The sequence below is a fragment of the Nuphar pumila genome, chromosome 5 (genome assembly GCF_984573655.1).
Source record: "Nuphar pumila chromosome 5, dmNupPumi1.hap1.1, whole genome shotgun sequence".
NCBI classification, from domain to species: Eukaryota; Viridiplantae; Streptophyta; class Magnoliopsida; order Nymphaeales; family Nymphaeaceae; genus Nuphar; species Nuphar pumila.
Window position 1 is genome coordinate 46,781,648 of NC_143253.1, and position 144,179 is coordinate 46,925,826.

At 37.5% G+C, this 144,179-nt stretch overlaps 1 protein-coding gene across 1 annotated transcript; it reads left to right on the forward strand.

The window, feature by feature from the left end:
• Positions 1-32,421: 32,421 nt before the first annotated feature.
• Positions 32,422-111,177, forward strand: EMB2004 (RNI-like superfamily protein). The gene is made up of 18 exons (XM_090007403.1): positions 32,422-32,507; positions 32,592-32,892; positions 35,923-36,138; positions 36,504-36,562; positions 36,714-36,851; positions 104,392-104,466; positions 104,598-104,681; positions 104,776-104,837; positions 105,002-105,071; positions 107,943-108,018; positions 108,134-108,264; positions 108,694-108,753; positions 108,845-108,919; positions 109,014-109,118; positions 109,446-109,541; positions 109,874-109,954; positions 110,043-110,144; positions 110,814-111,177. The coding sequence occupies exons 1-18, from the start codon at positions 32,463-32,465 to the stop codon at positions 110,883-110,885; spliced, it is 1,848 nt and encodes a 615-aa protein (XP_089863529.1). The 5' UTR covers positions 32,422-32,462; the 3' UTR covers positions 110,886-111,177.
• The last annotated feature ends 33,002 nt before the right edge of the window (positions 111,178-144,179 follow it).

Sequence of the window (144,179 nt, forward strand, 5' to 3'; positions counted from 1 at the left end):
TCCCGACATGAAGTGAGAGCTTGATGTTCGTTTTCGATGCATCCTGACACCAAGTTTAAATCCCTCTTAAGGACTTGATTCCTTCCCTTCTTCGAGAGCATGAACTCTCAGATTGCACACTTCCCTGTGTCCCCACTGTCCCACCATAGACAGTCCCATTTCGGTTTGAGGTCGAACCACCAATCATTTTCCGCAAAAGGCAATTTCAAAAGCTATTTAGTCTCAGCAATGAGACGCCCAAAATCAATCCCTTTTCAAGCTTTAGGGACCCCATTTTCCTTCCTTTTGCAAAAACCCTGTCGGATTTATTGTGCAAAATCCGAAGGTTCCATCATGGTCTCTTCCTTCGAGGATTCCATTTCATTTTCCACCCGATCAGGATAAGGGTATAAACCTGAGCCTCAATCAGAGAGGTATTCCATTTTCCGCCCGATCAGGATAAGGGTACAAACCTGAGCCTCAATCAGAGAGGTATTTCATTTTCCACCCGATCAGGATAAGGGTATAAACCTGAGCCTCAATCAAAGAGGTATTTCATTTTCCACCCGATCAGGATAAGGGTATAAACCTGAGCCTCAATCAGAGAGGTATTTCATTTTCCATCCGATCAGGATAGGGGTATAAATCTGATCCTCATTCAAAGAGGTATTTCATTCTCCACCCGATCAGGATAAGGGTATAAACCTGAGCCTCATTCAAAGAGGTATTTCATTCTCCACCCGATCAGGATAAGGGTATAAACCTGAGCCTCATTCAAAGAGGTACTTCATTTTCCGCCCGATTAGGTTAAGGGTACAAACCTGAGTCTCATTTCGACGAGATATTCCATTCCCCAATCAGGTTAAGGGTCAAACCTGAGCTTCGTTCCATGCGAGGTATTTTTGTCCCATCCAGGTCAAGGGCATAAAACCTGAACTTTGCTCTCATAGAGCAAATCTTTCCTTTTCATTCTTCGTTCCATATCTACCATCTCCCTTGGGCTAATTTCTTCACACCCAGTCAAATCCTTCTAACTGGGGCATTTTTTTATGTATAGCCTAAATTTGGTGTGTTTTTCTTTGCCACTAAGCTCGGACATGAGCCGGCTTAGTAGCAAAGAGGGGCATCTGTAAACACCCCAAATTTTCACTCACCTCCCTGACATTTTCACCAAACATCATCATCCAGCCTTTGAAATCGTCGGAGGGCAAAATGGTCATTTTTTGAGCCCGGACCTTGCAAAAGTCCAAATTTCATCTGAAACTCTCAAAATTTCTCTAATTTTAACTCAGATGTTCAAAAAATTTATTCCTGACAGGAGACAGGAATCTCCAAGTCTTGGTTCAAAATTATATTGCATAAGACATGACATTGCATATCATTGCATGAGCATTTCAAATCACTGCACTGCACAGCATGTCATTTCGAGGTCCAGAACTCTTGATTTCAAAATTTTCAATCCAGATTAAAATTTCAACTCTTTTCAAAATTGACTTCAAAACCCTGGGTCTTCAAAATTATCAATTCTTCCCATTTTACCCCCAGGGCTCTGAATTTCAAAATATTTTCTCAGGAAAATGATCTGGATAGTTTTTAATATGGATTTCAGTCACTTCACCTCAGATTTTGCCCTTTTTGACAATTTCAAATATCTTTCTTTTACAAAATCGCCCTACAGGGGCCAACTCTTTCCAAAATTTCCTGTTTTACCAATTAGTCCAGATTTTATAAAAATTTCAAAAAGAGGTTTTGTTGTTTTATCCTTATTTCAATAAAGAAGCAATGTGGGACCCACACTGAGGTGGTGTCACACAAGCTTTTCTTTTAAAAATTTGAATTTTGAAAAAACCCAAAAATATAGGAGCCTTGTCCCCTGGATTGGTGCCACTTGTCCTTTCTCTCTCCTCTCATCTACATGCCAAGTGTCAGTGTGGGGCTACCCTAAGAAGTCACCACATGTCATCCTAGTTATCTACCATGTGTCACCCTATCCATCCCGCGCCATGTGTCATTCCAAGATTACCAGGAGATGCCAAGTGTCATAGGTTGTCCTGTCTAGAAAAAGTGGAGCTTGTCTCCTCTGAGGTGGCGCCACTTGAAGTATGTCTCCTGCAGGGGACACGTGTCAACCTCTCCCTCCTTCTAGAAAAGTAGCCTGACACATGTCCCTCCCTACTTTTCTCAGAAAAGTAGGAGACACGTGTCACCCCTAAATTCCTACAGAAAAGGTAGGATTGTCTCCTCTGAGGTGGCGCCATTTGGAGTGTGTCTCTTGCAGAGGACACATGGCAATCTCTCAGTTTCTCAGAAAAAGTAGACGCCATGTGTCGTTTTCTGCTTTCTTCAGAAAAACTAGAATTCAAAAGTTCAAATCTCCTCATAGGTGGCGCAAATACTGAACTTCTACCTTTTCCATGTTGTCTGAGATGGTGCCACATGGCCTGGCCCTCCTTCTCTACCCTCTGCCATGTGTCATCTTCTGCTTCTTCAGAAAAAGCAAGATGACACATGTCTCCTTCTAACTCCTTCAGAAAAAGTAGAAGACACATGTCTTCTCCCTACTTTTCTCAGAAAAGTAGGAGACACATGTCACTCCTGGCTTTCTTCAGAAAAAGCAAACCATTCAAATGTTCAAACAGGGCCTAGGTGGTGCAAATCCTGAGCCATGATTTTTCCAGATGGCCTATGAGGGCGCCACATGTCACTTCCCTCTTTTTCCTCCCTCTTGCCACATGGCATTGTAGGAGCCACCCTGAGGTGGCACCACATGTCCATCCTCCATTCCTCCAGGGCCAACCTCCATTTGAAATTCAAATTCTCCTCTGAGGTGGCGCCATCTGAAGAACCTCCTCCAGCAGGCTGACACTTGGAACCATCCTGGACTGCCACATGTCCAGATCTCCTTTCTCCAGAAAAGGTAGAATTCAAATTCCTCTGAGGTGGCGCCTTCTGAGCCCACTGCTCTGTCCTTCTGACATGTGTCAAACACCTTTTGAGGTGGCGCCATTCCAGGACTCCACTTGGCTCCATTTTTTTATTTTTATTTTTAATAAAGGTAGCCCACCATGAGGTGGCACCACCTGAGGACTCCCTACAGTGGCGCCATCTGGGAGTTCCATGCAGAGAGAATCAAGCAAGCTTTTGAAAAATTCCAAATTCCCGTGCTGAGGTGTCTCACCCACAAAATTTCCATTTTTTTTATTTTTATCAAAATCCAAAATAGCCCCATGAGGTGGCACCACCTGAGGGCTCCCTGCAAAAGCCAAATTTGAATTTCAAACCCCCAGATAGCACCCCCTGAGATGGCGCCACATGGAGGGCTCAGATTGAGCCTGTTTGAAATTCAAAATTTTTCAGAAAATCTATAAAAACAAGGCTCCACGCCCAGGAGAGGAAGAGCATCTTTGGAGACCATTTTTGTGAACTTGAAAACCCAACCTAGCCTCCCTAAAATCTGATTTTGAACTTTGGAAATTGTGCCCCCTTTGGCTCATTAAAGAAGGTGGAGTAAAGTTCGTGCAGTGGCCAATTCGATTCAAGCATAGGTCGATTTTGGTGAACCATCCGAAGCCCGGAGTGAAGGACAAAAGAAGCTCGTGATAGCCGCCCCTTTCAAAAGCTTCTACGCTGCGTAACGAAGCAAGGTGCACTTCTTTTCCCCTTGATGTAATTCCATAATCCGATTCGAGAGTCGTTTGAAGAAAGAGCTCATCCGAGAGATGGATTGAGCTATTCTCATAAAACGACATATATAAAACGTTTAATTATGCTTCCTTGATGATTTTTAACATTTATGTAGTTAGCTAGGTTTAATTTGCATTTTATTTCATTCATTTAGCACATTTCATGAATTAATTAGGATTAGTTTAGCATTTATTTCAACTCTGCTCATTTTCAGTAGGTTTTTGTTTTTGTCAGTCAGTCCACACGTCATTTCATGCATTTGTTTTTTATTACAAATCCCAAAAAAATCACGAAATGCGCCCTTAGGTGTCCCTGAAAGTTTGCCAAAAATTCGGAGGCATTTGGATTTATTTTCTGCGGTAAACATTCAAAATGGCAAGTCGGGTTTTGTTACCCGGGATGCGTTTTGAAAATCATTTGCTGACTTGTAAAATCTAGATATCCCTCATGGGAGATCCGATTTTTTATCCAAAAGATGTTGTGAACTTAGAAGAATGTCTAGTTTTTAATATGATTTTCTCAGATTTTTCTGATTTTATTAATGTCTGACAAAAATCCGAGAGTTTGGGACACATGTCAGAGCCTAGTTTGGGCCTCTGAGATCTTGGATCGACTTAGGGCTATGGTTTCTCTTTGTGTGTTGCTCCAAATCCAAAACTATAAAAGGTGAAATTTGTGTCCGAGATGTCCTCTATTTGCATCTGAAAGCCTGTGATTTTTAGAACAGTGTTGATACCCGCTTAGGATTTTTTTTGTTAGTCCTCTGTTTTGCTACATTTGTCTGTTCTGTTAGTTTAGGCAAGAATAGTTATATTTTTATCTATGTTTCTGTTGATCAAATACCAAAGTCATAAACATGAAAGTTGTTCATTTAAGTGTCGTGCGTAGCTCTGATTAATTTCATAAATTTCCATGGCTGTTTTATATTTTTTTTTTCATTTTACATCAGATTAGGGTGATTTTTACCTCTGTCAGAACTAAATCCCTGTTGCCGAACTCACCATGGTTCAAATCCCGAGTCTGTAAAAACCAAAAATGTTCCATTTCGGGTCTTTTATCAGTCTGCAAAATATCAGAAGTTTCCATGGTGTAAATCTTGCATTATCATATTAGGCATTGCATTTGGTTCGGATCCATAGGCAAAATCCACCATTTTAGGACTTTCTTTGAATTTTAGCATTTAAATCATATCATTTCATGATTTTTAGCATTCTAGGTTGTTTATCAGAGTAAGTAGATGCTTCATACCGAATTTGATGCAACTTGGAATCCATTTGAGGTTCGGATTAGCCATAATACCAAAACAGGGTCCCGCAGGACCCGGATCCAAGTGAAAAACAAGCGAAATTCGTTATTTTGGATAAATTGCAAAATGCTAAATTCTGATTTTACAGTCCTAATGTGTTTAGCAGCATGTCATACTGCATTTCATCATCATTTGATTCAATTTGAATTTCAAAATCTCAGTTTTACCAAGTTTTCCTTCAAAAAACCCTGATTTTAAAGGTGTAACTTTAATTTTAGGGGTATTTTGGTCATTTTGACCACCAATTCCGAATTTCAAACTGTTTTCCACTGAATTCCCTGCATTTACATCATTTCAAATATCAAGGAAGCATGATCATAGGGTTTATATCTAATTAAATCCAATAATTTCATAATATTATTGGAAAATTTTGGAAAAACCCACATAGTTGAGCTAACCCTATTTCAAGTTTGGCAGGAACAATCAAAAGAAGGAGCTGAAGTCTGAAAATTTCTTTTACTTCCTTTATTTAGTGATGTAATAAAGTAAATTTTGGAATAAGAGAGTCAATTTCCTGCTTAGACTAGGATGCATATCATATAGTTTAAATTTATGTAATATCCTGCTTATGTGATTCATGCATTTTATTTCAAAAGCACTATGGATGTTCACGAATGGCACGTGCACCAACTCTTAGGGAGTTGATGGACTCGGTGGGATCCATATTTACGTCCCTAGTCGGAATATGGACGAGACCCAGATCCATCATCTTTCTACTAGTCACATTGAGCCTACACTCTTAGGCTATCTTAAAATGCACATCATATTTCCAAAGTTTTCAAAATCATGTGCATCAAATCAACTAAATTCTGAACATATTCATGGCCACAGTCAGAATATGTGAAGGATTTATCTTGACTTAATGCATATTTTTCCAACAAATTTCTTAGAAAATCTTTTCAAAGTGCATTCATTCACTCATGTCATTTGCATCATGAAATCATTGATTTTCTCAAGATTTTCTCAAGAAAACTTCATTCTCAAGAAATCGATTTCTCAAGAAACTCTAAGGATTTTTCAAAATCGGTTTTCCAAAGACAGGTTTTTCCACAGTTTCCCCTGGAAAATGATATTTTCTTAAGAGATTCAAAAGAGTTTTCCAATCTTTCTCCAAGATCCAAAATCGATTTCCAAGTATTTTAAAAGGTAAAATTCCCAGGATTTCGATTCCCCAAGTTTTGAATTTCCTTCTCCAATGAGTTTTTCTATAAATCTTCCATCATTTTCCTAAGAAAATTCTCAAAGTTTGAGTTTTTCTAAGAAGTGTTTCCCTTTTCAAAAGGTTCATCTTTTCTCAAGAATCACTTCCATTTTCTGAGGATTTTCAACTATTCATGATTTCCCCACATCTTTATGAATTTTCTCATGATTTCAAAAACTCTTTTTTATCTGAGTTTCCTGAGAAATTGACCTTTTTCCTGAGAGATTCTTTCCAACTCCAAATGTTTTCTAAGCATACATCATGTTTCCAACTTACATCTTTCAAATCTCATAGCACATGCCTGAATTCTCTGTGCATTTAGGATAGAACACGATTTCGATGATTTAACTAAGTCAAGCATAGTTTTGGTCATTGGTTCGATTACCCCTGTTAAAGGCGGCAGGAACGGTCGAACCTCGTACCGACAGGTCGAGCCCCATCCCATGGATTTTCCCACAATTTTCAAAACGGAGGCGAGTATTTCAAAACAATTTCCAAAATCCGGTCAAGTTTGAATCGCGAAAGCGTTTTCTCTTTTTCTCTTCCGCAAGGAAGGGAAGACGGGAGAAAAATTTCGCGACGATAACAATGCAATGCTATGCAATGCGATGGAATGATATGCAAAATACATGCAATGATATGCAATAATCTGTGATGACCTATGAAATGGACAAACACTGGATGAGGGTGAAAATTTGGGGTGTTTACAAACACATGTGTGATCATCGCAAAAAAATTTCCTCTTTCGTTGGTTTCTCTCTCTTCCTTCTCTTTCCCTTTTCTAACCTCTATTCTCCTCCTTTTTGAAGGGAGAAGGATAAAAGAAAGAAAAGAAAGAGAGAAGAGAAAAGAAAGAAGGAAGAAGAGAGAGAAGAGGAACTATTTTGCGTGGTTTTCACTTGACCTTTATTTGAAAACATTTAGAAAATTACTCGCCTCCGTTTTGAAAATTCGCGGGAAAAATGGAGAGACGGGATTCGCTCGTCGGTACGAGGTTCTACCGTTCCTGGCGCCTTTACCAGGGGTAATCGAACCAAGGATCGAATCTATGTCTTTTGCTTTGCCTAAATATAATCTAAGGTTTTATTCTAACTGTAAATGCACAAAGAATCATGCTTGTGCAATGCGAGGATGTATGCTCTTTTCAAAGATGTTTTTGGAAATTTCCAAGTATTCTGAGATGAGCTTGGTAAGAGAATGAAGAGATGATTGAATCTAACTTAGAACTTGGGATAGATCAGAGAAGTTCTAAGTTTTTGAAGTAAATCAGAGTTTTGGAAGAATGAATCTTGACTTGGAGAAAGAATGATCCAAAGCTTTGAAATGAAAAGGAAATGAATTTTCAAAGTCAGAAATGGACTTTGAATTTAATCATGGATTTAGGAGAAGAAGATGAAATTTTAAAGTGATATTGGCTTTGAATCTTAGAATGGGTCTGAGAAAATCAAATGGTATTTAATAATAGGAATGGATTTAAGAAATCCGGATTAGATCCGAAAATGGAATTGAAATCTAGAATTCGAATTGGATTCTGAATCCTAAAAAGAATGGGATCCAAGGTTTTAGAATCTAAGATGGATTTTTGGGTTCTGGATTCTGAAATGGAATGGATTTGAAATCTGAAATCCAATGTGGAGTTGGGTTCTGTATCCTAAGATAGATTGTGGATCTGAAGTCTGAGATCCAAATGTAGAGTTGGACTCTGGATCCTAAGATGGATTTGGATCTGAAGTCTGAGATCCAAGGTGAGATTGGATTTTGGATCCTAAGATGGTTTTGGATCTGAAGTCTTAGATCCAAAGTGAGATTGGATTCTAGATCCTAAGATGGTTTTGGATTTGAAGTCTTAGATCCAAAGTGAAATTGGAGTCTGGATCCTAAAGAGGAATTTGATCTGAAGTTTGAGATCCAATATGAGTATTGAATCTTGGATCCTAAAATGGATTTGGATTTAAATTCAGAAGATGAATCAAGAATTTTTAAAATTGAACTTGAAATTTAGAATTTGAATATACAAACGAATTTCAAAGTCAATTTAGACCTTGACTTTTTGAATTTGGAATTTGAAATGAAGATGGAAGGAATCTCAAAGTTAATTTGAACTTTGGATTTGATTTGGAATTTTTTAATATAAATGAATTTGGAATTTCAAAGTTAAATTGAACTTTGAAATCTGATTTGAATATAAAATGAGATTGAAATCTCAAAGTTAGATTGAACTTTGAGATTTGAAAATGAAATAGAATTTTGGAAATTGAAAAAATGAATTGGATTTGAGAAGGATTGAAGATATATTGAGGAAGATATTTACATTACTTGGAGTTTTGAAAAAGGAATTTTGGAAAATATGATGTAGTTCTATCCTAAGTGATGAATGAATTTAAATTTTTGAAATTGGATTTTGAAAAAGTTATTCCATTCTTTAAATGAATCAAGATAAGATTGAAGATATAATACATCATTGACTATGGTCATTGAATGTATTATATAATAATCTATATTTAAATTCAAGTAAAGAATAAAATACATTTGGTGCTTTTATAGAATTTAAAATGAAATGAACTCTCAATATACCCTGACTATGGCCATTGGTATATATTTTGAGTTAATTTTAAGTTAAATTCTGATAAAAGAAGAAAATATTTAGGGAAAATATGATGAATTTCGAAAACAGATCCAGTGTGGATCCAATGTTATTTTGTAAAAGATAAAAATACTAAGTTTTGTCCACACCCTGACTATGGCCATTGATGTAGATCATCAACTTAGGATTGATTTACCTCTTACGAAGTGGTGCACGTGCCATTCGTGTTTCACCAATGTGAGAATTTGAGAAATAAAAAAAAAATGCATGAAAGTAAGCAATTTATGATATCTACAATGCTCATTTATTCTATTTAAAAGCTGGAAAATGTAAAATTTCTCATGATCATCTAACTATTACATCATTGACTTAAATAAAGAATTTCTAAGTTAAGAAGAAGATTACTTTTTCTATGTATTTCCTGCAAAAGGCGGAGTTAGCACAAGATAATAAAAAAATGCTATATTAAAACTAGAGAATACCTGAAAATACCCATTCCACTGAAGGATGAATATATTAAATATAAAGCCTTTCTTTTTGTCCTAGTCACAGACAACATACAAGGGATATTATTATAACTGCAACAATGTACCCCTTTCAACTTTCAATAAAACTTTCAAAAGAAACCAAATTCCCCTTTTACACTTAAATCTTGAATAGTGCACAGCCTGTTTGGAGGATCCTGTTAAATTCTTACAAATGTCAAAACAATGATAGCTTTACTTATCTATGCAGAAGTGATAATCAATTCTGGCGATATGCGTAAACCTTGAATTCCTTTCTAAGGCAACCTTTTGGAACTTTCAAAGGACAGTATGCTCTGCTTTACACAATATTCAGACTCATGCCAGACTGGATCTTTTAATTTGATAAAGAACTTTTTCAAGCTCTCAAAGGACACTGAATGATGCTTTCTTAATATTCATATTCATGCACACCTTTTGATGTGAATATTTGATACTTCCACTCTATGAACGTGGGCAGTATGCTCACGATGGAGGTGATGCTTGTGAACTTTAGCAGCCGTGAGCTTCTGTGAAGATCTCATAGTAGAATGAAGGCTGAGTGAAAGTTGTGCAAACGTGGGTAGTTTTAACATAGTGCAACGATGCCTAGAGAATGGATACACAGTCTTCACTATAAACCAGAAATAATTTAGACATTTTATGTTCGTTCAAGGACTACTGATGGAATTCGTCTGTAGAAAAAAATACAGGTTTTCTAAAGATACTCACATCACATCAATTTCAGGGAAGCATATATATATATATATATAACCAGTATGGACTTTGCAGAGTTTAAAACAAACATTAACTGCCAGGCTGGTAAAATTGATGAAAAGAGAAAAACTTTTACACATTGTTAATCAAATGGAATTCAAAATTTTTCCAAATGGCAGTATCATTGAGTACCAAATCTCATGTTATCAACTTGAAAACAGTAATATCATCAAAAGCATGTCTACCATAAATATGAGATCGCAGATTAGCATCCAAACGTATCTGCAAAGATATGTGTTACCTCTCTTTGATGCAATACAGCCTTTTCCTGCAAACAAACTACCCAATTTGTGAAGAGAGTGCATCAGAACAAATTGTCATATATATTCAATACAAGTTTTAGGATTTACCTGCTTAACAACATATAAATCCTAGAGTTCCTGCTCAACAACCTAGCCTCCAATGATGCACCTCATCCCAAAGCAGCAACCTGTTTTCTCAAACTCTCTGGCTCTTGCTTTTTGCTATTTCATGGAATATATCAATGCTCATCCTGCAGAGCAGAGGCTTCACGCTGATTTCCTGCATCTCGTGAGTCCACATTTCCTACATATGCTCTGTATCTTTGCTTCAGCTGGGGTATTGATATTTTGATTTGGGCACCATTTTATTCAAAATATTTTGAACAGCCATCTCAAATACCTTATCTGTAATAAGGAGTGATGTGGTTGCTAAAAGAATGAGAAATGGAGTTCTCTTGGGAGACATCGATTTTTTTTTTTGCTCTAAAGCCTTTAAAGACATGGCTCAATAAGGCAGCACATCCATCAGAATCTTTGCAGCTCCCTGATCTCAAACAGATAGTTGGTCAACTCATAAGAACCTCAATAATTACTGGTATAGAAATGTCATTTCGAACCAACCTTGGTGCTTTTGGTTACAAGGTTTGCTCCGTGGGGGACCACTATTAATAGGAACTTAACTTATTTACAGGGGGGTTGTGAAAATGGGGGTAAGCAAGGTTTGGCAAGGTAAATGTAGATGATGAAAAGTGCAGGTGATACTATTAAGATAAATGCTAGGTGCAAGGTGTATGGTGCGATGGTTGTAGGTGATATAAAAAGAAAAAAAAATCTGAAAATGATTGCTGGTACTGTGAAAATAGTGAATAGTGCATGGAGGCCCAGGTGGATATATAATGGGTAAATGCTGTGCCAAAACTAATTACATCTCACTATACAGTAACTAAATACTCTGATTATGAAATAGTTAACAACTAGCTTAATTACTTACTAGCAACTAACTAATTACTTGACTAACCAACTAACAACTCACTTAACTAATAGCTAAGTGTTTTAATTAACTAACAACTAATGGTATCTAATTAACTAACAGTAAAGATTATAGTGAAAATCAGAAGTTAAAACGATAGAAGTCATAATGAAAATTAATTAACATACCTTACAATGACACTGATTTACCAGATCCCTTCAAACTGCTGGGCAACTTCGGTTTTGCAAGGTTTTCTTCCGCCTTGTCAGGAGGATTCCATCCCTCAGGTAGTAAATCAACACATTTCTCCACAAGTCCAGCTTTCCAATGACACGTGGATTTAATCCGTGACACCACTCCTTCATCAATGCTCTTTGAGATAATATGGTCTTCAAGACTTTTAAGGGTTTGGTCGACCGGATGTGTTTCAACATAGCGGCATCGCTGCAGATAGTGCACCACAAGAAAGCTATTGGAGGTTTTTGACAAGTCCTGAACATAACTGTCAAGAAGACACCTGCGTAAACACTTTTCTTCATCAATATTCCAGGGTGATTCAATCATCCTATCCACCAAGTTCCATCCGAGTACTCAAAAGAAAAACACATTTCTGTTACCAAAACCTCCATCTGATCCCTCCAACCACAGGAGCCATTTTCTAGATTATTAACCAAAGCAAATTCGTGATGCAGTTCCTCTTCTTTCAATCTGGAGCGATGTGTTCTTTGGTACATAAACGCTTGAGTCAAGAGCCCACACTCAATTCTTACACGAACTACAGTTACAGCTTCACAAAGCGGGACCAATTGAGTTACATCATGCACAGAATTGGTATATGCACTCAAGCCATCATGCCCAGAACAACGTAAAACCATTAAGGCAGCATATTTGCATTTCGAGTAATGCTTGAGCAATCTTTGGATGTATTCCAGGACCAGCAATTTCTGATAGAAGCAGGCTTCCTTCAAGGCCCTCTCTCCATTCCCCATCAGAGATGGTCCAATGACGACCAAACAAATAATACAGCAAAATGGCTCGCTTTGCAACAACTAAATCAGAACTGCCTCGTAGGAAAAGCATATCGATAACAGCTCGCAGATTTTCAAAAGGGGAGCTTCCTGTCATTCCATCTAATTTTGATCTGCTATCTTTCTGGAGACATGCAACTTCAAGTTTTAATCTCTCCTCGTATCATTATTCAATCCCAAGATTTTGACAAAGCATCCTCACCGAACAAAGTAGATCCAGTTTGTACAGCAAATTCAGTAGGATTACTCATGAATTCAGGCCAGGAGCGCTCATGGGCAGCGGATTTCTTTTCATTGACTGACAAAGGGGATTAGTTGAAAGAAAGCCAGTATATGCATGCCCGATCATGGAGATCTGAACTATCCATCTCTTAAATATTGTTCAACACCATCTGAACTATCTGATTGAAACCCCTAAGTTGATTTCTTGAGGGACACCTCACGATATCTTCAATTGAATCAATGTTGGTTCCTTTGGGAAACTCTCCCAGAAGCTTTCAATACCCAAATCCTTGAGGTCTGGGCCTCAAGATGATCTAAAGTGTCCTGTGAATAACCGATGCAATGCCCAAATCTAGGAGATCTCCATGAAAATCTGGAACTAGAGAGAAGTAGCAGAATGGTGTAGATGTACAACTCAAAGGGTAGAATTGTTTCGTGACAACCATTAACCTGGCTTCACGATCAAAACTGAGCATCTCTATAGTATATACAGCTTGGGATTTTACAGTGGATTCCATGTGAACTACGATTCTGCTTATACAATCATATGCCATAAAAGGGGAAAATACAATGAAATTATTTACAAGAAGAGGGGTTCCACGATCACCAACAGGAGTTGATCTGGAATCTTCCCAATGATTTCAGGATTGCTATCATGATGAGCTGGAGGAACATCCCTCGACAATTTGAGAATTAGATGCTAATACGACCGATCAAGAATTAAAATACGTGAAGAGAATGGATTAAAAGCTTCTAAAATGCTAAGGCAAAACAAAGAATTTGCTACCGTAGAAGGACAATTCGAGGAAGCGCATGAACTACTAAACCATGAAAACATAATCGTATGTTCGTAATAACAGAAAATGTAAATCAGGGACGAATGCTACCATGTAATGATCACGAAATTAAAATGGAAATGGATACACTATTACCAAATATTCTTAATGCTTAAGAAAATGAACAAAGATCCATATTTGCCAAAAATGAAGTTTCAAGATGAATGGCAAAAGAAACTAAAGAAATAAAAGGGTGGGGGAATCAAATCTAAAACAAAATGAGGAAATGAGATAAGATGTCGGAATGTAACATTCCGTTGATATTGTACAAAGGGAAGATTGAAATTGCTATAAACAACCCGATGCTACCAGGAATGCTCTATAAGAGAATTTAACAAAAATCAGACACAACCCAAAACAAAATAAAAGAGAACATCAAAAAAAAAAAAAGAGAGAGCCGGGAAGGGTTCTTACTTTAGTTATTTGTTGTAGAAAGGATTTCCTTTGCTTGGTCAGAGCGGACCCGAGAGGATGAAAAGAAAATTAGAAGGGGGAGCAGAGGAAGAGCGGGAAAACAAAAGAAAATGCCGAGAAATACTGGAGTGAAGGCGGATCGTGTAAGGAGAGAAAGCAATGCGTATGGAGGGGTGAAAAGCAATCATGAAGGAGAAGAAAGTGGAGAGGCAGAAGATGGATGCCCTAAGGGAGCCCTGCGTGCCTCCTTTTAAGGATGGAGAGGAAGATTCGAGAGGGTGAGGGTTGTTGGAGATGAGCGGCTGGAGCGTTTGGAGAGGGGAGCCGAGAGAGAGGTGAAAGAGGCGAGAGTGGAGAGAGCATGGAGCCACCCGACTTTCTAAAAAACGAGTGTGGTTAGGGTTTTCTCTCTTTTGAAGTTTCTCAAAACAATGGTTCTTTTTGTAAAGATTTTTCTGAAAGAAGGTTTTCACTAAAACAACTTTCATAAAAAGGGGTTTCTCAACCTTTTTTTTTTATTTTTTGAAGACAAAATTCTAGAAACTAAGGATTTTTTTACTACTTTTTTTACAAAATTTCAAAAATATTTACAAAAGCAGAGCTTTTCTGAAAAGTCAGGTTTATTTTGGGGAAATTTCTTTAGAAGAATGGGTTTGGACCCAAGTTTTGAGAAAATGTTCAAGTTTTTGAAACTCAAATCGAAAAATACAACGTGATGGATCCAAACGGATGTCGGATGGATTATCCGAGCTATTTAAAGGCTATTTTTGGTATTTTCTATAATTTTAATTTAAAATTTGGACAATGAGACTCAGATTTGGATCTGGACAATGGATCCAGATCCGGAAACATATAGAATGAATTTAAATTTAGTAAAATTTGAGAAATGAACTGGAATTTAGATTTAAAAATGACTCATTTTGCTCAAAGATGGATTTAGGGGCAAGAAGGGAATATTTAAAAGAATTTGAAAATTTTGGGGTGTTCACAACATGTTGGCAACTTCTTCATTTGATTCTTCATCGGAAGAGGAGTCACTATCATCCCAACATGCTTGAAATGCCTTTTTCCTCTTGAATTGGCCTTGGGCTTGATTTTGAGAAGAGGACAATCTTTCTTGATGTATCCTGTTTTTTTGCAGTTAAAGCACTTGACTTCATTAGGATTGGAAGAATCTGCTTTCTTTACCTTTCTTTGAAATCTTCCCCTTTTGATGAATCTTTTGAATTGCCTTGTGATGAGGGCAATATCTTCATCTTCATCTTCTTCTAAATTTTCAGAGTCAGAATTAGCCTTAAAAGCAAGAGATTTCTTCTTGGGTTCTTCTTCTTGTTTGTCTTGAAGTTGGACTTCATATGCCATTAGATTACCAACCAAATCTTCAAGAGTGAGAGTGTTTAGATCATTTGCTTCTTCAATAACTGTGGTTTTTCTCTCCCATTCAGGAGTTAAACACCTTAGAATTTTTCTGACTAAATCCACTTGTGAATATTCTTTTCCAAGGGATTTTAGAGTGCTAGTTATATCGGTCATTCTTGTTACCATATCCAATATAGATTCATTTTGCTTCATTTTAAACAATTCAAATTTCTGAACCAAAGAGGCGATTTTAGATTCCTTTACCTTTGACGTACCTTCGTGAGTCACAAGAAGAGTATGCTAGATTTCATTTGCTGTGGAGCATTGAGAAATGTGATTGAACTCTACCTTGTCAACGCCACAATACAATGCATTCATAGCTTTGGCATTAAGTGAAGCAACTTTCTTTTCTTCATCGGTCCATCGGCTGAAATCAGTTGATGGCATTTGGTACTTTTCTGAAACGACTCTCCAAATTTCGAGATCCATGGATTGTAAGAATATTGTCATTCTCACTTTCCAATATCCATAGTTTGTTTTGTAGAAGAGAGGAGGATAATCAGAGGAGCATCCTTCTTTGTGCTGAGATGTTGTAGTTGTCATGCTAGATGATGATCAAATAAAAAAAAATAGCAAACCTGCTCTGATACCAAATGAAAGTGCAGTAGGATCGAGGCAACGAGCACTAAAGGGGGGATAAATAGTGCTTTTAAATATCGTCTGCAGAATTTTGACAAATTTTGCAATTTGTAAAGCAATCACACAAAGAACACAATAATGTATCATGGTTCGGTCTTTCCCGACCTACATCCAGTCCCCAAGCAAAACCCGTTTGAGATTTCCACTATCAACCTTGTGTAACTACAAGATCATACAGACCAAAACCGGTCCCACTTTCAGTAACACGCCTACTGAAAGCAAACAACTCCTTTAAAACCAAGGAGTCTTTCCTTTTACAGAAAATTGAAATAAGTAACAACTTACAATACAACCTATGAGCCCCTCTTTTGAATGCAAATGAGGTGCAATTGACTTTTGAGGTTGTTAAAATACTCAACTCACGAATTCACTATCTCTCAAAGGAATTTGAGTGAAAAATTGAAGTGAAAATATCAAGTGAGTGAGAAAATAAATACTTGAATGAATAGGAGTGAAAATCAAGAAGTAATTCAATATAATTCTATTGAATTTGATGTTTTTGTGTGTAGAATGCACTCATATTTATAGTTGAAAGATTCCATACGTTGAGGGTATGAAAGGGTGTCAAAACAGTCTATTTTGAACGATCAAAACATTTGAAAAATGAAAAGACACACCTTTTTAACGTTTCAAAAAAAATGGCAAAATTAGTCGACTGAAACAGTAGTTAGTCGACTAATAGTTAGTTATTAGTACACTGACAGTTATCGTCGATCGACTAATCTGTTTATCGAGCCGTTTGAAAATCTGAAGTTTTGAAACTTAGTCGACTAGAGATAAAATTAGTCGACTGATAATATCATCAGTAGACTAAAAAACCTTTTAGTCGACTGTTGCTAAAATCTTCTGAAAAACATACATTCTGTCCAATCGACTGATAAAAACATTAGTCGACTGCTGCTAAATTTCCAGAAAACACATGTTCTGTCCAGTTGACTAATAAAATCATTAGTCGACTGCTGCTAAAATTTCCAGAAAACAGACATTCTGTCCAGTCGACTGATAAAACCTTCGGTCGACTATTTTACAAAAATGACTTTTTATAAAATATGGCGCGAAAGGATTAGTCGACTAATAAACACGAAAATTTAAGAAAAGAGTTTTCTAAAAAGATTTTCATGAAGGGTTCTTTTAGAAAAGTTTTTCTAAAGATTTTTTAAGTGAAATGCAACCTAAATATGCACTCTAAGTAAGGCTCTTACAAGAATCTAAGACTTTAAATAAATTTTACATTTGCACACTAGTCTTCAAAGATTCTTCATCGAATTCTTCAATTCTTGTCATCTTTCTTCATAGCCTTAGCTGAAATGCAGTTGATTTCACTTGCTCATCATCAAAACCTTGTACTTGAAGTATCATGTATGGCTTCATTATCGTAACAACAAGATCATAGCATATCCTTCAATGTCTGTATAGTCTGCTCTTACTATCCATCGGTCTGTGAATGAAACGTTGTACTGAACTTAAGCTTTGTTCTCAAAGCTTTCTGAAGTTGCCCCCAAAACTTCAACGTGAATCTCGAATCACGATCTGAGATGATCGAAATGGGTACCCTGTGTAACCTGATGATCTCGTCGACGTATAAATCGGCCAAACTCTCTAAAGTCTGGTTCGCCTTGGTCGGTAAGAAGTGTGCTGACTTCATAAGGTGATCCACAATCACCTAAACAATGTCGTATTGTTGGCGCGTCTTGGGTAGACCTACCACAAAATCCATGGTAATATCTTCTCACTGTCATTGTGGGATCTCAATCAACTGTATCACACTGCTAGGTCTTTGATGCTCTATCTTGACCTGCTGGCAAATCAAGCATTTCAAAACGTATTTTGTAATTTCATTCTTCATGTTGGGCCACCAATAGTTCCCTTGTAAATCTTTATACATCTTGGTGCTCCCTGGATGTATAGTAAACCTGGTGCAATGCGCCTCATCTAAGAGCTCTTTCTTCAACTAAGGATCTGCTGGCACCCAAAGCCTCTGACTATACCAGATGCTTCCATCCTCCTCTAAGTGCAATGTTAACTGATTCTGCTTGCACGTTGTAATCATCTTTGTGAATTCGGGATCATCTTTCTGATGGGCGATGATCTGATCCACGAGCTTTGTTCTCACTGTTGTACTAGCAATTTGAATGCGACCTGATTCTATGTCAAATGGTCTCCAATCTATCAAGTCCTCAAGTAATCTCCACTCGCTGCTGATAAAACTTTTAAGGCTTCCAAGCTTTCTACTCAAAGCATCAACAACTACATTGGCTTTGCCTGGGTGGTATAAAATGGAGATGTCATAATCCTTTAGAAACTCTAACCACTGCCTTTGCCTCATGTTCAAATCCTTCTGCGAGATGTATTTGAGGCTTTTATGATCTGAGAAAACCTCAAATTATTCATCGTACAAGTAGTATCGTCACACTTTAAGTGCAAAGACTACGACAACAAGCTTCAAATCGTGAGTGAGATAATTTCGTTCATGCACCTTCAGCTGGCGTGAAGCATAAGTGATAACCTTGTCGTTCTGCATCAATACACATCTCAGTCCAGTACCTGATGCATCACTATAAACCATAAAGCCTCACTGTTTTGAAGGCAATGTGAATACGGGGGCTGTAGTAAGCCTCTTCTTCAGCTTCTAGAAGCTCTCTTTGCACTGTTGTGTCCAAACAAACTTGATTCCTTTGTGAAGCAACTTCATCGTTGGTGAAGCAATCTTCGAGAAATCCTGAATAAACTTTCAGTAGTATCCTGCAAGACCGAGGAAACTATGTATGCCTGATACGCTCTTAGGTTGTTTCCAGTCCAAGACCGCTTCCACCTAGTTTCACGATTAAGACTCACAAATTAAAACAAGATTCTACATATTGTTTGATCCAACATAGTTAGCAAGGTGTGTTACCTTAGCAGGGTCCACCGACACCCCGTCTTTGGAGATTATGTGTCCCAAAAATATAACTTGCTTCAGCCAGAACTCACACTTCAAGAATTTATCATACACTTGATGTTACCAAAGTGTCTCAAGGACAATCCTCAAATGTTTTCTATGATCTTCCTCGCTCTCTGAGTAAATCAGGATGTCGTCTATAAACATGATCATAAAAAGATCCAGATAGAACTGAAAGATTTGATTCATTATATCCATAAATGATGTTGGAGCATTGGTTAGCCCAAAAAGCATTACCAGGAATTCGTAATGGTCGTATCGTATCTTGAATGTTATCTTCTGCATATCTGACTCCTTGATCTTCAGTTGATGATATCCCAATCGAAGGTCTATCTTGGAAAAGACCTTGGCATCACGAAGTTGATCAAACAGGTCATCAATCTAAGGGAGAGGATACTTGTTCTTTATTGTCACTTGATTCAGCATACGGTAGTCAATGGACAAGCGCATTGACTCGTAGTTCTTCTTGACGAACAAGACTGAAGCTCCTCAAGGTAAAACACTGGGTCGAATAAAACCCTTGTCCATCAACTCTTGCAGTTGTTTCTTTAATTCTTCTGACTCCGTTGGGACCATACGGTAGGGTGCTCTGGATATCGGGGTTGTTCCCGACATCAGCTTGATTACGAAATCCACTTCTTTGTCAAGCAGTATGTCTGGCAAGTCATCTGTGTACTTCCGAACTACATCCAAGTCCTCCATTGGGGTAGTGCTAGGGCCCATCAAGAACACGCTGTCCAGAAAGGCCTCACATCCCTTTTCCATACATCGGTGCGCCTTCATGGCTGAAATAAGTCATCATTTGCTTTCCTTTTTACTGGTCTTATACTCAAGTATAGGTTGATCAAGGTGAATAAACTGGATGTGTCGCTCATGATAGATCATACAAGCGTAGTGCTAGTATATCCAATCTATGTCGAGTATAACATCGTAACCCACCATATCCAACAGGATAAGGTTGGTAGGGAGGTTCTGCCCAGAAATTATGACCTCTACCATGGGTAGTGTGATCATTGCAAAAATTTTCCTCTTGGTCCTCTCTTTTTCTTCTCTTAGCCTTTCTAACCTCTATTCCCTTTTTGAAGGGGAATAAAAGATAGAAAAAGAAGAGAGAAAAGAAAAGAAAAAAGAGAGAGGAACTCTTTTGTAAAGGTCTCACTTGACCTTAATTTTGAAAATGTTTTGAAATTACTCACCTCCGTTTTGAAAATTTGCTGGAAAATGGAGAGACGGGATTCGCTTGTCGGTACGAGGTTTGACCGTTCCTGGTGCCTTTACCAGGGGTAATCGAACCAAGGGTCGAATTTATCCCTTTTTGTTTTGCCTAAATATTGTCTAAGAATTTATTCTAAGTCTAAAAATGCACAAAGAATCGTGCTTGTGCAATGCAAATGCAGAAATGTATGCTTTTAAGAAAATAGTTTAAAAATTCTGAAATTTCCCAAGTAATTGTAAAATAAATTTGATAATTGAGTAAAGAATTGATTCAAAGGGTTGAAATTGATTTGAAAAAGTTAAATTTTTGAATTTAACTTAGAATTTAAAATATATCTGGAAAGAGAGACTTAAAATTTCAAGTCTTGGAATAATCAGAGTTTAAAAACTGGACTTTGAATTTGAAAAAATAAAAGAAAAAGAGATTTTGGAACTCTGAGATAGAATCTTGAAGAAAACTGAGTTTCAAAGTCAAAATGGACTTTGAATTTGAATAGATCGATTCTGAAAAAGGAATTCTTAATTTCAGAACCTGAAAGGGGAATTGAATTTAGATTTAGACTTAGGAAATAGATTTGAAAATGGTTTTGAAATAGGAATTGGAAATGTTACTGGATTTGAAATCTGGAATCCTAGAGAGAATTTGTTCTGAAAACTGGAATCCTAGACAAAATTGGATCCAAAGTCTGGAATCCAAGATGGATTTGAATTCGAAATCTGGAATCCTAAATAGAATTGGATCTGAAGTCTGGAATCCAAGATGGAATTGAATCTAAAATTTGAAATCCTAGATGGAGTTGGATTTGAGAAATCCTAAATCGATTTTCAAATTGAAAAGGAGGATGAATTTTAGGAAAAATCGATTTTTAGAGTGAATACTAAGTTTTAAAGTCCAACTTAGGATTTAAGACTTAGAATTTTGGAATTTTGAGAACTAAAGAATAAACCTTGAATTCATACTTGAATTTTGAAATCAGAAGATGATCTGGAAGATTTGAGAGCCTGAAGAATAAAGAATAAAACTCGATTTAAAAACTGTAATTTTTTAAATCAGATGATGAATCTGGAAATTTCAAAGTTAAATTGAACTTTGAAATGTGATCTGAAATGTTGAATTGGATTTGAAATTGAATTATGAAAATGAATTTGGAATTTCAAAGTTGAATTGAACTTTGAAATTTGATTTGAATTGGAAATTGAATTTTGAATTTTAGAGATGAATTTGAAATTTCAAAGTCAAATTGGAGTTTGAAATTGAAGTTTGAATTTTGAAATAAGATAGAATTGAGGATAAAAAGATGAATTTGAATTTATAAATAAGAATTGATTTGAGAAATGAAGAGGATTTTTGAAGAATTATCTCAAAATCACTTGGATTTTGAAAAAGAATTTTGAAAATATGATGTAATTTTGTCCTAAATGATGAATGAATTTAAGAATTTTGAAAATTGGATATTGAAAAGCATATTTCATTCTTCAAGTGAATTGAAATATGATTAAAGATATAATATATTTCTGACTATGGTCATAAAATGTATTATATAATAATCTATATTTAAACTTAGATGAAGAATAAAACACATTTTTGTGCCTTTATAGAGTTTAAAATGAAATTAACTCTCAATATATCCTAACTATGGCCATTGATATATATCTTGAGTCAATTTGAAGTTAAACTCTGATAAAGGAAGAAAAACTTTAGAAAATATGATGAATTTTGAAAGGAGATCCAGTGTGGATCCAATGTTATTCCATAAAAGATAAAAATTCTAAGCATTGCCCACATTTTGACTATGGCCATCAATGTGAGTCATTTGCTTAGGATTAATTATCTCTTATTAGAATGGTGCATGTGCCATTCATGTTTCACCATGGTGGATTTTTGAAAAAATAAAATAAAGATAATATGAAACAAGTAATATTTACATGCTCATATGTTCTATTCTAAGACTGAAATGTAAGGAATTCTCATTATATCTAACTATTACAATCTTGAAATCAAAACGATAAAATCCTAATCTAAAAGAGAATTTAACAATTTTCATCTTTGCTGCAAAACAGAGTTAGCACAAAACAAGATTGCCAAATATGGAGGATGATGGAAAATATTAAGCAAAGTCTAAATATCATGCTCATAGTAGATGGAAAATGCACATATGAATATCTTTATCTAAATGGAAATGCATCTTATCTAAATGGAAATGCATCTTATCTAAATGGGAATGAAGATGCATTTATCTAGATGCACATGAGAATACATTTGCTTAAATGCACATGGAAACCGAAAACCTAATGTTCATGTGAAGACGCAGTAAAGGGGTAGATGGTGTGTGCTATGAAATGATGTTGTAAATGAGTTGTTTAGCCAAGATGCACCACAACAATTTATAATGAAGGAATGTTATGAAAGCCTATGAAGGTGTTATGAGGTGCACAGGTGATTTTATGTTGTGGATAGTGATGGAAGAATGAAAGGTTGATGATGGTAGGTGCTAATAGTGATGTTGGGAGTGTTGTAACAGAGGGTGTAACAGTTGGGTACAAAGTGGAGTCTACACAGGGTAATCATACGAATGGTGAAAGGAATAGTATGGTGCTATAATGGGTGACAGGAAGACTTTGCAGCAGGTATGCAAGGAACGAAAGGGTTGATGGTGAAGGTGTACGGGGGTTGGAAGCTAGAGATGTGATCGGGGCAATATAGCAAGTAATGTAGGTGATATGCAGATGAAAGCAACAAAATGTTGTCATATGACTAATGGGAGCATGCGATGGGGATGAAGGGGTGTGCTGACAAAGGTAGGCAGCAATGATGAAATGTTCTTGCAGCAGTAAGATGGCAATGTGAATGCTGAGAATGGGTATAGGACTGGGCCGCAAGTAAAAGTGTATGGCAATCTATAGATGATAACATGCTGGAAGCTACAAAATGGATGTGGTGTGAAAGAAGTGCATAGTGTATTTTGCAGATGGATATACATGCACAGCCGATGGAAAGGGTGCACCACAATGAAGGCTTTGTGTGTGCAGGGTGGTTGTGGCAAGTGTGCAGAAATGTATGTATGGCAGCAAAGGCTAGTGAGGATGACAGGTGCTATGTGATATTTGTGGTGAAGCTAGAAATAGGTATGGTGTGCAAGTGGAAAGGAATATGAAGATACTACAAATGGAGGTACAATGGGCACGTGTATTGTTACAGAAGGTGTTATAGCTAATGGGCACATAGGTACAGGATAGTGGAAATGGGCTACTGGGTTGGTATAACTAATGATGAAGTATGGTGAGAATTACAAATGTGCAGAGGGTTATTGGTATCGAAAGTGCAGGTGAAAGGCATCAAGGTGTTGTGAGCAACAGCAGTGGGAAGTGCTTGGACCTAGCCACCGTGGGAAGAGGAGCAGCTATAGGCAGCAGTGCGACAACAGCAGGGTGTGGGGGGTGTTGTGGTAAGCTGAGTGTATCGTGAGGTGGCAGCAAATGTGAAGGAGATAGTGACATGGTGTTGTTGTAACAATGTTTCTTTTATGTAAGTAAGCAAGCCCATAAAGAATTTTGTGCAGTGTAGTTCCGGATGACTGCCCCTTTTAAATTGGTCATATTCCTAAAGTGATTTATGAATTGATCCTCCAGAGACATCCTTTGAAAAAGTTGATAGTCTGGAATCACCCACTTCACCGCCATGATATTGCATGATATTTAGATGTGAGAGTTGACTAAGCAATGATATCTCCTGGCCCAATGGCTTGAGACTTTGAATTCAGATCATCTGAAATCACTTTAACTTCTTTTATCATACACATTTGGCCACTTTCACTATTGAATCCAATATAAACATGCCCAAATGTTCCTTTTCCCAGAAATCTTTGTTTCTTTCGCATGTATTTGAGATCACTGTTTGTGCAACTATTCTTTAAGAGTTCAGACCTTGTAGAACTATATGTTGTAGGTGAAGTGGGGAAACATTGAATGTGCACAGGGGATAGGTGTGAAAATGCGGGGAATTCTGGGTGAAAGGGACTGTAGCAATGCTTGGCAGCACTGTAGGTGTTTGAAGGGGGAAACACAGTGGGTAGTGAACACAGAAGGTGGGGTGTGCACCTAATAGTTATGCATATTATGAGAGGTGCGGGTGCTGAGCACAAGTTTTACACAAGGTGCGGTGATAAAAGGTACAAGGTAGTCGTGCACCTAAGAAGCTACAGTCACTTAACGTTCTTTTTTTTTTTGTGAAATGCAGGTGATGTACTATAGGTGTAGTGAAGTCAATAGCGTGCTGCTATTGGTAAGTGGCGTTGTACAATGAAACGAGGGAAGATATACAATGAAATGGTGATCCACAATAAGGCCAAGAATCTATATACTAATGATAAAACAACTCTTTAGAAGTGTTAATAACACAGAATATGAAGAAAACACCAGTAACACCATGAAACCTGATGAAATGCAATAGAGAGAAACATATTGGATCAAAAGGAAAGAAGAAAAGAGAGAAAGAAAATCAAACCTGCAACAGCAAAATCAATTGGATATTCATGAAAAGTTCTTGATATTAATATTCTAATAAAGAAAATGTTTCACCCATACCTATTCTCTGATATTGAATCAAGCAGAAATTTTCAACGAAGATGGTGATGAGAGCTTAAACACTTTAAATCCATCAACCGATCCGGGAGTTCGCAGAGCACATGGGCTTTGTTTTAGCCAGGTTATGTTGTTTAGTAACCTCTTGATTTATCCTCTCACGTATCCCACCTCGAGAATACAGGTACGAAGACCTCAGTGGGATGATCTTCTATCATAACCCTGACTCTCGAACCCCTTTGGAAATATCATCTGGCCTGTTAAACCATGCCTTTTTAGGGGCCACCAGCTCAGAACTCAGTATGATCGAACATCCTTATCATTTTGCCATCTGAGGACCCTTTTGGTGGTTTCTATCTGGATGCAATTTGCAAATCGCAAAGAGAAGGGAGGGGGGTTACGATATGTGCTCAGAAAATGGATGAAAACATTGTGAAATCAAACAATGTTATGCTGAATTGATGGATTAATGTGATAAAAAGCGAGATACAAATGCAATTATTGTCTGGAAGTGAAAAGAGGGTGCGTCGTGAATGGTGTTTCAACTATTCTTGAATAGCCAATAGCATCCCAAAGCATATCGAACTTAGCATTAAAGAGAAAACACATAGCATACTGGGAACAACATGTAAAAGAAAGGAGAACAGATGCTACACCGTGAATCACATAGGAAATGAACACAGATTAGAGCTATGAAATTAAAATAAATCGTCAAAAGCAAAAATAAAAGAAAATGTTGGAATCGGGGATTCTGTTTGTTGTTGCACGTATGTGGATCGATCTTGCTATAAGCAGATCGACACCAGAGACAAAAGAGGAAAAGAAGGGGGACTGTTTATCGTAGCCACACTGCAGGAATGATCGATCTTCAATTGCTTCAAGGGGAGGCACCAGGGGGATAAGAAGAAGAAGAAGAATAAAGGAGGAGAAGGAGACCGGGAGCCACAAGAGGCGATGGTGGGGAGGTGAAACACGATGTTGAAGCCTTCCCCATGGTCTCCCTTTATAGCGGGAGGCCGTTAGAAAAGTTTCGAATCAGGTATGACGATTTTTGAAAGATTTCAAAAGAGTTGTTCTTTTCAAAACGGTTTTCTCAAATCGAAAATATCAGAGACAAAAGAGGAAAAGAAGGGGACTGCTTATCGCAGCCACACTGCAGAAATGATCGATCTTCAATTGCTTTAAGGGGAGGCACCAGGGGGATAAGAAGAAGAAGAAGAATAAAGGAGGAGAAGGAGATCGGGAGCCACAAGAGGCGATGGTGGGGAGGTGAAACACAATGTTGAAGCCTTCCCCATGGTCTCCCTTTATAGCGGGAGGCCGTTAGAAAAGTTTCAAATCGGGTATGACGATTTTTGAAAGATTTCAAAAGAGTTGTTCTTTTCAAAACGGTTTTCTCAAAAAGGGGTTTTTACACTTTTACAAAAGGGCTTTTAAACCATTTTTGTATTTTTTCTTTTCTATTTTGATTTTTTTGTTCCTTTTTTCTTTATATTTTCTATTTTTTTGTGTTTTTAAAGTAAAAACTCTTAAATTATGGAAAAATAAAGGCTTTTAAACTATTTTTGCAAAAAATTAAAAATATTTACAAAAAAAAGGTTTTCTAAGAGTTCGGGTTTGAATTTTGGGAAATTTCTTTAGAAAATGGATCTAGATCCAGAGTTTTGAGAAAATATTTGAGTTTTGGACCTCGAATTGAGAAATACAGGGCAATGGATCCAAACAGATACCGGATAGATTGTCTAAGTCGTTCAAAAACTATTTTTGGTATTTTTGTAATTTTAATTTGAAAATTGGATAACGAGGCTCAGATTGAATTTGGATACTGGATCCAGATCTGAAATTGAGTCAGATATATAAAATGGATTCTGATTCCAGTGAATCCGAGAAATAACTAGAATTTAGATTGGAACTGACTCAATTTATTTAGAAAATGGGGGTCAGGGGCAAAAAGGGAATATTTACAAAATTTTGGAAAATTTGGAGTGTTCATAGGTAGGTAGGTACAAGCGATAGAGCTACCGCTCGATGATGTGATTACCTCAAGAATATAACCTATGAAATCGGCGTAACATCAATCAGGGTTGCAAATCGTGCAGATACGAACGAATGTGTAGCACCAGTGTCAAAAAGAACTTTAGCACCGAACTTTGCGATAGAAATAGTACCTTTTATGACATTGGCATCCTCTTGCAACTCCTCTACCGAAGTCGCATAGACATGGCCCGTAGCTCTCCTCTGTCTCTGAGCCTGGGGCTGCTAGGGTTGTTGCGGTCATCGAGGTGCAGCAATAGCTCCCTCCTAAGTGAGCTTCTTAGAGCAGTCGTTAATAAAATGCTCCATCTCTCCACATTTGATACATGCACCAGAGACTCTATAGCAGACTCTAGGGTGCCTCTTCTTGGAGTGCTGATGGGGGAAACACTTCAAGAATGTGCAGTTTGCTTCTCTTCTGAAGAAATACTCTATACAACACAAGATAGCTATCCCTATCATCTATAGACTAGTGGTCAAGTTGAGGTCTCCAATAAGAAGATCAAGAGATCAAGAGGATCTTAGAGAAGACAGTCAGGCTAGACCGAAAGGACTAGTCCTAGTGCCTTGATAATGCCTTATGGGCATATATGTCTGCCTACAAGACTCTAATTGTTATGTCCTTCTACCGATCTTTGGAAAGGCATGTCATCTCCTTGTTGAGTTGGAGCATAGGGCCTATTGGGCGATCAAATCATTCAATTTTGATTTAACTTATGCTGGCAAATACCTCAAATTACAATTGTGTGAGCTTGAAGAGCTTCGCAACGAGGCATATGACAATGCCAAAATTTATAAAGCATGAACTAAGGCCTTCCATGACAAGCACATCCTTAGGAAGGAGTTCGTGTCTGGTAAAAAAGTTTGGTTGTTCAATACGCCATTACAACTCTTCTTAGGGAAGCTTAGGTCCATATGGGATGCCCGTTTGTGGTATATATGGTATTTCCTCACAGTGGAGTTACTTTAATGGACCCCAAAATGAGCGGGCTTTTCAAAGTGAATGGACAAAGGTTGAAGCCCTATATCTTGGACCTTGGAGAGGGACAAGACATTAAGTCCATTGATCTTATTAACTGCGAGGGCTAGCAGTTTTTAGTCTAGTTGTAGACTTAAAACTTAGCATTGTATAAGAGGCAACTCATGGTAGATAGGATGATTTTTCTGATTTTGGTTTGCTTTAGATAAAATTAGGGTAGAGTCATGCATACATTATGATTTGGTGTGCTTCAATATGTATGAGTTTTCTTTTTGTAGAATACAGGACATTGAGGAGCCCTGCATGCGCATGGTAGTGCAGAATGAGGCATCTTATCAGGCGAGCTCCAACATAAATGTCAGGTTGTATCTCTCATTTTCCCCTTTCGTGTTATTCTTTGTGTGCACTCATGCATTCATATAGTTTCATTTAAGCATGGGGGAGTGCCACTGAGGATAATGGCATTTAAGCATGGGGGAAAGGTATGATGCATACCTTAAAAAAAATTTTGTTCATGTATTAGTTTTATTAAAACTCATAAAATTACGCATTTTTTAAGCAATTTATAAGAATATATGATTGTTTTTTCATGCCTTTGACATTTTGAGATGATTTTTAAGCCCCATGTAGAATTTTTTTTAAATGGATTTAGATGAATAGGTTATTTATGTGGCTTTTAAAGAAAATACTTGTTTATAATTGTTAAATTCTATTTTGATTTATACGGATGTAGATGCACTGATAAATTTTTTTTTTAAATAAGCAATGTTAAAAAGTAAAGAAAAGAAAGAGCACACGTGTTGTATTTTGATTTTCTTAGTTGTTTCATTCTTAATAGCTGGGCTAGGGCACAAGTTGAAGTGTTTGTGCTCATGTGAATAGGATCCTTAGTAGCTGGGTTCATGTACGAGTTGAAGTGTTTGTGATCATGTGAATAGAGTAGCTAGGACTATCAAAACTTCTTGTCTAGCCAACACATGAAGCCTTTTGGATTTGAGCAATTAAGTCTGAGGGGTGTTTTACACTTGGTGCCTTAAAGCCATCTGACTTGAGAACTATTGACCCAAAGCTCTCTATATGGATTCATTAGAAAGCTCGGTCAATAAAGACATTGCACACAACAGGGAGGAAAACTACAAGTAGCTATAAAAATCTAGGGTGTAGTGACTCGAGTGATTAAGTTTGAGGGACACTCTATGTCTAGTGCCTTAAGGTCGTCTGGCCTGAGGGTCACTGGCCTAAAGCTCGTTACAAGGGTTATAAAATCCGAAAATTGACATAGTGCTCGAAAATAATAATAATAATAATAATATAAATATAATAAGAGCTTAAAAAAAACATTGCTTAAATTATTTTTTTTTGCAAAACTGTGCAAAAGCATTCATGTAATGATAGTATATGATGACATGAGTAGGCAAGTTTATCTAAGAATAAAGCATAGATAGTCTTGAATTCTAAAGAAGTAGATAGAAATTTTTTCTACTATGGAGGCGTTGCTGATTTGAAAAATTAGAAAGAATGCAATTTCATGAAATATACTTCTTTAAAAGTGCCTTAATTGCCTAATGTTTTTGAAAATTGTATAAGTATGCATGACAGAGATATTTGTGGGTATCATTGCTGGAAACCCTCACGAGATCACACTCATCTACTGCGGGTAACCCAGGGGTTTAAAAAGCTTATTGCATACATTAAATGCAATCGTGATTCCTACAAAAGTGAGTTAGATATTGTATATTAGTTTTACATTGTTGCTTTTGTTTTGCATATATGTGTTGTTTTCTCTTAATTTAGGAATAAAGTTTGCTCGAGGACTAACAAACAATAAGCATGAGGGAATTCGATAATGCATGAAAATGCATTCATATTTATTATTAAATTCATGCATTTATGTGTCTTTTATTGTTTTGATGCCCGTGTTTTTGGTGCTTCAGGTGCTAAGGAGTCATGATTTGAATTTTGTCCAAATCAGAGCTAAAATGACAAAATTATAGCGATTTTATGGTTTTGGATCAAATTTCAAGGAATGTCAGTTCCAGATCTGGCCCAAAACACCACCTTATAGATCTTGGATCTGATCCACACATGTTCAATAGTCCATTCAACCTAAATCCATTATGAAAATTTCTAAAATGTCCCTGACAATAGGCGCCACCCCTGTTTGTGTAAATTATGATAGATTTAGGAAGTGGTTTAAAATAATTTTAACTTAAGCATAGTTTTGGTATTTTTTCTTAAAACCTAAAAGCTAATATAAATAATAAGAGAAAGGGGTGTGAAGAGCAGTTTTGATCCTCTCTACAACACGCCCCCCTCTTCTTTTTCCCCTCTTTTCATCTAACGTGAAACCCTCTCTTTCCAACACCTTCTTCTTTATTTTCTTTTCTATTTTCTTTTTCTCCTTCTCCTTCTTCTTCTTCTCTATTTTTTTTATTTTTTATTTTTGCAGGATCAACATGAGAATTAACTTCGGAGGGTGTCTGCACACTTCACGAGGCCACATCTCACTCTCTCCTCAACCCAATCCATCGGGAGATGCCGGTTTAGTACCTCCTTGCCTTTTCCTCTCTATCGTAGATCTAGTTTCTAATTTATTTATTTTTATAGATTTGATTAGTTTAATTAAATTTACACTTCTAGCACATATTTCAAATTTTTCTTTATGATATTTGTTTTTGGTAAATAATAAAAAAAGAGAGAGAAACCAACGCCTAGAGTTGGCCATCGTCCAACCCTAGCCGTCGGCTAGATCTAGTTCATTTTTTTATTAGCTATATTTTGATTTTGATTTTTGTTATTTTCTCTGATAGTTAGAAGATTAATTCATTTTCTAATATGTTAATCTTAGTAGTTAGAGTTATTTTTTTTCAGCAAAATAAATAATTAGAATAGTTATTGAGTTGAAAAAAATCGTTAGTTTTGAATTTTGGTTTTATTTTCCAATATTATTTTGTACATATATGAAGATTTAGGATGTATTTTTCAAATCTATTATTTGGGTTAGGTTTCTGAACACATCTAGTTTATTTTTGCAAATTTTTGTCAGAATCTGAATCCATTTGATGGACTGTCACACTATTTTCCCTAATGCTATCTAGAAATCTCCTGTTTATCAGTTTTATGTTTTTCAGTTTGTAGTCATCATTTTATATAATTATTTGTAAAGTTTTCCAATACCGTAAATTGTGTTGGATTTTTTAGTGTGTCATAAACATTTCTGCAAAATTTTATTAGGATCTTACGCCGTTTACTTGTCTATCTTGCTGTTTTATAAAAATCTGTTCAGAACAGGCGATTCTCAAAATCGCGTAGGGCAAAATTGTTATTTTTGCAGTTTTTAAGTATTATTTTGTGAATTTTTCAGTTGGTGTCATGTCCTGGAACAGAGGACACTTTGTTTTAGATCAGAAACCAACAAGGTCACGTTGGGATCTTTGTCTAGATTTTTTCTATCCTTTTATTTCACATTTAATGCTCTCATTTCTTCATTTTTAACTAACATAGTTGTGTATAGTCCGTTGTTTTGTTTGCGTGGTTGTGTTTGTGCAGGTGGCTGTCATGAGCGAGAGAAGCAATGTTAGGTGGTTGGCATTGAGGTGGACGCAACAAGATTCTCGACACCTGCATATAAGGATTGTGGTTCACGAGCAGAGGCATTTTTCCTTACTTTTTCTTTTTCTTTTTTTAGTTAAGTAGGGCCTTGTGCCACTTTTAATTGGGTTGTATTAATTTTTTTTCTGCTCGAACATCTTATAATAGGTTTTCGCACTTGCTTGTTACATTTTATTTGTTTATTTTTTTTATGGCAATAAAGGTGTGCTCTTTTGTGGAATACTTAGATTTCGTTCTCGTTCCCTGAGTTTAACCCAGACTTCACTATTAGTGTGAACCGATTTTTATTATTTGGTGTTCTGTTTGCACAAACGTTTTATGAAAAATATCATTTTAAAAATATCTTTTATAAAACTTACACCAGTGAGGATGAAGAGGTAAGGGAGAGAGAGATCGGGGGTCTGCTTGGAGAGGAAAAAAAAAGGGTGTGAGATGGTCCTGTTCCACAAGGAGACAGAGTAGACGACGATGTGGTGGGAGAAGGGTAGGTGGAGCAAGCAATGCTTCACCGCCTTATCAAGAAGCCCCAAGATGAGGGATGACACCTCCAAGAGGGCACTGTCCGTCCAATGAGGAATGAGGGAGGGAAGTCGGGGCGAGGGGAAGAAGGGGAGAGTGCAGGAAGGGCGTGGGGAGGATGCAACAAAGGTGGGGAGGAGAATTCCTCATCTTATGGGTGGGTTGACAACACACCCAAGATAGTGGTAATAGAGAGGCTTCACCACCACCACCCCTAAGGATTTTTCATTTTATTTGTCTCATGCTACACAAACCAGTGAAAGTGTTTCTTATAGAAAAACTATTACATCAAAACTTCTCTTAGGCATTTTTTTTTTCTTATGAGATTTTTTCTTGCTAACCGTGCCTTGAAACTTCTTTGTTACTGTATCATAAAACCTGAAAATTCCAAACTGCTCCTATCAGCAACATAGTGATGCTTAAAGCCAGTCATAAAACATCTCTATTTTTCGCGAGATTTTCAAAAACTGTTATATTCAAAACATGATATTTTCAAAAGATCGCCTACTTTAAAAATATGTTTTTGTAGTAATTATTAAAATACATGTACATTTTCATATGTTTTCATCTTTTAATGTTTTTATATTATATTATAAAAATTTAAACATTATAATATTTTCAAGAGAAAAAAACAAATTTTTTTATATATCGCGAGATTTTCCTTTGTGGATAAAATCCCGATAAGGAGATTTCTGACTGCTTAAAACCTCCCGTAAGACTCCCAAGCAATCCCCAGACAGACACAGCTTCAAAGTGCCAGTCTCTCTCTCTCTCTCTCCAATGGAAGTCACGCTTACCATTCCTCATTGTAGCAATCAGCACCAGGTACACCACCCACTCCTCTCTCTCTCTCACCACCCACCCTCTCTCTCTGACCAGCATTTTTTTTTCACAACCATGGTTGCTCAGATTAGATGTCTCATGACCCACCCACCATGCAAGACGCCCTCCCTTAAGCGGTTCTTACCCATACCATCAAGAGGGAGACTACTTGGCTATGATACGAAAACCAGAAGGAGATTCCTCAGTTCCAAAGGTTGGGTGATAAGGGCTGATTCAGCTCCCTATAAAAGGGGCCCAAACAAAGCTGCAGCAGGCAGTAACAGAGTTTATAGAACCTCTCAGGGTAGCGCCAACCCATTGAAAGCTCCACCAAATGAGTTTATCTCCACGGTCGCGGGCGCTGGAGCTCTCCTTGCTGCTACGTTTGGTATGTAATTCACTCAACCAAGTATGGATTATGCGTGTATGCACCAATCTGTTATGGTGGTGTGGTTGATTGTAGCATATGATCGTGGTTTCTTTCTCCTCCATATTTTTGTACTATTGGGCGGAGGGGTTCAAATTAGAGTTGTTGTTAATTAGAGAATATAGTTATATATTGAATTGGATGTGAGTTTTAATGATAAAAGAGGGCGGTTCTTTCTTTTTTAATGGGCTTCGGTTTATTGTGGATTTTGTTAATCTCATTTCTTATTTGTTAGCTGTCGAAGAACTATTCACCTTCTACTGATTTTTGAATTGGTATGGTTGAAGATGATCGTGAAGTTTCTTAGTGTATAAATGATAAAGTGGGAATTTTGCTGCGGAGTGTATCGTGTTCACTTTTTTGGCCGCGGAAATGTATGGAAGAAGCGCAGTTTTATTCATAGTCTATTTCTAGAAAATGCTATCGTTTCACTCCACTTGTTTCTCGGGTGTGTGCATTATAAGGTGCAGAACTTTAGGTTGCTGTGTTTCCATGATTTTGGGTGACAAATTCTAGCTACTATGTGGTTGTTATAATTCAATACGCCCTTTTAATCTATTGCTGTTTCCGTTTTCATGTTGAGTGAGTGCACATTAGGAGAGACTTTGACCAAAATGTGTTTCTGAGATAGGTCAATCTTGGGCTTGCACGTGATTGTTGCAATTATCTAATTTCCTGGTTCCTGAAATCACAATTAAAATCCCTGAAGACATGTGGATTAAATAGCCTGCTATTCGAATCTGACAATTGTTTTTGTTTAATGGGGCTTGGCATGAGGGAAATGTGCTGCTACAGCTTCTTGATTCTGGGGCTTTGGGTCTTTTGATCTTGGGCTAGCATCATGCGGAACACTTAACTCCACACGATTTGTTCATAATATGATTTGCTACTTTAGTTTGGTAGTTTATGTTTGAGCTGGAGCAGTCAATTTTGTTTTAGCGAGGAAAGCTCTAGGGCTGTAGTGTATTATTGCTACTTCAGGTAAGTTTCAAAGTCTACGTCTGATAATTTGTATTCCTTGGAATGAAGTTTTTGATATCTGACTTGCTTTCTTGTAATGGCAGTTCATGTTCTCAATTCGTTTCATGTATAAATTTGAGCACACGAGGCCCGTGCGAGTTATGAGAATAAGGTTCCTAATGAGCTAAAGGTGACTTGATGAGAACCAATCTTGGGGTAGCTTTTAAGAGCCATTACTGGTATGAGATCTAAACATTGAGCCAAAAATAGCTGGTGAAAAAGAATCGGCAGGAAAATCAGCTTTCCATCAACTTATGGGAATTGTGACATTCATAGTGAACCACATGATTCTGCCGCAATAGTTTGATGCACCTCATATAGGTCTTTTTCAATTGTATGGTACTTCTTCGGTCAACTCAATTTAATGATGCAGTTGTGTGTATGGGTTGTGACAGTTTTTCCATGTCACTGTGAACAGTTGTTGCTTAAAGAGATTGACATGTTTCATGTGGCATCTAGGGGTGGCAAAATCTGACACGACCCGCCAACCCGCTTCTTAGGCGGGTTCGGGTTTGGCTTAGACGGGTTCGTGTCGTAAACGGGTCGACCCGCCTAACCCATTTATTAAACGGGTCGGGTTCGTGTTAGGGGTATGCCAACCCCCCAACCCGTCTGACCCGTTTAATAAACGGGTTAGGCGGGCGGGTCAACCCGTTTACCCAAACCCGACCCGCAACCCGTTTACCCGGCCCGACCCGCTCGCTAACACGAACCCGACCCGCCAACCCGACCCGACCCATTTATTAAACGGGTTAACTGTGTCGTGTTGGGTTACCCGTTTAATAAATGGGTCGGGTTCGTGTTTGCCACAGCCGACCCATTTAATAAACGGGTCGGGTTCGTGTTGAGGTATGCTGACCCGCCAACCCGCCGACACGACCCGCCAACCCGCCGACACGACCCGCCAACCCGACCCGATTGCCACCTCTAGTGGCATCATACAAAATAAGCGGTTGGAGTCCTGTATAGCTGTACCAAAAATTGAACATATAGGTCTTTTGTAGGATGATAATGTCTTTGTTGCGAATTTATGAACTTATACAACTTGTTTCTGGAAAGAGGAGAGTTGTTAAACAAGTAACAAAACATGAAACCTAGAAATGGGTAGTGAACGGTGAGAAAAAAAAAGACATCAAGTTAATAGCTTTCATTCAAGGGGTCTTTTTGCAGCATTTCTCTCTCTCTCTCTCTCTCTCTCTCTCTCTCTCTTGGTGGCTTTAATTGGAGGGTCAGTTCTTAGTTCACTAATCAAATGAAAATCTGCTGGCTCTCCTTTTTTGGTTGAAGCTCTCTCAGTATTATTTCTCCCTCTCTTTCTCTCTCTTTCTCTTGGTGGCTTTAATTGGAGGGTCAATTTTTTAGTTCACTAATCAAATGAAAATCTGCTGGCTCTCCTTTTTGGTTGAAACTCTCTCATTATTATTTTAGTCAAAGCTATTAACTTTAAATGATGCTGCAATTGCCATTTGCCTCATGGAAACGTTTTGCTATGCATAATCTATGTGCTAAACATGATGATAGAAGTTCGATGAATGTTACTTTTAGGCTCTGTTTGGGAACTGATAGTTGGAGGGAGTTTATGCATTTGGAAAAGTGGTAGCTGCCAAATCCTGGATTTGGGAGCTAGCTACCAAACTCACTCTTTTGTGCAAATATAAAGGGGAGACAATCTCACTTCCTCTCCCAAATGCATAAACTCCCATCCCAGCTGCCGTTTCTAAACACCCACCACCAAGGTAGTTTGACCATATTTCTAGTATCTACCAAATGCATAAACTCCCATCCCAGCTGCCAGTTTCCAAAGAATCCAAACAGAGCCTTACAGGGTCTTAACTTCTTAAGGTTTGTTTAGCCATTCTGTGCAAGAATGGTATATTTTTAATTAGGTACGATTTTAGAATTCTTCACTTGTATTTTCTGTCATTTGGTCATTTTTACTATGACATGCTAATTTGTTTTTTCAGCTGACAGTTGTTTGGAAGCTGGTGGAAAGGTTGGTCATACCTTCAAAATCAAGACAATCTTCCAGTGCTGACAACAATACTTCTTCACCTGGAATGAGATGGTCCTTTGCTCCCGGTACAAATTTGCCATCTGCTGTCAGCTCCAAGATTGAAAGACAATCCATGGAGAAGCTTAATGAGTTTGCCAAGGAACTCCGCATGTTCGCAAGTATTGATATGTCTGGTGAGTTGGCCTACTAAATGAAAAAATATATGAAAACATAACTTGCTTCCGTGTCTTCTCCTTGACTATGAGTGACTTTTCAGTATAATTATTTCATTTGGAGGGCTGCCTATGTCTTTAAAATGAATACACGAGTTTAAAATTTAATGATGATTCCACTGCTTGCCCTCTTTAAATTTGACTATATGAAATTCAGTAAGTCCATGATTTTTCTTCACCTTTGTTGCTTTGCCATGTCAAAGTATGGCCTGAGTTGGATTACCTGTGACATGCTTAAATGCTCCTCATTGCTTCTTAAAGATGTCAGACTATTCCTGTTTGAACATGGAGGGATTTGTTGAATTCCTTTTGGTATCGTTACATAGGTCGTAACTTTGGGGATGAGGGACTATTCTTTCTTGCTGAAAGCTTGGGCTACAATCAGGTCAGTGGAGCTCCAGATCATAACATTTCAATTTTCAGTCACAATATTGTGCACTTCTGTTTTAGCTTTTGTTTACAGGAAAGTAGATAAACCTGCAGCCAAATTTCTTCTGCAATTCATTTAAGGGTGATTTGTTATCTTTCACTTTCAGAGTGCAGAAGAGGTTGACTTCTCTGCAAATGGCATAACTGCTGATGGATTAAAAGCCTTTGATGGTGTTCTTCAATCAAATACTGTACTGAAGACTCTCAATCTTTCTGGAAATGCTTTTGGAGATGAAGGAGCTAAGGTTTGCTCTCATTTTGTTGTCATAGTGCTTATATTACCTTGCAAAGGGTTGACATGAGGAACATGATGGATGCAGATGGCAAATACTTGCATTTATAATCCATTGTTTCTAAATAATGCAATTTTCCTTTTAGAATTTTTGAACTCCTGCAGCTTTCACAAGATCTATTTTATCATTTTGATGTGTCCATGAAATTTTTTTGTCGACCTGCATATAAGTAATCAATTGTTTAATTTTAGTAGTGTTTTCTCATAAATATTGCAATTTATCATCTCTTTAAGGCTTTGATGTTATCCAAACTGCATGATGCCTCATCCTGCTCTCTCCTTTAGTAGCATTTACTTGTTTATTAGCATGGCTAGCCTCTCCCTTCTCTACCTCTCCATCTATATTACTCAGTTGTATAGAAGCAAATTATGCACGCTCCAAAAGTTCATGATCATCATTTTGTGCTTCCTCATTCTCCATATCTATAGAAAATAAGTGATAAAATAAATATTATATATAGATATATAGCTATGTCGAACAAACTCTTTAAAAGGGTCGTGGCACCCGCGTCGACGTGACACGATGCGGGTGCGACACCCGTGTCGACGTGACACGATGCGGGTGCAGCACCCGTGTCGACATGACGCGATGCGGGTGCGGCACCCGATGCAGCAGTAATTAAAATTTGCTGCACTGGGTGTAGTCAACATGTACCTAGGGTTATATTTAACCAAAATAGACTCGGTCAACTTTGACAAAGTATATTTTGGTTTATTTTTTTTTTAAGTTGGGTGGGGGCGGTTAGGGCACAATCGCGTCACCCCCCTGACTCTTCCTCTTCCAATGGCGGTGATGATGACAAAGGGCCTCCTTCTCGACTCCTCTTCTGACGGCGACGGCGACGGCGACGGCGACGACGACGACGACGAAGGCAACTTAGGTACCTCTCTCGCTGTTCCTCCTCTTCTTCCTCCAACTCCTCCTTCTGTCTTCCTTTCCTTCTCTTCTCTTTCTTCTCATCCTTCTCCTCTTTTTCTTCTTCTTCCTTCTCCTCCTCCCCTTGTTGGCACATGGGTCGAACCCAGGCCTGCTGGGTTCGGTTTTGGTGAACCCACGCCCAGGTTCATCAAAACCAAGCCCAAGCCAATTGGATTAGGCTCTGTTGAACTCAGGATTGGGTTCACCTATAATGACCCCAACTCATTCCCGTTGAAAAGTGGATTTTTTTTTTTACAATTACGGAAACCAAAACCCAAGGATTCGGGGCTTCACAGACTTAACAAAATTCCAAACCACAAGGGATCTCTACATTGAACCATCCAAACAAAATAACTAACTTTATTACTCAAGAATCAAAGTTTGAGAACAGAAGTAAATTAAAATTTAAAATCATAGAACCACATTGTCAAAAAATAACAGAAGGTAAGTCACGCAGTCTCGTAGGCTCCCTGTGGCAGTCATCCTCGTCACTGAGCTCTAGGTCCTATGAAAAACATTGGAAATACTGGGTAAGAATCAAAGATTCTTTGTACAAATTCCTTTAAAAATCCAAATATGCAAGAAAAAGTATAAATCAAATTCTTGCAAGTATTCAAAGGAACATAACAACAATAATCCCATAATTTAATTACCATTCAAACATTTAAAAACAATTATCATGTAATAACAATATCTCACATGAAACAAAACAAATAAGAATGCATGAACTAATGCAGAACAATAAATATGCATGATTCCAATAAATATGCATGAATAAATTATTAAGTTATTATCAGAGTTCTCTTTTGCATGCATGTTCCTATTCCACTTTTCATTAAAACCAGCGGATAATCAAAACGGGTACCACAAATTTTCGAAGTTCAAGAAAGGTTCCCAATTGTAGCTTAACACACAATTTGTATTTTATTACTGGGTTCCACACTTGTTCCTCAACTGATATCAGGAATCAATACTATTCATCAGAACATTAGAAATCAACATCTAATGTCGGGACACCAGAAAAATCAATATCTACTGATGCCACTTTTTTGGTATACTAATAACAATAATTGTGTCTACAATACCACTCCCAGGCAAAGTAGCTGAAAACTCCTTAAAACCATGGCTGAGAGACGAACCACCAAATCGAGTTCAGGGGCACAATCGCACACGAAGTTTTAGTATTCTCACGGTTTCTCCAAAATCGCCATCCAGGATTCTCACACTGTGAAAGGGACATACAGGAAGAAAGACATTAATTACACTGTTTATCTCTTTTATCTTTTTATCAAAAGTCAAATTCTTTACAGAAAAATCATTTTCTAAATCAACATGCAAAACACAACACGGGACCTTGGCCCGTTATAAAATGACAGTGCAATTAATTCAGAAAGCCAATAATTTCAAAATGGATTTTGCAATGCATAAATACATATCTTAGATCCGCACATGCTCGTGGTCCACATGGCTTACAGTGGTTCATATCTGACCACCGTTGCATCTTATGCAAAAATCCTCAGTGAACATATAACCACACAATTATTCAAACATGTCCACAATACACGGTCATTCATACACAACTAGAATGTACATATAAAACAATTTGCATATACATATGAACACTTGCTTGCAACATGCATTCTGCTTTCATGATTCATCTCATGTATAACATCCAAACATGCTCATGATCATGTTATTGCAACATTAAAATAACTTCAAAAATTACGTGTTCATGGTATGCACATTTATGCCAACATGATATTTATTTGCATGAGCATACATAACCAATATCATAGTATGCTTTGCACAATCGGTTTTGGAGAATCGGCACCCCGAGAAGGACGACCAACATCAAAAGAACCCCTCGGACAGATCTGGCCAGGGAAAAATATTGTGACAGCTCTTTATTAAATTCCGACTTGAATAGTTTCATAAACTTGGATTTCACATTCAATCCAAAAACCAAATTCGAACCCACTCTGTTAACTCTTAATTCAATGCTTGTTAAAACCGATTCTGGAATAAGTAACTTAGTTTTAATTAAAAATTCAGACTCAAGTCTCATTTAGATGAAAACTCGGGTTCACTTACTTGGGTCCTGAATTAATTTTTTTTTATTGAATCAACACAGGTTTATATAGCTAAATCCTAGCTCAGATTTAAGGTTTAAAACCCATTATTGATTTACTTAAACCTTTATCGAACTATGAAGTTTTCAAAACACATGGCTGTGACAGTCCCTTTGCAAGGATAAAAGTTTCATTTTTAGTCCGAGACACCCACCCGAATCAGTCCCAAGCCGAACTCTCGACAATCATAATGCAACATCACATCGGATTCAATATCTAAAAGATGCCAGCAACTTAACATACCTATTTAACACTGAACATATAACTAAGGATGTTAATTCCACATGCTGTTAAGAATGATAGGCTTTAAGTCAAGAAGTTATCAGACTTCGAAACAGCGCTATGCACCAAAGTCTTTACCAGGAACATAGTCTAAATGAATTAATGCATGGGGACATAAACAAGATATTCGTAAATCTGAGCAGGAAACAGAAATCTAATCAGGTTTTCAAATAGTGCCAGAACTTAAACAAAACTGGCTTCAGCTAATAAACCCAAAGACAAAAGACTAGTAACCTGACTTTACATTAACCAAAGCTTATGCAAATCGACAATCTATCCAGGCTTAATAAAATCCATAAAACGTGATGTTTGAACCTGCAAAGGCTGTACGCTACTTCTAATACAGTTGTTATGAGCTAATCAGCGTGCATCAAACAAAGGTATCGATAGAGGATCTCTTTTTTTTTCAGAACTAAGAAATCGTACATAAATTTATCCAATCATGTGTCGATATGAAAACCTGATTTGAACAGCCTAATGGTGATCAATATAGTTTTGATATAACAAAGTCAGAACAGCCCGAAATAACTTTTCTATGAAACATTGAAAGTGCTGAAAAATATAAAATATTGCTGTTATGTATCTTAACAAAAAAAATCGGCACAGCCAATTGATTTTCAGCATACGTAAACAAGTCTAACACAGTCAGCAGTGACATCATGCTGGAATCTGCGACAAGTCTGATATGATCCAAACCAGACCTCGCATGGTCAGTCCCACGCGCACCCACATATATATTTATATATATTAGAGCCTGCGGCAGGCCTGGTTTGGGGCCACATATGGCCCAAACCAGAACTGCGTTGGTTGGTCCCAAAACAGGGTCGATTCCAAGGTATATATATTTGTATATATATATATATGCTGTTGCGAAAAAAATCAATAGTTAAAACATGAAAAACAGGAGAAACAAGCCATGTGTTTGAAAAAAATGAGTTTCATACCCACCTGCATCGAGGCATTTGTAAATCTGATTTATTATTTTTCCATCAAGAATCCCTAAATAAATCTGATTTAAACTATTTCTCTCCATTCGAATCAAGAGAGGAACCCGTACCTTCGTTTGGAAACGGAAAAGACCGAAAATAACGTTGGACGATCAAGACGGAAGGAAGTCCTCTTCCTTCTTCTTTTTCCTTCTTTTTCTTCTTTCCTTTTCCTCTCTTCTCTTTTTTTTTCTCTTTCTTTCTTTTCCCTTCTTCCTTCTCTCTCTTCAGAGAACAAAATCTAGAGAGGGACGAATTAGACTCTTTTTATAAATTTTTTTTGGTCTTCTAGAGAGAGGGTGACGTCCCTTCTCGAGTTTCTCACCCATTTGGCTATAAGATAGAGTTCTTCTAATATAGAACTCTATCTGTAACCTCCTCTTCCCTTTTTTAATTACTTTTTTATCCATTTGGTATTTTATTTTGTTTTACTATTTAACTTTAACCCCATTTGGGCTCTTCTAGAATCCCTACATATTAGGTAGAGTCCTACAAATGTAGAGCTCTGCCATACCAAAATTTTTTTTTTGGAATTGATTAATTGTTAATATTTAATTATTTAATTATTTATTATTTAAAATACGATTTTCAAGCCTACTGTAGCCCGAATTCATAAAAACAAAATATTAATGTTTTCAGAATTTTGAGACACATCTAATGATATATTACTTGAATTTTGCCTCCTAATTTTGCTTGAATTTAACTAGAATTTCGCTTGATTTTAAAGGTCAAAAATAAAAAGTTTTACCACATCTTAATTGGCTCGTTTAAGTCTTGTCAATGGGTCCTGGGCCATGCCCAAACTCAATTGATGCCACCTAAAATCGAAGATTTCTATCAACTTTATGAAACACTTAGCCAAATTTTATGAAGTCTCAGAATTTAATATTATAGAAAAACACACGATATTACATCATCATCACCGAACCCAAGCTTGACCAGTTTTTTTTTTTATGAATTTTATTTTAATATAAATTTTATTTTTTTGATTTTATGGACGAAAATGACGAATAAGGTTAAATTTTATTTTATACATTGTTTGCTTTTTTTATTAGTATAATTTACTTCTTTTTTGCTTGACTTGTTTGATTGTTTCCTGTTTTCTTAATTCACTTAGCGTAGCCATAATATATTTAGGTTTATTTAATTATGGTGTTATTTTTTATTGATGATGAATAACAATTGTAGATTGTTAATTTAATTTATTGCATGAATATATATATATATATATCCAAACCTCCCAATGGAAATTTTTTGGTGTTTCTTTTTTCAAAATTCTGGCCATACAGATGTGTTCAACACTATTGATTTACTATAAATCAACACTTGGATCATGAATTTTGGATAGAAAATATGGTATTTGGAGCCTCAAAAATTTATGAAAATTATACGCCATTGATTTTGAAACTTATAAAAACCTATCCATGCATTGGAATCAAATGCTCCAAGAACTGAATCCTATAAAAACAAGCATATAGGTCACATCTGTATGGTCAAAATTTTGGAAAAAATACCAAAAATCTAATAAAATGTCCGTTGGAGAGGTTTTCATTTTCCTATATATATATATATACCCTCCCCGCACTCTCGCGTCCATGTTTTTTTAACCACATTGCCGCATCCGCACCCGTATGCGCATTCGACCCGCACCTGCACCTATGTGACATAGATATATAGTCACTAGAATATGAGAACTGTCGTGTTATCCGTGATTTTCATGGATTTTTTGTTTTTTTCTCTTGAATCTAACCGTACATATGTGATCTACATGCTTGGTTTTATAAGGACCAGCTCTTGAATCATTCAATTATGATGTATAAACAAGATTTTTTAAGGCTTTAAAATCAACAGCTCATAATCTTCATAAATATTCAAGCATCCAAAAATCGTATTTTTTCATCGAAAATACACGACGGAACAGTTGATTCCTAGCAAATTCACCATGCTGAACACGTCTACATGGTTGGATTTGCAAAAAAAGTGTTGGCAATGCCCAGTTCACACGGTAGTTCTCATATACACACACTAGAAAATGACCCATCCTTGCAGACAGGCACATGCAAGACAACCACTAACAAGATCCACTATCATGAGTGTTGTGGCGTGCTGCACCACCTGATGGACTGCATTTAATTCTGGTGGCAACCTTTCCATCACATAGTAAACTAAGCTCACTCGTGCCACACATGGAGGGACCGGATCATGATGGATTGCAGAGTGGGTTCTACTATAAATCCATATCTGAATCAAATCTCACAATGAAGTTCTGGATTTGGTTTAGACATGAACCTCTGATGTAACTGAATCCAATGAAATCTTGTAAAATCTTCAGGTTTTAAAATGGAAAAGATAAAATAGATCCAGATTAAACCACATTCCAACATGGGTCAACAATATATGCCTATCTGGTTCCAACCCTGATCAACCCGATTACATTTGTTCTGGATCTGGCACAGTTGTAAATTAAATGTAAAAGAATTTGCTCTTCATAAATATTGAATGCAAAAAAAGAACTTTCAGTGATTACATACGCTATTGGAGAATCATCACAAATTCACAACCCCGATGATAGAGGCTTATATGCCAAACAACTAATGACAACAATGATACGTAATGATGCTAATACTGCTAATAAAAAATATAGTAATAGTATATCATGGCTATAATCGAGTTAACAGTAGAGGTGATTTTTGGGGAGAAATCCTTCATAATCTTATAAATGAAAATGAAAAAAAAACTGTTAAGGATCAGGAATTACTTCACCAAGTGCGATCATGATATCATCATTCCCCATCAAGTAACAATAGTTAACTACAAGTTCTCGAGCATCACATCCAAATGTATAGTATACATTGTAGTCACGTACCCAAAGCATGAAGTTCTTGATTGATGAACAACTCTTTGGAATACAATTAGGAACCATGAAATAGGAGCACTGGCCTTAGAAGGGAGGGCCGTGATACAGTAGATGGAAGAATGAGAACTTCATTGTGATTAGAAAATATCACATGATTTGTTGTTGAATTATTTCAAATTAAACAATAAGACTCCTAAATTGAGCTCAATCTTCAAAAAAGGTTGGCCAATGAATAAATCTAGAACAAAAACCAATGACAAGGACAAATGATGGTCAATCAGATGTTTTTTGTGGAACCTTAACCCTAATCGAAGGAACCAAAAAAATGAGAGGGAAATCAGGGTTTTGTTCGTTAAATAAGAAGATTGGACAACCCAACAATTGCCTCGCATGTTTCACCAAAGTGCAAGCCATATTTGGTGGAGGATTTCATAATAGAAGATGAAGTTAAGGGAGAGGCCATGGCAGACTAGATGTATTGGGTCAACTCTATGTTAGATAGATCCTGAAAATGGAGGAGAAAACCTCAAGCAACGATTAGAGAAACAAAGGTCACCAAAATAGTCCTCAGAGAGAGAGAGAGAGAGAGAGAGAGAGAGAGAGAGAGAGAGAGAGAGAGAGAGAGAGAGAGAGAGAGAGAGAGAGAGTTACAAACCCTTTTATGCTCCAAGTCCGCCCAGTTGGATCTATTTCGCCAGAGGATCCATCGGAGGAGCCTCCCATCCTGACTCCAACTCCAAGTGGGGCTCTATGAGATTTATGAAACTCTTACTCAGGCAGGGATCTGCGGAAGTTATCACAGTTCAGCCCAGCTTGGAGTCCTACCCAGGTTGGGACTATGGTGGGACGCCCCCCTAGACTCCCATCTAGGGTGGGAGTGTTCCTGTGTAGCTTATTTGTCACTTATCAAACTCCAAGTGGGGCTCTATGAGATTTATCAAACTCTTCTGGATTTATCATAGTGCAACCCAGCCTGGAGTCCTACTCAGGCTGGGATCCGCGGAAGTTATCACAGTTCAACCCAGCTTGGAGTCCTACCCAGGTTGGGACTATGGTGGGACGCCCCCCCTAGACTCCCATCTAGGGTGGGAGTGTTCTTGTGTAGCTTATCTTCTCTTTTTGCATTCTATAAATAAGCCTTCATAGTTTAGTTTTTCTTTAATGAGAGTTATTGAGTGTTCTTCTAAATTTTGTTCTCGTTCTTGTGTGTGATTGCTTCTTGAGGGAAAGACTCTCTACTCCCTCACCCATCCATCCACCCCCGCTGATCACCGATCAGTCAGGAACACGTTTTCCCCTTTCAGTCGCGCCTTCGTTTCTGCCTCAATTTCTACGTCTGCCAAGTGCAGTTCCTTTATGGGTTCTGAACCATGATTCGCAAGACCGAAATCGATCCTTTGAGAATTGGGTTCTATCATTTGATATCAAATCCAACGTTCCCAGGAAGCCACGCCGACTAGTCAGATTGCACTGAGCAACATAGCAAGGGCCCACACCCTTCCCGATTTTTGTGCAATGATTTTGGTGTTTAAACAACCTTCTCAGTTTTCATGCCATGTATCGGTACCCGTACAAGTTCTTCGATTCTCAAACACCTAAATTAAATTTTGAATCGTTAGAATCCGACGTCTAGTGACCCCGATCTGACTTCCGGAAGTTAGGCCGAATTTCTACTTGTTCTTAGGAAGGATCGATACAGGCCTCCATTCAAGTCTGGTTTTGAAAAATTCATCCCTATAGTTTGACAACTCTAAAAATCTCCAAAAAATCACCTTAGTTAGCCTTACCTGTCCTAGACTGAACCCAATTTACCGATAAAAAAAATCATATTCCGATATGTAGATATCGCCATTTTACATAAACCTATCAGATCCAACGACTCGATCCTGATGACCTAACATTTTTTAAAGTTATCAAGAGTCCAGCCCAGCCTGAAGTCCTACCTAGGTTGGGATTATGGTGGGAAGGCCCCCCTAGACTCCCATTTAGGGTGAGAGTGTTTTTGTGTATCTTATCTTCTTCTTTTGTATTCTATAAATAGGCTTGTATAGTTTAGTTTTTCTTTAATGAGATTTATTGAGTGTTCCTCTAAATTTCGTTCCCGTTTTTGTGTGTGAGTGCATCTTGAGGGAAAGACTCCCTGCTCTCTCACTCGTCCATCCACCCCTGCTCATTACCGATCAGTTGAGAATGTATTTCTCCCTTTCAGTCGTGCCTTCGTTTTTGCCTCGATTTCTTTGCCCGCTAGGTGCAGTTCCTTTCCGGATTCTAAACCACGCTTCGCAAGGCCTGAACCAATAGAACCGATCCTCTAAGAATCAGGTTCTATAAGAGAGAGAGAGAGAGAGACTGCAATAACAAACAATTTACTAAAAATATTTTAACTCTACCCTATGTGTGATGGGGGCACTTTTTTCACTCTATACAAACCTGTAGACAATTTGAGAAAAGACATATGGATAACAATACATGATACGGTCATTAAAAAAAAGTTAAAACTAAACTTCAAAATTGCTCAACACTGCCCTTGTAATATCTCGTAAATTTTTCATGATTTAAAAATCTAAAATATAAAATTTAAATTATATACTTATATTTTAAATTGATAAAAATCATGAAAAATATATAAATATGGGGTGACGTCTGGACTTGGTCCAGAGCCCACTGACATGATCTAATTAAAATAAGTAAAATCTGAAAAATTTATTGTTTTTAACTTTTAAATTCGAGAGAAATTCAGGCGAAATTCGAAAGCGAAATTGAGTTAAGACCACCGTTAGATCCACCTCAGAATGTACATCTCGTAGGAGATCTATTTTCCCAACATCGGATTACAGTTGACCTGAAAGATGCATTTTTCTAAAATGACCTGCCTCTATTTTTGAGTCTTTTTTTGGTTTGGATCGGATTAGACCCGCTCCATTTGATCTATGTTAATATGGATATGGATCCAGTTCAGGATCCATATTGACTAGGATCCGTTCCAAGTTGGGGTCCAATTAGTTTGGATATGGATTTGGATCATGGATCCAATTTGGATCCATAATCCATCCTTGGTAATTTTAAAACTAACATGAATTTAAAGTTTTAAAAACAACCAACTTTAAATTAAGACTAAGGATAAGTTAGAGTTTTACTTGGGGTAGAACTCTACCCCATATGGAGTTTTAGAAGGGGAGGTCCCCCCTATAATATTCTAGGTATAAATAAAAAAATAAAATAATAAAATTAAAAATCTGGAAATTATAAGGAAGTAAAACTCTACCCTTATAGAGAAAGTCTAGAAGGGGGCATCACCCCCCTCTAGAGGTTTAAAAAAAAAATAATATAAAAAGAGGATGTAAACTCTCTCCCTCTAGAACTCATGTTCTAGAGAGAGAGAGAGTTGAGAAAAGAGAGCGGAAAAATCATGGGTTAGGGAGGAAGAGAAGAAAAGAAAGAAAAGTGAGAACAGAGAAAAGAGAAGGAGAAGAAGCCATCTTACGATTTTTCTAGTTTTTTGATCTTTCAAATCAAGGTACGGGTTTCTCTCTTAATTCGCACGGGGAAGGAATTTGTATAAATCGTTTTGAGCATGGGTTTAGAGAGGAAAGGGAAATCTGATATATATATATATATATTGCCAATTCTCTATCTCTATATATGTATATTTAGAATTTTCGATTTCATGAATCTAATTAGAAATACATATATATAAATTTTCATGGTTGTCGATTTCATGAATTTAATGAATATGCATGTATATTTCTGATTTGTCGATTTTCTTGCTCATGCATATGAAAATATACATGTAGTTCAAATTTGTCGATTTCCTTGCTCATGCATATGAAAATATACATGTAGTTTAGATTTGTCAATTTTATTGCTCATGCATCTGAAAATATATATGTATTTCAGTCTGAATCTGACCAGTTGTTACTTTATGACTGGCCGATCCATATACATGAATCTGATCATGTAAATGAATCTGACCAGCTGTTATTACTTTATGATGGGCCGATCTCTGTACATGAATCTGACCAGCTGTTGTTACTTTATAGCTGGCCGATCAATGTACATGAATCTGACCATCACATTGATATTTTTTGATTTTCTTATTCGTGTACATGAATCTGATCATATACACAAATCTAATAAGCACTTGTAATTTTCTGCATAGCCGATTCATGTACATGAAGTTGATCATGTACATGAATCTAATCATTACTTGTATGTTTCTGATTAGCCGATTCTTGTACATGGAGTTGAACATGTACATGAATCTGTTCATCATACATACATGAATCTGATTAGGAATTATGTGCCAATTCCTGTTAGCCGATTCATGTACATAAAGCTGATCATATGCATGTTTGCAGTCAGTTGGTCATGTATATGAATCTGATTCGGAATATGTATTTTCTGATTAGGTACATAAATCTGATCCTAATCTGATCAGCTTGCAATTTGCATATCATACACATGAATCTGAATATAATTAGATGTTTGCATGACTGTGATCATATGCATGTTTAATTGAGCATACAAATAAATGAGTGTGTTTATGTTCATTGAAATTTTGCAATTGGCATAAAACACTTCCTGAGATATGTTAGTGGTTACGTGTGAACCACTGTGGGCCTATGTAGGCCAAGAGCATGTGTTGCTCCCATGTTATTGAATTGCTTATACATTGCAAAATGATTTCTGAAAATTATTGGTTTTTTTAAATTTAATTATATTGTTAAATTTTGAGGGCCAAGGCCCAAAATTGTTATTGCATGTGGATTTGCAAAACGGTTCTCGTGTAAAGAACTTGAAATTGATTTAAATGGTAAAAGAGACCAAAACACTGTAATTAAACTCTTCCTTGATGTCCAAGTGTGAGAATCTTGGATGACGGTCATGGGTGACCATGATGATACTAAAACTTCGTGCACAATTATGCCTCAGAACCCGATGTGTGGTTCACTTCCTGACCACGGTTTTAGAGAACTTTCAACTACTTTGCTTGTGGGTGTTGTTGTTGAATCTGCTGTAGTTATTGATATACCAAGAAAGTGGTGTCAATGGTTGAGTATTTGTATTGATGTTTCAACATTAGGTGTAGATTCCTAATGTTTGATGGAAGGTGAGAATACTTGATATCGGTCGAAGAATAAGTGTGGAACCCAGTAAATAAAATATAAATTAGTTATGATTGAGAACTTAACTTGAACCTCGAGAATTGTGCCCATTTTGAGTATCCGCTAGTTTAAGGAAAAGTGAAAATTAAATTTGTGTATTTAACAGGAACATACATGCAAAAGCAACTCTGATAAATAAGTTAATAAGTTATTCATGCATATTTTCCTGTTCAACATTAGTTTATGCATTTTGCATGATATTTGGTTGAATGCTTGAATGGTAAGATAATTGTGGTAAGTTATTTGCTTGTGATTTTCTCTAAAATTTATGCATGAGTTTATTTATACTTTTCCTTTTTCTGTTAGATTTTTAGAGGAATTCGTACGAGAGACTGTGACACGGTGTTTGTGTTCTGACTATAGCGCAGGATTTTGACAAAATCGATTTTCATGTTATTGAACTTTTGACTCATTGATTTAATTAATGAAGTTTGATTCATTATTTTAAGTTGATTCAATGCATGGAATGGTTTGTGATTTGGTTATATTAAATCTGTTATGTACCCGGGTCCTTAGGAGGTTTTCGCAATGGTTTAAAAAAAAATCTACTATTTTTAGAGGGTCAGTTGGGGTCGTTATAGAGTTGGTATCATAGCGCATTCCCAACTAGTCAGAACCACCACTATAAAAGTCACAAATTCATACTCCAAAAGAAGTCTCTACGTCACTGGTAAGAGCTATCTTGTAAAATTTTGTTTCCTTACTGTCTTGAAATTTGAGAGTTTCTATTTTTGGCTGTATGGACAATTATATTTAAATCAATGTGTTGTGATTTAAATTTTATGCTTGATATGATTGTGATTGTTATACTGAGATCAATCCTAAGGGGGTAGGCTTGATCAGGGGTATAAAGTTTACTAATAAATTATGGTGGAATTTGTTTTATAGATGTATGACCGTACTCGCTCTAGTTCTAGTGCTCTAGCAGACTCACAGGAGCATGAAGTCTCGCTCTAGTTCTAGCGCTCTAGCGGACTCGTATGAGTAGAGGGACTTTCTAACGAATGCCCTCAATAGTCTGGCTGAGACTGTTACCACGTATGTCCAAGCACAAATGGTGCAACCCACGACGTGCATCCATCCTCATCAGTTGTCACCGCGAACACTGGTGCAATCACCTACGAGAAGTTCTTAAAGTTGGATCTGCCAATTTTTTCTAAGAAGGCCGACCCTGAGGCTATCGAGAATTGGGTCGAGGAGACCGAGAGGGCGTTTCGTGTCCTACTAGTACTCGAGGACCGACAGACTGACTTTAGCACGTATCGTCTAAAGGGTGATGCCAAGAAGTGGTGGGATACCCTGCGTCGGGTGAAGTACGCAGGCGTCGAGACTATCTCCTGGGAGACCTTCAGAGAGGAGTTCCTGGAGGCATACTTTCCCTCCTTTGCCAGGGAGAGAATGCAACAACAGTTGCTCGAGGTCACGCAGGGAAACATGAGTTTGGTGGACTACGCCAAATTCAGGAGTTTAGAGAGGTATTGCCTCAACCTTTTCGTTGATGACAAGGCTAGGGCAACGAAGTACGTAGGAGGGTTGAAGGACGGTCTTTGTGTTCGTGTTATGACCAACTGACCTGTCACATTCAGTGACAAGCGATTCAGGGGTGGACAGCCGAAGAAGGGAGGCAATGGCGGGGCGCGGAAGAACTCACCTGCGGGCAACAAGACTTTAGGGGGCTAAGAGCAAGAAGTAGAAGACCCATTAGGGGAACCAGCAGAGTCGACCCCAGCAGAGACATCAGTAGGGAAAGGCTCAGATGACTTGTAGGTGGTGCAACAAGAGCCATCCTATCGGCCATTTTTCTCTCTTTAAGGGGGTCTGCTACCTGTGCCAGCAGCTGGGACATGGTGCGTAGTACTGCCCGAACAAGCCAGCGGCCTAGGGCAGTTAGCAACAACAAACACATCAATAGTAGAGGCCTTAGCAGCAGTAGGCGCAAAGGAAGATGAACGAGCGAGTCTCCGCTGCCACAACCACCGAGCAGAGCGATCAGGCCGACCTAATTAAATTGCTCGTGTTATGTTTGATTCGAGGGTAACCCATTCCTTTATATCCTCTTTTTTTGCTGGACTGCTTGACCTTGTACCATCTAAGCTTAGAGAAGATTCTAGATGTGATGTCTCTGATGGGCGTGTCCACTCGATATGGTAAGTACCTTCCTGTAGTTCGAGTAGTCATTGAGGGACACGAGTTGTCTGTCGACCTAGTCATACTCGTCATGACATTCTACGCCGTCATTCTGGGTATGAACTGGTTGTCCGGACATAATGCGACTCTCCTATGTCGGGGTAAGAAGGTTTGCTTGGAGCGCCTCGATTTGTCAGCACTGGTGTTTCAGGCGACTAGGCCTGTGAGTGAGGTGAAGATCGTCTTGACAATGAAGATCTCGAAGTACTGCAAGTAGGGTTATGCAGTTTTTTTGGCCAATGTGTCCGCCACGGACAGTCATGCGACACCTTTGGAGCAGTTGGACGTGGTTCGCGAGTTTTCAGATGTCTTTCCAGAGGACTTACCAGCTTTTCTACCTCATAGGGAGATCGAGTTAGTGCCTGTCACGACACCAGTGTCGCGTGCGCCATATCATATGGCACTTGCAAAGCTTATTGAGTTGAAGAAGCAGCTGTAGAAACTTTTTGATAAGGTTTTATAAGGCCGAGCATGTCACCTTGGGGTGAACTAGTTTTGTTTGTCAAGGATGGACCGATGGGACTCTACATCGATTACCGCATGCTGAATCAGGTTACTATGAAAAACAAGTACCCTTTGCCCATGATTGACGATTTGTTTGACCAGTTGCGCACGACAAAGGTGTTTTTCAAGATTGATCTTCGTTTAGGGTACCATCAGTTACAAATCAAGGTAAAGGATATTCCGAAGATGACATTCAATTATGGACATTACGAGTTCTTGGTGATGTCTTTTGGACTCACGAATGCCCTTGCAACATTTATGGACTTAATGAATCGAGTCTTCTGGTTGTGTCTGAATCAATTTGTTATCGTGTTCATTGATGTCATTCTGATATACTCTGAGAGTGTGGAGGAGCACAAAGAGCACTTGAGGATCGTGTTGCAGACATTAAAGAAACATAAACTGTATGCTAAGTTTTCTAAGTGTGAGTTTTGGCTCGACAGGGTGATGTTCCTCCATCACGTTATATCAGAGAAGGGAGTAGAGGTGAATCCAATCATAGGGGCAGTGTTATCTTGGGAGCAACTGAAGACAGTGTCAGAGATCAGGAGTTTCTTAGGGTTGGCGGAGTACTATCGCCGATTCATCCAATACTTCTTGTGTATAGCTGCTCCGATGACAAGGCTACTGCAGAATGGGGTGAAGGTTGTTTGGTTACCACGGTGCAAGGAGAGCTTCCAAGAGTTGAAGAAGAGGTTGACCTCAGCCCTGGTTTTGTCTTTGCCTTCTGGGACAGGAGGGTTTGTAGTGTACAACGATGCCTTGGGTACCGGCCTGGGTTGTTTCTTGATGCAGTACGGGAAGGTCATCACCTACGCTTCTTGGCAGCTAAACGCGTATGAGAAGAACTATCCCACGCACGGCTTGGAGTTAGTGGCCGTTATCTTTGCGTTGAAGATTTGGCGCCACTACTTGTATGGGGAGCAGTTTGAGGTTCTGTATGACTACAAGAGCCTCAAGTATATTTTCATGCAGAGGGATCTGAACTTGAGGCAGTGCAGGTGGTTAAAATTTCTTAAGGACTATGAGTTCACCATCGCTTACCACCCTAGTAAAGCGAATGTAGTGGCAGATGCGCTGAGTAGGAAGACATCAGTTACGACAACCAACTTGATTGGTCGGAGTTGGGACTTGCTTGAGGAGTTTGTCAAGTGACAGCCATTTGCAAACGAAGCTGGACACATCCTTTGTGCAGGGCTGAGGGCGCGACCTAAGAGTATTGATCATATTGAGGACCTTCAGTCAGTCGATCCGAACTTTGGGAAGTTATGCGAAAGTGCTTAGAAGTCAGGTGCGCAGTTCCATCGTGAGGAGGATGAGACTATCATGTTTGGGGATAGATGGTGGGTTCCGAAGGCACTTTGGGAGGAGCTAATAAATGAGGTCTACAAGTCGAAGTATTTCATTTATCCGGGTTCTACCAAGATGTTCAAGAACCTCCAAAGGATATATTGGTAGAATGGGATAAAACAGGATGTCGTTGAGTTTGTGTTTCGATGTTTTACTTGCTAGCAAGTTAAGATCGAGCATCAAAGACTTAGTGAACTACTGCAGCCTTTGGACATCCCTGATTAGAAGTGAGACGACATATTGATGGACTTCATCGTGAGTTTGTCGAGGACCCGTCATCTGCATGATGCTATCCGGGTGATAGTGGACATGTTAACGAAGAGTGTTCATTTTTTGTCGATCAGGGTGAGTCAGAGCTTGGAGAGCCTTGCAGACTTGTATGTTGATGAGATTGTCAGACTTCCATGTTCTATCGTGTCAGACCGAGATCCTCACTTCACATCTCGTTTTTGGTGCCAGTTGCAGAAAGCCCTGAGTACCATGTTGAAGTTCAACACGACTTTTCAACAACAGATTGATGGGTAGACAGAGCGCACAATCCAGACTCTTGAGGACATGCTTAGAGCGTGCACGCTGGATTGGGCATGAGATTGAGACCAAAATGTGAAACTTGCAGAGTTTTCATACAACAGTTACTATGCAGTATTTGTATGACCCCATATGAAGCTCTTATAGTAGACCATGCAGATCTCCGGTGTGCTGGGACAAGGTTGGAGTGAGAGTAGCGGAGTCTCCAGAGGCTATTCAACACTACTCAGACCAAGTACGGATGAGTGATTCGTCAACGTTTAGTTGTAATACAGTGCAGACAGAAGAGCTACGCCGATCAGTGGCATAGGGAGCTTAGTTTTGTTGTGGGCGATCACATGTTTGTTCAGATATCACCTACAAAGAGTGTTTTCAGGTTTGGGAAGAAGGGGAAGCTTAGTCCTCGGTACGTTAGACCTTTTGAGATCCTCGAGTGCATTGGTGAGTCAACTTACTTTGTGGTGCTTCCTTCTCAGTTTTTCTAAATCTACAATGTGTTCCACGTTTCGATGTTGAGGAAGTATGTGTCCGACCAATCACACGTTATTCACTATGAGGTGATCGAAGTACAACCAGATATGACGACGGAGGAGAGACCAGTGGAGATCGTTAGAAAATGACACTTCGGAGTAGGACAATTCCGTTCGTGAAAGTGCGCTGGCATCATCACAGACTGAACGAGTGCACCTAGGAGCCTGAGACCGATATGTGTGAGCACTACCCATATTTATTCAGTGCATTATAATTTCGTGGACGAAATTCTTTTAAGGAGGTAGCGATGTAATATCTCATAATTTTTTTATGATTTTAAATTCTAAAATATAAATTTTAAATTATATACTTATATTTAAATTGATAAAAATCATGAAAAATATGTAAATATGGGGTGACGTCAGCTGGGTTTGGACTTGGTCCAGAGCCCACTAATAAGATCTCATTAAAATAAGTAAAATTTAAGAAATTTATTATTTTTAACCTTTAAGTTTGAGCAAAATTCGAGAGAAATTTAGGTTAAATTCAGGCGAAACTCAGAAGCGAAATTGAGTTAAGACCATCGTTAGATCTGCCTCGGAAAGTAGATCTCGTAAGAGATGTTTTTCCAAAATCGGATTATGGTTGCCCCGAAAAATGCATTTTTCTAAAATGATCAACCTCTATTTTTGAGTCTTTTCTGGTTTGGATCGGACTAGACCCGTTCCATTTGATCTATGTTAATATGGATTTGGACCCAATCTAGGATCTATATTGACTAGGATCCAGTCCAGGTTGGGATCCAATTGGATTGGATATGGATTTGTATCATGGGTCTAATTTGGATCTATAATCCATCTATGACAATTTTAAAACTAACATGAATTTAAAGTTTTAAAAACAACTAACTTTAAATTAAGACTAAGGATGAGGTAGAGTTCTAGCCCATATGGAGATTTAGAAGGGGGCGTGCCCTTCCTAAAATATTTCAGGTATAAATAAAATAATAAAATTAAAAATCTAGAAAGGATAAGGTAGTAGAGTTCACACTTGGGTAGAATTTTACCCTTATAGAGAAAGTCTAGAAGGGGTGTCACCCCCCTCTAGAGGTTTAAAAAAAAATAATATAAAAAGAGGATGGAACCTCTCTCCCTCTAGAACTCGTGTTCTAGAGAGAGAGAGAGAGAGAGAGAGAGAGAGAGAGAGAGAGAGAGAGAGAGAGAAAAGAGTGGAAAATCGTGGCTTAGGGAGGAAGATAAGAAAAGAAAGAAAAGTGAAAAGAGAGAAAAGAGAAGGAGAAGAAGAAGAAGAAGAAGAAGAAGAAGAAGCCATTTGACAATTTTTCTAGGTACGAGTTTTCTCTCTTAATTCGCACGAGTTTCTCTCTTAATTCGCACGGAAAAAGAATTTGTATAAATCGTTTTGAGCATGGGTTTAGAGAGGAAAGGGAAATCTGATTTACAAAGATATATATATGCATATATATTGCCGATTATATATATATATATATATATATATATATATATATATATATATATATATATATATATATATATATATGATTTCCGATTTCATGAATCTAATTAGTAATATATATACATAAATTTTCATGGTTGTCGATTTCATCAATTTGATGAATATGCATATATATTTCTGATTTGTCGATTTCCTTACTCATGCATATGAAATATACATGTAGTTCAGATTTGTCGATTTTCTTGCTCATGCATATGAAAATATACATGTAGTTCAAATTTGTCGATTTCATTGCTCATGCATATAAAAATATATGTATTTCAGTCCTGTTGATTTTAAGTTTATGCATCTGAAATAGATGTTTTCTTTCAATCTGTCGATTCATGAGCATGAAACTGATCCCCTATGGTTGCCGATTTTATGTTTTTGAATCCCATATACACGAATCTTCCATAATTGTCGATTTTATGAGCATGGATCAACATGATATATATTTTCTATTTTGCCGATTCATGTACATGAATTGGCTCAGCTCATCTATATTTTTATGTCAGCCGATTCATGTACATGAGTCTGATCAGCACACATGTATTTTTGTGTTGGCCGATCCATGCACATGAGTATGATCATGTACATGAATCTGGCCAGCAATTGTTTATTTCCTGACTGGCCGATCCATGTACATGAATCTGACCAGCTGTTGTTATTTTATGACTAGCCGATCCATGTACATGAATCCGACCAGTTGTTGTAACTTTATGACTGACCGATCTATGTACATGAATCTGATCATGTACATGAATCCGACCAGCTGCTGTTACTTTATGACTGGCCGATCCATGTACATGAATCTGACCAACTGATGTTACTTTATGACTGGCCGATTCATGTACATGAATCTGATCATGTACATGAATCTGACTAGCTGTTATTACTTTATGACTGGCCGATCCATGTACGCGAATCTGATCATATACATAAATCCGACCAACTAATGTTACTTTATGATGGGCCGATTCATGTACATGAATCTGATCATATACACGAATCTGATAAGCACTTGTAATTTTATGCATAGTTGATTCATGTACATGAAGCTGATAATGTACATGAAGCTGATAATGTACATGAATCTCATTAGTACTTGTATGTTTCTAATTAGCCGATTCTTGTACACGGAGCTGAACATGTACATGAATCTGTTCAGCACACACATGAATTTGATCAGGAATTATGTGCAAATTTTTGTTAGCCGATTCTTGTACATAAAGTTGATCGTATGCATATTTGCAGTCAGCTAGTCATGTACATGAATCTGATTAGGTACATAAATCTGATCCTAAACCGATCAATTTGCAACTTGCATATCATATGCATGAATCTGATAAGCACTTGTAATTTTCTGCATAGCTGATTCATGTACATGAAGCTGATAATGTACATGAATCTCATCAGTACTTGTATGTTTCTAATTAGCCAATTCTTGTACATGGAGTTGAACATGTACGTGAATCTGATCAGGAATTATGTGAAATTCCACTAGAGGGGGGGGGGTGAATAGTGAAATTGTATATAGATCGATAAATTAAAAATATAATGCAATAAAGGCACAACACATAAACACAGAATTTATACTGGTTCGGTCAAAACCCTGACCTACATCCAGTCCCCAAGCAAACCACTTGAGCTTTCCACTATAACATCCGAGTCACCGGATAAATAGTACAACACCCTCTTCCTCAGAGGTCTTCTTCTCTCAACAGAGAAGGGGCACACCTTCTTCCACAGAGGTCTTCTTCTCTCAACAGAGAAGGACAACACCCTCTTTCACAGAGGTCTTCTTCTCTCAACAGAGAAGGAATACAGTGAATAACAGAAAGTTACAATACTTCCTATAGAACCTTCAGAATGATATGAATGCACGAATGAAGGATTCTCAGAATGTTCTATTCTTTTCACTCAGAGGATACTCTTTGTCAAAGAGCTATTCTTGATTTTTTCTCTTTCTTTTCTCTTTCTTTTTCTAGGCTCTCTTTCAGATATTGAATAGGAATTTTTCTCGTTGTAAGCTCACATATCCATTTCTTCTTGTCTGAATAGTTTATTTGAGTGTGTTTATATAGCTTAAAAAAGTAGTCGTTACTTTTTTGAAATCGTAGCCTTTTTGAGATGTGAAATGTCATGTCATTTCAAAAAACATCTTTAGAGAAATTCGAGAAAGTCTTCTTTCCATAAAAGTAAAATATAGGGTACAATAGTCGTTGTAATATTTTAGGTAATATATATTTTATGCAAAAAGTCTATTTCTTACAATAGTACATTGAACGTTGGATTGTAGGCTGTCATGTAGTTTTGTCTTTATCCTAATTAATGATTTGTGATACATAAGTACTTCTTTACTTTAAATGAGTGTAAGTACAATAAATGCTTTGAGATATTTATTTGTACATAGTCATATCAAGAGTTTTCTTTATGATGTGTTTTTCAATGTCTACAGAGAGAATGAAGACTTTAAACAAGTCGACATTCTTTGAGAAGGATATTAACAAGGATTTCTTACAAGAGGTATTTAATGCTATACAAAGAGAATGATGACTTCGAGTAAGTCGACATTCTATGGGTTTGTAAAAAGGTAACTAGAGTCTTTTCAACAAGTATTATATTTGTTTTTCTTTGTGTAGCCGATTTTCATGTTTTGTCTTTTTCCTACATATTTGAAATCATTTCTTTAAAAAGGTAACTAGAGTCTTTTCAACAAGTATTATATTTTTTTTTCTTTGTGTAGCCGATTTCATGTTTTGTCTTTTTCCTACACATTTGAAATCATTTCTTTAAAGAGGTAACTAGAGTCTTTTCAACAAGTATTATATTTGTTTTTCTTTGTGTAGCCGATTTCATGTTTTGTCTTTTTCCTACTTTTGAAATCATTACTTTTCAAGTTGTCTTGTATATGATAGAAGGTACAATTATTGCTTTTTGAAATCATGAATTATATCATGTCAAAATACCTTTTCCATAAAGGTTTGTAAGAAGGTACAATTATTGGTTTTCAAAAAAGAAGCTTTTTGAAACTATCGTATACTTTTATGAAATAGCTTTTATGAATGAGTATGTAATATGCAATATGCATGCTTCTGAAGGTTCTGTTACATATGACTCTAAAGAAGAAAAAAAACTTCAACTTGAGGTAGCCGATCTCTTTAGATGGTCTTTAGAAATACATGGCTCAACAAACTTTTTCTTCAAGGAGTATGATTGCACCATAGTTGTACTTGAACAGGAGGTCTCCATCCTTTTTGAGTGAGATATCCTTGCATCAAATACTCGTTAGATATATGGCAAAACATATCCAGTCATAATATAACATTTTTTCAAGAAGACATATTATCATATCATATGAAATCAAATAAGACAGTGTATCATATTATGTGACATCAAAACAGAGTTTCTCAACATTCTCCCCCTTTTTGATGATGACAAAATATGCTCCCTCTGTCAAAAAGACATTATGCATAGAAATAATAATATCATAAAATTATTGAAAAAATGTTAAAGAGAGTATTTTTCTCCATAATGGAGACAGGTTTTTCTCCCCCTTTGTTATGGACAAAAAGGAAGGGATCAGAGTAAGCAGAGTTATTACAGACCAAAAAAAATAAAGTTATTACAGTCCAAAAAATAAGTTTACTCCAAAGGTGGAGAGGATTGATGTGTACGGTCGGCTTGATCGTGTTGGAGAGTTTGAAGGGTCTGCTGCATCGAGGCTTGATTCTTCAAAAGAAGATCCTGGGTGTTTTGGACATTGACAAGAGCTGAGAAGATGTCAAGGTCAGAAGTTGCTGCTTGATCTGCTTCTTGAGGGCCTTCGTCGTCAGAGTTTAGGTGAGAGGACTCTTCTTCATGGAGAGAGGAGTCATCAAATATATTGTTTGAGTAGTAGACAACATCTGTTGCAAGAGGAATCTGGAAGAATTCAAGAATGAGTGTGATGAAATAGCCGAAGGGAAGGGACTTAAAAGAACGAAAGTTGATCATATTGTGGAAGATGACACTGGACCAGTTGATGGGAAAGGCAGAGAAGATGACATACAGAAGAAGGGAGACTTCGTTTGCAATAAATCCCCTAGAGGGCGACTTGGGGACGAGATTGGAGGAAAGAATTTTGGACAACAATAGAGCATGAGGTTGGAGATTGCTCTCATGCCATGGGAAGTGAGTGGAGCGAGTGGAGGATTTTCTGAAACACAGAGTGGTCGAGAGGAACAATGTTGGGAAGCTCAATACCGTAAGAAGAAATATTCAAAATGTTGCCTAACTGAGATATGTCGAAGGAGAAAATTTTTCCATGTACCATGGAAGTGATAGAAGAGTGATCATGGTCGATAGAAAGGTTGGTGTAGAAAATTTTGATAAGGTGAGGATAGATGGGCATTTGTTTTGGAGAGGCTAGAACATCAATAAGTTCAGAAAGAGAAGTTTGTAAGTCAAACGCTGGAAAGGCTTCAAGGTGAACCGAGCTGCCTGGTAGGATTGTCAAAGATTTTATGGAGTGATAAGTGTGAATGAGATCCGAAAATCTCAACTCCGAAGCTTGGAGTAAGTCGGATGTGCAAGAGAAAGCCATTGCAAGAGCTTAGAAGAAAAAAACGAGCAAGAGAGAAGAGCTTGGAAGGGGTAGGAGTTTGTAAGAGAATAGAAATATTCGTGGGGAATGAGAGATGAATCAATCTATTAAATAGAAGAAGAAAAGTAATGGTGATAAGAAATGAATGACATTGGAAGTGAAAGATTTTTAGATTTTAGCTGAAAGAGGAAATGCGTGAGTTGGAAATAGAGAGGCTTGTGAATGACAAATCAAATCAGTTGTTGGAAGATAGTGTATTGTATGTTAAGAAGGACATAGTTTTGAAATTTTTCTATATAGAGAAAAGTTTACTATGGGAGAGTTTGTCGAAGTTTGAGATATATCATGTATTGAGTATGGAGTGTCTTAATAAACTCAAGAGAGTGAATGTTTCAAGGATTTTAAAGATTTCGTGAATATCATGTAAGAAAAGTTATAGAGTGAATAATGGCCTAATAAAACAAACAACTTTTCAAAAGTTTATTTTATGTGAAGGCATTCCAAATACATGAAGAATGCAATAATTTCTTATTTAAGAATACTATATTTTTGGTATGCGTGGAAGGAGTGTGAATAGTTATAAAGGACAATAATCACTTGATGTTAGACATGAGATGTATGACATAAAGTGGAGTTAGATGTGAAATGAAGTTTTTCTAAAGGACATAGTTTTAAAGAATCTCGATTGGAGAGAGACATAAAATATATGAGGAGGTCATGGTCACGGATGGAGAGTCACTTCATATGAATTTAGAGAGAGAGAGGGAAGAAAAGTGTAAGTTGTCAAAAAGGAGATTTTATAATATTTTTTTTCATAAAGGGTGTGAAAAGTGAAAGGACGATAGTTGATTGTTCTTAAGCAATGATCTAATAGATGATATAGTAAAAAAAATTTACGTGAAATATAACAACTTAAAAGGTGGTAAAACAAATAGGAAGGATAATCACTCGAATTTGATATAAAAGGTATGAAGATTTTAGTGAAGTGTATTTTTTGAGGAAAGTTCATGAAAGAGAGTATATTGCATGAATATGAAAAATAGAATAAGTGAAGAATATAATATCATGTTTGAAGATAGGCTAGCTTATCGTAAGAGAGGTTTTCACTAGAAGACAAAAAATGATAAGAGGTGTTATGAGATGAGTGATGTGAACAATGTTATGATAGCTTTTACTTAATATAATTAGTTCTTATGGACATGAGTGAAAGGTAATAGGACAAAGAGTCATTATAGATGTGTACTTGAAAGATGACAAGTTGAAAGACATAAAGAATGTGTCATGATGAATGAGTTTTTATAAGTATTTAGAGTATACGTGAATATAGAGACATAGTTTGACCTTTTAAAAACATAAATATGAGAAATTGATAAGAATGAAACCGAATAAAATAAAATTTTAATAGAACTCATAAGATGTTTTAGTTTTAGTAGGTGAGATTAATTATAAGTCACTTAGTTTGCATATTCCTAAATCTCTTCGAATTCGTGTAAAGTCTTCATGTTTTAATGGTTTAGTAAAGATGTCTGCTAACTGTTGATTAGTGGGTATGAATTCGAGTTTAATTATGTTGTTTAAGACTTGTTCTCTTAAGAAGTGATGTCTTATTTGAATATGCTTAGTTCGTGAGTGTAAAATAGGATTTTTAGATAGGTTTATAGCACTAGTATTATAACAGAAAATAGTTGTATTTTCAAAATTTAAACCAAAATCTTTCAAAGTTTGTTTCATCCAGATAACTTGTGTACAAGATAGGCTAGCAGCAATGTATTCAGCTTCAGTAGTTGATAAGGATACACAATTTTGTTTCTTACTGAACCATGAAACTAGTGAGTGCCCTAACATATGACATGTTCCACTTGTGCTTTTCTGTCAGATTTACTTCCAGCAAAGTCAGCATCGCTGTATGAGATTAGATCAAATATAGAGGATTTTGAATAGAATAATCCAAAATCAACTGTGCCTTTTAAATATCTCATTATTCTTTTTACAGCTTTAAGATGTGATTCTTTTGGATTTGACTGAAATCTAGCACACAAGCAAACACTGAACATAATATCTGGACGGCTAGCAGTTAAATACAGAAGTGATCCTATCATACCTCGGTATACCTTTGTATCAACAGACTTACCATCTTCATCTTTGTCCAAAACAGTGGTTGTGCTCATAGGAGTGGTTTTTGAAGCAGTTGAGTTCATGTTGAACCTCTTCAGAAGTTCACGAGCATATTTAGATTGATTGATGAAAACTCCATCCTTGGTTTGCATAATATGCAGTCCAAGAAAGTAGGTGAGTTCTCCTATCATACTCATTTCAAATTCTTTTTGCATGGACTTAGAAAATTCTTCACAGAGAGTGCTGTTAGTAGATTCAAAGATGATATCGTCCACATATATTTGAACAATTAGGGTATGATTATTCACTATTTTTACAAATAAAGTAGAGTCTGCTTTGCCTATAGAAAAACCAGTTTTTACTAAAAAAGTTTTAAGTCTGTCATACCAAGCACGAGGTGCTTGTTTTAAACCATATAAAGCACGTTTTAATTTGAAGACATGATCTGGATATTGTTCATTTTCAAATCCTGGAGGTTGTTTTACATAAACTTCTTCATTTATAAAACCATTTAGAAAAGCACTTTTAACATCCATTTGATATAGTTTAAAATCCATATAGCTTGCATATATGCTAAAAACATCCTAATATATTCAAGTCTAGCAACAGGAGCAAATGTTTTATCAAAATCAATACCTTCCTCCTGGTTGTATCCTTGAGCTACTAGTCTTGCTTTGTTTCTTATAACATTACCTGTTTCATCTAGCTTGTTTCTGAAGATCCATCTTGTCCCAATGATCTGATGATCCTTTGGTCTTGGTACAAGATCCCAACCATCATTTCTTTGGAATTGATTCAGTTCTTCAGTCATGGCTAGCATCCAGAACTCATCGATGATGGCTTCATCAATCTTCTTCGGTTCAAGTTGAGAAATGAATGCCATGTTTGCAATCCGTTCTAGCTGAGCTCTAGTTTGAACCCCCTTTGTCAGGTCTCCAAAAATCTGCTTTTGAGGATGATCTCTGATTTCGGCAAATGTTCTTTGATGATCATCTTCATTAGACTTAGCTGTGTTATCTAAAAATAAATCTGTACTTTCAACATCATCATCGTTAGTTTGCTTATGAACAGATTGATCAATAGATTCACAGAAACTAACATGCATAGATTCTTCAATAGTATTAGAACTCTTATTGAAAACTCTGTATGCTTTACTATGACTTGAATATCCTAAAAATATGCCTTCAATAGATTTAACATCAAATTTATCTAGGCTATCTTTTGTGTTTAGGATAAAGCATTTACATCCAATGACTTTAAAATAGTCTATTCTTGGAGTCCTGTCATAGAATAATTCATAGGGAGTTTTATTTAATAAGGGTCTAATGAGAACTCTATTTGTTATATAGCATGCAGTATTAACAGCTTCTGCCCAAAAAGATTTAGCCAAATTATTGTGTTGGAGCATAGTTCTAGCAGATTCCTGAAGGGTTCTATTCTTTTTTTCTACTACACCATTTTGAGGTGCAGCTCTAGGAAAGGCAAAGTTATGAGAAATACCATGCAAGTTACACAAATTTACAAACAGTTCATTTTCAAATTCTCCTCCATGGTCACTACGGATTTTAACAATAGAACAAGATTTTTCATTTTGTAATTTTTTTACATAGAATTTCAAATTGACAAAACGTATCACTTTTGTTTTTCAAAAATATTACCCAAGTAAATCGTGAGTAATCATCTACAATGACAAAAGCATATTTATTATGATTCAGACTAGCTACTCTAGAAGGACCAAAAAGATCCAGGTGGAGAAGCTCTAAAGGTCTTTTACTTGAAATGATATTTTTTGATTTGAAAGATGATTTTGACAGTTTTCCTAATTGACATGCATCACAAAAATAATCCTTTTTAAAAGATATTTTGGGTAACCCACGTACTAACTTATCTTTAGCTAATTTAGACATGTATTTGGAGTTGACATGACCCATTCTCATGTGCCATAAATGTTGAGTGTCATTATTAGCTATAAGGCAATGTTCAATGATGTTTTCTAGGTATAGTTCATATATATTATTTCTTCTTATACCTTTTAAAATGATATTTTTGTTGGTGTCTGCTATAGGACAAGCATCATGATTAAAGCTAACATTATAACCTGTGTCACACATTTGACTAATACTTAGAAGGTTATGTTTTAAGCCTTTAACTAGGAGAACGTCTTTGATAAGATGTTTATCTATATTGCCAATATTACCAATACCAATTATCAAACCTTTGTTGTTATCTCCAAAGGTGACGGTTCCTCCTTCTTTATGATGAAGAACAGCAAAAAGGTCTGGATGTCCAGTCATGTGTTTTGAACATCCATTGTCTAGTATCCATCTGTTCTTCTTGTTTGGAGCCTGCAAAACATTAAGTAAAACTTCTTTTTGGTACCCAGTCGGGTCCTTTTTTGTTAGACTTTGGAACCCATATCCATTTAGATTTGGGTTTGTCTACAGCTTTAGAGGAGTTCAAGAAGTTAAAATTATAATACTCCTTTTTAGGTTCAGAAGAACCTTTCACAAAAGTGGTCTTTTGATTCATACAAGAGGGCTTGTTGAAATGAGAGTAGCCAATACCATTCTTGTAGAAAGAGATTTTTTGAGAGGATAGGAGTTTATCCAAGTTCTCTTTTCCTTTAGTAAACTTGAAAACCGTTTTCATAAGGTTCTCAGTTTTACTTTTTAATTCTGAAATTTCTACTTGCAGATTTTTAGTCTTGGAGCTAGTAGAAGAGATTTCAGAAGTAATAAGAAGATTTTTCTTTTGTAACTCATAATTTTCAATACTGAGTTTTTCATTTTTCAGAGTGAGCTCTAGATTCTCAGATTTCAAATGTCTATTTTTGAGAATCGTTTTCCTTGATTCTTTAAAAAGTTCCTGAAAAGCATTTTGAAGTTCTTCAAAGGAGAAATTAAGGGATTCACTTACAGAGCTTTCTGCCATGAAGCACATGTTGGCGGTTTCTGCCATGAAGCACATGTTGGCGGTTTCTGCTTCATCATCATTTGACTCTTCACTTGTGGATGGTTCTGAATCATCCCATTGAGCATGCAGAGCCTTTTTCTTGAAGAACCTTTTCTTTGGTTCCTCAGTCTTGGATTTTCTTTTGAGAAGAGGACAGTCACGTCTTAAGTGACCTGGCTTATTACACTGGTAGCACATAGAATCTTCCTTTGGGTCTTTTCTTTCTTTGTGCTTATTTGGAAGCCGGTTCCTTCTCATAAAGCATTGGAATTTTCTGGTGAGTAGCGCAATCTCAGTTTCTTTTTCTGAGTCCTCATCCTCAGATAGGGCTGAGAAGGCTAGAGTTTTCTTTAAAGGTTGTTCCTCTTCCCTTCTTTCCTTCATGTTGACTTCATAGGCCATAAGATTGCCTATTAAATCGCCCAGGGTAAGCTTGGACAAATCTTGAGCTTCTTTAATAGTAGTAGTCTTTTTCTCTCAATCAGTTGTGAGAGATCTCAAGATTTTCTTCACCTTTTTTGTCTCAGAGTGGGTTACACCCAGAGATTTCAGGTCGTTGGTGATGTTGGTGAATCTGGTGAACATCTCTGTGATGGGTTCATCTTTGTTCATTTTGAACAACTCATTTTCTGACAAGAGATGAGATTTTGGCTTCTTTCACTTTGTTGGTTCCTTCATGAATAACCTCCAAACAATGCCAAATATCATATGCAGATTCACATATAGATATTTTATTGAATTCATTCTGATCAATGGCACAATATAAGGCATTCATAGCCTTTGCATTTAGGTTTGCCATTTTCTTTTCTTCATTAGACCATAAGTTATAGTTTGCGGATGGAGATGTGTATAGATGCTCAACAATTTTCCATACAGCAAAATCTATAGATTTGAGAAATATAGTCATTCTGCACTTCCAGTATCCATAGTTGGAGTCGTTGAAGAAAGGACGAGATGCGTGTTGACCTTCAATATCACGAGCATAAGAGGTAGATGCCATTTGTGCTGGAAGACTTGTTATGTCGAAACCAGCAAACCTGCTTTGATACCAAATGAAATTCCACTAGAGGGGGGGTGAATAGTGAAATTGTATATAGATCGATAAATTAAAAATATAATGCAATAAAGGCACAACACATAAACACAGAATTTATACTGGTTCGGTCAAAACCCTGACCTACATCCAGTCCCCAAGCAAACCACTTGAGCTTTCCACTATAACATCCGAGTCACCGGATAAATATTACAACACCCTCTTCCTCAGAGGTCTTCTTCTCTTAACAGAGAAGGGGCACACCCTCTTCCTCAGAGGTCTTCTTCTCTCAACAGAGAAGGGGCACACCTTCTTCCACAGAGGTCTTCTTCTCTCAACAGAGAAGGACAACACCCTCTTTCACAGAGGTCTTCTTCTCTCAACAGAGAAGGAATACAGTGAATAACAGAAAGTTACAATACTTCCTATAGAACCTTCAGAATGATATGAATGCACGAATGAAGGATTCTCAGAATGTTCTATTCTTTTCACTCAGAGGATACTCTTTGTCAAAGAGCTATTCTTGATTTTTTCTCTTTCTTTTCTCTTTCTTTTTCTAGGCTCTCTTTCAGATATTGAATAGGAATTTTTCTCGTTGTAAGCTCACATATCCATTTCTTCTTGTCTGAATAGTTTATTTGAGTGTGTTTATATAGCTTAAAAAAGTAGTCGTTACTTTTTTGAAATCGTAGCCTTTTTGAGATGTGAAATGTCATGTCATTTCAAAAAACATCTTTAGAGAAATTCGAGAAAGTCTTCTTTCCATAAAAGTAAAATATAGGGTACAATAGTCGTTGTAATATTTTAGGTAATATATATTTTATGTAAAAAGTCTATTTCTTACAATAGTACATTGAAGTTGGATTGTAGGCTGTCATGTAGTTTTGTCTTTATCCTAATTAATGATTTGTGATACATAAGTACTTCTTTACTTTAAATGAGTGTAAGTACAATAAATGCTTTGAGATATTTATTTGTACATAGTCATATCAAGAGTTTTCTTTATGATGTGTTTTTCAATGTCTACAGAGAGAATGAAGACTTTAAACAAGTCGACATTCTTTGAGAAGGATATTAACAAGGATTTCTTACAAGAGGTATTTAATGCTATACAAAGAGAATGATGACTTCGAGTAAGTCGACATTCTATGGGTTTGTAAAAAGGTAACTAGAGTCTTTTCAACAAGTATTATATTTGTTTTTCTTTGTGTAGCCGATTTTCATGTTTTGTCTTTTTCCTACATATTTGAAATCATTTCTTTAAAAAGGTAACTAGAGTCTTTTCAACAAGTATTATATTTTTTTTTCTTTGTGTAGCCGATTTCATGTTTTGTCTTTTTCCTACACATTTGAAATCATTTCTTTAAAGAGGTAACTAGAGTCTTTTCAACAAGTATTATATTTGTTTTTCTTTGTGTAGCCGATTTCATGTTTTGTCTTTTTCCTACTTTTGAAATCATTACTTTTCAAGTTGTCTTGTATATGATAGAAGGTACAATTATTGCTTTTTGAAATCATGAATTATATCATGTCAAAATACCTTTTCCATAAAGGTTTGTAAGAAGGTACAATTATTGGTTTTAAAAAAAGAAGCTTTTTGAAACTATCGTATACTTTTATGAAATAGCTTTTATGAATGAGTATGTAATATGCAATATGCATGCTTCTGAAGGTTCTGTTACATATGACTCTAAAGAAGAAAAAAAACTTCAACTTGAGGTAGCCGATCTCTTTAGATGGTCTTTAGAAATACATGGCTCAACAAGCTTTTTCTTCAAGGAGTATGATTGCACCATAGTTGTACTTGAACAGGAGGTCTCCATCCTTTTTTAGTGAGATATCCTTGCATCAAATACTCGTTAGATATATGGCAAAACATATCCAGTCATAATATAACATTTTTTCAAGAAGACATATTATCATATCATATGAAATCAAATAAGACAGTGTATCATATTATGTGACATCAAAACAGAGTTTCTCAACATTATGTGCCAATTTTTGTTAGCCGATTTATATACATAAAGCTGATCGTATGCATGTTTGCAGTCAGCTAGTCATGTACATGAATCTGATTCAGAATATGTATTTTCTGATTAGGTAAATAAATCTGATCCTAAACCGATCAGTTTTCAACTTGCATATCATATGCACTGGCTTAATGTGCATTCTTTTTATGCCATGGATGTGCATCGTGAACATAAATTTTGAAACTGTGTGTTTATGTTCACTGAAATTTTGCAATTAGAATGAAACACTTTCTGAGATATGTTAGTGGTTAAGTGTGAACCACTGTGGGCCTATGTAGGTTGGGCGCATATGTTGCTCCCATGTTATTGAATTGTTTATGCATTGCAAAATGATTTTTGAAAATTATTGGTTTTTTCAAATTTAATTACACTGTTAAATTGTGAGGGTCAGTGCTCAAAATTGTTATTGCATATGGATTTGCAAAAAGGTTCTTGTGTAAAAAACTTCAAATTGATTTAAATGGTAAAAGAGATCAAAACAATGTAATTAAACTCTTCATTGATGTCTCTTCTATAGTGTGAGAATCTTGGATGGTAGTCATGGATGACCGTGAGAATAGTAAAACTCCGTGTGCAATTGTGCTCCAGAACTTGATGTGTGGTTCACTTCCTGACTACGGTTTTAGGGAGCTTTCAACCACTTTGTGTGGGGATGGTGTTGTTGACTCAACTGTAGTTATTGGTATATCAAGAAAGTGGTGTCAATGGTTGACGATTTTCATTGATGTCCCAACATTAAGTGTGGATTCCTAATGTTCCGATGAAAGATGAAGATTTCTGATATCGGTAGAGAAACAAGTGTGAAACCCAGTATATATACAAATTGTGTGTTAAGCTATGACTGAGAAACTAACTTGAACCTTAGAGATTGTGCCCGTTTTGAGTATCTGCGGGTTTAAGTAAAAGTGAAAATTAAATTTGTGTGCATTTAATAGATATATGCATGCAAAAGTAACTTTGATAAATAACTTAATAAGTTATTCATGCATGTGCATTGAATCATTTATATTTTACTGTTAAACATTAGTTCATGCATTTCTGCATATTTGATTTTGCATGATAAGATAATTGTGGTAAGTTATTGCTTTTGATTTTCTCTGAAATTTATGCATGAGTTAGTTTATGCTATTTCTTTTACTGTTGGATTTTTAGAGGAATTTGTAAGAGAGACTTGTGACACAGTGTTTGGATTCTAATCAGAGCGCAGGATTTTGATAGAATTAATTTTTATGTTATTGAACTTTTGACTCATTGATTTAATTAATGAAGTTCAATTCATTATTTAAAGTTGATTCAATGTATGGAATGATTTGTGGTTTGGTTATATTAAATTTGTAATGTACCTCGAGTGCCTGGGAGTTTTTCGCAAAGTTTTTTTTTAAAAAAAATATTATTTTTAGAGAGTCAGTTGAGGTCGTTACAGAGTTGATATTAGAGCGCAGTCAGAATTAGTCAGAACCACCACCATAAAAGTCACAAACTCGTACTTCAGAAGTAGTCTTTACATAATTGGTAAGAGCTAGCTTGTGAAATTTTGTTTCCTTACTGTTTTGAAATTTGAGAATTTTTATTTTTGACTGTATAGACAATTATATTTAAATCAATGTGTTGTGATTTAAATTTTGTGCTTGATATGATTGTGATCGTTATATTGAGACCAATCCTAAGAGGGTAGGTTTGACCAGGGGTGTAAAGTTTACTAATAAATTCTGGTTGAATTTGTTTTATAGATGTATGCCCGTACTTGATCTGGTTCTAGCGCTCCAGCGAGCTGGCAGGAGCGGAGGGACTTCCTGACGAATGCCCTTAATAATCTGGCTGCAGCTATTACCACACATGTTCAGTCACAAATTGTGCAGCCCACGACATGCGTCCATCTTTCATCAATTGTCACCACGAACATTGGTGCAATCACTTACGAGAAGTTCTTAAAGTTGGATCCGCTAACTTTTTTCTGGAAGGCCGACCCAGAGGCTGCCGAGAGCTGGGTCGAGGATGCCGAGAGGGTGCTTCATGTTTTACCAGTGCCTGAGGATCGACAGACTGACTTTAGCACGTACCATATGAAGGGCGATACTAAGAAATGGTGGGACACCCTACGCAAATGTTTTAAAAAAAAATCTCTATTTTTCGAGAGCCGGTTGGGGTCGTTATAGCCCTTCATCCGTCTTTAAGAATATATATATATATCATAGTTACAAATATCAACGATATTTTCAAAATATTGTGATATTAGCGCTATATTTTCAGCAAACGATATTATGGGTAAAATATCATGATATTTTGAAAATATCGCCAATTTGATATTATTGCAATATTTTCAATTATTGTTACTTTATTTATTTATTTTCTACATCTTAAATGTGTTTTTCTTATTTATTTTACATTTTTTATATTTTATTATTTAAACATAATATTTTCTTTCTTATTTTTGTTATTTTTATATAATTTTTTAGTTTTTTAAGCTCCAAGATTTTCTCGTGATTTATCACCAAACCTATAATATCACGAGAACCTCAATCCTAAATTATATGACAAAAATAAGAAAAATAAAAAGAAAAGAGAAAAAGGCATATCTGCCCCTAATAGGCAATACCTATTACATATTTACAGAATGACCAGAATGCCCCTAGAGGGCATTGTTAGAATCTCCTATGGTACCTGTATTGAGAAAAGAGAGAGAGAGAGAGAGAGAGAGAACAGAAGAAAAAGAGGGAAGCAGGGGCTGCGGTTGTCACGATTTCTGTAAAGAAATCGTGACCTAAAACTCATATTAATATGCATAAGTGTACAGTATGGGTCCGGGTCTGGTATAATATCCAGACTTGGAATGAAATATAACAATACAGAGTTGTACATAAGAGCTTATTCAGGTGGACTCGTGTCTGGTATGATATCCAGACCCAAAACACACTTTATCACCCCCCCTCAAGTTGATCATGGTTTTGAACCATGAACAACTTGCCTTTAAGCATCCAAAAACGATCTGTTGTCAAGCCCTTGGTAAAAATGTCTGCAACTTGTCTTTCAGTGTGAACAAATTCAGGTTCAATCTCTTTTTCTTCAACCTTTTGTCTCACAAAATGTTGGTCGATCTCAATATGCTTAGCGCGACTATGGTGTACTGGATTGAATGACATATTGAGAGCACTTTGATTGTCACACAACAAGGTAGACGGAGAGATCGTTTCTCCCACTTCAGTTAGTAAGTGCTTGACCTATGTAACTTCGGCAGTAGCGGCAACCATGGATCTATACTCAGCTTCAGTGCTTGATTTAGCAACAACCTTTTGTTTTCTGCTACTCCAAGAGACTAAGTTTCTCCCAATAAAAACACAATATCCTGATGTAGACCTTCGCTCATCAGGATCTCCTGCTCAGTCTGCATCACAATATACAATAAGTTCACGCACATTCTTGCCAGACGACTGTGAAGAATATATCAACCCATCTCCAATGGTCTCTTTCAGATATTTGAGTATCCTCTTAACCGCCTCCATATGCCCAGTATGTGGTGCATGCATGAATTGAGACACTTGATTGACTGAATAAACAATATCAGGTCGAGTAAAAGTGAGATATTGTAACATTCCTATTAGACTGCGGTACCTGGTGGGTGATAAAACAACTTTTGGGTTGGGTACTTTACCTTGAATACCGAGAAAGAGGAGGGGAGAAGAGAGAGACTTTCTTGGAATCGACAGCCACTGTTTTCTGTGTGCTGCACTAAAACATCATTAGTATATAAAATAGGTTTACAATGATATTTTTACAATGGCAAGATTGCCCCTGGTTAGTAATGTATAATACACGTGAACACGTGAATCTATTCTGTATGGATATGGATCCAGTACTGGATCCATATCCGATCTATATTCTAATACCCTCCCTCAAGTTGTGCATGGGATTGAACCATGTGCAACTTGTTCTTCAGATACCAAAAGCGGTTGCTTGTGAGACCTTTTGTGAACATGTCAGCAACTTGGTCTTCTGAAGGCACATAGACCGGTTCAATCTCTTTGTCAGCTATCTTTTGTCTGATGAAATGTTGATCAATCTCAATATGTTTGGTCCGTCCATGATGAACAGGATTGAACGCAATTTGTACAACACTTCTATTATCACACATGAGGGTTGAACTTGAGATACTCTCTCCCATTTCTGTAAGGAGATGTCTAACCCATGTTACTTCTGCTGTGGTAGGCCATAGATCTATATTCTGCCTCCGTGCTAGACCTTGCCACAGCTTTCTGCTTTCTGCTACTCCATGAGATAAGATTGCTTCCAATGAAAACACAGTATCCTGAAACCGACCTTTCATCTGGGTCTCCTGCCCAGTCTGCATCTGTATAGGCCAATATGTCATGTTTCAGTATTGTCCATGAAGATTGAGCATATTTGAGGCCATCACCCACCGTGCCTTTTAGATATCGGAGAATACGCTTGACGGCATCTATATGACCAGTCTTTGGTTCATGCATAAACTGAGATACTTGATTTACAGAATATACAATATCTGGTCTAGTAAAAGTAAGATACTGTAACATCCCCACTAAACTGCGATACTTGCTTGTATCAGGATACAACTCGCCATCACAAATGCTGAGTTTTTGATTGACAACACTGGGTGTGGGCACAGGTTTGCAATCTGTCATTCCTGCTTTGGCCAAAAGATCAAGAGTGTATTTGTGTTGAGTTAATGACATTTCCCCATCCTGTCTGTCCACCTCTACACCAAGAAAATACCTTAGTTTTCCGAGATCTTTCATCTTAAATCGCATACTCAGCAAAACTTTAATTTGTTGAATATGCTCTGGAGCATTACCAGTGACCACTATATCATCAACATATATAAGTAAGAAAACTACAGTGGTTCCATCCCTGTATATGAATAAAGAATGATCTAGTTGGGAACGAATAAAACCGTGGTTCTGAATCTCTGAGGAGAAGCTTTCAAACCATGACCGGGAGGCTTGTTTTAAACCATACAATGCTCTGGTTAATTTACATACATATGCTTTTGGGTCTCCCTCTGCATAACCTTGAGGTTGCTCCATATAGACCTCTTCTTTTAAGTCCCCATGAAGAAATGCATTTTTGACATCAAGCTGACTAAGGCTCCACCCATGCTCAATGGCCAGGCCGAGGATAATGCGAATGGTTCCCATTTTCACTACTGGGCTGAAGGTTTCATCATAATCTTCACCATATTCTTGGGTGAAACCTTTGGCAACAAGACGTGCTTTGTATCGTTCAATGCTCCCATTCGGTTTATATTTAATTTTATACACCCATTTTGAGCCAACAACATTTTTATCTGGGGGACGACTAACTATCTCCCATGTTCGACACTCATGAAGTGCCTCTATTTCCTCATTCATCGCCTCAATCCATTTGTCAGATTGAACAGCTTGACAAAATCCAAGTGGTTCTTCATGTTTTTCAACCTTGGATAGGAAAATCTGAAAATCCATAGAGAAGTTATCGTAACTTACCCATTTTTCAATTGGGTGCCTTATCCTGCTTGATCTTCTTGGGGCCTCCACGTTATTGGGGAATGTCATGTGTTCTCCAACAGGTGCATCTGTTTGCGCTCTAGGTCTTCTGGTGTAGACATTCCCTTTGTATCTCTGACATTCTGTTTCCGACACCTTATCTGAAACCGTCTCATTATGTATATCTTCAGGAGCCAAAGTGGTACATTCAGCAGCATGTGAAATAAGTTCAGCACTGAGCCATGGATTATACCAATTATCAGCCATATCACCATATTCACGATCATAATTAGCTTTATTTTCTGGAAAGCTATTTTCATCAAAGACAACATTTCTGGAAATTCTGATCCTTTTATTGATGTGGTCATAACACCTGTACCCCTTGTGTTCATCTGCATAACCTACAAACTGGCATATAGAGGCTTTGTCTTGAAATTTGTTTCTCATGGATTTGTCAACATGTACATAACATGTGCATCCAAAAACTCGTAACTCATCATAATTAGGCTGCATACCAAAGAGAACATAATAGGGAGACTGATTTTCAAGGATAGGCATAGGAAGACGATTTATCACATGAGTGGCAGTGTGAAAAGCTTCTGTCCACAGGTTGATGGGCAAATTACAACCATGCATCATACTCATTGCACTTTCCACAATATGTCTGTGTTTACGTTCAGCAATTCCATTTTGTTGTGGAGTATACGGGCAAGAAACTCTACGATGTATCCCATTATCTTTGAGGAAATCTAAAAATTCTTTGGAGGAATACTCACCACCTCCATCACATTGGAGAATTTGAATATTTTGGGAGAATTGATTTTTAACATAGGCATGAAAGTGACGAAAGATAAGAAAAACCTCTGATTTGTGTTTCATGAAGAATATCCAGGTAAAACGGGAAAAACTGTCAATAAAAGATACATAGTATTTACTTCCAAAAGAAGAAGGATTGGGAGCTGGACCCCAAACATCAGAACATATCATCTCAAAAGGAATAGAAGATCTTTTATTTATTTGATGAAAGGGAAGTACATGACTCTTGCAAACTTGACAACTGGAACACATTTTATTCTTTAATGAAACTGAAACAGACTCTGAAAGAAAACCATTGGACACTAACTTTTCAATAAAGACTTGACTACAATGACCAAGACGAGAATGCTAGAGATCTGGCTTATTACATTTGGACAAACTTAGGACATTTTCAGAAACGTGATCAGACTTGGGCTTCAAGACACTGGAGGCTGGATCTTCATTGAAGACATACATGTTTCCACGTCGCTCTCCTTTAGCGAACATCTCCTTCGTTTGAAGATCCTTGACAAAGACAGAAGTAGGAGTAAATTCCACAGATGAATTGGTAGAGTCAACAAGTTTAGATACAGAGACAATGTTTTTCTTTATATTTGGTGCATGAACAACATCAGATAAAGAAATAGATGACTCAGTCAAAGGAATAAGGACATTGCCTATGTTTGAAATAGGGTGGTGAGTCCCATCTCCAGTTACAATATTAGATTTTCCAGAATAGGGAACCAAAGTAGAGAATTTACCTGCATTGCCAGTAACATGAGTCGCTGCCCCGGAGTCAACATACCATATTCCATCATCATTCTGTTTCAAGTTCAAATTGGCCATCGCAGATAGGAGAAGATCCTTAGCATCATCACTGACTCGAAAGGTACCTGCAGTTCCTGGTGTAGCAATATTTCTATTATTTTGCGATCTGTTTCGATTCTGCGGGTTGAACCAACAATTGGCTTTGATGTGACCCCGTTTATTACACTGATAGCATGTGGGAACATTCCTTGAAAAACTGGCTGTGGAATTTGGTGTGGGTAGTAATCCGCGTCCACCCTGGATGGCAGTTCCCCTGCCTCTGCCACGTCCTCCTCGTGCTCGATCAACTATCATCCCTGTGGCAAGAATCTCATGCGTAGATGATTGTCCAGCTGAAGTATCAGACATGCTCTTCAGAGTCATTTCGTATTGAAGCAGTTTGGCACGTAATTCCTCAAAACTGAGTAAAGTAGGTAAGCACAATAAGGAGGTCACAAGGACGTGATATTCTGATCCCAAGGCATTCAATGTTTGTTGCACCTTTTCTTTATCTGATACTGGATATCCAACCATGGCTAACTGGTCCGTAATACTTTTAACTTGATTTAAGAATTCAATAATGCTCATTGCCCCCTTTCTTAACATCTGAAATTCGCGTTTGAGAAACAACACTTTAGCCTCTGATATCTGGGAATATGTCTGAGCTAAAACCTCCCACAAAACTTTGGATGTGCAATCATCAGGAATGGAAATCAATATCTCTTGAGATAATGTGGAAGTAATGTATGCAACAAGAGCCTGATCGCGCTTCATCCAAGAAACAAATGCAGGATTGCGAATAGTACTCGGCAATCCTCCATCTTCTTTGGTTTCGGTTATGATAAATTCTGGAGGTATAGGAGTAGACCCATCCAAGTGGCCTGAAAGGTCTTGACTACGAATAAAAGGAGCAATTTGCCTTTTCCAAGTCAGGTAGTTGTTGGTAGTCAATTTTTCTGAAACTAGCTGTCCAAGAAAGCTGGAAGAAAGACCCAAATTTCCTGAAGTATCCATTGGTAGCTGGTTGACAACGGGAAGACACGGCTTGCCTGAAGTATTAATGACTGAAACTGAAATGAAAACACTTGTGGGTGAAGCAGAAAGAGATAAAATAGGCGTGACAGGAAAGAAAAAAAAATTCCAGAAGTAGAAAGAACAAGGACTCGATTCCTGTTGTAGAACAAAGGGCTCGACTGAAGTAACAAGAAGAAAAGGGAAAACGACAGATCAATGCAAGGCTAAGTAGAAGAGAATAAAGCAGTCTGACAAAGTAGTTTTCAGACCAACAGGCGTGACAGAGATGAAGTATTTCAGAAGTAAAATAGGCGTGACAGATAAATGAAATATTTCAGAAGTAAAACAGGCAGGCGTAAATATTTCAGAAGTAAAACAGGCAGGCGTAAATATTTCAGAAGTAGAACAGGCGTGACAGAGAAAAGGATAAAACAGGCGTGACCTGTTTGTAAACTTGACTGAAGATCGGCCCTCTGAAGAGAAGAATGAGCAGGTACAGGAACTCGGCCCTCTGAAGAGAAGAAGGAGCAGGTACAGAAGTAGAACAGGCGTGACAGAGAAAAGGATAAAACAGGCGTGACCTGTTTGTAAACTTGACTGAAGATCGACCCTCTGAAGAGAAGAATGAGCAGGCCCTTTACAGGAACTCGACCCTCTGAAGAGAAGAAGGAGCAGGCCCTTTCACGATCCCAGATGAAGATATCTTTACGCCCAGACCAATCGCTGCTCTGATACCATGATAAAACAGCTTTTGGGTTGGGTACTTTACCTTGAATACCGAGAAAGAGGACGGGAGAAGAGAGGAGAGACTTTCTTGGAATCGGCAGCCACTGTTTTCTGTGTGCTGCACTAAAACATCATTAGTATATAAAATAGGTTTACAATGATATTTTTACAATGGCAAGATTGCCCCTGGTTAGTAATGTACAATACACGTGAACACGTGAATCTATTCTGTATGGATATGGATCTAGTACTGGATCCATATCCGATCTATATTCTAATAGTGGGGTCTTCATACAGGTCTCCATCACGAGCACTTAATTTTTGGTGGAGCACACTTGGAGTGGCTAAAGGTTTGCAGTCTTTCATACCTGCCTTGCTGAGAACATCTATCGTATACTTGTGCTGAGTGAGAGTCAAGCTATGAGCCTGGCTATCGACTTCTACGCCAAGAAAATAGCGCAAGGCTCCAAAATCTTTCATTTTGAACCTCTGACCTAGTAGATTTTTTACTTCTTTGATGTGATCTTCAGAGTTTCCTGTGATAACTATATCATCAACATAAATTAACAATAGAGTGATCACATTCTGACTTCTAAAAATGAATAATGAGTGATCCAATAGGGAGCGTGAGAATCCATGTTTCTGAATCTCAAGGGAGAAGCTGTCAAACCAAGAGCGAAATGCTTGTTTTAGGCCATAGATAGCTCTTTTTAGCCTGCACACATGTGTTTTACAGCTTTGCACTTGATAATCCAGGGGGTTGTTCCATATAGACTTCCCCCTTCAAATGCCCATGCAAAAATGCATTTTTTACATCAAGCTGACTCAACTTCCATCCATGCACAACGGCCAAGGAAAGAATAATTCGAATCGTTCCCATTCTCACCACTGGATTGAATGTCTATTCGTAGTCTTGTCCTGCTTCTTGAGTGAATCCTTTTGCAACCAGTCTTGCCTTGTATCGTTCAATGGTTCCATTTGGTTTATACTTTATTTTGTAGACCCATTTGCATCCAACAACATTTTTGTCAAGTGGTCTGGGAATGATTTTCCCAGGTTCCACATTCATGTAAGGCTTGCATTTCTTCATTCATGGCTTCTACCCATTTGGTAGAAGTGGCTGCCTGATAGTACATAATAGGTTCATCTTCCTTATTGAGGGCAGTTAGAAAAAGCTGAAAATCCAAGGAGAAGTTGTTATAGCTGACCCACTTATCAAATAGGATGTCATATGCGATTTGATTTTCTGACCTCAAGAGTATGAGAGGAAGTAGGATCGGCGGCTGAGTCATGATTTAGATGGCTTGATGCTGTCGTTCTTTGTCTAGAATAGAAAATGCCCTTGTATCTGCCCGGTATGGATGACAGTACGTCTTCCTCATTCTGGGATCCCAATGTCTCAGTGTTCTCAAACATTTCTTCTTCTTGCTGCACACAATCTGGAGGACAAACTTCATTGGAACTAGCAAAAAGTTTTGAATTCAACCAAGGATAATAAACTTCAGTTGTGTTAGAGGACATATCCGTTGTGCTGGCTCTGAGATCAAAAATTTGCTCATCAAAGACAACATTCCTTGAGATTTTGATGCGCCTGGTGATTGGATCATAACACCTATATCCTTTGTAGTCGTCAGCGTATCCCACAAATCTACACTTCTGAGCCTTGTCCTGAAACTTGTTTCTCAGGGACTGATCAATGTGTATATAACAAACACATCCGAAGACACGCAAATCATGGTAACTTGGGTGAACTCCAAAAAGACAGTAATAAAGAGACTTATTTTCCAGAACAACCATAGGCAGTCTATGTCAGAAATATTCACCTGCAGGGGTTAGAGATGAGGTAAAGAGAGAAGAGAGAGAAGAGAGGGGTCGGCGGCAATAGGGTTTTCCCTCTTTCACTTAATATTTATAAGTGTTGTACATAGTATGACTTTACACAAGAAGTAAAAACAAATTACAAACATGCTACCGCCCACGCATCCTAAGATGGATCTTGGAATGTGGTGCGGGTCGGATCCAAGATCCAAAACTAACAGCCTCCCTCAAGTTGAGTATGGTCTTTGATCATGCTCAACTTGCCTTTGAGTGCCCAAAACTGATGAGTGGATAATCCCTTGGTAAAGATGTCAGCAACTTGCATATCTGACCGAACATATGTAGGTTCAATTTCTTTTTCTTTCACCTTTTTCCTAACAAAATGTTGATCGATCTCGATATGCTTCGTACGACAATGAAGGATGGGATTAAAAGCAATATTAATAGCACTCTGATTATCGCAAAGAAGCATAGAGGACGAGATTGGTTCTTGTAATTCCTGCAGTAGATGTCTCACCCATGTAACATCGGCTGTTCCTGCTGCCATTGCACGATATTCTGCTTCAGTACTTGATCGCGCCACTGCCTTTTGCTTCTTGCTACTCCATGTTACAATATTATTGCCGATAAGAATGCAATACCCCGAAACTGATCTTCGCTCGTCAGGATCACCCGCCCAGTCCGCGTCTGTGTAGGTGAATAGTCGATGCCCTGACATATAAGCTGTGTCCTTGGTGTACATCAAGCCATCTCCAATCGTACCCTTTAAATACAGAAGGATCCTTTTTACTCCTTCCATATGTACATCTGTAGGAGCATGCATAAACTGTGAAGCCTGATTGAGAGAGTATGCTATGTCAGGCCTAGTGAATGTTAAGTATTGTAACATCCCTACAACTCGACGATACAAAGTAGGATCATGATAAGTAGTGCCTTCTTTAGCACTTAGCTTATGATTTAGAAGGCAAGGTATGCTAATTGGTTTACAATTCTCCATCCCTGTAGCAAGTAAAATATCAATGGTGTACTTATGTTGGCTCAATGTAATAGTCTCATGTCGACTATCAACTTCCACACCCAAAAAATATCGCAAGGGACCCAAGTCTTTCATCTTGAATTTAGCCATCAGCATAGACTTAACCCAAGATATGTGAACCTCATCACTCCCGGTAATAATGATGTCATCAACATATATAAGTGAAATGAAATGGGGATCTTCGAAACACGAGCTTAGATTAACAAGGGCAAGTGTCAAGAATGACACTAAAGCATAACCCTTAAAAAGGGTATAACTGGAAACAAAATAAAAATAAAAATGTATTCTTTATTGATATGAAAAACCAATTGCTTAAGAAGCATTGGAATCAAATACAAGAGGGGCTGCACCCCTTTATATACACAACTGAAAGAGGACCCAATAGAGCTGTTGGGCACAGTCCAACAACTCTATTTAGAGCTGTTGGAATGTGTCAGTTCAACAGCTCTATTGCTAGTCAAGTCTGGACAGGACTTGACTAGCAACAGTCATTCTAGTTCAAACTGAACTAGATGACATAAAGACAAAAAGTAAAAATAAAAGAAAAAAATTACAGAAATAAAAAATGTATTTATATATATAATAATATAATATTATTATATATACATATATGTACAGTTTTACATTTTAACACTCCCCCTCAAACTTACGGTACAATGAGCGAAAGTTTGTCTAAGAGAAAGTGAAATCGGGGAGCAGCGAGAGGCTTTGTAAAGAAGTCTGCTAACTGATATTCTGAAGTGACATATGGCAGATCAATTATCCCGTGTAGATATTCCTCTCTGACGTAGTGACAATCCATTTCGATGTGTTTGGTGCGTTCGTGGAATGTTCTGTTACTGGTAATGTAGATCGCACTTTTGTTGTCACAACACATTTGTGAAGCCTTTGTTGCTTAAGCTCCCATGTCAGCAAACAGTCGTCGGAGCCAAACTACTTCCATGGTCGTGGTTGCCATGACTTTGTATTCAGCTTCGGTGGATGAGAGAGATACCTTCTGCTGCTTTTTACACCTCCACGAGATTAATGATTCCCCTAAAAAGACACAAAAGCCAGTGGTTGAGTGTCTGTTATTGGGATCACCTCCCCAATCAGCATCAGTATATGCAATTAAATCAAGAGAAGAGGAGGAAGATAAGAAAAGTCCTCGTGAAAGAGAGGACTTGATGTATCTGATAATACGCATGACTGCTCCCATATGAACAGAAGTAGGAGCATGTTGAAATTGACTTGCTGTATGAACAACATGTGCTATATCTGGTCTGGTAATGGATAGATAGGAAAGTGCCCCGACAAGCTATCTGTAAGGAGTAGGGTCTGCAAGAAGTTCTCCATCATCAATCTTCATTTTAACATTAACAACTTCTGGAGTGTCAACTTTCTGATCATCAGTAATACCAGACCTGAAAACAATATCAAAAGCAAATTTAGTCTGAGATAATAAATATCCTCTAGGAGAATAAGCAACTTCAATGCCTGAAAAATATCTCAACAAGCCCAAATCAGTCATTTCAAAATGAGATTTAAGAAGTGTTTTGATTGTTTCAACTCCCTGTTTATCGCTTCCGGTGATGATCATATCATCCACATAGAGAAGAAGCACAATGATCCCTGCATCAGAATTCTTAATAAACAAAGCAGTGTCAGTTAAACAGAATTGAAAACCAATATCAATCATAACACGACTAAACCTATCATACCAAGCTTTTGGTGCTTGTTTAAGTCCATAAAGAGCTTTTTCTAAGCGAAGGACTTTACCCTTAGGAATACTTAGACCAGGAGGGGGTTCCATATATACTTCTTCAACTAGCTTTCCATTTAAAAAAACATTTTTGACATCCATTTGAAAAATAGACCATTTTTTGATAGAAGCTAAGGCAATTAAGGTTCGGACAGTAGTCATACGAGCCACTGGAGCAAAGGTTTCTTCATAATCAATCCCGTATTCTTGGGCATAACCTTTGGCTACTAAACGGGCTTTATATCTTTCAAGAGTACCATCACTCTTGGTTTTAATTTTATAAACCCATCGACATCCTATAGTTTTCTTCCCTGGAGGAAGATCTTGAATATTTCATGTAGAAGCCTTTTCAAGTGCATCTAATTCAGCTTTCATGGCTTCTATCCATTTGATATCATTTTTTGCTTGAAAATATGTGGATGGTTCTTCATATGAGTGAATTAATGCAATAACTGCCCTATATATGGGTGAGAAAGACTCGTATGATACAAACTTTCCTGGAGGCCTCGAGATTCGGGATGATTGTCTAGTTGGAATGTTAGAATATTTCTCAAGTGCACATGGAGGATTAGACTCTTGTCGCCTGAAATATTGAATACTAGTATCTCTATGAACTTCTTCATTTTCAACATTAAGATCAATAATTCTTTGATCATCATCAAAGTTACAGTCAAGGTCATATTCATCAGATGTTGATGTTAGATCTAGCAAAAAGGAGTACTCAGTGACGTCTTTTAATTTTCTAAAATCAAAGAAGCTCTCTTTTTTAAGAAAGGAAACATTTCTAGACACATATAGTTTATTATTTTTGAAGTCAAAACATCTATAACCTTTCTGGTTTTCAGCATATCCTAAAAAGGCACAGGGAATCGCACGAGGGGAAAGTTTATCATTTTTGTCAGTAAATATGAAACATTTGCACCCAAATATTCTTAGTCTAGAGTAGTCTGGAGAAATGTTCATAAGTTTTTCAATGGGAGTGATATTTTGTAACGAAGAAGATGGCATCCTATTAATGAGATAGGTGGCAGTTAAGGCAGCTTCTGCCCAAAAGTCTTTCGGGACTTGATTTGCTATTAATAAAGTCCTAGTGGTTTCTATAATATGGCGATGTTTTCGTTCTGCCAGTCCATTTTGTTGAGGTGTATAAGGACAAGATCTTTGATGTGTGATGCCATGCAATTTAAGATAATTTTGAAAATCTGTGGATAAAAACTCTCCCCCTGAATCTGTGCGAAAAATAGTAATATCATTTTGAAACTTGTTTTTAACCATATTATGAAAAGTTTGAAAGTATGAAAATACTTCAGACTTATGTTTGAGAAAGTACATTCACGTATGTCGAGAGAAATCATCGACAAAAATTACATAGTAAACAAATCCTCCTTTAGAAATTACTGGTGCAGGACCCCAAACATCCGAGTGTATTAATTCAAGTGGTCTTGAAGAGAAAAATGTTCTGTTTTGAAATGGTAATCTTTTCATTTTGCCGAGAATACAATCTTTACAATCAAATGATTCAGAGTTACAAAATTTCCCTAGATTTGGAAAATGTTGGATTTTGGCTATATGTGGGTGACCAAGTCTCTTATGCCACAGTTCCAACTCTATTTTTTGAATATTATAACAAAAAGCTTTCTTCGGCATTTCCAAAAAATCCATGTAATCGAGTCCCCCTTCTCTATGGCCTTCCCCAATCAGCTTGCCTGACTGGCGATCCTGTACCCAACAACCATGAGAAGAAAAAGAAATATTACACCCATAATCAGAAATTTGAGATACAGATAAAAGATTTAAATTTAATTTGGGAACATGTCTAATTTCTGGAATAAAAAAAATTTTTGTTTTATAAATTTTTTCAAAATTTCCTATTCCTTCTATTTTAAGAGAAGTCCCATCAGCAGTAAAGACCTTTGACACACTTGTTTTATTTTTAACACATTTGGATAGACTTTGATTATTTGGGGTCATATGAAAAGATGCACCAGAGTCAAGAAGCCAAGAACTTTTACCTAGATCAGAAAAAGATGAGGCTGCTGTGCCAGTTGAAGCTTCAGATGAGGAAGAGGCACCTTTGATGAGAGGCGGAAGAATCTCCATTAGTTGGGCCAAGGAAACTGGTGCATCCTGATCTTTAGGCTCCGATCCAGCAATTGCAGCTCTTTTTTCTCTCAGCTCCTTAAGTTTGGGACATTGTGGCCTGTAGTGTCCCGGTTCATGACAGTGATGACAGATAACTTTCTTTTTATCATAGTCACCATTTTGTCGGTTAAAGTGAGGAGGCCTATATGATCGAACATGATTCCCTGGTCTAGACACGGCTAAAACGGAATCATCTTCAATTTTTAAAGAACCTTTCCGGAGACGATTTTCTTCCATTGTTAACTCTTCAATAGTTTCAACAATAGAAGGAATTTTTCCCCGGTGAAGTAGGGCCGATTTAGTGGTTTCAAATTCCGGCCTTAATCCAGTGATAAACTGGTAAAAATGTTCAGCATCGAGTTGTTTCTGACGAAGCTCGATGTCTTCGGCACAATGCCACTTTGGTTCTAAAAGAGAAAGTTCTTCCCAAAGTTTGGACAACCCATTGTAATATTCACGAATAGTTTTGTCTCCTTGTGTCATCATTCGAACTTTTTCTTGGAGGTTGCACACGTGTGCAATATCTTTAAGGGAATACATATTCTTAAGGTATTCCCATGCCTTATCGGCATGATCAAATTTGGCAAGACTTGAGCATTTTTTAATGTCAACGCTATTGATAAGCCATGACATTATCTTCGCATGAGATATTCTCCATTCTTTCCATTTCTTCTCATATGAGGCAATAGCCTTGATTTTCTCTTCTTCCGATAGAGGGACCTCTTTATCTCCCTCCTTTTTAGTAAGAGATAGCTTAGGTTCCGAATCGGAACCATCCACAATCCCCCATAAGCCTTTTCCCCATATATGGTGCTTCATGATTGAAGCCCATGTTACATAGTTCGTATCGCTTAGTTTCATAGGCATGATGGTGACTTTATCATTGTCATCCATCGATTACAAGGAGAGAAAGAATAGGGATAGAAGAGAAACAAGAAGGAAAATGAAAAAGAAAGAAAAAAAAAACAATACAACAAGATGTGAAATCTTCTCCAATGAAGTGATAAAACACTTCTCTTTAAGTGGCGAACACTTTTGCAAACGGGCATGGAAACCGAGGCAGCTTTTCCTCAAGATTTAGTACTTCCGCGGCTCTGATACCATGAAATGAAATGGGGATCTTCGAAACACGAGCTTAGATTAACAAGGGCAAATGTCAAGAATGACACTAAAGCATAACCCTTAAAAAGGGTATAACTGGAAACAAAATAAAAATAAAAATGTATTCTTTATTGATATGAAAAACCAATTGCTTAAGAAGCATTAGAATCAAATACAAGAGGGGCTGCACCCCTTTATATACACAGCTGAAAGAGGACCCAATAGAGCTGTTGGGCATAGTCCAACAACTCTATTTAGAGCTGTTGGAATGTGTCGATCCAACAGCTCTAAGAGCTGTTGGACTGTGTCAGTCCAACAGCTCTATTGCTAGTCAAGTCTGGACAGGACTTGACTAGCAACAGTCATTCTAGTTCAAACTGAACTAGATGACATAAAGACAAAAAATAAAAATAAAAGAAAAAAATTACAGAAATGAAAAATGTATTTATATATATATATATAATAATATAATATTATTATATATACATATATGTACAGTTTTACATTTTAACAATAAGCACCCAAACAATAGCTGAATCACTTTTGAATATGAACAATGAATGATCTAGAACACTTTTAGTGAACCCATGATGCTGGATCTCCGTGGAAAAACTCTCAAACCAAGATCGAGAAGCTTGTTTCAAGCCATAAAGAGAGCGTCGAAGTTTACATACCCAATTGGATGAATCATGCATGCTATAACCAGGTGGCTGCTCCATGTAAACTTCTTCCTTTAGTTCACCATGCAAAAATGCATTTTTAACATCAAGTTGACTGAGTGACCATCCATGTTGTAATGCCAATGCAATGATAATCCTGACGGTGCCCAATTTTACTACTGGGCTGAACGTTTCATCGTAGTCCTGCCCATACTGTTGTGTGAAGCCTCGTGCGACCAGACGAGCTTTATAGCGCTCAACACTGCCATCCAGTTTGTGCTTGATCTTGTACACCCATTTGGATCCTACAACATTCTTGTTTTCTGGCCTTGGTACAATTTCCCATGTATTGCATTCATGCAATGCTTCCATTTCCTCATTCATCGCCTCTACCCAGGCACGGGAATGTACAACATCATGAAAGGAGGAAGGTTCTGTTTCTTTGGACACTCTAGTTAGAAATGTTTGAAAATCCAAAGAGAAATTGTCATAACTTACGCAGCGATCTATAAGATGTCTAATCCGAGTGGAACGTCGTAGAGGAGTCTCATCATTGACTGGATGAGCTCTACAAGAATAAACAAGGCCAGAAAAACGTGAGGATGTTGTTGTAGGAGGAATGTCTTCCATATGCGCTTCCACATCGAAAGTATAGGGTTCATTATCTGTCAATGAAGATGAATCCTCATAGGGCAACGAGTCATATAAAAGTGAGTCATTGAGCCAAAGATCATAATTGTCCTGTGTATCTGTGGAAGATGAATCCAGAGTGTCAAAATTTTCATCATCAAAAACAACATTTCTAGATACCCGAATTTTGCCTGTATGAGGATCATAACACCTGTATCCCTTATAGTCATCTGCATACCAAAGAAACTTACACTGTACAACTCTGTCTTGAAACTTATTTCTCAATGAATGATCAATGTGAACATAACATACACAACCAAAAGGATGTAGTTTTTCATATGATGGATGACAATTATAAAGAACAAAATATGGAGAATTATCTTCAAGGATGGTCATGGGCAACCTATTGATAACATAAACAGCTGTATGGAAAGCCTCGGTCCAAAGAGAGAAGGGAATACCCACAGTGTGCATCATGCTCAAGGCTGTCTCAACAATATGCCTGTGTTTTTTCTCAGCTACTCCATTTTGTTGAGGGGTGTGAGGGCAATAAATGTTACGTGTAATGCCATGCTCCTTCAAATATTCACTAAAATCATGGGATATGTATTCTCCCCCCATCACACTGGAAATATACAACATTGGTATTGAATTGGTTTTGGACTAGTGCATGAAACTGTTTGAACAACTTGAAAACTTCATGTTTGTTTTTCATGAAGTAAATCCAACTAAAACGAGTATAAGAATCAAGAAAGAGTACATAGTATCGAGATCCAGAAAGAGAGGCAGTGGGCGCAGGACCCCAAACATCTGAGCATATAATCTCAAAAGGCTTTGTTGCTCTTTTATTGATACTATGAAAAGGAAGTACATGACTTTTACATAAATGACAACTTGGACATTTTGACTCTAAACTGACTGTGGGTATTAGACCTTTAGCAGACAACTTGTCAAGAAAAACTTGACTACAATGACCCAAACGAAGATGCCATAAGTTTGGCTTATTAAGTTTCAAGACTCTAGATGAAGAACTATGATCTGTGGATCGACTCAAAAATGTTGGAAAGGAAGGAGCTGAAGAAGCCACGGCTACGGAAGACGACGTCTTCAAAGGCACATGAGATTCTTCAAAGACGTACATGTTCCCGCGCCGTTCACTTTTAGCGAGCGTCTTCTTGGTGTGAAGATCCTTAAGATAAACAAAAGGAGTAAATTCAACGGAAGAATTTGTTTCATCAACTAATTTAGACCTATGTCACATGGGTGCGGGTGCGACACGGGTGCGGCGCAATTCCAAAAAATTTGGACACGGGGACTCGGCTATATATATATATTAAAAAATATATATTATAAATATATATATTTTAAATATTATAATTATATATATAACAATAAATTAACACATAAAGATTGTAAATTTTAAAGCAAAAAAAAAGCAATTCTTAACAACACAAACTTACCAAAATATAACACATAAAGAAGCTTGTGAATGTGATAAACAACAAAACTTATCATAAATCTGCCTCATCGTCTGAATTAGAAGGAAGAACAGGATCGAGGTAGTCCATGTTGAGAGTATGTAAATTATGTTCTCCCTCCAAGTCAAAATCTTCTGGATTTACATCCCAATTCTTAGATGGTCCACAATTGCATCAAAAAATCACTATATTAGTATCTAACTTAAAACTTTGAATACAAATATGAAATATTTAAATACAAACTTTGAATACAAAGAAAAAAAAGTACCTATACTCTTCTTTGGTGCGGCGAGAAATTAATCGTAGATTTGAGTGAACATATACCAAATCCTCTGCTCTTTTACTAGTGAGTTTGTTTCTTTTAATGTTGTGAATTTGAGCATATGTACTCCAATTTCTTTCACAACAAGATGATGTAGCAGGTTGGGATAACAACTTCATTGCAAGAAGTTGCAGATTTCGTGTCTCTGATCCATATGTTGCCCACCAATTAAGGGGATCTTCCTCGTCCCTTGCCACAAGTGCTGCTAAAGAATCAAATCTTCCAGTAGAAAACTTGCCAAACTCACTATTTACAACCTTAAACATGTGAGGATTATTAAAAACTCTTCCCAAATATATCATTCTATTTCTTGATATCTCAGGATCTTCATTTGGAGAAACACGACCAACACCTGCTGTCAACCATTTTTTTGCATAGTATTTTGGATTGAGAGAGTGTGCCATGCAATGCAAAGGTGTATTGCTTTTATCCCATCTTCTCACTAAAACTGAATGTACATGATTGTAAAATTCTGAATCATCAAGTGCAATATCTTTCTTCTCATGTTTAAAAATGATACTTTGAACTTTTTCAATCATATTGTCCCACATTTCATAAATTCTATGAAGCATGGGTACATCTCTGTCAACTTCTCTCAGCATTTCCCAAATAGGCTCTGTAAATTCAACAAATATGTAATTTTATCCCACCAAAAATCATCACAGATGCATTTTTTGATAGCTTGAGCCTTGACATCATCTTCAGTACGATAAAAATCCCAATCTTGATCAGCCACCATCATCATCAATGCATTCTTGAGTTGCTTAATTCTTTTTATCATAACAATTAGAGAAGCAAAACGAGTTTCAGCAACTTTCAGTAACTTGAGATCAGAATGCCTATTAAATATAGAAAGGGCATGATGATGGTTTACAACAAAATTTCTAATATTTCGAACATCATGCTCTATTTCCTCAATCCATAAGCACATTTCATGTGCATGTGCATCATCTTTTGATGGATTGCATATACTCTTAAGTGCCAAATTTAAACTGTGTGCTGCACAAGGAGTCCAAAAAATATGTGAATATGTATCTTCACTTGCCAAATTCATTCCTGCACAACTGCAAACTAGAGCATTGTCAGTAATGATTTGCACCACACTTTCTTCACCCACTTCTTTTATCACTTCAACAAATAATCTCTTTAAATATTCAGCATCTTTATACTCTCCAGATGCATCAACAGTCTTCAAAAAGATTGGCCCATTTAGTGAGTAAGCAATGAAGTTTATCAGTGGTCGCCTTTGTATATCAGTCCACCCATCAGAAACAATCGACACTCCATGTCGTTTCCATGCAAATTTTTGGGTCTCTAGCAAGTCTTCAATTCTATTTTTTTCCTCTGCAAGAATGACTGTTCTTAGTTTTTCTGAACTAGGAGGCACATAACCACTCAAATTGCAATTAGCCAAAGATGTAATCATATCTTTTCAGTATGGACTTCTAGCTACATTAAAAGGAATTGAGCTTGAGTAAAAGAATCGACCAATCTTTTTATCAATTTCTGCTCTTGCCATGTTTTTGAATGACGCTTGTATTGTTTTATTGCTTTGCATCTTTCTTTTCTTTAAAAGCTCTTCTTGTGTATCACTAGCAGTAGGAAAAGACAAATTAATCGAATCGCTTTTCATCTCTGCAATTTTCTTCTTTTCAGCTTCCTCTTGTTCTTTTTTTAATTGCTTTAACATGTCTTTGTCATCCCCAGAACATGCCCTAATTCCTTGACCACGAATATGCAAAAGATGTGCTTCCACACGCGTATAAGAACCTGTGAAAACAGTCTTACATAGATTACAATGAAACTGCACATTCCCACCACCACCACTACTAGCTTTTATCCCTTTTGTCACAAGCCTCCAAAGTGGTTGAGAAACATCTAATTCAGGGTTAGAACTTGAACCAAATGTATTGACACTACCGCTAGAACTCGCCATTATATCTGAAAAGTGAAAACTGAAAAGAAAATAATTAAATAAGTAAATAAAATAAAGTTAATAAAACAGGGAATATTGGAGGGGCCGAGCCCCTCTTCTGCGAGCAGAGGGTGCAGGGAGGGGGGCCGAGCCCCTCCTCAGCGAGCAGAGGGTGCAGGGAGGGGCCGAGCCCCTCCCCTGCGAGCAGAGGGTGCAGGGAGGGGAGCCGAGCCCCTCTTCTGCGAACAGAGGGTGCAGGGAGGGGGGTCGAGCCACTCCTCTGCGAGCAGAGGGTGCAGGGAGGGGGGCCGAGCCCCTCCTCTGCGAGCAGAGGGTGCAGGGAGGGGGGCCGAGCCCCTCCTCTGCGAGCAGAGGGTGCAGGGAGGGGGGCCGAGCCCCTCCCCTGCGAGCAGAGGGTGCAGGGAGGGGGGGGGGGGGCAAGCCCCTCCCCTGCGAGCAGAGGGTGCAGGGAGGGGGGCCGAGCCCCTCTTCTGCGTGCAAAGGGTGCAGGGAGGGGGGCCGAGCCCCTCCCTTGCGAGCGGAGGGTGCAGGGAGGGGGGCCGAGCCCCTCTTCTGCGTGCAAAGGGTGCAGGGAGGGGGCCCGAGCCCCTCCCCTGCGAGCAGAGGGTGCAGGGAGGGGGGCCGAGCCCCTCTTCTGCGTGCAAAGGGTGTAGGGAGGGGGGCCGAGCCCCTCCTCTGCGAGCAGAGGGTGCAGGGAGGGGCCGAGCCCCTCCCCTGCGAGCAGAGGGTGCAGGGAGGGGGGTCGAGCCCCTCCCCTACGAGCAGAGGGTGCAGGGAGGGGGGCCGAGCCCCTCTTCTGCGTGCAAAGGGTGCAAGGATGGAGGCTACGAGCAGAGGGTGCAGGAGGGTCGACATACCTGACGGAGGGGGAGACGGTGGCTGCCTGTCGCCGGAGTTCGGATCGCCGGCGTGGTTGCAGGAGAAAGCTGCAGGGGCTGAGGGGGAGAGGCAAAATCGAGAGGGTAAGCCCCTCCCCTCTCTCTGTCGATAAACCCCTTTTAGGGTTCGGCTGCCAAAAAAAATTTGGATCTGGGTCGGGTTTGGACCCGACCCGGATCCAAAACAAAATTTAAAACTCGAACTGGACAATTTTGGACTCGGTCAAAGTTGACCGAGTCCAAAATGTGGACGGACTCGGCCCGGACTCGTTGACCGAGTTCGACTCGGCGTTGACCGAGTCCGGGCCGAGTCCAAAGCCGCACCCGAGTCCGCACCCGAGTCCGTGCGTGTCGACGCAGGTGCGGCAACCCTTTAGCCGAGTCCGTGTGACATAGATTTAGACACAGATAGAATATTCTTTTGAATAGCAGGTGTGAGTAAGACATTTGACAAGGGTAATTGAGATTCAGGCAAAGAAAGGGAGACATTTCCAGTGTGAGAGATGGGGTGGTGAGATCCATCTCCTATGACTATAGTGCCATTTCCAGTGTAAGGAGTCAAGTGAGAAAATTTACCTGCATCAGAAGTAACATGTGTTGCTGCCCCTGAATCAATATACCATATACCATCATCAATTTGATGCAAGTTCATCTGATTGAAAGTAGTCATAAAGATATTTTGTACGTTCTGTGGAAGAACCTGTCCCTGAGGATTACGTGCAAACGTCTGAGTTGCCCTCTGCCCTGGCCTCCCTGTTTTGTTTCGGTTCTGAGGATTATACCAGCAATTTGCTTTAACATGTCCCCGCTTGTTGCATAGAAAACAAGTAGGAACACGTCCCCCTCGTGGTACACTGCCTGAGCCAAGGCCTCCTCCAGCTGGTGTAGGTAGTAATCCTCCTTTGTTTATAGTTGTTCCATTTGGACGAGGAGGAGTAAATAAAGCTCCTGTTTGAATAGGCGTATGTGCCATCATCACAGGGTGAGTATCATCTGATGCGTGTTCCTGATTTAAACTGACCTCATATTGCAGAAGCTTAGATTGAAGATCATCAAAACATGGAAGAACTGAGACAACCTGGAGTGCTGTGCAAAACATGCGATATTCAGGTCCAAGGCTACCTAATACCTGTTGTACCATATCCTTATCTGATACAGGACTTCCAATGGCAGCTAACTGATCTGTAATAACCCTGACATCCCCCATGAACTCTGTAATGGATTTGTTTCCTTTTCGCATGGATTGGAATTGCCACTTGAGTTGCAAAGCCCGAGATTCAGAGACTTGAGAAAAAGAATGAGCTAGTCCATTCCACAACTCGGCAGTAGATTGATCATCAGAAATGGTTTGTAAAACACGATCAGAAAGTGTGGAAGTTATGTAAGCAACTAATGTCTGATCCCATTTTACCCATATGTCATAAGCAGGATTGGTGGTTCGAAGTTGACTCACCTTCCCATCTTCACCTGTTATTTCTTGCATGATATGTGTGGGTGGGGCAGGTGATCGCCCATCTAGATGACCATAAAGACCATGACTGCGAATAAAAGGCACAATCTGACGTTTCCAAAGTAAGTAGTTATCATGAGATAACTTGTGGGTCATGAGGTGAGTAAGAAAACTAGGGTTCAACTTGGAATCCATGGATTATACGAAGAATAAGAAGCCAAAACTGTTCTAACAGTGTATTGAAGAGGAGACAACAATGCTGTGTGCTGAAAATAATATCAGCACACACGTTATTTAGAGAAAGAGGAAAGCAGCAATGCTGCTGTGTGCTGAAAATGATACCAGCACACACGTTGCACACAAAAAAAGGAAGCAACAATGCTGCTGTGTGCTGAAACTAATATCAGCACACACGCTACACAGAGAAAATAAAACAGCGATGCTGTTGTGTGCTGAAAAGGATATCAGCACACACGTTACGCTGTGTGCTGAAAAGGATATCAGCACACACGTTACGCTGTGTGCTGAAAAGAATATCAGCACACACGTTACACAGAGAATAGTAACGTGCGAACCAGAAAAAAAAAAGAGAATCAAAAATATTTTGGGGAGAAAACAAAACTCGGCAGACTAAAAAACAGAATGTTAAGACGTGCGTACAGAAAAATTTAAAATGAGAAGAACGAAAAAGAAAAATTGGAATGACGTGAAAGAGGATTAAGGGAGAAGGGACAAAAATGAACCCACGTTCTTTACGTGTTGGTCTTTAGAGGCCTTCTAGATGATTGATTTCCGCGCCTGTGCTCTGATACCATGTCAGAAATATTCACCTGCAGGGGTTAGAGATGAGGTAAAGAGAGAAGAGAGGGGTCGGCGGCAATAGGGTTTTCCCTCTTTCACTTAATATTTATAAGTGTTGTACATAGTATGACTTTACACAAGAAGTAAAAACAAATTACAAACATGCCACCACCCACGCATCCCAAGATGGATCTTGGAATATGGTGCGGGTCGGATCCAAGATCCAAAACTAACAGTCTATTTATCACATGTATGGCAGAATGAAAAGCTTCTGTCCATAGGTTGATGGGAAGATTACTGTCATGAAGCATACTTATGACACTTTCAACGATATGCCTATGTTTTCTCTCATCAATCCCATTTTGTTGAGGGGTGTGTGGACAAGACACCCTTCTTCCTATTCCATTATTTTGAAGAAAAAAAATAAAATCACGAGATGAGAACTCCCCACCTCCATCACATTGGAAAAATTGGATGGACTCAGAGAATTGTTTTTTTACTAAGGAAAGAAAATTTTGAAACAAAGGGAAAACATCCGACTTGTTTCTTATGAAATATATCCAAGTGTATCGAGAATAGCTCTCAACAAAGATTAGATAATATCTGCTCTCAGATCCAGAGACAAGTGGGGCGGGTCCCCATACATTAGAACAAATTATCTCAAAAGGTTTTGAAGCTCTCTTATTAACGGAATGAAAAGGCAATACATGACTTTTGCATAAAAAATAACTGGAACACTTTTGACTTTTCTCATCTCCATTGAGACTTTCTTTTGGAATGAGATTATTAGAGACAAGTTTCTCAATAAAATGACTCCCACAGTGTCCTAATCGACTATGCCATAAGAAAGACTTATTACATTCAGAAATGCTAAAAACATTTGCAGAAGAGAAGGAACATGACTCTAATGAAGACTTTGAATCCTGATGGGCAGGGCGGACAGAATGACATGGAGCTGGAGCTTCTTCAAAGACATATATATTGCCTCGTCTCTTTCTTTCAGCGAATGTTTTCCTCGTGCGTAGGTCTTTGGCCTGCACAGAGAAGGGAGTGAATTCAACTGAAGTATAATTATCATCAATAAGTTTGGAAACAGAGACAATATTTTTCTTGATGTTGGGAGCATGAAGAACATCAGAAAGTTCAAGAGTAGAATGTGACATGGGAATGACAGTTTTTCCAACATGAGAAACAAGATGTTGGGATCAATCGCCAGTGATAATCTTACTTTTGCCAAAATAAGGAATAGGATTAGAAAGTTTACCGACATCGCCTGTCACGTGAGTTGCTGCCCCTGAGTCGATAAACCAAGTGCCTTCATTATTCTGCTTCAATTTCAATTCTGACAAGGCGGATATCAGCAGATCTTTAATCTCTCCACTGTCTCTGATATTGCTGGACTTTCTTTTGGTTTCTATCTGTGGAGCCTTTCCTTTATATTCTGGATTGTGCCAACAATTCGCCTTGATATGCCACTTTTTGTTACAAAGGAAGCAAGTGGGGATGGATCTTTGTCCCTGTGCATGAGTCAACATATTTGGAGTGGGAAGTAAACCACGTCCTCCGTGTCCACTTCCCCATTGCCCCCCTCGTCCTCGCCCTCGACCATAAGTCACTCCTGTGGCAAAAACTTCATGGGAATTTGTATGAACATGGGTTTCTTCAGAAAAAACCCTTCAGAGTCATTTCATACTGGATTAATTTAGCTCGTAACTCATCAAAAGCAGGAAGGGCAGCAGACACAATAGTGAAGTGACGATCATATTGTAGTCAGATCCCAATCCACTCAGAGTTTGTTGCACCATATTACTGTCACTTACTGCACATCCTATAACTGCAAGCTGGTCTGTGATAGTCTTCATCTTGTTCAGATATTCCATGATGGTCATAGAATCTTTTCTCAGCGAGTGAAATTTTCTCTTGAGAAAAACCATCCTTGCTTGTGAAACCTGTGAATACGTCTGAACCAATCTCTCCCAGAGTTGCAGGGCTGTACAATTGTCAGGGATAACAACAAGTACCTTTTTTGACAAGGTAGAAGTGATGTATGCAACTACTGATTGATCTTTCCTTTCCCCGTTGAGGTATTCTGCATTTTTGACATACACAATTGAACTCAGCCCTTTATCATCTTTCTCTTCTCTCGTGACAAATTCTAGTGGGACTGGAGTGGTTCCATCCAGGTGACCTAAGAGACCTTGGCTCCTTATAAAAGGAATGATTTGTCTCTTCCAAATCAAGAAGTTTGAGGTATTCAACTTTTTAGAAACGAGTTGATTGAGAAAACTTGAAGAAAGACTCGATTGAGAAGAATAAGAATCCATTGAGAAAGAAGATTTAACAAGAGTGTTCACAAAGTACTCAGCCTTTTTTTTTTAGAAACCCTTAAAACAGGAGATCGCAGACTGTGCGATTCAGAAGAGGATCAGACCTGAGCTTTTCCTTACACTCTTGCAAGATTTGAGATTAACGTGATGAAAATCCTTTTCACATGTTGAAGAGAGTATTGATTTAGATGTATTTTCAGGCAAAAGTAGTGGATTCCAACTGCGACAGCAAGAGGACTGAAGGGAGTGCACTTGAAAGGAAAATGAGAAAAAAAAAATTACTCAGCAAAACGAACACCGAGAAGGGCTTGATATCCAGATCTGATGGGAAAATTGCGTCAGATCTGGATATGCAGAGTAGATGCGTAGAGGAGATTGGGCAAAAAGGAAGGAGACAGTGTTAAAATGTATACTCAAAAACCTTATTGTAAGTATAAATATATATACTTATATACATAGAGATACGTATACATATGTTATATGTATACGTATCTCTATATATAAGTATATATATTTATACATTTTCCCCTTTTTTACCCGAAAAGGGTATTTTAGTCCTTTTACTGTTTTGCGCATATTCCAATTGGAATATGTTGTAACTTTTTTCTTTATTTTTTAATTTCTTTATTTTTTAATTTTTACTTTTTTGTAATTTCAAAAAGGTGCCTTGGGGGTCTCCCCAATAGAGTCATTGGGGAGCCCCCAACGGTCACAATTGTGACCGTTGGGAGCTCCCCAACGACTCCTTTGGGGAGCCCCCTTGCACCTCCCATTTCTTGTATAAATAGGGGTGTTCCCCCTTGTAAATCCTTAAGCTTGAGAGTCTCAAGCATTTCCTCTTTTTTATGAAACACATGCATTATTGCATGTTTATTATTTTTACGCTTTTCGCGTATTGTGTTCAAGTGTTGTGAAAGTGCCTTCGTGCACTTCCTTTTTAAAAGTATTTATGCTTGTATGCGTATTGTCTCTTCATAGACAATTTTACATGGTATCAAAGCTCGGTTGGTGATTAAGGATCGTGGGATTCTTCTTTTTTCGAGTGCCTCGAAAACCGTGCCTTCGGATTCTTGGAAGTTGAAGTGGTGGATCTTGCTTCTCAAATATTTTAGAAGGAGCTTGTGCAAGCTAGAAGTTGAAACATTGTGTTGGTACGCCTCCTTCTCTTTTTCTTTACTCCTTAATGGGTGAAAAAGAGTCTCACTTCGCCCTTGGTTTCAAGTTGAATGGGTCCAACTACCATATTTGGGCGGGGAACATGGAGGCTCACATAAAAGGTAAAGGATTATGGGGTTATGTGCAAGGCTCTATTCCGGAACCGGAACCCAAAATAACCGTGATGGACGGAAATGAAATCAAGGTTCTTGAGGGAGAGGAAAGGGTCAAAGCTCTTGAAGAATACTCCAAGAAGCACGACGAATGGGAAATGAAGAACTTCAAGATTCTTTCTTGGTTCTTCGCATCCGTCGAAACAAAGATTAATGCCAACATTATCAAGTTCAAGAAAGCATCCGAAGCTTGGCATTATCTCGAGAAAATGTATACATCAAGAGATCTATCCCATAAGTATTACCTTCAAAAGAAGGCCCTCTCCCTTACTCAAGGTGAAATGTCCATTAGGGAATATTATGCCGACCTCTCCTCCATTTGGGATGAGCTCTCCATGCTTGAACCAAAATGGAGTGGAGAGGCAATTGAACTCCGCCACAAGCAACTTGAAGAAGATCGGTTCTTCAATTTTTTGAATGGGTTAAGACCGGAATTTGAGCAAATAAGGTCATCTCTTCTTTCCTCATTTACTCCTCCATCTCTTGAAGATGTTCTCACCAAATTAAGTGGTGAGGAAACTCGTATGAGCTTATGTAAACAAGGATCAAATGTTCTTGTGGTTCCTTGTAATCATGAAGAAAACAATGAGGTCAATGCCGTATCAAGACCCGAAAATAATGTAAAGACCTATCGTCCTCCTCATTTCAAATTCCAAAATCAAGGAGGAGATGGTGGACAAAGAGGAAAAAGAGACTATAGCAAGACTATTTGTCACTTTTGTAAGGAACCGGGGCATATCAAGCCCGTATGTCCCAAATGGAAGAGGCTTCTCGCTATGGCCACCACCGGTGTACCACAAAAGGAAGAGGCATCATCAAGTGGGTCACTCTCGTTGAATCAAATAGTGGAAGCCCTTCAACCTCTTCTCAAGGGAGCTACATCCGGTGTCGCCATGTCTACCTCTTCCATTCCAGGTAAAGTCTCTTGGCTTTTGGACTCAGGTGCATCTTTTCATATGTCCCCAAACATGTTTTCACTTTCCGATTTTTCAAAAAATGTTTCTCCATCCTTTGTTTCCACTGCGGATGGAACCTCTCTTGAAATTAAAGGAATAGGTAATTTTGAAAATCAAAGTTTTTCCATTCCAAAAATTAGATTTATACCTAAACTTAACTTAAACCTTCTCTCTGTTTCTCAACTCTCGGACCATGGATGCGATATTAAATTTTCATGTGACAAATGTTTAATACAGGATCGCCGGTCCGGGAAATTGATTGGGGAAGGCTTTAGAAAAGGAGACTTATACTATATGGAATCTCTCCAAGTTCCAAAATCATTTTGTAATGTTGCCCGGAACAAAGATATAAACATATGGCACAAAAGACTTGGTCATCCTAATGCCACCAAGTTATCTTATTTACATTTTGCGAAGGATTTATGTAAAAGTTCATTTTCCTGTAATGATTGTATTCTCGGAAAAATGCAAAGTTTACCGTTTAAGCAAAGAACTATGTTCTCATCTAAGACCTTCGAAATTGTTCATTCCGATGTTTGGGGACCCGCACCTGTTGTTTCAAAAGGAGGTTTTTCTTACTATGTTATTTTTGTGGATGATTTCTCCCGGTATTCATGGATCTATTTCCTAAAGTACAAACATGAAGTTTTTACATGTTTTAAAACCTTCCATTTAATGATCAAGAATCAATTCAATAGTAATATAAAGATTTTTAGAAGTGACTCTGGAGGAGAATATCTCTCCAACCAATTTAAAACATATCTTGAGGATCACGGAATTATTCATCAAAGGTCTTGTCCTAAAACCCCTCAACAGAATGGATTGGCCGAAAGAAAACATAGGCATATCATTGAGACCACTAGGACCCTGCTTATTTCTTAAAATATTCCTAAGAACTTTTGGGCTGAAGCAGCCCTCGCTTCTGTTTATCTGATAAACCGCTTACCATCTAGGATATTAGGAAAAATATCCCCTTTTGAGATCTTATATAAACTTGAACCTGATTATAATAGGTTACGTGTTTTTGGGTGTAAATGTTTTATTCTTACGGATAAAAATGACAAGCTCTCTCCCAAAGCTATCCCCTGCGCCTTTCTTGGGTATTCCGAAACTCAAAAAGGATTTCGTTGCTATGATCTTCGAGGTGATAAGTTATATGTTTCTAGAAATGTAACGTTCTTAGAAAATGAGAGTGGATTTGAAAAAAATGTTTCTCAACAAGAAAATTTTGATTACTCATTCCTTTTTGATTTATTGGCTAGTAATGATGATATATCTAGTGATGATGATGTATCATCAAATCACGATGAGGAAATTGATGGTGATGTCGAAGAACATAACCCTCTCAATGATCAAGAAAAAAGGTTTTTAAGTGATCCGATAACCTACTCCCGTAGAAACCAAGACACCTTTAGAAGTGCCATTGACCAATATAGTGAGCTTGTACCTACTCTCGATCACAGGAGATCTGAGAGGAATAGGAGACCGCCAACTCGTTTTGTCTCTTTTGATTCTTTTTCACCCCGGTATAGGGCTTGTCTTAGTGCCATTCACTCTTATTTTGAGCCAAGAAATTTTGAAGAAGCTAAAAAATGTATAGAATGACAAGAAGACATGCAAAAAGAACTTAGTGCTCTCAAAAGTGCTGAAACTTGGGATTTCCAAACCCTACCCATAGGAAAGAAAACTATAGGTTGCCGATGGGTTTTTAAAGTTAAAACTAAAAGCGACGGATCCCTGGAAAGGTATAAAGCTCGCTTAGTTGCAAAAGGGTATGGGCAAGAGTATGGAATTGATTATGAAGAAACCTTTGCTCCTGTAGCCCGAATGGTTACAGTTAGATGTCTCATTACCATTGCATCTATTAAAAATTGGAATATTTTTCAAATGGATGTGAAAAATGCTTTTTTAAATGGAGAACTTAACGAAGAAGTGTATATGGAAGCCCCACCAGGCATGACGATTCCTAAAGATAGAGTTCTTCGTCTTCGAAAGGCTCTTTATGGTTTGAAACAGGCCCCCAAAGCCTGGTATGACAGATTTACCAGTGTAATGCTAGAAAATGGTTTCTCCTCATGTTATACTGACACTGCTTTATTTACTAGGAAATCTAAAGCAGGGATTGTAATATTGTTACTATATGTTGATGACATGTTGATTACAGGTGATGATGTTCAAGGAGTCAAGGGTATTAAGTCCGTCTTGACTTCAATATTTGAGATGTCAGACTTAGGTTTTCTGACATATTTTCTTGGAATTGAGGTTGCTTATTCGCAACGTGGTTATTTTCTATCTCAGTCTAAACTTGCTTGTGAGATTATTGACAGATCAGGAATCTCTGATGACAAAGTATGCGAAACTCCTGAAGTTGTGGGAGCCAAAATGAAGATTGACGATGGTGTTCCTCTAACCGATCCTACTCCCTACAGGCAGTTGGTAGGTTCTTTAATGTATCTTAGCATTACTCGACCTGATTTGTCACATGCTATACACATCGCCAGTCAGTTCCAGCATGCTCCCACAGCCGTTCATATGAGTGCTGTGCTTCGCATTATCAGATACTTGAAGGGAACGGTGAATAAGGGAGTATTCCTATCCTCTTCTTCTGAATTAAAATTGCTTGCTTATACTGACTCAGATTGGGGAGGTGACCCTCGTAACCGTCACTCCACCACTGGCTTTTGTATTTTCTTAGGAGAATCTTTGATCTCATGGCGATGTAAAAAGCAACAAAAGGTCTCATTATCATCCACTGAAGCCGAATACAGAGCCATGGCATCTACCACCATGAAAATAGTATGGATTAGACGCCTTTTGGAAGATATGGGAGTAGTTGTCAAAGAACCAACAAAGCTTTGCTGTGACAATAAAAGTGCAATTTACATTGCCAAGAACCACACATTTCACGAGCGAACAAAGCATATAAAGATGGACTGCCATTATGTCAGAGAAGAATACTTGAAGAAGGTCATTGATCTACCATACGTGACGTCTGAGTATCAACTTGCGGACTTCTTCACAAAAGCACTTTGTTCGCCTAGATTTCATTTCCTCCTTGACAAACTTGCGGTTATCACACCGTAAGTTTGAGGGGGGGTGTTAAAATGTATACTCAAAAACCTTATTGTAAGTATAAATATATATACTTATATACATAGAGATACGTATACATATGTTATATGTATACGTATCTCTATATATAAGTATATATATTTATACATTTTCCCCTTTTTTACCCGAAAAGGGTATTTTAGTCCTTTTACTGTTTTGCGCATATTCCAATTGGAATATGTTGTAACTTTTTTCTTTATTTTTTAATTTCTTTATTTTTTAATTTTTTCTTTTTTGTAATTTCAAAAAGGTGCCTTGGGGGTCTCCCCAATAGAGTCGTTGGAGAGCCCCCAACGGTCACAATTGTGACCGTTGGGGGCTCCCCAACGACTCCTTTGGGGAGCCCCCTTGCACCTCCCATTTCTTGTATAAATAGGGGTGTTACCCCTTGTAAATCCTTAAGCTTGAGAGTCTCAAGCATTTCCTCTTTTTTATGAAACACATGCATTATTGCATGTTTATTATTTTTACGCTTTTCGCGTATTGTGTTCAAGTGTTGTGAAAGTGCCTTCGTGCACTTCCTTTTTAAAAGTATTTATGCTTGTATGTGTATTGTCTCTTCATAGACAATTTTACAGACAGATCTGGTGGGGCAATAAAGTGGGTCGTTTCTGTGTTTCACGTGAATCGATTTCAGCGATTCACGTGAAACAGAGTTACCCCTTTTTTTGACACAGTATTTGCGTGAACTGGATTGGAGACAGATCTGGTGGGGCAATAGAGTGGGTCGTTTCTGTGTTTCACGTGAATCGATTTCAGCGATTCACGTGAAACAGAGTTACCCCCCTTTTTTTGATACACAGAATTTGCGTGAACTGGATTCACGTAAATCGCAGACCCACGTGAATGTCAGGCCCACGTGAGACGTGAATACACCAGAAAAAATCAGAAAAGAGACTAAGGGATGAGAGATAAAAGGAAGAAGAAAGAAATCAAGAAGAGTAGAAGACAAGAGACGAAGGACCTCAAACCTCTGGCCGTCGCACCTTTCGGAAGCCTCTTCAGCCCTTAGATGGATTTCATCTCTAATACCATGTTAGAATCTCCTCTGGTACCTATATTGAGAAAAGAGAGAGAGAGAGAACAGAAGAAAAAGAGGGAAGCAGGGGCTGCAGCTGTCACGATTTCTGTAAAGAAATCGTGACCTAAAACTCATATTAATATGCATAAGTGTACAGTATGGGTCCGGGTCTGGTATAATATCCAGACCCGGAATGAAATATAACAATACAGAGTTGTACATAAGAGCTTATTCAGGTGGACTCGGGTCTGGTATGATATCCAGACCCAAAACACACTTTATCAGGCATAACCTATTAAAAAACATATATATACATCTTAATATTAAGGGTGGGGGTTGAAGTCAGGCTGCCTAGGAAGGTTGTTAGGTTCAAGGTCATGCTAGATTGGCTTAGGTTAGATGGAAGTGAGTAAAAGAATGGGGCAATGGGGAGGTCTAGGAGCTTGGCCGAGTGATCAAGCAAGGGACACGGGACTAGGTATGATTGTTGAGAGAGGGAGAGAGAGAGGGATCACTCACATAGACTCTCCAATCACACAAACACACACAAGGATCGTTTAGGGAGAAGCCAACTCTCACTTTGCAATAAGCAAAAACCTGAAGAGATGCTTACACCCCAAGGGGTTTAAATAGGTTTCTACCCCACCCTCTTGCCTACCTACATTGACACCTATCCCCTACCTAACCTCATTAATGAGACACTCTAGAGCCTTCCTATCCCCACCGACCTAGGGGATGGACCTAGTTGGACCAACCCTCTCCTAAGAGGAATTGGATCCCTATCCGAATTTAGTTCTTTTTACAAAATTGGATCTCTAGATCCATGCCCCAAGACCTGTTCCTAGACTTGATCTATTGAATCGGAGCCACTGAGGGTCCCCAAAATGAGAGACTGCTAACAGTTCAGGGGCTCTAACGAGCCAAACACTAAGAGCCGAAACAAATTCCAAAAAGGGTCGAGACAATCCAAACATTACGAGATGAAATGATCCCACAAATGAGTTGTAACAAGCCAAACATCATGAACTTACAAGATTAAATGAGTTTATGAACTTTAGATGAGCCACATAACTTGTTAATGGCTCATTTAGCTGAAAAGCCCATACAAGCCGAGTAAAGCCAAACACCCCTTATTCATGTTCATTTTGGCAATCTATGCCAAGCCAACCCATGTTCGTTTTGCCATCTAAACAAGCTGAACATGAAATGAGTCGGGCCAATCCGAGCCAAAGGTTGCTCGGTTCATTTCTGAGCCCAAACGAAGGTGATAGGTTCAAATTTGTGCCCTCCACTTCTTCTCATCAGGTAAAAAAATGAGAAAAAGCCTTTTAAATATATTCAGTTCATGCTGAGCTGTCTGAGTGTGATCTTGTTTGAGATTGTGCCGAGCTTGAATGCAAGTGTCAAGTGCAGCTTGATCACTTCTGGTATATGGCTATGTTATGAACCAGGCTTGATCAGTCCAGGAGGTACTGATGTTTGGGTGCTTCTTGTAGCTGAGAAAGGTGTTGGATTTGAAATTTTGAATTGCACAACCCAGGCTCGACTACCAGAACAAAGAAAAGGGGGCAATGTTTCCACTTATAACTGAAAATCTTGATTAAGGTAAATTCTGAGAAAAGCACAATGAGAAATCGGGAGTTCTTAACTCCTTTGCTAGATGAAAATTCTGGGGAGTTTTCTTAGAAAGTAATGCCATTTATTTTGATCTCACAAAATTGTTGAAATTTGTGTTTCCATTTTCCCTTTTTCACTAATTTGTTTGAAAGAAAAAACAATGATTTTATTCAATTATGTAACAGGCGACGAGGTCACTGAATGTTACAGTGTAACATATCAATCATCAAACGTTTAAAAATCCAATTCAAGATGGTCCAAACCAAGACAAGTTGCTGTTTGACCATGACCAGATACCAGGAAAAAAATGAGCATGTTTCAAGCAGTAATCACTTTAGTCATCTTTATTTTTTAGAAATTTTAAACATCAATTATCTGGTCAAACTTGCTTGGTGAAGCCATTTCTGCTATATTTTCCTATGTCACAGGTATACACTCCAATTTTAATATCAGGTCATGTCCCTGTATATGCAATTCTCAGGGGGAAACAATACAATATTGGCATGTTCCTGTGTCCCTTGGCTGTGTCCATGTGATTAGATTTTTCATTCTCTTTAAAGGTATTCTGAATGATCTTGAAGTGTACCAAGATATCTTAGGACTATGCTATAGTCTGTTCATGACTACAGGTGTGGTATTTTATCTTGAATTATGTCGTGTTATCTTATGACTACTGTATTATGTCCATGACTACAGTGTTTGGCTGAAATAATGAAGGATGATAGTGGTATTCAGAAGCTGCAGCTGAACAGTACTGGCCTTGGAGATGAGGTTGTTTCTTTTGATATCAGCCACATATTTTCCTTGAGAGTTACCTTGCTGAAATTTGTTTGGCCTTATGTATTAAGTTATATAGGTTGTTTGATTTTTCTGTTTGCTTTCTTATTCCTTTATCTTTGCAGGGTGCTAGAGCTATTGCTGAAATGTTGAAGAAAAATTCTTCATTACGTGTGATAGAGCTTAACAATAACATGATTGAGTATTCTGTATGTTGTTGATCTCTCTCTCTCTCTCATGCGCGTGGAAAGCCAATTGAAGTAATAGATGCTTGCTAAAATTATTTTGTGTAACTAACTGCAGGGATTTACGGGCCTAGCTGAAGCTCTCCTTGAGAATAATTCCATTCGATCTATATATCTCAAGTGAGTTCTTTAGTATTCTTTTATGTATGATGTTTATGACTTTTGGATTCTATTTTTTCTTCCAGATGTTTTTCAGATGAAAGAAGGATCTTAACTTTCAGTTGAGCTTGCATTTGATTGTTTTACTGAAATAATAGCGCATTCATTCTACTGCCATGTTTTAGTGGGAATTATGGTGGTGCTCTGGGCGCTGCTGCTCTAGCGAAAGGGATTGAAGGGAACAAATCATTGAGGGTAATTATCTCTTGCACTTTGTGGCCTCCTTTTCCAGTAATAATGATTTGATGGTTCGTACAGAATGGAGATTATTGTTTATTCTCTCTGGGTAATAGGAGGGGTATTGACTTGTACCAATGGAAATGAAAGCTGCTTTTGGGGCATAATGAGAGTGAGAGCCAATGCCAGACTTGAAGTGCAATGAAATCAACCTTTCTAGCCCACGTCATTATTCCTAAATATTGCGAATTTATCTGGTGATAATTTTTCTGTGAGAAAAGTTGTTGGTTCTTGCTTTCTCAATTAACCAATATGGTCTAAATTTATGTGTGGTTGTCGCTACTGTTGGCATTAGCTGACTTCTTTACAAATCAAACCCCCAACTAAGTAGGCTGTAATGGAGATAGGGCCATTCATGCATGAATGATGCTTTTAATTACAAGATGTCAGTTCAAGAGAGGATATCCTTTTTCAAGACTAAAGAAAACCTGCAAATTCATAAAAAAATTCTGTTTTTCATACACAATTAAGCCTCTTTATCATGTCTATCGGATTTAGAAAAATCACATATTTTGTTAATTTTCCTGTAAAGGAAGGTGATACAAATTTGTCCACCCTTGTAGATGGACCATTTGTTTTCTTTTCTAGGATTTTTGGTCAATGACAGGGAGCTACTGAAAAAAAAAACACAATATTGAATACATAACTAACAATAGGTTTGATGATGCTCAAATTCTGCAATTATTTTCATGTTTTACAGTATAAAACTAGGATGATTGGAGGGATGTTGTAATGTGGCACCTCTAGATAAACTCTTGTGGAGGCTAATTGTTGATATTTATCACAGTGCATAGATGGGAAAGTTCTTCAACATAGTCTGTCATGGGATCTTTTGAGGAAAAATCCATCATTTGTTCTTGGTTGTGTGGTTAGCATTAGGAACAAAGACTTCGATACATAAAGGAAGTTTATCCGCTGCTTAAGTTAAAATTCTCCCATATTTTATAGTCATCAAACTCATACTCATAGTTTTCCCTTAGGGTACTGAATTTAAGCCTATTCGGGGGGTTTCTGTTCGATTATTGTCTAAAGCCAAACTTGCATGGTGACGTTTGGTCATGTTTTGTTCTCTATTTGTCTTTGGCTAGCGTGAATGAGTCTGGGTTATGGATATACCTATGTCACATGGGTGCGGGTGCGGGTGCGGGGATTCGGCACTTCCAAAAAACCCGGGTGCGGGGGTGCGGCAGGGGCAAAAATGTAAAAAAAAAATTATATATATATATAATTTTGAAGTTTTAACAGTTTAACATTTAACAGTAAACATTGTCATAAACTCATAATATGATTCATCATGGGTGCGGGTGCGGGGGTGCGGCTCGGCCCCTCCCCTGTCGACTCAAAAACGAAAAACATAAAGGGGAGGGGCTCGGCCCCTCCCCTGTCGACCCAAAAACGAAAAACATAAAGGGGAGGGGCTCGGCCCCTCCCCTGTCGACCCAAAAAAAGAGCTAGATGGGGGAGGGGCTCGGCCCCTCCTGTGCCGAAAAACGAGGGAGCAGGGGAGGCTCAACCCCTCCCCTGCCGACCCAACAAGAGACCGAGAGGGGGGGGGGGGTGCTCGGCCCCTCCCCAGCCGACCCAAGAAGAGAGTGAGAGACATACCTGCGAAAGGAGAGGAGGAGCCGAGAGGAGGAGCCTGGGAGGCGGAGCTGGGGGCGGCAGCGCTGGGGGCGGCGGAGCTGAGGCGGCGATGGGAGAGCTCGAGCTCAGGGGGAGAGAGAGGAGAGATTAGGGCAAAAACAATTTTTTGCCCTAATCCTCCTCCTTTTCATCGGGGGGAAATTTTTTTTTTTTCGCCCAAAATTGTGGACAAAAATGACCCTGGGTGCGTTGACCGCACCCAGGGTCGTGTTGACCGCACCCGGTGCCGCACTCGCACGCGATCCCGCGTCGCATCGACGCGGGTGCGGCATCTGTTTTGCCGAGTCCCTGTGACATAGGGATATACCCTTCCATCATAACCTACCTCGAAGAGGGAAATAAAGTTATCTCTATGCATAGTTTTTACATCTTGTTTTCTCTTGCTGTATGTCTAGTGCTGGCATTGATTTAAATTATTAATACATTTTAATGACATTTTCTTAAATAGGCATAAGTATAACAAGAAATTACTCGTGTTATTGATCTTCTTGTTACAAACCAAAACTGGCTCCTAGGTAGCATTTACTGAAAGCTTTATAATATGTGTTTATAATCTATCTGGATTTGTTTTCTTTATTGACCTTCCTGATATAAACTTAAAGTGCTTCTGATAAATTTGGTTCTCTTTATAGTCTGTTATTTCTTCTTAAAGCTTGTTGTGTGATCAGATCAATGCCTCCTTATCCATCCAAGAGAAAGAGTGAATACTATGAAATTACGATTATCATGTAACTATATAATGGATGAATAATGTGAAAGTCAGTTGTTAAAAAGCTGTCACCTAATGTTGCAAGAATCATTGGTTCTATATTTTTTTGTTAGTTTAGAAAGAATATTAAACAAGTGTTCTTTTATTAGAAATATTCTGGTGTCTATAAATAAGGATTTGCTTAATTAATGACCATTTATTTCTTTTGCTGTTTGTTTTGCAATTTCTAGTATATTAATGTTAGTGATTTTCTGGTTTGGCTTTCTATTTAAAGTTCTATGCTAGTGACATTCTTTGGTTTGCGGTCAATTTTGACTATCTATTTGATGATCTCCATATAACTTCTCTAAGACTGGTTGTATTCTGATAACCGTGTATTGTTCCATAAGGAACTTGTTAAACACTTATTTTGAGGATCCTCAAATAAACAACTATAACTGAATATCTTTATGTTAAATCTTCAATTTTTTCTGCAGGAACTTCATTTGCATGGAAATAATATTGGTAATGAGGGTGTCAGGACTTTAATGTCAGGCTTGTCATCACACAAAGGTTCACAGCTTGACATATACGGTGTTTTCTTTGTGGAAGACATCTTTACCAGTTTATCTCTATTATTTATCTCTTTAAGGTTGGAAACGGCTTGACATGAGAAGTTGCTTTGTAGGAAGAATTACATCTGTAGACATTGGAAGTAATGAAATTAGTTCAAAAGGTGCTTTTCATGTTGCTGAATTTATCAAGAGAAGTCGAAGCTTGCTATGGCTGAATCTTTATATGAATGACATAGGCGATGAGGTAAATTTTTTCTTTTGATTTACATCATTCTTACCAGGGTATCACATTCATTTAGCAATACCTGTATCATGTAAAATGTTGATCTTTGGGTTCCACAAATCGGAAATGTTTGCAAATCAACATTTAACAGTTACCAAAGATTTTCTCTGTGCATCAACAGGATAAGGGCAAAATTGGCAACTAGTGAAAACTTTAATATATGTTTCATGTTTTTATTTGTTATTAGTCATATATTTTGTTTAATTTTATTTTCATCCTGTGTTTAACCTCTGTATGGGATGCTAATAATTTCTCCATGATGCCCTGCATCATTATGATCATGGTGCTCTTTGCATGCTTGAGGCTCAAAATACTTTTTTCCTGTCTCTGCAAATTTTCACTGTATTTATTCTTCAAACGTATGACATGCTATGCATGGAAATACTGCAGGGTGCTGAAAAGATTGCAGAGGCTTTAAAGCAGAATCGAACAGTCACAACCATAGATTTGGTGAGGATGAAACTTGTCATGTTATCCATTTGTGGGGTGTCCACCTCATGAAATTCACTTGGTTCTTGAGATAATTTTCACCATGTTTCAGGGGGGAAACAACATCCACAACAAAGGTGCAAGCGATGTAGCACAAGTTTTGAAAGATAATTCAGTACTGACAACAGTAAGTCCTCTGACCTGAGTGGTTTCAAGTTCTAGTCATGAAATGCGATAACCCGATATGACTTGATCAAGTCATATTGTTTTGTGCCTCACAGTTGGAACTGAGTTACAACCCTATTGGAGTAGATGGGGTGAAGGCTCTGTGTGATGTTCTAAAGTTCCATGGCAAGATAGAAACTCTCAGGCTTGGCTGGTGTAAGGTAAATTCAAATGCCTTGTATTTATTTTTGTTTTCCAACTTCCTATCTTTTCTTTAGTGATCAAGTCATATTGTTTTGTGCTGCAACAAAAATTGGTAGCAAATAGTTAGCATACAGTCTTGAATCTCAGATGCATATTGCTGTATTCTTTTGCAGTGTATTTTCTTCTGGGGCTATGTATGCCATCATTGATATGTCTTGTTCTCCAGTGTTGATGTAGATGGATGTATAATTCACATCAATAGCTGTAGTTTTCAAGACTGTTATTTTCCTTCATGTAAGGTTAAAATATCTTTCATCATGCTTTTGAATTTGTAAATGTTACAGATAGGAGTGAAAGGAGCAGAGCACATAGCAGATATGTTGAAGTATAACACAACCATTGCAACTCTAGATCTCCGGGCAAATGGACTTGGTGATGATGTATGCACGTAGTTGATAGACAACACTATTTCTGTTAATATTACTTCAGTATGAGTATGCCTAATTAACCTTATGTTAGTATCGAGCAAACTATCTTGATCCTCTGCTAGTCACCAGTCATGCTTGATGACTGGTTGGACTTTGACCCCATTGTGATGATGGTCCATGTTCAAATTGTTGATTGTTGAGATGTTTCAACCATCAGTTTTTGAAACCAACTGACGAATTTTCCTAGATGAGCTTTGATACTTGCTTCCATCTCAGTCCATTCCTAGAAAACATCATAGTGTAATGCTTGTTTTCATGGATAATTCATGAAAGATGTTGAACAGGGCGCCGTATGTTTGGCTCGAAGCTTGAAAGTGGTGAATGAGGCTTTGGGTTCTCTTGATCTAGGTTTTAATGAAATAAGGGTAAGTAGCTATTTTTACTGCAAGTGGACTTCTTCCCATTTCATGGTTGTAAGAATGTGATCCGCAATTATTTTGGTTCTGCCAACAGGATACAGGTGCCTTTGCACTTGCCCAAGCGCTGAAAGCTAATGAAGATCTAGCTGTAACATCTCTTAATTTGGCCAACAATTTTCTTACAAAATACGGGCAGGTAATCTTTATTCTTTCTTGCTTTATTGCAAGTTAATGTGTTTGGCAGGCTTAGTGACTCACCTTATGCGCCCAGCCAAGCAGTAGTTATCGAATTCTTAACTTGCAACTTGATGACTTGGTCAAGTCAGCTTGGTGAAACTGTGAGTCAAGGAGTTGTGGGAGCCATTCATTTCAATTCAAGTTCCATTACTGCTAACTGTAGGCAGGATGAAACTTGGGTGTACTTGCTTGCTATGTCAAAGATACGTGGATATGATATGCGATGCAGTTGCACCGGCAAGTTAATATATATATATATATATATATATATATATATATATATATATATATATATATATATATATATATATATATATGGAAAATAGGACATGAAGACAATTTCTTATTAATCAATAAATTTTTTAATATTGTATCATTAAATATACAGTTTTATTGAAATAATATTAAAAAGTATTAAAAGTTATCAAAAAATGGCTGTACATGTCAGTGTCTGTATTGGCATGTCAGCGCGCATCTGGTCATGTCACCAGGGAGACGCAATCAAAATGGCATGTTCTTGTGACAGCTTGCTTGTGTCAAAGATTTGATAAGGCTTGCATATGACTCCTGGATGAGGTATCACCTTGTGAAATTTGTTCTGATTTTTCTTTGTGCCCCCAAACTTCAGGTTGCCCTTACTGAAGCAATGGACCACATATTTGAGATGTACGACGGGAAGGAAGTAAACATCTTTTTCTGAGCTATTTATGTGCATCTGAAAATTTTGATGTAAATTATTTTTTAGTTGCAATTTTGGAATTTTTGGGGAAAATGTACCCCTTCCCCATTTACAGTTTGTGGGAGAACCTAGGAGAAATTACTAATGAGGCTATTGCACAACTGAATTGAGAGTTCCAGATGAAGTAGCTTTCTTGGCGTGCTGCGATGATTACTTGGATTTGATTTTGCAATCATCTTGCTTATTACCTGATGCCCATTTGAATTAGAATAAAATGGCCATTTCAACCTGCGAAACATTACATGGCATTAAACCATTATTTGCACGTCATCAAAGTTGAAAGCTCTCATATATATTATATATTTGGTATTGTTGAGCCCATATGCTCTAGCTGTTTCTGGCAATGGTGATGTCAAAATTTGGTATTTGCACTCCATTTTTAAAAGCATCATCTCTTCCAATAGCTGATGTTGCTTCGAGAACAGTATGCCGTTTCAGCGGATATCTTTGTGTTGATAGTTTGGTCAACTTTAACCTCGCTTTGACCAAGAAACATCATGTCATTTGACCGGCACCAATCCTATGTGTGTTTGGCCTGAAAAATGTCTCCAGTCATCATTATCGTTGCAACCGTGTCAGTTTTAGGCCAATTAGATATCAGAATAGTGCGGAAAGTGCTAGGGTATATTACCATCATAATATACTCTGTGTATGCAAACATTATATAGATATAGGGAAACTGGAATTTGTTTACCAACCAAATATGTTTGCTGGTATGAATCAAGATTTTCATAGGGTTTTTTGCAAATAGATGCATTCAGCGTGATATCATATGCTAGAAATTGATTGTTGGATCATTGTAATCTGATCAAAAAATATAATTTTTATGCTTAAATATTTATGAAAATGCTAAGCCCTTGATTTTCAACCCTTAAAATATTCTTCTTATACATTGTAATTAGATGATCCAAAAGTTTGTATCTATAAAACCAAGCATCTAGAATACATTCATATGGTGAAATTTTTAAAAGAGTAAAAAAAAATTTACCAAAATCTTGGTTCATATCAGTAAACATATTTTAGTTACCCTATATATATATATATATATATATATATATATATATATATATATATATATATATAGCCCAGCTTCTTAGACTATTTATCTCTGAAACTGCCGTACCATTTATCACCAAAACCACATCTTTAAAAACGTACTTGCATACATGTTTTGCTTAATCCAAACATTTAGATATGTTATCAGTTATTCACTAAAAACTATGTTTTGGATCAAATCAATTTAACATGAATTCTTAATTTTTAGTTAAGTTTTTGGTGTAATATGAACCTATGGTTGTCAAGGGGTCGGGACCTGCTCATATAACTAATAATCGGGTTCGGGTTGTAGTTTTTTTGAGTCAGGAATATAGGATCTCAAACCCAGACCTGTATAATTTTAAAAATAAAAAAATGACCGTATTGTATGACAAAAATGACACATTTATAAAAAAAAACTTATAGTTTTTAAAAATCTGTACAATATTTAAAACCACAAATGTTTAATTTTAAAAAGACTATTTTACCCTTCACACAGCGGCCTTGAGGTTGACGCGATATATCAGTCCACCCGTCGGCTATCACAAAGACTCAATTAAATGTAGATTCAAACAATTTTTTTGTCGACCGCATGAAGTTCACACGTAACCAAATTTGCAAACCTTTTGTTAAATTGAAACTTCACAAATATTTCACTAAATTTGCATATATTGGTTAGAGTTTGCATGACCAAATATATGAATATTAACTAAAACATCATAAATATTTTACTAAATTTGTATATATTGTACGAAGATTGTATGACTATATCTACAAACTTTCAGTAATTGAAACATAAAACTTCACAAATATTTCACTAAATTCGCATATATAATTCAAAGATTACATACGGCCTTGCATATATCATTTGATTAACTGATCATCAAGGAGATCCACAAAAAAATAGCTATCTACGTATATAATATGTTGTGAATTTCTGTAAAATTCACATGCTGGTTGAATCATATACAAAGTCATTTTTATTCATTTTATTTTTTTTCTCGCTTATTTATGAAAAGAACATTAACCTTTTTTCCTCTATAACCCTCGACATTTCTCCCCTTTTCTTGTGGCGATTCTTGTGATTTTTTTGTTGCATTCCTACGAGGTTGCGATATCATTTACATCGACTTCATAGGTTAGGTCGAAAGGTGAGTTCCATAACTCCTTGAGTATTTGTGTTATTTCATTCTGAACTTTTTATTTTGTTTATAGATATGAGCATGTAATATCCCCATATTTATTTGTGTTTGGTTATTGCTATAGATATTTTTTCATTTTTTTGTATTTTATTTAATACTTTTCATTGTATTTATTGTTTACTATGTTTAAGGTCTTTTATTGTAATGTTAAATGCTTTGCAAAATATATATTTGTTAAGAGTTTTTCAATGAGTTGATTTTTTGCTTCATTGTATTTATCTAGTGTTTTTGAATGATCTGCTCCAATGGCTTATGTCTTTTATGTATATGTTAGGTAGTTTGTGATAAATACTTATAAATATAAAAGAAAACATGATAGTAGAAATAAGTCCAAACCCCCATCTCTATTCCAAGCAAGGATCCAGTTGTGTTGCTTGAGGTATAGTCAAAGTCTCGAGTAATGTGTGTATACAACCAGCGGTACAATTTTATACATGTTTATATTCATTTAATATGTGTATACAACCATTGGTACAATTTTATGTATGTGTTTGTATTCATTTTTTAACTGGCGACGTGAACAAGTTATTGACATAGAAAGCAAAGGGCCACCAAAATCAAAAGAGCATGAATTATACAAACAAACTTTGTTGACAAGTGATGTAAATGTTAGGTTTACATTTTCATTTGTTTGTTTCTTTGTTACGTTTGTATATATACTTATTTGAAGCTAAAAAGAATGTATTACATATTGCTCTTATGTAGCATCTAACAAGATTCATAGAATGACTCCAAGCGACTCACAAGGACATGACAAATAGAATGAAATTGCCAAAGACCATTTACCTTATCCCTTATTTCTTTGAGTCTTGAAAGCAAGGTTTTTGATAATTTTCTACTGACTAATGAAAACTAACTAGTAAACATTAACCATTCACAACAAATGATCTAAACTAAAGGGATGCAAGATGAGACTCGTTCATGTTTGGTGACAGGAAAATTTTCATATCCTTTTCGATGAAGCTGACAAGGTATTCACTCTACAACTTTGCATACTTACAAAACATAAATTTGCACATGCACAACGACTTTAAACTTGATTTGTGTTGCAGATCTTAATTCCTGTCAACTGAAGCAACCAACAAAGAGTTCTTTAGGTAATACAAAGGAGTTCAAGCTGTACAATTCTACGAGTGATGTGATCCCAAAATCTATAGACCCAAATTCAACTCATACAGTTTATAAATTAAAATGGATCTCTTATAGAACAATCCAAATATGGTATCTAAGCTCTAAAGTATGCAAGCCATGCAACATCAGCCATGCTACCTCATCACAACAACCACCATAGATAGTTGTGTGGCACCCCTTGGGTGCCCCTATTTATGGCATGTGGGACCCACCTTGTGCACCCCCTCTAAAAGCAACCAAGGGAGGTATGGGCCCCACCTCTTGACGTCACCCAAGGGCCTTAACTCCCTCCAAGGAAGTCATGTAGACCCTTGGGGTACCTTCTTTGGTAGTCCCAAGTAGACCCTAGTGAGTTGGGCCCTCTTTAAGATGACTTGAGGAGGGTTTTACTAAGTAGGGAATTAGGTGCTTCATTATTTGTAATTTGGTTTTATTAGGCCTTCTTAGTTGTGTTTTCATTTTAATATCTCTTGCAATTGGTGATGCTATTATAGAGCTTCCCTTAGCCTATAAAAGGGACTCTTTTTTGTGTTTTGTTATATGAAATTGAAGCAAGTTGGCCCTCACTCTCTCTCAAGAAATTGTCCTCCTCTTTGGAGGTCAACTCTCTCTCTCTCTCTCTCTCTCTCTCTCTCTCTCTCTCTCTCTCTCTCTCTCTCTCTCTCTCTCTCTCTCTCTCTACCCCCTTGGCCCTCTTCCCTCGTTCCTTATCGCTGTGAATCCCTATCCTCCTGATTCATTCACCCTATCTTAGGGTTACTCTCTCAATTACTAAGGTGGTCCCAACCCTCCAAAGGTCTGGAGCTTCCTAAGTGCTAAGTAGAACCTAAGCTCTACTTAGTTCTCGTGCAAACTATATAAACTTACATTGGATTCAAACCAATCTGCTCCAATGTGGTTCCTGAGCATTCTCGGATGAACCAGACCTCTTCTCAACTTTATGACATCTTTTCCAAACCATATAAGTCCTTAGAGCTATTCTCTAAATCCCGCTCTAAGCTTAAACATCGCCTAAACTCAAATATGGAAACATCATTCTATTGTTGTGATTTTAGAAAATAATCCAACTTAAAAATAACTCTAAATCGGTGCCTAGTTCAGACCTGCAAAATTAACCATAGTTACCCTTACGTGTTCTCAACCTACCCTTCAAAAATCAAAGCCTAGTTTTTCAACATTTAGGATAATTAAATCCGATATTAGAACTTGTTTTGCCCAAAACCTAGTCTAGAAACAAACATGATTTAAAATATGTGCCATGATTTGCCTAAATTTTAGTTACCAAGCTAGACTGACCCAGATTATTAATTTTACTCAAACCTTCCCTAACCTGTCCCAAGCCTAGTCCTATTTTATGAGATTTTTCTAATTTTTTATTGAGGAAAAGAATTCACTCTCTCAATGTTTATAAAAAACTTAACAGAATCCATATCTTGTAAAAAATTGAATAAAATCCATATCCAACACAAACCCAAAACTTTGCAGAATTTTATCTCTGCAACTCTGAATCCCCTGAACTTAAGATCTTAACCCAAGTTTTCTTGATGTGTCCTAAGCCTCCTCTTAAACTTGTAGTATTCATTGAGCTGCATTTTAGGAGAACTTGATTTTTCTTTAAAGCCTGTCAGAACCAAACTTGAACCTGAAACAAAAATTGACCTTTGACTTGACCAAACCTAACCTAAGCCCTAAAAATTGAACCAATGCTCACCAGAATGCACCAACTGGTATCATAGCATCATTCTTATGGCACCCAAAAAGAACCAAAACCAAAACTCTCAATTGACCCATGAAGTCTTCACCCAATTCACAGTTGAAACCACTTCTAAAATTGATGGTGTTGAAACCTGAATGACAACCCTTGAAACTAGCATAGCCACCCTAACCTAGATGATCCAACAACTCAATACCACATACCAAGATGCCACCCAAGGTTTGCAATTCAATATGGGAGGCGAAAGAGACAACAATATTGAGGAGTATGAATAAGATGAACGAGAAGAAGGGGCACTTGACTATTTTTGGAAGGTACCTGGGAGTTCAAGGATTCATATCACGAACATGCAACTTTGACTTCTCTCTTTCACGACCCGTGAAGATCCCTTTTTCTATTTTTTTGAAGAAAAATTCTCATGATTTGTTGTATAAGTCCAAACAATATTATGTAAATCAAGGAATACCTCAGAAAAATATATTAGGATGCACTATTGCTCACCTCGAAGGTGAAGCAATTCAGTGGTATAGTTTTTCTGAGCAACACTATGGAACACCGACCATGATAGAGTTCAAAAGAGAGCTCTTGAAAATGTTTGGACCCTCTCCATATACAAATCACAGTGTGGAGATGAAAAATATGAGGCAAAAGGGTCCATTCAAGAATATCAAGTCAAGTTCGAGGACTCATGCACCGTATGCGGTGATTGGTCTGAACCCGCCTTGATATATATATTTATGAGAGGTCTCAAGGATGAAATACACATTGAGCTCATGGCTCTAGACCCCCATGCCTTAGAGGAATGCTTTGTAAAAAAATGAATTGTGGAAGAAGTCCAACCACATAAAACGGCCTACTCGGCCCCTCGATAGGTCGAGATCTCGCACCCAAGTCAAGGAGGAGGGTGCCAAAAACAAATATAAACCCATTGTAAAGACCAAATTTGTTAGTAGATCCCAAATGGCTTACCGACGTAGTAAGACATTATGCTATAATTATGATAAAAAGTAGAGACCGGGCCATAAGTGTAAGGCTCTTAAGATGTATGTGGTTGAAGATAGTGAAGAGGAAGGAAGTGATGACAACCCTGTCTCAACTTTGAAAGAATTGGAGGAAACAAATCAAGGCCATATAATCTTTCTCCATGCCATCTTTTGAATCCTGTCAATTCTATGCATGTGATGGGAAAGTTATACCAGTTGCAAGCAGAGGTGTTGGTTGACACCGAATCTACTCACAACTTTGTGAGGGAAGATCTCAATATACCAAACCTCGGGTGTGATGTGAAGGAACAACCATTAGTCGAGGTTTTGGTGGGTGATGGCAACCGACTTTCAAAGTGGACTTATATATACTTCCTATCAAATGGGTTGACATAGTCCTATAGATGAGTTGACTTAAATCCATAGGCGAGGTCCATTGGAATTTCAGGAAGATGAAAATGAAATTCAAGGTTGATAGGAGTGTGCACCTCAAAGCCCATAGGCCTAAAGGGAGTAATGAGATAGGCTCAGAGGATGCTCTTAAAATATTTACAGCAACTCAGGTAGCCTTGTTATATATGGTGCAAGTTACTGAGCACACAAATGAAAAATAAGAGGTCCCTCCTAAACTCTATGAAGTTCTAAAGAAGTTTGAAAACGTGTTCACAGAACCAACCACCCTATCTTTGAAATGGTCCCAGGATCATCATATTGTTAAGACGTGATTTGGTTTGGATCCATGATCTAGATCTAGATTTGAATCCAAAATTGGAATGTGTTACACTTGGTCCCACCTTCCTTCTTGTATTTTATGTTTTGTTTACCCCTTATCATGTATAGAATATATTAAAGTATGTGGTATTATCGTAAATGGTCATGTATTTGTTAATGGTAAGTTGTCAATATAATAGGAAGGAACCAATACGTTTGTGCTGTTGATATTTTTGAGGTTTTGTAGCATCCTCTTCTTCCTCTCATCTTCTTTCTCTCCTCAAGGTGAACCCAACAACCTTGGCCTCCTTGATTCCCAAATCACCTACGTCCTTTGCCACCTCTCATTCCACCACATCCTCTTCCATACTGAGAGTCAAATATCAATACATTATGACTGTCGGCATTAGACAAATTGCCTCCTTAACCTCTTGACGTGTTCATTTCAAAGAGAAGCAACTTTGACCTTAGTGCTTCAAATTTAGCAACTCAACAAAACATGATAAAGTAGTGTAGACAATGCTATATTCTGGTCCCAAGCCATTAAATGTTTGTTGCACTTTGTCCTTTTCTGAGACTGCACATTTGATTATTACTAACTTATCTATGATCTATTTCATTTTGTTTAAATACTCTTATGAACATGAATCCTTTCTTGAGATTTTGGAATTCCCTCTTCAAAAACATGACCCTTGCTTCAGAAACTTGAGAATATGTCTGAACTAACTTACCCCAAAGCTCCATAGTAGTGCAGTTATCTTGTACGCTGATTAGAACTTTTTGAGATAAGCTATAAGTGATATATGCCATAAGCGCTTGATCTCACTTTATCCAAGAGGCATATTTAGGATTATGAATATGGGTTCTTACAACAACCCCTTTATCATCTTTCTTTTCTTGAAAAATGAATCTGAGGGTGTGGGTCGGGACAGAGCCATCTAGGTGTAATGCCCCAAAATTTTAAATTGAAAATTTAGGAAAAAAATTAAATTTCTCTTTAGATTACCTTTTAGAGTCAAATCGATTACACAACAAAAAAATTGTTCAAAAGTCAAAGTTAGCAAACCTTGGGTGGTTTATGGGAAAGTACCTAAACACATCAATGGATCGAGCCTAATCCCTGATTTGGACTTAGATTCTGATCCAAGAGAAACTAATTTAGCATTTTTATCCACAAACGATTCAAAGCAAAAAAAGATTATGAAGAACATTTAAAAAAAGATTTTCAAAATACCCATACATATTTCATAAATGTTTGTAAAGTTAATAAGTTCTAATAACCCAAAACCTGGGTACAAACTAAGGTATATAGTTGGTTCCAAGCTGCCATCACCATTTGCTCAGAATAGCTATAGCTAATCATCACCTAAAAATATTATAATTAAACGGGTCAGATTACATCCAGTTTGGTAGGTGTAAACACCCCAAATTTTCCACATCCATTCTCAAACAATCCTCCTCAGGCAATGCCAACCCTGTTAGGTCAATGTAGGAGTCAAACCCCGAGTCAGTTTCAGAAAATCACCATTTTACCCATTTTCATTAGGAAAATTACCATTTTACCCCTAGGTCATCCCAGACCCCAGTCAGTCGGAGTCAACCAAGCTCACTGGTCAGTTCAGAACATTTAGAATATCAATCATTCCAAGCTCATCTGAGCTCACAGTGAGAAGACCATTTTCATTTCTGACCATTCCTGCCAAAATGAGATCATTTCTTCAAAAATGAGCTCATTTCTCACTCAAATGCAAGCCAATTGTCTCCGAGTTAGTCATTTACAGTCAGTCATATTCTCCAAAGTCTAACTTGAGCTCACTAGAAGTTCAAGTGCTCCAGTTTCAGTTCAAAACCATTTCCAAGTGTCCAGTAGCCCATTTTAGTCCATTTCAACTCTTTTAGCTGAAATTGAGCCGAGTTTAGTCAGTTGAGCTAGTGTTTGAGCCTTGATTTTAGTTCACCTCAGTATTACTGACCTTTGTTTCAGCTCAAACCCAGTTCAGGTTCGTAATTCATTTCATTCCAATGATCATTCCATACCATTTCTCTAAAAATGGCAGCTTTTCTTGAAAATTCAGTCAGAAAGGTCAGTTGAGTCAGTGTCCGGTGAGTTCATTTGAGTTCTGAAACTCTAAAACCCAGCTCAATCCAGTTCATTTCAGTTGAACCCAGCTCAAACCCTAATTTTCAGTGTTACTCTAGCTTGGCAGAGCTCGAAAATCATTTCTTCAACCATTTTTGCAAATTTTGTCAATTTTAACACTTTTTGAACTGATACAAGTGTCAATCGGGGTCTGACATCCAAAATTCTTCATTCAGAATTAGCATTTCGCATAGCATTTCATGTCATTTCTCAGCATTTCATATCATTTCTCAACATTTCATAACATTTCATCACATTTAATTCCATTTTCGAAGTCCAGAACTCCAGTTTTATAAATTTCAATCCAGATCGAGTTTTAAAAGCTTTCAGAAATCAATTTCAAACCCTGGGTTTCCAAAATTGACATTTTTACCCCCAAGAGTCTAAATTTGGAAATATTTTCTCAAGAAAAATAATATGGATTTATTTCAAACTCAAATTTTCAAATTCTACACTGGATTTGCTTCGCAACGGGGTATTGAACTTCAAAATCCGAGCTCGTTTCAAAAACTGCCAAAAATAGCTCGTTTCGTTTGGAAATATTTTCTCAAGAAAAACAATCTGGATTTCTTTTAAAATCAAATTTTTAAATTCTACACTGGATTTGCTTCGCAACGGGGTATTGAACTTCAAAATCCGAGCTCGTTTAAAAAACTGCCAAAAATAGCTCGTTTCGTTTGAAAACTTTCTGAAAAGACTATTTTACCCCTCTAATCGTCAAAATGAATTTCAAAATCAAAATTTGGACCCTCTCTGAGATGGCCCATCCATTTGCATTCTCTTGTTTTAATTTATAAGAAAAGAAAAAAAAATTATCTTTTTCTTTATTTTTTTGTTGTTTGTTTTATTTTATTTTATTATTATTTTTTTTTATTATGTTATTCTTCCTAAGGTGGGACCCACAAGGTGGTCACCCAAACCTCCAGCCCCCTCTCCTTTCCTTCCTTTCCTTTTTCTTTTTCCCTTTCTCTTTCCCTTTCTTCTTCCTTTCTTTCCTTTTCTTTTTCTTCTTTCTTTCTTTTTTTTTCTTCCCTTCCTTCTTTCCTTCCTCCCTTTCTTTCCCTCTTGCCCAGCCATTCACGTAAACTTCTGGATCTTCTTTTTCATTAGGTTATCAAAGACCTAAGTTGGGGATATTAAAGACCTAAGTTTTGTTTTAACAAAAGGAGAAAAGAAGCACAAAAAAAAAACGATACGGCTGCCCACCTCTTGAGGCCTCTCTCTTTCTCTCTCTCTCTCTCTCCCTTGATTCTCCCTTTGCTCCAGCTTGCAGCCACACCTCCACCTTGAAGGTCCAGCACCACTCCAATGCCTTGCAGCAAGATCCACACCTCCATCTTATTGCAGCCAGCTCCAAGCCCTCCTTGGTCATTGCTCCAACGTCTCCAAGCCACCATTCACAACATAGTTGAAGCAGCCACCATTGCTCCAGCTTTGCCGTGGTGATAGTCATCTCCACCACAGCAGCAAGTCCTCCTTCATTGGTGCCATCTCCAATCGGTTCCAGCATCATCTCCAACCTACCAAGCCAAGGTAATAAGCTCTTCTTCTTTTTTTTAGGTTTTACATGAACTTAGGGCTATACGGATGAGGAAGTCCATCCGTTCAATGGATGAAGCCCCTTATTCCGAATAGCTAAAGCAAATTTCAAGTATGCCTCCTCGATTATTTTCTGTTTTTTTTTATTATTTCTCATATAGCTTTCATGTTTTAGACAGCATGTTTAGTTTGCTTTTCATTCATTTCATTTAGTTAGTTGTCTTATTGAAATTTCATTGATAGTTTATAAATTTAAATTCATGCGTGTAGTTCAATTATAATTTCATATTTAATTTTCTATTCATAAATCCTAAAAATATTACTATAGTCGTAGTTATGTGTCTGTGTTTCCCTGCCAAAAACTCAGGTCCGTTTGGGTTTCGAAACCCTCCTTAAAAAAATCAAATCCCAAAACGGGATTCTGCATTTCTGGAACTTCCAGTTTGCGCTTTAGCAGACAAGAACCTCCGACACCACCCTTGTGGGAGATATGGATTGTTCTCAAAAAATCACATTGGATTCAAAATTGAATCTACTTATGATCTGGAAATTTTGAGGATTTTCCTGACAGTTTTGACCTCTGTAAAAAATCGGATTTTTCAGACCCCTGAGAAAATATTGATTTTCTTTCATCAGGGTATAGACATACCCTAATGCACCAAGTCCATCCAATCGGTAACCCGTATGCAAAAACTTTCAACATGAAAGTTGTTCCTAACATAATTTCCTATCATTTCCCAAAATTTGTGAATTTTTGGATCTGTTTCATTATTTTTTCCGGATTTTCCCTTTCTGTCTAACAGATTCCAATGTCCAGAAATTCCAGAGATTTAGGTCTCTGATAACAGTGTGGCCTTTTCCAAACCGTAACCCGAATCCCAATGGTGTCAAAAAATAAAATCTTTCTCTGTTTGTCAGGGACATTTTCCCACAATTTCAGCCATTTTCCCATCTGTATGCCATTTTTCCCATATTTTCTACCGAAACCTGTCTGTTTCCTTCATTTACTAGAGTCGCCGGATTCCGATCCGACTTGACGGAGTGGTACAGCTCCGACCATAGGTCAAAACCAGAAAGTGTAAAATGCAAAAATACTTGCCTTACTGACCTCTGTCACCCCATAAAATTTGGGAAATTTTTATGAAAATTTGATATCCTAAATTCACTTTAGAATCAACATTTTAGGCAAAAATCACAAAATTTAGGGTTTTTATTTGAATTTTCATATTTAAAAATACAAAAAAATTAGATTTTCGAGCTCTATTCTGTTTTTAGGGTTATTTTAGGTGTCCATGCCAAATTTGGCTTAATTCCAAGTTCATTTGCTCCATGTGTTAGTTTATCTTTAAATTCAGAAGCGAAAATCAAGCGAAAATCAGGTTAAATTTGATATTTATGATATTTTCGCCATTTTAGGGTTTTTATCATGTACATAAGCATGTAGAATCATATTAGGGTTAATTTTAATGTCATTTGCATTTCATATTTTTCAATTTTGCAAAATTTATTTCAGAAAACCCTGGTTTTAAGGCCATAGTCTTGTTATCGAGGGTATTTTTGTCATTTTGACCTAAATTTCGAAATTTCAATTTCTAATTCTCCAAAATTTCATGAATATCATCATATTTTATCATATTATGTTTGATTTATTTCATTTGATTTTCAAATTTCCAAAATTTACAAAAATTCTTTCAGAAAACCCTGATTTCAAGGTCATCAGGGGTATTTTGGTCATTTTGATCCCAATTTCGAATTTTCAAGTTTATTTTTGAAATTTATTCATTATTTATCATGTTTATATCAAAGGGGGTATGAATCTGGGTTTATATCTGAATAATATCCGATAATTTTTCATATTTTCGGATAAATTCAGAAAAACCTACATTTTTGTGCTAACTTTATTTTCCAGTTTTGCAGGAATATTCAAGAAGAAGACTTAGCCATTTTATTTCTTTTATTTCAATTCAATGTAAAAATCAATGTAATATTTGGAATAAGAGTTACATTTCTGCTTAGAATAGGGTTGCATTGCATATAGTTTAATTTCTGCAAAATTTTAATATGTGATGTATGATTTATGCACATTATTTCAAATTCACTATGGTTTACACGAATGGCACGTGCACAAGCTTTTATGGAGTTTATAAACTCAGTGGGATTCGTATTTATGGCCATAGTCAGAATACGAAGAAAACCAAGATTTATGATCTTCGTATTAGCCACATTCAGCCTACACACTTAGGCTAACTTCAAAATGCACTGCATTTTTTAAAGTTTTAAAAGGATTTCCCAATTCCTCAATGAAATTCCCTTTTCAAATTCATATTCATTCATTCATATCATTCAAATTGCATTATTCTCAAATTCATTTTCCAATTTCAATTTCAGAAAATTCATCTTTCTCAAGAATTCCCAAGTCTTTCTCAGGATCTGATTTTCTCAAAATCCTGAGTTTTCAAAAGAGATTTCAAAGCATTTCCCAAGTTCAAACCAAGATTTTCCAATGTTTTAAAATTCTCAAATTTCAAAATCCCAAGTTTTCAAAAATCGATTTTCTCAGATTTCCTATTTTCCTGAGAACCCAGTTTTCCTGAGAATTCATTCTCCTTTTCAGAAATCCTTTTCCAATGAATTTCCTGATTTTCCCAGCATTTCTCAAATCCATTTTCTCATAAAATCAATTCCAAGTTTCCAATCTCAAAACCAATTTTCTCAGATTTTTAAGCTTTCCTGAGAAATCACTTTCCAATGCAAATTTCTGATTTTCAATGAACTTCAATGATTTTCCCAGGAATCCCAATTTCAAGCACTTTTCCAATCATTTTTCCAGCATATTTCAATTTTCCAAAGCAAACATCATGTTTCTCAAACTTGCATTATTTTCAAAATTTCATAGCACAAGCCTGATTCTTTGTGCATTCTAGGAAAAATAGAGCATAATTTAGATATTTGAGTCGAGTTAAAGCACATAATTGGTCCTTGGTTCAATTACCCCTGGTAAAGGCGCCAGAAACGGTTGAACCTCGTACCGACAGGCAGACCCATTCCACGGAATTTTCCCGCAAATTTTCAAAACGGAGGCGAGTAATTTTTAAAACCATTTTCAAAACTTTGGTCGAGTTTGACTCGCGAAATTCGTTTGTCTCTCGCAAGGGAGGAAAAAATTTTGCGATGATAACAGTAGGTATACACCAAGTCATAAAGAATCATACAACATTAAAACATAGATTTCAATTCATGAAAATATATTACATTGATTCTAAGTATTCATGAAACTAATCATGATGGACATAGAATTTGCATGATATTCGATGCAACAAAAAATACTATTATCAAGTATGATCTCATACATAGCTTACATGAAACTAGGGATGGCAGTAGACCAAGGTAGAAGAGGGGGACAAGGTCTCCACCCTCATCCCATCTCAATTTTTTTGCTCTTCATCCCCACCCTCATCCTTGCACGAGTTTTGATTTTAACCTCCATCATGTCCACCATCCCCGGTCCAAATGAGGCCAGGCGAAAAGGGGTCCTGTTTCTTCTCGGTCTACTACCATCTCTAAAGAGTGTTTTATCATTTTATTAACGAGGATTGGGGACAAGGCGGGGCGGGACAAGGCGGGGCGGGGCAAGGTGGGGTGGGGCAAGGTAGGGCGGGGGAAGCGTAAGTTCATCCTCGCCTCCATTCCACATGGGTTTTGATTTTAACCTCCATCCCCATTTCATGTCCTCCATCCCCGGTCCAAACGGGGCGAGGCAGGGCAAGGTGTCGTTTCCCCCAAATCCACTGCCATCCCTATGTGAAACTTATGAATGTTAAGCATTAACATTCAAATCATGTAATGGAATAAAAAATGTTAACTCATGCAATAGAATGCAAATGTCCATTCTTGCATGAAGTATAATTCAAATCATGCTCATAATCATACTTAATTGTTTGGATTAACAAAGCATATTTTTGTTATAATCCGTGTGTATAAGGACTTTACTTCACTTGTTACCATCTACTCAGACACGTGGGAGACGTCCACCATAAATAATCGCGATATCCTGGGTGTATATTATTCTCATGAGTTGTATTTTACCCGAGTTTCTGACTGAAGTAGATCCCAAAGTGGCCAGTCTATGATCTAGAGAAAAACACTATTAAGTAGGATGCATTCAAGACTAACTGCAGTAGTTGGAGATCTTTCACCTATGATATATTTGATAGCCCCTGCCTCCTAACCTACAAGTAATTGGAGACCATTGCAATGCCTTGTTCCATACAATTACATCAGAAGATCACTCAAGGTTGTATCCTTACCCTCAACAAGGTAAAACATTGAATGCGTTACTGAGTTTGTTAAATAAAAGTTTGTTTATTATAATACCCTCAACAATGAGAATCTACCACCTATGACACAAGTATGCATGATGACTATCATATGTAAAAATATCATGGATAAGCATGCATGCAAACTATCATACATAAAATATCATTAATGAGTTTGCATGCAAACTATCATACGTAAAAAATATCATTAATAAGCATGCATGTAAACTATCATAAATAAAAATATCATGGATAAGCATGCATGCAAACTATCACATGTAAAGATATCATGGATAAGCATGCATGCGAACTATCATACATAAAATATCTTTATGCATATGGACTATCATACAAAAAAATATCATGAATAAGCATGTATGCAAATTATCATATGTAAAATACCATTAACAAGTATGCATGCAGATTATCATACATAAAAAATGATAGATAAGCATGCATGCAAATATTATCAGTATTTTAACAAGTCTACGTATCTTTATATGTAATTCAATGCAAGTACTATATTTATTTTAACATTATATAATTCCTAGTAAAATGGCATAAAAGTACTGACCTCATAATCCATGTAATTTTATGAGAAGTGGAAAATCTTGAAAATGCCTCTTAAGGGTTTTTCTTTTCTACATGGCTGCTGCCACAGAAAAAGAAAGGAGAAGGAGGAGACTGAGTTTCTGCAGATGATAGTGTGATAGAAGAGTGGTGGCTGAGCTTTTGGGGTTGCTGGCAGAAAAATGAGCAATGTTGGCTGCGCTTCTAGGGTTGCTAAAAAAGCAGAGGAGAAGAGACGCATGGTGGAGGCAGTCAGGTGTCCTCCAACAGAATCCAAAAAGAATGGTTGGGGCTGTTGAAGGATGACGAGAAGAGGAAGAGGAGGGGCGGCGCTTGGTCGGCTCCAGCGATCGGCAAGGGAGCTGCTGTTGGCAACGAGAAAGGGGGTGCTTGATTGGGCGCCTGCAGAACAGAAAAAGGAGAAGAAGAAGAAACAAGGAGAAGGGTGGTGGTGGTCGGTGGAACCAAGGCCGTCGGTGATGGCTCTACTCACCAGAAAAGAGCGAAGAGCCGGTTGGCCACTTGAGGTGGTGGTCTCTGTGAACCATGAGAGAGAGAGAGAGAAAAAATAACATGTAAAAGGGAGGGCGGGGGTTCGTGAATGAGAGGCAGGGGGTTAAGGGTATTTATAGGTTATGTTTTGGGGAAAAAAGAAGAAAAGGGGGAGGCAATTTTTTGGGGGAAATTTCTTTTGAATTTTTTGATTTTTGAATTTAAGGGGAAAAAGTTTTGGGATTTTAAAACTTTGAATTCACTTTGAATTTTGAGAGGGAAATTGTGTTTTGGATTTGAATTAGGTGAGACCCATTTGAGACTCATTGAATCCAATCCATTAATATATATATATATATATATATATATATATATATGTTTTTATATATTTATTATAATGTATATATATTTCATATGATCCATTTGGATCCTGAATGAACCCAAATCATTTTTATTCTAGTTTGATCCATTTGGGTTTCAAATTGATTCAAATCCCCATTTAGTATTAGTGAGATCCATTTGTGTCTCAAATGGATCCAAAATTATTTTTATTTTAGTGAGATCCATTTGAGTATTCAAATAGATATGAAATTTTATTTACCTTAGGGAGATCCATTTGGGTTTCTAATAGATCCAATTTCTTAGTGAGACCCATTTGGGTCTCAGATGGATCCAGGATTCTTTCATATCTGGTTTAAATCTCAATATGAGTCTAAACCCTCCCCAAACACCTTTAGGTTGACCCAAATCATTCGGATATCCAAACCTGGACAACTTAAGATCTAGTGGATCCTACGTGCTTATTCAGATAGTTCAAACTTGCATTTATGTGGGTTGATCATCTTGGATCTCTATTGAAGTCTAGATCCAAATACCTCATACAGACCTCATAAATCCAAATTAAATTTGCTAATTAATAATCAATTATCGATAATGATAATAATTTGCTAAATATTCAAAAATTTCCAATGTCAACCAATAATTAAACAGGTACAAATTCTTAATATTTCATTAAAATATTCTCTAATTTTTTTGGGTATTACACTAGATGATTCAAAAGATCTTGGTTGTGAATGAATGAGACAATTTGTTATTTTTAGGTGAGGAAATTAGTATTGTTAAGTTTTTCAGAAACAAGCTGGTTCAAAAAACTAGCAGAAAGGGATGAGGTTTCTGAAGAATTCATGTAGAATATAAGAATATAAGTAGAGAGAAATATGGATAGGAAGAAACAAGTACCAATAATGAGAAAATGAATATAATGTGATAACAGAAAACTATAAACCCCAAAAAAATTGAATATGCAGGTTGTTAGTTCTCAGCAACATTTTTTTTCTTGTCAGAAAATACAAAAAATCAGATCAAATAGAATATCCAACTCAACCTGAGTAGAAGAAATAATATGAGTACCTCTTTTTTGCTATTTAGATGGTTCACGTGAATATGACTTTGTCTAGATCTGAAAATACAATACAAATCCTAGTTCACGTTAATATGATTTTCTCTAGATCTAAAAATACAAGACATATCTAGATCTAAAAAAAAAGACAATATTTTCAAGCTAGAGATAAGAAATCGAGATCGATTTAGGGTTAAAGAATAAACCCAAATTAATACCAATAGGAATCCAAGAAAGAAGACAAAGAAATATTGGAAGAAAGAAAAATCAAGATATACTTAGTATATAGAAGAAGAAAAAAGGGAGACAAATGATTACAGTCCAAGAGAAGATTAAAAAAGAAATATTCGCAGCCAAGTTTTCAATATTACCTTAATGATTATCTTTGAAATAAGACCCGATTTTATACCATGTAAGTCAAGTTCACCTTGAGGAGAGCATGAAGATGAGAGGAAGAAGAGGATGCTGCAGAACCCCAAAAACATCAACAATATAGACAAATAGGTTCCTTTCTATTATATTAACAGCTTACTGTTAACAAATACATGACCATTTACAATAATACCTCATACTTCAAATACATGATAAGGGGTAAACATAGAAACATAAAATACAACATGGAAGGTGGGACCAAGTGTAACGAATCCCAGTTTTGGATTCAGATTAGATCTGGATCTAGATCATAGATCCAAACTAAATCATGTCTTAACATATATCACCTTTAGTCCGGGTGTGGGGCCTGTGAGCGTGAGACCCTACTAGTATGCTCATTCTCAAAAGGATGAGATAGAGAGATTGATTCGAGAAATGCTTAAGAGTTGGGTGATTCGCCCTAGTTTCATCCCTTATTCCTCACTGACCTTGTTGGTGAGAAAGAAGGATCATACTTGGCAGTTTTGCATTGATTACTGTGTTTTTAATGCAGTATTATCAAAGAACAAACACCCCATACTGATCATTGATGAGTTATTGGATGAGTTGCATGGGGCAAGGGTATTCATGAAGATTGATCTTAGATCCGGATATCACCAAATCCGTATGGTGGGAGAGGATATACCAAAAACAATATTTAGAACTCATGACAGCTAATTTGAATTCATAGTCATGCCTTTCAGATTGACGAATTCTCCAACCACCTTCTAAAGAGCGATGAACGATATATTCTAGCTCATGCTTAGAAAGTTTGTCCTCATTTTTTTTATGACATACTTTTCTATAGCCATACTTGGGAAGAGCACTGGAAACATGTTAAGGTCCTTTTATGAACCATAAAAGAGCATCAATTCATGGCCAAATGGTTTAAGTGCAAATTCCTTTAAGAAACCAGAAAAGGCAAGGACTAGGGCTTCACACATGACTTGCTTGAGCTCCTTGAAAGCAAGCTCAACACTACTTGACCACGAAAATGCATTATTTTTCAACATTGCCATCAGTAGGGCAGCAATAAACTCATATCTCTTAATAGCTGGTGAGACAAAGGAACCTTTTCAAGGCCTTGATGGAGTTTGTTTTGGCCAAGAGACCATGGCTTTAACCTTCTCGGGGGGGGTCTCTCGCTTACACCATTCTCATCTACTGTGTGACCATGGTATGATACACATGCAGCAAGGCCACTCCTTGGCTTTACTTAGTAAAAGCTTCACAAATTGAGCCAAGGCATTATCAACATATGAAAAGAAGAAGCTTTCTATCATTCTCGCCCTCATAAAATAGAGATCCTACCTCCTCAATAAGCACTTTGTGGTTTGCACTCTACAAGTGTTTGAAGTATCAGATGGAGCAACAAATCATGACTTCACTCCAACACAAGTGGGTTGCAAAGATGATGGGATATGATTTCAAGATTCAATACAAGAAGAGACCCAAAAATTGAGTCACTGCTGCTCTCTTACAACGAATGGATGAAGCTCGAATTGAAGCAAGCGAAGAAGGATTTTTAACTTAAGGGACTAGGAAAATCTCAAGGGGGAGAGGATGATGTGATCCCAAAATCCACAGACTCGGATCCAATTGTAACACCCCAAGATTTAAAATCATAAAAACATGCAATTTTTTTTGTATGATAGTGAAAAAATAACCTTTTAACTTCCGATTGAAAACCTCAGGCAAGTTATAAGTTCTGTTGATAACAATAAGATTGAATCCATAAAGCAGATAGTGAAAATGATTCAGATCTAAAATAAGAGTGTTTTCATTTCAAAATGAACCATAAGGTCTGTACAAAACTAGTACAAACAAGTACTTCAAAATACAGTTCCTAAAAATGTAAATGACTGGTTCTCGACGTTGCCACAACTTCCTGTTGTCGCTCTAGCAACTATTTTGTACCTGTAATTTGTTGGAGGTCAATATTGACAAGCTCCTAGTAGAAATATAATAACATAACATATTTGCATAGAAACATGCATACATGAAATAACATATTTTTCATGTAAATAAAAATTATCAGTGTAGTCAAATATCCATTCAATATCATATGCAATAAACTTACTCATGTGTGATCATTCAATTCATGCATGACTTATCTATACAAACAAAATACTCTCAATACGCTTGAATAACTTATAATTCTTTCATTTATGTTTTCTTTCTTAGATGATGCATGCCATGCTTCACTATACACACATTACACTTTGATCTCTCTTTCATAATACTTTGCAGGTACTGCACAAACAATATCTGAATCAGAGGCTTGATCCAAGAGAAACATTCAATCGATTTATGACTTATTACCATGGACTTGTTCATCTTTTCTAGTTTTGGGTGTGTAATGACCATGTCAAGAGAGTGCTCTCACCACCCCTAACTTGATATATCAGAATTTACTTTCAACTAAAACAATCTCACTACCACCCCGAGGCATTAGTGACAACTATCCCCTATCACTGTGATTGAGAAAGCAACCCTTCATGCTTAACAATATCTCACGGAGCGAAGTACCACTTACCCTCTCATTGTAAGCTCACAAGAGAATTATCATGAACACATTTCATTATTATATCTCTTGGTATACATGCTTAAACGATAATTAATCAATTGCAGATTCAATATCCTTTATTGGGAAAAAACACATATGATTTCACATTTAACCCATCATAAGGTTCTCGGCCACCCATTTGGGGCACTCACACATATCGATCCACTTGATATCCATAAGGTCAGAAGCCACTCATCCAAGCTCAAGCCATTATAAATTAATAATTGCATAACATACTTTTTATCATGGACATTATGCAATCCACATATACATTATTCACTATGCATTTCAACATTCAATCATGTCATAAGTGGTGGAGCATGATAAAGACTACATCTTCACCCTCAAATGCATGCATTTTTATAGCTTTTTGACATAATTGCCCATGCTTAGTATTAGAAATTGCACAATAGATAATTGAGGTCAAAAATATAATTTTAGGTTTGGGAGCAAAATTTTAGATTTGGATCTCAGCAGATGATCCAATTGGTCCAACCCACGACCCAAGACCTAAATTTATTTGGATTGGATCAAAGGGGAAAGGTGGATTAGATATGGGATCCATAGAGCAAACACTTTTTAGAAATTCGAATTTTCAAATTTCCTTTTTGCATTTGGCTAAGGTGGTAAGCAAGACTTGCCAATTTTCAAAATTTAAGGCAAAAAGGAAAGGGAAGGAGGGGGAGGGGGGAAAGATTCTCAAAACCTCTCCTTCTTCATCCCATGTCCAAGAAAGGAAAGAAGGAAAGAGGGGGCGTGAATCTAAAAAACCGCCCCCTCCCTTTTAGAAGCTTTTGAAAAATAAGAAAAAGAAATTAAAAAAAAGAAGAGAGAAAATTCTTGAAAATTCAAAACTTTCTTATTTCTCTCTCTTACTCCCTCTTCCCCTTTCAAGCTTGAATCAGAAGGGGCAAGTGGTGGACCATATCCACTAAAATAGCCCCTTTTGAATAAAAGCCTCAGAGAAAGAGGAGAACCTCATTCTTCCTCTGCAATCACTATTTGAAGCAGTCAGTGGCAGAGATTTTAACAAACTGGTTTTTTTTAGTTTGTCGCAGAAAAGTACAAAACCCACTAGGCTCAGTGTGAAGGCTCTAGTTTCGGTTGGCCAGAGTCCATTTTTGTTAGTTTCTTGCATTTTTTTATGTGTCAAGTTAGTTTTAGGTTATCTAGAGTCAGTACTAGCATTGGTTTGAGTGGTCAAACATCCAACTGGGTTAGGGTTAGTTTTTACATTCATCTAGGCATCTAGTCTACTCGACCCAATCGGCTCTAGCCAGAAAGGGTAGACTCATCTTTTCACTTGGGCGTAAGTTCAAAGCAGACCCCAACATCATTCTGGATGTCTGCACACATTTGCTACAATAGACTATAAGCTAGTTTTTGTTAGAAAATCAGATTTGGTTTGTTTGAAAAATTGGTCCAATCGGCTAGACCCGAGTCTAGTCGGTGGTGCGGTCTAGTCAATGTGTTAGACTAGGCCGTATGCATAGTCATAGCCTGTCATCTTAGGTTGCATTTAGTTCTGTTTTTAGGGTTATTTAGGACTGCAATTGTTGTGTCTTAACTTGAACATAGGTATGCATTTAGAGCCTACGATCTAGATTAGGTTAGGTGTACTAACTCGTGTGCAAGCAAGTTTCCTTTTTGTGTTTTGTGTTTTGCAGGTGAAGGCAGCCATCTCGTGCACATCATCGTGACAAGGATATCAAGTTGCTGACTTTATTTTCTTTTATTTATATTTATTTTATTTAGTTAAGTAGGTCTTTGGGCCAATTTTTAAATCGGGTTGTATTAATTTTTAATTATGCTCGAACACTTGTAATAGGCTTGGTGCTCGATTGTTTTCATATTTTTTATTTTAAGGCAATAAAGAAGTGTAAATTGTGTGGAATACGTAGTCTTACTACATTCCCTGTGGATTTAACCTGGACTTCACCACTCTCATGTGTGGACTGGTTATTGAAATTTAGTATACGATTTATACTTATATTTTATTAAAAAATATATTTCAAAATATTTTCAAAGCAAAAACATACCAAATTTTTGGTGTCGTTGTCGGGGAATGACGTTTAAGACTAGGTATTCACATTATTGTGCAATGTTTGTTCATGAATATTTAGGATTGTTAGTTTGCTTTCATTTATTATTTATGAGTGCTAGTTTAATTTCCTGCTTTATATTAGGATTGTTAGTTTGCTTTCATAAATTAACTAGTATTGTAAGAACCACACTTGTGTGTTAACCTTAGAGCTGTCTTATTTTTACTGCCCAGCCCACCTAATTAGGATACCCAACTTAGGTGACCGAGCATCTAGTTTGCTTATTGTTAAGATAACTCTATTGTTTCAAGTGTGTGATTGATTGTTTATTTGCTTTTGTTGTAATTGCTTGCTTCATGGTGTGGTTTGATCACGATTGCACGCTAGTATAGGTAAAAAACCATTTTTAGGACATTTGTTATACCAGATCTAACTATGGTATATGTAAGGGTGGCACTCTCAAGACCCAGAGTTCCAACCCATACTTACCAATCCAGGATGTTTGTTTAGGAGCTCTTCTCTGCAAGCTAGTGCGATGGGTGAGGAGGTCCCAACATGCCCACTTAGGGAGTACTTCATTCCTAATGAGTACACCTCAGCCTCTTGCATCACAAGACCAGATGTAGGGGCAAACACCTTTGAGATCAAGGCCAACATTATTCAGATGCTTCCATCTTTCTATGACCTTAGTAATAAGGATCCTTATCGCCACATTGATGAATTCATAGAAATTTGCTCGACTGTGCGAATTCACAATTTTGGTGATGATGCCTTAAAAATCATGCTCTTTTCCTTTTCTTTGAAAGATAAGGCAAAGCATTGATTGAAGTCCATTGACTCGGTTCGAATTACCACATGGGAGCAACTTCAAAAAGAATTTTTAAAGAAATACTTTTCTATTGGTAAAATGAATTAGTATAAGAAAGTAATCACCAGCTTCCTGCAGTTGGAAGGAGAGCAATTCCATGAAACATGAGAAAGGCTCAAGGACCTCTTGAGAAGATGCCCTCACCACCAAGTACCTAAATGATAATTGGTGCAATATTTTTATGATGGTCTTACTAAGAGGAACCGTCAGTTGGTGGATGCTGCTTGTGGGGATATATTTATACTGAAAAACAAAGACGAAGCATGATTGCTTTTTGAAACATTGAGTGGTAATTCTATGCACAATGACTCATCTTCGAGGTTTGAAAGGACCACTTCTGATCCAAGTGGTCATAAAAAGAGAGGAATTCTAGAAGTTGGGTCCAACCAAGAATTGCAAATCAAAGTGGACTAGTTGGCAAAAAAAAAGTGGACCAACTGTTAGCTGACCCAACTATATTGAACCAAGTGTGTGAGCTCTGTGCTAGCCCTACACACTATATAACAGATTGTTTGACATCACCTCACAATCCTGAGTTTGTTCAAGAGCAGGTGAATGCATCACAAGGTTTCACAAGACCGGTGCATGATCCATATGAACCTACTTATAATCCAGAATGGCAAAACCACCCCAATTTTGCATAGAGAAATCCACAAAATACCCTGACTCCAAACCAAAACCAAGGGAGACTTAGTGGGTTTGGCAGTTTTCAAAGACCAATGCTTCAGAACTCCCCTCTGTTAAGGCAGAATGCCCAGAAAGAGACTTCGACAAGTTAGTTGTAATGCCTCAAATATTTAGCTTTTAAATTTTGGTTTTTTTTTTAAACATCAGCGAAAAAACTTTATTAAATCCTTAGTCAAATTATTTGGGTGGGTTACAAGTAATAGCACAGATTCAAGGCATTAAGTAAAATAAACTCTTGCATTGAAATACTACAAGTTATCAATTACAACTTAATGATTTATTACAAATCAGAATTCCTCAGGACATCCAAAGAAGATATGGTCACATGGCACTATCCACAACGATGACCGTAGTTGCTCGCCACTTTGTTTCCTAAAAAATATTAATTCAGAAGGAGTTAGACTACCCCGTCTGAGTAAGAAACATAATATCCATATGAATGTGCACAGTGTCATGTGTACAAGTATATGTGCAACATGTTTAGATAGAACGAATAACCCCCTAAACAAATGATGAATATACAGTTCACTAACGTCAAGTATTTTATGTTATATTTCATAAACATCAAAGCATGATACATCATATGCATGAACCACATTTAGGTTATCATGTATTCTGCATTTAAAGAAATACATATCTGAACTATGCATCACACGAGTGAACCACAATCATACTCTAACCATAGAAACCTCAAGTATTATGCGCACACTTGAAGACTTTTAGAAATGTACTAACTTTAAGTTTCTCTTGTTAATTACCCGGTGGGTACGCACAAACATTTGACATCGTAGCGGACCGAGACCACACAAGGGTCTATTATTTTATAACCAGTGTGACTAGCTGTACGGATATCCAAAGGGGATGGTTCACGGCCGAGAGAGTACTCTCCAATGGCTAGAACTAGAATTAGGATGCACCCTGTACTTCTGCAGAAGACTTGGATCTACCACCTAGGACGCATTGGTAGTCCTGGCCACTTAACTCCGAGGGTTGGGGACCGGGTGAGATGCCTTGCTCTCACAAAACTAGAATCTCCCACGGAGTTTGTACCATCTACCATCTCCAAGGTAGACCTTGGGTCCAAAAACATACACCATCTTTCAGGTGTACCCAGAGCCCTGAGAAACTAGTAACATATATCGTTGTCAGGTATACCCAGTATCTCGGGAAACCATTAACATATACCATCTTTCAGGTATACCCAGAATCCCTTATTTAGGTTATGTGTGCATATATTACATTTTTTGTTTGTTTCTTTGTGCTAGTCATTGCACCACAAGGGATTTCCAAAATCCCAACCCACACTCGAAGTGATCTTAGTGTATGTACATTACTCATCGAATGCTCAATAGGCACCAACCATAATATCTCAGAATTTTGGCTCAACTCTGAGCTGAGTACTTATACTTTCAACATCTTAAAGTTTTATTTCTGAGCTCGAGTGTACGTTTTGTACCCCACTGGTTATGCTACCACATGGCATATCCCAACTTTAACATTTAATAAGTGCTCGTATGGCATTACAAGGGTTTTACAAAACTGCAAACTTAATTTTGAATGTTTCATAATTCATGACCCACCATATCAATAGAATTTATCAAATCTCATGCATTAATTTATCTGCATTTTTGAATTAGAGCTATGGTCATGACATTCACAAGTGCAAGATACATAATCTCATGTGTTTGATGGGCAATAGTCTGTGAGACTCAATCATGCTTGATAGATTTCCAAAGTAAAAGCAATTGAACTAACATTATAGTTCTTATATCAGAGTTTTCTCATAATCATAGGTTCATATACAAGTTGATCCCTTATGCACACATACATGTAATAACAACATGCAAATTTTTAACAATCAAATTTATATGATACAAGTTATATGTCAAAATTAATATACAACATATTGCACCTAATCATTAATGAGGGTGCCTAGTTCATTCTATGAAAATTATCGAAATCAAAAATTCATGCACAATACATTTACCTGTACCTCATACGCAACTAAAATATCACAAATCCTCATTTTCTTACATTACTTATTTATTTGCCATAAATGAATGCGAGTAGGTGTGGGTGAAAATGATTTTGTTCCACACACATCAAGATTATTGTTTCATTAATCTCAAGTACATTACTATGAAGTTGAGGCTACTAATAGCATATTCAGAATCAGCAAGAAAGAAGGTAACCCAACAATCAATAATCCCTATGGGCCATATAACCAAACTCCAAGTTTACAATGCATTTTGCACTTATTAATATTACATTATTATCATTATTATTTTGTGTATTATACCAGACGGATGATGGTAAGCTAAACTTTATAGTTTACCCATGTTAACATAGAAATCTTTTAGGGTGTGATGTATGGTATTTTAAATTCACTTTGATGCAAAACTTCATCTGCTGAGTGTATCTATACCTTAGGAAACATTATTTCAATATTTTATGTAAATACTATGAGCTCAACTACTCACCATGTCATAGACAAAGATTTTATATATATATATATGAAAGGTAAAATCTTTGTTTCTTGGTTTACAATATATACCATCCCTCATATGATAAAATCCTACAAACCAGTTCATATACTAACTACAAAAACTGACATTTCATAGTATGGTGCTTGATCCATAACCTTAAGTAGTAACTGGGTGTGGGTTTGCATAGACTCAATATGTATATTAAGTGGCTAACGTAAGTCATTAAACATGGCATGACCAAACTGACATCCTTAGCCCCAGTCTACCCAAAAAGGTACGCAACCTGGCTTTCTGATTTAAATTTTCCCTATATACACGTATTTATTATACATACGTGTTTGTATTTCTAAGTCCTGCTGGGTGTTGACAGGCCCCGTCGGCCCACTATATATATATATATTATGTATTTTATGTCATTTTATTTTTCTTATACCTAAGGTTAGGCAAACCCCTACTAGAGTGTCACTGGGTTTTGAAACTCCAACATCCCAGCACAAGTTAAAATGCACTAACAGCTCCTACAAACCGTGTGAAACCCTAGTTGATTTAGGTAGGCTGCAACCTTAACTGTTCGTGAAACAAGCCAACAACCTGCTTCAAATCAAGGCTTACAACAACCGGTAATACCTATAGAGGCTGGTCATTGCTGCCACGCTTCAGTCGTCAACCTGAGTCTGCTTACCCACGGTCTGTCAGCCCGACCGCAACAAGGCATTTTCCTCTATGGCACTCGACTTGGCTACCATGGCTTCAGCCGTGGCCGAGTCCTTCGAACTCGGTACATTCAAACCGACCACTATGATCAGGGCTGAGAGTTGTTGCAGGGCAAACCTACTGCAATGCTGAGGAAAAGAAAACCCCAGTCCGGGTCCTACCTAAACTCGTTAACACAATTTTTTTCTTTTTTTCTTTTTTCTTTTTTCCAATCGGCCGACCCCCTTATACCAACGTTGAAATATTTTAATCTTGCCAGAACCAGTTTAAATAATTTTTTTTTAGATATTCCCTATACTCAGTTGGTTTCAGTCTTGCACTTTATTCCAAACGTCCCAAAAGTTTCGGACATTCCACGAACCCACTACCTAAATAGTCGGTTTCTGCAATTTTCATGTATGTGCTTGCTTTAGAGTTCTCTTATAGCATGCACCAACTATTCATTTTGACTTTTCAGGCCATCCTATACAGGAACGTCACCATCGTCGTTTCTATTATTTAGTGTTGGGTCAGACTTTAACAAAAAAAAATCATTTGCAAGGTTGATTGTTTATTTTATTTGGCTAGCACTTGGTTAATAGTGCCTCACGTTTATTTAAGGAAATGGTTTAAACACTCGGACGGATCAGCCATGGGTCCAAAATGTGCTTTTACCTCCCCTCAACGTTTGAATAGGGGTGGTTACCTATCCCTAACAGGAGGCGTACAGGTCGATTGAGTCCAACCTGTGTCTCACCATAGTAAGAGGGCAACCGAACCCAGAAACTCGATGTTGAACACTAAGGAGCTTTTGTTGTGATTATACGAGCTGGAGTGTGCAGCCATGTAACCTGATGCTTAGAAGTTTTTAGGTCCTTTATAAGTACATTTCTGAAGTATAGAGAATGGTGTCTTCATAACTATAGTGTAATACCTATTCCTCATTATTTTTCTTTCTTAGTTATTCAAGAACGTAAAACAATATTACTACCATAATTCTAATTGAAAAAAAATGTGTATATATATGCTAAATACTTATCAATAACACGAATATGTTTAAGATGCTGGTACTCAAACGCAAAAATCAACACTCAGCGAGACCAGACCAATGGAGATGTTTATGCTCATAAGGAGTACGATATCTACGTTACCATGTTCACATAAATGTTTGATGGAATGTAATGCGCTTACACGCATATGCATCAAAATGAAATGATACGACTCATAACATACTCGATCAATGATGTTGCATACGTGTAGAAAGAAATGTACCCCTACATGAAGATGGTGCGCAACATACTTGTGTTATATAGCACCATGTACATGCATAAAGATACTATGCCATTACCTCGTGTAGATGCGAATATGGAAATGAAACATTCTTCTTCCCCGTGCAAGCTCTTCGCCAGAATCGATGGTGGAAGCTATGCAAAGAGGAGATGCCACACGGCTCCTTGATACAAGATTTAAACGGTATTGTGTTTGTCTTTCTCACCAATGCTGGAGCTTCTCACCTTCACAGACTGTCGCCAAAAATAATGGAGGTGAGGAGGAAATCTGTGAAAAGGAGAAGGGGAAATGTCACTATGCTCGTTGGGGAAGAGGAAAGGTTGGGTGAGCAAAAATGGTGATTTCCAAGAGGCATGAATCTTTGTAACAATACTTAGGCAGCCATTTTTTTTTCTTTTTGGAAACATGCCCCACCCCCTCCACAATGAATGTCCTGTGTGATCCCCTCCCCCCCCCCCCCCCATTTTAATCCCTTAATGGAAAGAAGGATGTCGTTCCCTTTCCAAAGGAGGAGAGCCCTTGGGTTTCCTTTTTGAAAATTAAACTCCCAGCCATCGCCCCTCCTTTATGGCCCAATGCCCTTTCATTTACTCCCTTATTAAATGAGAGATAAAAAAACATTATTATTACTCACTCTTGTTTTTGAAAAAATGCTCCTTGGCGCACAGGGGGATTCAAACTAGTGTCTTCTCCCTAGGGGGTAACGAGCCCCACCAGTGCACCAGTAGTGATTTCGTTGCAATTCCTTGCAACGAAATTCAATTTACCTCTTTTCTCCCATGTAGCTTAGTTTAAAAAGACCCATGTTTTTGCAAAAGTTCTTGGTGCACGGGAGGATTCGAACCTTGGTCCTTCTCCCCACGAGGTAACGAGCCCCATTAGTGCGCCAGGATGTGTTCCATTGCAGTATCTTGTAACACTAATGTATTTATCTTCATTTTAGCAGAATGGCCCTATGACACAAAAATGTTTTCTATAATAAAAATGTATGTCACCCAAGGGATTCTAACCTGTGACCTCTACCTTGTGAGTCCATCGTTCTGACCATTGCGCCAACTTATCTTTAGTTGCGCTTTCTTGCAACTAAAATCCACTTATCCACTTATGACCATCCATCTAAATCCCTAACATAGACGTTTCTCTTGGGCTTTTTCCGTGGACAGGGGTCTCAAATTCTAAGACGCCTCTTCCTCTTTTGCTTCTTAACTCTTTCCCCTTTAGGTATGATTGTTTTTCATAGTCCTCTTGTTTGATTATGACTTCATTCTCTGGAAAAGCCGAACTAACACACTACCGATATGAACACAACAATCCTTTATCATTATTTTATTTATTGCAAAAAAGACTCGAAATTGTCAGGGTTTTACATTAGTCCTTTGAGGAGAAGTTCTTGCAAGCATTCACTGATATAAAGGTCAACCTCAATTCCCATACCCAATCAATCTCAAAACTTGAAGTACATATGGGGCAATTGGCAGGGGCCTTAAGCAGGAAGAGTGAGAGGACATTGCCTAGCCAACCTCTGGTCAATCTTAGAGGCAAGGAACTTGCCCAGTCTGGCTTGCACTTCACAGAGTCTCATCATAAGCAAGCCAAGGCTATCCTATCCTTACGTTCTAGTAAGGAGCACAAGAAGGAGATGACTCAAAGAACGAATGCTGCTACATCCACACCCTCTTAGTCACCACCTAAAAACCATGTGGAGAAAAAGAGAAACTTTGCAGGAAGAACCTTTTACTTACTATGACCCCCCTGTACCATTTCCTCAAGCCCTTGAAAAGTCTAGAGCTTTTGGCAAACAAGGGATAAAGATACAGGAAATGCTTGAATTATTCAAGCAAGTCCACATCAACCTTCCTCTATTAGTTGTCATCCAGCAAGTGCCTGCTTACGTAAAGTTTCTTAAAAACACTGTACATAAAAAAGAAAATTAAGATCTCTGCCCAAGAAAATTTTCTTGACTGAGCAAGTGAGCTCAGTGCTTCAGCACCAAGCTCTGCCTAAGCTCAAGGATCCTGGGGCACTGATCATCTCTTGTATTATAGGGAATATAACCATTGAGCATGCTTTGCTCGATCTTGAGGCCAGTATAAACATCTTGTCGAGTTTCCTGTATGATACTTTGGGGATTGGGGACATAACACCCACCTCAATCACCCTACATATGGTCGACAGGTCTACCAAGATCCCTTATGGGATATTGGAGGATGTGATAGTCAAGGTCGATGACTTTTATTTTCTCGTTGATTTTATTGTTCTGGACATGGAAGGCACTGATGTTGTCCACCAGACCCCCATCATTTTGGGCAGATCATTTTTGGCCACTGCCAATGCTTGTATTAATTATCACACTATGGCCATGGATGTCTCATTTGACAACAAGAAAATGCGATTAAACATCTTTGATGCTGCCATGAGATCGACTGAAAATGACAAATGTTTTCATGTGGATGACAATGATCTACAATGGGGCAATCTGATCTACCACAGGAATCAGAGTTTGATGATGTGTGTGATGATGCGATGAATGTTGCTTCAAATTATTCTAGCACTTTATTTCAAGGTTGGAAATTCGAACCCCTTCCTGACTTGGTAGAAGCCCTCCATTCAGCGCCCACCAACGCTTGAGCTAAAGCCTCTACCAACTTCACTTAAGTATGCATTTTTGGGTAAGGACCAAACTTTAACAGTTATAATTGTTGCATACCTTACTGATGAAAAAGAAAATCAACTTATTGAGGTCTTGCAATAATATAAATTGGCAATAGGTTGGTCAGTAGCAGACCTCAAGGAGATTGACCTGCCCTTTTGCATGCACCAGATGATCATGAAAGAGGATGCCAAACCCTCTAGGGAGATGCAAAGGAGGTTAAACCCCAACATGAATGAGATAGTCAAGAAGGAAGTTGTCAAGTGGTTGGATGCGGGTATCATTTACCCCATCTCTGATAAACAATGGGTAAGTCCGACTCAGGTAGTACTTAAGAAGTCTGGGCTCATTGTGGCTGAAAATAAGGAGGAAAGTATTCCCACACGCACCACTATGGGATGACGAGTCTGTATAGACTATAGAAAACTGAATGAGACAACAAGAAATAATCACTTTCCTTTACTGTTCATCGATCAGATTTTGGAGAGACTCGCAGGGCAAAGCTACTTTTGTTTTCTTGATGGATATTCTTGGTACAACCAAGTAGTTGTTCACCCTGAGGATCAAGAGAAAACAACATTCACCTATCTGTATGGAACCTTCACATTAAAGTGTGTGCCATTAGGTGCATAATGGCCATCTTCTCTGACATGATGGATGATATGCTAGAGATTTTTATGGATGGTTTTTTGGTGTATGGCTCATCATTTGAAAATTGTCTCCACAAGCTTCAAAAAGTTCTTCAAAAATGTGTGAAGACTAATCTTGTTCTCGGCTGAAAGAAGAGTCATTTCATGGTCCAGTAGGGTATAGTTGTGGGATACATTGTATCCAAAAAGGGGATCGAGGTGGACAAGGCAAAGGTAAAAACCATTGCCAAGTTAAAACCTCCTCATTCTATCAGGGTGATCTGGTCCTTCTTAGGACACGCTGGTTTTTACCGACGGTTCATAAAAGATTTTAGTTAAATATCTAGACCATTGTGTAATTTACTAGCGAAGGATCAACCTTTTTATTTTAATGATGAATGTAGTAAGGCTTTTCACACTATCAAGGAAGCCTTAATTTGTGCCCCAATCTTGAGGTCTCTGGACTGGATGAGACCTTTTGAGATCATGTGTGATGCATCAGACTATGCAATGGGTGCTATTTTAGGGCAAAGGGATGATAAAAGTCTCTATGTGATATACTACACAAGCAAAACCATTTCTGATGCCTAATTGAATTACACTACAATAGAAAAGAAAATGCTCGCAGTAGTCTTTGCCCTGAAGAAGTTCAGATCATATTTGCTTGGGTCGAAAGTGGTTGTCTATTTGGATCATGATGCACTCAGATGTTTATTGAACAAGAAAGACATCAAACCCAGACTCATCCAGTGAGTTTTGCTACTACAAGAGTTCGATCTCAAAATTTGAGATAAGAGCGGAAAAAAGAATGTAGTAGCCAATCATTTGCCGAGACTAGTTGTAGAGACATCTAACAACTAGAGTCAAATAAATGAATCTTTTTTGGACTAGCATATTATGGCAGTCTGACGTCTACCATGGTTCGCTAATATTGTGAACTATTTGGTGACCAGAAAACTCCCTAAGCATTGGAGCAAAATTGAAAGGGACAATAGGTGAAGTATTATTTTGGGAAGACCCAGAGTTGTTTTGATATTGTGCCAGTCAAATGGTCAGAAGGTGTGTCTCTGAGGATGAAGTAGAGAGCAACCTCAAGTTTTGCCATACTCTGGCATGTGGAGGCTATTTTTCATGTAAGAAGACTCCAACCAAAGTTTTGTAGTCTGTATTCTTTTGGCCCACATTGCACAAAGATACTCATGAATTTTATAAACGTTGCATCTGATGCTAGCAAATGGGAAACATGTCCTAGAGGAACATGATGCCCCTTATCCCCATTCTTGTGGTCAAAATCTTTGATGTTTGGGGGATTGATTTCATGAGTCCTTTAAAGTCCTTTAGTTATATATATATTTTAGTGGTGGTTGATTATGTCTTCAAGTGGGTTGAGGCAGTGCCTACGCGCACAAACGACCATAAGGTGGTGCTTAAGTTCATTAAGCATAATATCTTTAGTTGATTTGGTGTACCCTGGGCATTGATAAGTGATGGGGAAAAGCATTTCAAAAATATGCGGGTAGCTTCTCTTTTAAGAAAATATTCTATAATGCATAAGATCACAACCCCCTATTACCCTCAAACCAATGGACAGGTTGAAGTGTCCAATAGGGAGCTTAAACGCATTCTAAAAAAAATGTTAGGCCAGATCATAAGGAATAGTTTCAACACCTTGATGATGCCTTGTGGGCCTACAGAACTGCA

Bases quoted from the DNA above. Each gene is read 5' to 3' on its own strand.
- EMB2004 (XM_090007403.1), top strand. From the start codon at position 32,463: ATGGAAGTCACGCTTACCATTCCTCATTGTAGCAATCAGCACCAG. The intron at 104,838-105,001 runs GTGAGTTCTTTA...GCCATGTTTTAG, and splicing joins ATTCGATCTATATATCTCAA to TGGGAATTATGGTGGTGCTC. The intron at 109,955-110,042 runs GTAAGTAGCTAT...TTCTGCCAACAG, and splicing joins TAGGTTTTAATGAAATAAGG to GATACAGGTGCCTTTGCACT.